This window comes from Sorex fumeus, unplaced genomic scaffold (assembly GCF_029834395.1).
Source record: "Sorex fumeus unplaced genomic scaffold, SorFum_2.1 ptg000044l, whole genome shotgun sequence".
In the NCBI taxonomy this organism is placed as follows: domain Eukaryota; kingdom Metazoa; phylum Chordata; class Mammalia; order Eulipotyphla; family Soricidae; genus Sorex; species Sorex fumeus.
In genome coordinates, this window is record NW_026606101.1 from 13,099,482 (window position 1) to 13,239,949 (window position 140,468).

Consider the following 140,468-nt stretch of genomic DNA (forward strand, 5'->3'; position numbering starts at 1 on the left):
GGAAGCTGATCATGATGCCAATGCCATCCTCTTCTCTCAAGAGCCATGTTCATGGCCTTCTTTCCCTTGCCTTGGAGCCTGGGGTTTACACCTGGAACACACCACACACACACATGTGCACTATGACTTCTGAAGCTCCTCAGCCTGCCCCTTAAGAAACTACCTTACAAGGGCTGGAGCGATAGCACAGTGGGTAGGGTATTCGCCTTGCATGAGGCTGACCCAAGTTCAATGCCTGGCATCCCCCTATGGTCCCTAAGCACTACCAAGAGTGATTCCTGAGTGCAGAGCCAGGAGTAACCCCCGAGCATCGCTGGGTGTGTCCCCCCACCAAAAAAAAACCCCCTAAGAACCACCATCCAACACACACACACATACACACACACACACACACACACACACACACACCACGGCTTCTCTGAAGCTCCTCAGCCTGCTGGGCCCTGGGACCACAGGGCAGCTCACCTGGGGGGGCCTTCCATCTCCTTTCTGGGGCTTTCGAGGCCGGGGCTGTTTGTTCTGCTTCATCCTCTTCCTGTCCTGGCATCTGGTACAGCACTGTACACAAGATGGCTTAATGGGGCAGGCAGGCCTCTGGGGCATCAGCAGCTCAGAGAAGTGCCAGGCCAGCTTGCTAATTGCCAATTGTCTCACCATGGAGACTCCTAACCAGGCTCTTCTGGCCCAGTGGCACCTAAGAGCGCAGTTGCTCCCACCACCCCACCCCACTCACACAGGCTCAGAAAAACTTGGCATTACAAAAGCATTGCTGGGAAGAAACTAATGCTGCTGGTTCTGGGCTCCACAGAAACTCGGCTTCTGTGTTTCATTTACACAGTGCCTCCGCTGCACAACAGTAACATCCTCCAGAGTGACCAGAGTCATAGTAGGGTGTTTGCTTTGCATGCAACAGAACCAGGTTTGATCCCCAGTATCCCACATGGTCCCTGAGCACGACCAGGAGTATTTCTGGAGTGCAGAGCCAGGAATAACTCCTGCGTGATTCAAAAAGACAAAAAGAAATCTTTAAAACAAATCCTCTGGAGAGATCTTTTTCCCCTGCCCAAAAGGTATAGACACACTGTTCTAAAAGAAAGGTTCAGGGGCTGGAGCGATAGCACAGTGGGTAGGGCATTTGCCTTGCACGCGGCCAACCCGGGTTCAATCCCCAGCATCCCATCTGGTCCCCTGAGCACCGCCAGGAGTAATTCCTAAGTGCAGAGGCAGGAGTAACCCCTGCGCATCGCCAGGTATGACCCAAAAAGCAAAAAAAAGAAAAGAAAAGAAAGGTTCAAGTGCCGCTGCTCCAGGATGGCTTGTGATGGAGAGAACAAGGCAGAGGAAAGCCTGCCCAGTCTGCGTAATGGGGAATCAGTCCTGGGCTTTGCATTTTGGAGGGCTATGAAAGGCTGCCCACCACAACTTGGATTGGATTCCCACATGCTCCAGCCCTCCGAGCCATCTCCCTGGCCCAATCCTTAGGTGCTCGTTTAAATTATCTGTCACTATCACTGTCCTCCCGTTGTTCGTTTGCTCAAGCGGGCCCAGTAACGTCTCCATTGGAGACTTTGTTGTTACTGTGCTTGGCATATCGAATACATCACGGGGAGCTTGCCAGGCTCTGCCGTGCGGGCAAGATACTCTCAGTAGCTGCCAGGCTCGGTAGCTTGCCAGGTCGGAGGAATCGAACTCGGGTGGGCCATGTTGGCTGCGTGCAAGGCAAACGCCCTACCGCTGTGCTATCGCTCCAGTCCATTCTAAAAGGGCGCAGCCAACATGGCCAACCCGTTTAAATTATAAAGCCAAGAAATCTGTCTAGATCTGAAGATTATCATTTAGAGAGAGCTGATCTGAACAAACAAAAAATAAAATCACGAGAGGGTGGGGAGCCAGTTAAGGGATGTTGCTGCCAACTGAGCAATCAGAAGCGACCAGAACCTTCCCCCTTCTCCTCCACAAGAAAACATGATATCAGATGTTTTGGGAATCAAGGTTTTAGAAATCTACTCACTAGGCTACACTAGGAGCAAATGATTCTCAGCCAGAAAACTGGCATTAGGACCAGCAGCATGGTGTGTGTATGTGTACTAGTGTGTACACATACAGACATGGCTCATCAATGTGTACCATGAATTATGCCACTGCACGGAATCATGTCCCAAGGCTGCACCATTATGTGTCTGAATAAGTCTCCTGGGGTATCATTCACTGGAGGGTTAGGGATCAGGACACCAAGGCCCTGAGACACTTAGTGTCATGGTGCTGCCTGCAGTTAAACACACACAAGCAATTGAACCCCAACCTTATCTTAACCAGGTCCTCCCAAATCCACCGCACGGCTCTCACCCACAAAAGAGAAGGGAAACCAGGCTGTTATAGAGAAATACTGATTTTAATTCAACATAAAGTAAACTCTAGGCATCCTCATCTTTCAGCCTAAAAATTAGCAAAAAACTGTTGAGACAAGGCACAATTTTTCCCCATTGTTTGTTACGTGGCTCCAGTTACAAAAAGTTATGAAAATGTCTTTCTTTAAAAAAAAAAATAGAAGTCTGAGGTTTTTATTTCTTAAAAAGGTGTATATATAAAAAACGCCCACAAAACCTGACATTGTTCTTTTACAAAATAGCACCAGTAAGAAGAGTTAAAAGGTGTAAAAAACCATTACGACAGCATTTCTGAAATGCAGCTGGTCAACCCTCCCCTGCCCCTTAAAAACCAACTCTTAGGATAAAAAGGGACTTTAAAATCCCCAGATTACACTGCAGTTCCCACCGTCTCTTATAGAGGAGGGGGTGGTGGAGACCTCTGGGCCCGGCCCTTCATTGCTACTGGGTGGTGGGTGCAGACAAGGCTGAGAGGGGGACAGGGGGCCTGGCTTCTCTGGGGACCTGGGCCTCGGTTCCTTTGCAGGGGTAGACTCCGTCCCTTCCACCCCGGGGGTCCAGGGGGCTAGAGAGAGCAGGAGTCCTCTGGGCAGCGTCCAGCCAGAGGACTCCTGAGCGCCAGTCTCCTGCAGGCCTTGGGAGGGACGTGGCCCAGGCTGGTGCTGCCCTTAGCCCCCTGGGCAAGAACAGATGATATCATGCCAACTGCAACCATCTTCCTTGTGGAAAATTCTTGGGGGAAAAAGGCCCCAATTCCAGCTGTTGATATTGAGGCCAGGAGGACAGGTGGGGGGAAATTCAAGACATTTCCTCATCTGCTGGCCCTAAGAGAGGTGGCAGGGGAGGGAGCTGGACACCAACACCAACATCCTGGGCCTTGACAAACAACAACAACAACAAAAAAGCCACTTAGCTGCAGGGCAGCGCCCCAGGGAACTGGGGCACGGGAAGCCAGTGTCTTGAGTGGGTTTATTGCATGGACCTGAGAGCCAGAGCTCCGTGGCCCTGTGGTTTTGGTATTTTAGCCATCGTTTCTCTGAGCATCGACCCAGGATGGGGAAAAAAAGCCATCTTACTATAATCTACTTCAAGTTTTAAAGTTTGAGAAGACAAAAAAAGAGCACCGAGTCGACCGCACCAAGCGGCCAGGTGTGTGTGTGTGTGTGTGTGTGTGTGTGTGTGTGTGTGTGGTGTGTGTGTGTGCGTGTGTGTGTGCGTGCATGTGTGTGCACCTTGGTGGCTCCTGCCAGGAGGGGTACGAGCTGCTGGCTCCCACTGAGGTAAGCAGTGCGGCACCTCAAGGCTGAGCTGAGGACGGGCAGAGCCCAGGCAGCAGCTCCTGGGACCAGGCTCGACCCAGGGCATCCCGGGTACCCCAGCAGACCCATGGGGGTCACTATTCACAGGCAAAGTAGTCCTTCAGGGGGGCAAAGAGGTGTCGTATCACAGGCACACTCCAGGAACGCCCCAGCAGCTTCTGACGGGCCCCGCGGCCCATGTTGGATACATCCGTGTAGTGCACAGGGAAGCCGAAGATCCTGTCGGGGAGAGAGCACCACGTGAACGGGGGCAGGGGAGTGCACGCCAGAGAGAAGGGCTCTCCGGAGAGAAGGGCTCTCCAGGCCCCTGCTGGACCCCCCAGGGCTCAGGGTGTTCTCATTCTTCAGGACACAAGCAATTGTCCAGAGTGGCCAGCTGGGTGCCTCTACCCTAGCACCAGGCCTGACATGCCCTGGGCATGACTGCATCTTTTCCCCATGAATGCTGAGCTAGCCTGCTGCCCGCAGAAGACAGGGTCTGTCTCCAAGTGAGCTAGAGGACCTAGGCAACACCCTTCAGGAACAGGTGCTGAATATGACAGGAAGGAAAACTAGGGCTGGATATTTTAACAAAGTAAGTTTTGCACCCGAGAGGCCTGGGTCAAGTCTTGGCACTGCATGGTCCGCTGAGCAGCACTGGGTATGGCCCCCAAAGAAAAAGTAAAAAGGAGGTGGAGGGTAGAGAGATTGAATGCTTGCAAAAAGACTTTTCTATCACCGGCTGTTTAGGGAATTGTCCAGTTTCTTGAATCACCCTGAGGTTTTCATTCCTTTCAAGCCGTAACTGAATCAAGCATTCCAAATTGTATCTGGCAGATGGCAAATATCCTCAAGGCTGCTCTGGGATTCTACTGGGGCTCACTACTGCAGATACACAGCAAACCAAACTCTTCCGGGTATACAATCAAAACTAGGAGCACACCCAGGACAACGTCTCTTGGGGGGGATGTGGAAAGGGACACACCTTGGAGACACATGTTTAGGGCTGTAGCTTTATAATCCAGGATCACAAGCCCAACCCAGAAGTAGGCTTATAAAATACAGAATAAGCCACTGCAGAAAGGGAAAGTTTACACATCTCTAATAATTAGAATTTAATTCTTTGTGTTTGGGAGGAGGGTATACCTGGCAGTGCCCTGGAAGGTCTACTTCCAGCTCAGAACTTATTTGGCCCTTGTGATGTGGGGGCTCAACCCTAGGGCTTCCTGCATACCAAGCAGCCTTTTGAGACACTCTCTCGCCTCCCACACCTGATCTGGTATTATAAAAACTAGTTAAGGAGAAATCAAAATCAAATAGTCTAGAATTGGTATCTGCAATCTTTTTTCAGCTGTGGGGACACAGCCAAAAAACTGTCAAGAGGAATATTCATAGCCCATCACATTTTTGACAACCTTTACATTTCTGACAACATCCAGCCCCCGCAAAAAAACAAAACAGAAAAGTAAACTGAAACCACAAGCCAACAGAACTTGCTAAGAGCTGGTTCTTTAAATAGGTGCTTAGGACTTGGCCCAAAAATTACAAAGGAAGGGAGGGAGAGAAGCGCGAAGAAGCAGGAAACACACTGAGCAACTTGGCAGAAGGCAGCTTGAGAAAAAAAGTGGTGAGTGCTACGGCTGTTGCTTTTTCTTTCCTGGGATCCCAGCGTGTTGGGGCAGGAAAATGCCAGGGTGGCACAGCCAGACAGCTGCTGTCTAATGATCTCATGGCTTACATTCCTCACACCATCCCTCCCCTCCACCATTTCTGCTGGAAATCGGTGACTCTCAAGGCCTCACCCAGCCCCACTCACAAGCTGGGAAATCTTCTGCCCACGGTGCTGGCAGGCCCTAAAAGCACAGGCTCTCCCCTCTCTCGCTAGCTGGGTAGTTCCCTCTCCACCAGCAGCCCTGCTCACCTTTCTAGCTCAGTGCACCACAAAACATCTTCTTTGCCATTCATGACAACAGGGAAAAGTTGTTTTTTCCCCTGTCTGATCGAGTTCGACTTGGTGGTTATTGTCTGTACTTTCTTTAACTGGAGAACAAAACGACATCATGCAGTGAGCATGGGCCGGAGGGATCGGGGAGGTGGGGGATTGAGGCTTGGAAGCACCCAGGGAGGGAAGGAGGGAGGAGCACAGGAAAGCGGGTGGGCAGGGCTGGGCTTGCAGACCCAAGAATTGGCAGGAATGGAACAGTGAGTGCTGCCCACAAACCAAAAGAAATGAGAGGTGTGAGTGCACAGCTCAGAGATAAAGTGACATCACTTAATCAAGCCAGATTAAGGAAATAAAAAGAGGGGGAAAAAAATCCAACCAACCCATAGTTAAAAAGATGGTCACCAGGATTGGGATGAAGGGCATAAGTTTGATGGTAGCTTTGATAATTCCTTTCTGAAGGGTCTTTATCACTGTGAGCATTTGTTTTTTTATTAATTTATTGTATGAGAAAGCATTTATTGAGAAGACCCAGTCAATATCATAAACATTCACCCAAGGAAACTGCCTCTTTTGGGAGATGCTCCTAAGACCCTCATCTGCTCTGCACTTGGAGACTGAACAGAGATCATGTGAAGATAGAGGCCCAGCACCAAGAAGTCATGTGAGCACAGGGTGATGGGAACACACGGGAGACCCCCCAGGGCCCTGCCTGGAGGACACCCAGTGTGCTTCGGTCCAACCAGTGTGGACACATCTTACCTTTGCTGTCCTATTGAACTCCAAGCAGTCCTGTAGCTCGAGCTTATCATTCTTTGATGCTATCACAGGCCTGGGAATAGCCAAAACCCATTACTAAAGGGGCGCGCCTTGAGCAGGCACTTGCTAGATAAAGGTGGGAGTGAAGGTCTAAGGCTGAGCAACCTGCTCTGGAAAATGCCGCAAATCCTTGAGCAAATCAAGCCTGCAAGGAGTTCAGTCTGGCTGGACGCCCCCATTCTGGTTCCAGGGAACTCAGGATGCAGCATGGGTGGGGGCTCAGGAGAACCCTGTGGGCCCAGCCTCATGCAATGGGCTTTGTGCCAAGACCCATTTTTTTCTCAGGGCCCCCAGTGTTGGAAGGACACTGGCACAGGTGTGATCAGGGTAAGGTGACCAGCTTTTGAAGCCTCAGGAGGCTTCAAGGACTAAAAGGAGTTGCCAAGAAAGAAAGGGAAGACTTCACAAGCAACTGCCCTTGAATCTTTGGCCTTTAAACCTGTGAATGCGGGGCTGGAGCAATAGCACAGTGGGTAGGGTGATCGCTTTGCAGGCGGCTGACCCGGGTTCAATTCCCAGCATCCCATATGGTCCTCCAAGCAACGCCAGGAGTGATTCCTGAGTGCAGAGTCAGGAGTAACCCCTGAGCATCAGCTGGGTGTAACCCAAAAACCAATAAGTAAATAAATAAACAATAAACCTGTGAATGCATACACAGAGTCAAACATGCAGAGCCGGGGAAGGCATAGAACATTCAAGACTAAAGCGTCTGACTGAGCAGTTGCAGCAGAAAAGCAGCAAGAGGTCTGAATGCAGAGGTCAACACATTGCGCCCATGTCGGGAGCTCCAAGCAGCAAGGGGAAACGGTGCCCAAGAGAGGCTGTGAGTCCAGTCCCTTCCCACTGTCCTTAGTGCCATACGACAGTACCACGGGTAGACAGTGGCCAAACCGAGTTCCATCCCCAACATCCCCCATAGGTCCTGGAACACTGCCAAGAGTAATTCTTGAGTGAAGAGCTAGGAATAATGACTGAGCACTGCTGGGTCTGGCCCCAAAACAAAAAAAAAGAGAGACAGACAGAGACAGAGAGAGAGAGAGAGAGAGAGACAGAGACAGAGACAGAGACAGAGAGAGAGAGACTGTCCTTAACTCACTCAACAGCCCAGGTACACAGGCCAGTCTGTTGTCATTCCCACCTCCTCCCCAGCCCTGCCCCTACCTGGAGATGGCTCAACAAACAAAGCTGTCTGCTTCCTTCAGTGACCTATGGCCCAGGAGAGAGGCCTGGGTCAAGTCTGGGCCACGGCCTGGTACACTACCTGGTTCGTGGGGATCCTCTGGTGTACAAGAAACCCGAGAGCACAGAGTGGGCGCTCTGTTCTCATCACAACTCATCAGCCTAGACTGCAGCCTTCACTGACTCCTGCTCTTCATGCCTACTTCCTGGGCCTCAGCAAGTCTGAAATCAGATCCCTTCCCGGAGCGACAGGACTGGATCACCTGCCATTTCCAGAAGCCCCCCCTGGAAGTTGAATTCGGGTACAGATGCATATACCCCAACTCCTGGGGTACTGACAAGCTGCTCTTTTGCGGGGGGAAGTTCTGGCACTAAAACGCAGAGCCCACGTATGCTCTACAATTCACTGGGCCACATCCCTGTCCACAAACACCATTCTACCCCATTGAAAACACAGGTACCAATAAATAACTACCTAAAATCAAACCCTGCACGCAGCAACCCAGGTCACCAGCACCTCAGACAGTCTCCTAAGCCTGAGGAACGATCCCTAATCAGATCCAGGAATAAGCCTGAGCACTACTGGCTGTGACTCAAGAAAGAAACAATAAAGAAACTACCTGATGTACATCAGATCCTTAGACTCCGCATGCCACAAGACAGCTCAGCTGCACCAGAACTCACAGCCTCATTTTGATCTCAGAGTTTCCCCCTACCTCTCCTCCCCAGTCACCTGCAAACTCCTGCCACAGTATGAGCTGATTACCACTTACCCTATCCTTTCGCCTACAAACTCTTCCTTCAAAGAACTACAAGGTCTGTTCCTTTACTTGGGATTCTGCAGGAAGGGCTGACCCCAGTCTTGGCAGAAACCATTCACTGCCTTCCCCACATGCCCCTGTGAGCAGGTCAACCCAGGGGTGCATCTTTGGCACCTCCAGCCTGGCAAACACACGAGCACCAGAAGGATCCAGATCCCCCTCCAGATACGTACTAGCCCTGATGAGCTCAAGAACCAAATAAAACCGCAAGAGGCCAGGAAACCCTCCTTTCTGTTCTCATGCACTCTCCATCCACACCTGGCTACAAACACATGAAAATTAGGCTGCCAACACTTCTTTCTGCAGGAGAACTTTGAAAGCTTTTGCTTGTGGGGGATGAAACCTCATCAAGATTTTATATCTTAATGAGGTTTTTCTCCCCTGAAGCCACGGAGAGACTATAATTAATCATGGGTCATGCCACTTGCTTTCGTAGTTTCCAGCATGAAAGGGGTGATTAAAACGTCCTGATTAAGAAAACTGGAGGGTGAGAGGCTTCGCAGGACCAACGATCATCTCTAGCTATTTCGGGGTTAGTCGCCAAAGGCCTGATTGCAGAACACTTCATCCCAGGGACAGGTGATTGTGTCCCTCAGTCATCTCCTTCCCAGGGAGAAAGCTGGGAGGGGTGTCCACAGGCTGCTCCATCTAGCACATGGCACTGTCATGCCAAGCCCGGTGCCAGGCCCAAGAGGAAGAATGAACCAAAGGCCTGAATCTGCTGAGATGTTCGGCTTGTTGCTGAGCAAGGGCTCAGTCTGAATGAAGTCCAGGGCGTGGCTAGTTCTTAGCAGTGCCAGTTCTTTCTGCAAGGCTTGACCTGGTCCTGCCTCCACCCCGGCTGTACTTACACCCTGAAGGTGACCACCCCGTCATTACCTGTTCATCCCCGGCAGGTTACCCCAGAAGTAGCGAGCTCTGTGTGCCGCCGAGACTTTGATGGCATCGATCATGACCGGATTGCACTGCAGGGAGAGAAAGGAGGAGCCTGTGTGGTGGAACCAAGGTGCAGGGTGCTCCCCTCTCTGTGGCTGGGGAGTGCACAGGAGACAGACCCATTTCCCAGGAATCTGGCAGGATACACAGGCCCTGGTTGTGTCCAGAGAGCCAAGGTGTCCAGAGAGCCAAACTTTTGATAAGCGGACACCAGATTAGTGTACACAGTGGTACGTGAGGAAAGCAAACGCAGTTCAAACTTTTTTAGGTGAGATGCAGTCTTAGAGGCATGGATACAGTACAACAAAATATGGCTTCAGATGCGAGATTTCCTATGTAGTTCATCAGGAGTAGTTGTATAACTTCCATGCTTTCTATATCAGGAGTAGATAGAGTGAGTACATATGGGGGGGAAGGAGACATTATTGAGGTACGACCTTACCCCGAGCCCACCATGAGTCATCACTGAGCAAAGAGCCAAGAGTAATCCCTGAGCAGCACTGGGTGTGACCCAGGAAAGCTTAGGAGGAAAGTTTTATGTATTAAGCTACAATAACTCACTTTCCTGTGGCCACTGTGCTGGCCGCTCCCCACGCAAGCATGAGTAACAAGCTCAGCATTCAGAGTTTCTTCAGATCCCATAGGGCCTCACTAGGAAAGCACTTAAAGGTCTCTCATGTCCCAAGTACTGAAGAACATCGCCAACCGTATTCATTACTGTCACATCCTGTCAGGCCCTCCATCAAGAGCCCACAATTCCAGAGAGAGTACAGGAGTGAAGGCACAAGCCACCTTGTATGCGACCTACCTGGATCTCCACCAAGCTCTGGGGTGACTGCTAGGGTGGCCTGGGTAGGCCCAGCACTGCAGAACCCTGGGCCACCCTTGGGCCTCACTTAAGAGTCACAAGCCTGGCTGCCCAAAGTCCCTAGGAGAGACCCTTGCGCGTAGGAGAACTGCTCACTACACACACACACACACCCCAATCAAGACACATTGGCCAGTCCTTATACCAGCATGACCCCTCCTCCCCAGGACCCAGGCTCCCCTCACCTCCAGGAAGCGGGAGATATCCCTTTTGTCGCCGACCTTCATGGCTACCACATTCTCGAACATCCAGAAGAAGGGCCGGTCATCCCCCTCCTTGGGGCGGGTGTAATTCAGCAGGTGGTAGAACTCAAAGAAGAGCCGGCCTGTGCCCTCTGCGGGACAAAAAGGACACGTGAGACTGGTCGCAGCACCCTAAGACACCCCAAGAAAGCTGCTGTTTGCATGCAGTCCCTCCTTTGCCCTTGTCCCTGGGACTGAAGACAGGCACAACAGAGTCTGGAACATGCCCCCAGCAAGCTACCACTTCCCAGCACCAGCAGGGAGAAAGGCTCTCCCAGGGACACAGGGAAGGCCTGAAGGCCCCTGGCTGCCAGCAGGAGGCGCTCCGGAGCAGAGCAGGTAGAGCCCCATGCGGCTCACCATACAGACCCTTCCGGGCAGGGTTCACGTTGGAGAGGTCATTGCAGGGGCTGCCACCAATCAGCAGGTCAAAGGGGCCCCACTCTTCAATCTGCAAGAAAAAGCTGCTCTTAGAGGACTGGTGCGGGGCAAGGAGGAGACCCCTTTCTCAGTAAGCGCCCAGGAAGCACCATCATAGGCTATCACCAGAGCCCCCGACCAACCCCACTGATGCCAGAAAACATCCTGACAAAGGCTCCTTGGATGCCAACTATGCCCAGGGGTTTCCGAGATTCCGAGATGCCATTTTCTGGGCCCGAAGAAGCTCCAGGCTGTGGGTACCGGGGGTCAGGGCACGTGTACAGGGCCCGGGGTGGGGGGGGGAGAATACAGGGGCGCCTCACATTTCTCTTGGTAATGTTCCGGACATCGTTCACATATTTGATGTTGCCCTCATGCTTCACTGTGCCCACGGCGATGGACTCCTCGCACACTTCCGAAGCCACGTACTTCTCCACTTTGATGCCCAGTTCTTTGAGGACCAAGTAACCTTTGGAGGAGAAGGGCATGAAGAAAAGATGAAATGGGCCAAGACCTCTGATCTGGGCCCCTCCCTGCAGTGCCTAGCAAACTGGACCCCAGGAGGATAAACTGGGCAGGGAAGCCCAATGGTTGGTGCCACAGTGGAGAGTGGCCCAGTGCGCACTCCCTGCTCCGGGATCTCAGAGCCATGAGTGGGTGTGTGAGCCGATGATATTCCTCACTCGGGATGGCCCTGGAGTTAATCTGCCATCACACCCATAAATCTATTTTATTATTATTAGTGTTTGGTTTGGGGACTACACCTCATGGTGCTCAAGGCTCACTATTGGCTCTGCACTCAGGGATCACTCCAAGTGGGTGGGGTTCGGGGAACCAATTAGGATGGGGGTGGGGGAAACTGGATGGGCCTCCTGCAAGGTAAATGCCCTACCACCGAACTATTGCTCCACGTTCCCACGAAAATCTCTTTCCAGTGTGGGTGGTGTTTCGCCAAACTTAGCCATGCCCAGCAATGTGCTCTGGCAATACAAAGCCAGTGCCTTATCTCCTGTACTGTCTCCAACCCCCCAGGTAAGATCTTTAAAATAAGAAAATGTGTGTCCTGCAGATAACTCAAAAGGGCTGGAACAGCATGAATATGCCCCAGCAACTCATGCTCCCTTGACCACTGCGTTAGGAGTATCCCTGAGCACTGCCTCTGTGGTTCTAAATCTCAAAATCAAAAATACCTATAAATGGGGGTTAGAGAACTAGTACAATGGGTAGAGTTTGTCTTGAATGCAAGTGATCAGATTTGATACTCAGCACCCCTTAAGTTCCCCTGAGCCCTCCAGGAGTAATCCCTGAGGTCAGAACCAGGAGTGAGCCCTATTCATCATGGGTTATATCACCCCAAACAAGAAACAAACCAAAAATACAAATAAACAGAGAGTCAGATGGGGCTAAGACAGCATGTAGGGCACTTCGCATGCATTAACTGACCTGGGCTCAATCCCTGAGCCCGTCAGCAGTGACCTGAGCACAGAGTCAGGAGTTAAGTCCTGAACTCAGTTCAGGCCAAAAACCACAGGGGGGAAAAAAAAAAAAGAGGCCGAGATGTGGTACAGCTAGAATTGTGCTGACCTTGCACAAATCTGACCCTAGACCGTGGACATACACCAAAGCCAGGGGTGATAGTCAGGGGTGATGGTCAGGGTGAGGGTGACTGCTGACACAGCAGGATCCGAGTAGGGGAAGGAGCAGAGGGCAATGACCTGAGGGGTACTGAGCCTGGGAACTGCTACACCCACGCATGGGTGCTACTGATAGAATGTGCTGCTTGACAGTCCATCTCCTCTGCTGGTCAATTCCCAGGAACAAACTGCTTATCACTTGTCCGGGAATAGTCTGATGGAGATGGGCAGAGCCCAGAGTGCAGAGAGAGATGATTCTGTGCTTGGAGAAAGTGGGAGGCACCCGGGCTGGAGCACAGCAGGCCGGGCGTTTGCTTTGCATGCAGCTGACCTAGGTTTGATTCCCAGCATCCCATGTGGTCCCGGAGCACCGCCAGGAGTCATTCCTGTGCATCGCTGGGTGTGACTCAAAAAGCAAAAAATAAATAAATAAATAAATTTTAAAAAGTGGGAGGCACAGGTAGATGGGACCCAGGGGTGGGAGGTGCTGCCTCAAGGACCTCGTTGGTCTTATCAGCACTGAAGGATCCGAGAAGAACTTTCCCAGGACATTTGGTTCTGGCAGAAGCTGGCCAGCAGCCGACACGTGGCCAGTTTCTGGGCTGGGAGTCCCGTTCCATCAGCGGCACCCACTCACCTGTTGCAATGCCATCAAACAGGGACAGGACGCGGATGGGCCGTCTCCGGGCCGCAGGGATCGCAGGGTATAATTTGGGGGCTTCCTGCAAGGTTCCAAAAGGAGGTCAGGGAGGTGCCACAAGTCTGTCCCACGGGGGGAAAGTCGTTGACCCAGGCTGAGAGAAATCCAATCCCGCGCCCTGCACTTTCTTAGCAAGGAACCTCTCCAGTCTACAGCCCCCTCCCCTGAGCCCCGGAGCATAGGAAACACACACGTTCCCCCTCTGCATAACCAGGAGCTCCACAAACAGGCCGGCAGGGATGCAAGAGGAATCCTTGTGTGTGCTTGCTCTTCTTCTGTGCCTGTGACTTTACTCAGACTGAATGGAGCTGAATTGGACCATGATGTCCATTTTTTTTCACATGATGTCCCTATGTCCACCTCTTCTAACGCCTACGGACAGGACCAAGGTATGTCTAGGTGCTGACTCTCTCCTGTGAGGCTCTCAGAAGCTCACGGGATAATGTCATCTTCCAAACTGATTTATCCTACAGTCCCCCCATTTCCAGGCAAAACACACACACACACACACACACACACACACACACACACACACACAAAGATCTTGGCTCCCCATTCTCTGAAGCTATTATGCCTCCTGCAGAGCCAGGACACTCTGTTTCTATCCCTTCTGGGCCAGACTACGGGGAGCATCTGGGCTTTGCGGAGGCTTACGTATTCGAGCCCGGGGTCACTGGTGAAGAAGGACTGCAGGCGCGTGTTCCAGTCTTTTCGCCGCCTCAGGGCGCCGTGGCAGCGCTGGGGGACGCACATGTAGCAGCTCCAGGGTTCCTGCAGTTTGGCATCTGCAGCCGTGCCCGCGCCCACCAGCACCTCCAGGCACTCTACACAGAAGCACCTGCGGGGGAAGAGTGAGATAGGTGGTCCAGGCTGAGTGGGAGGCTCTGTCCGGAGTCTGGGTCCTGCTGGGGTCCCTTCTGCTGTGGCCTCTCCTCAGCTCCTGGGAGCACGAGAACCCTTGGGACTCGGGGACCGCTGGCCCTTCCCTGTGAGGTCTGTGCCCAGAAATTTCCAAAGCCGGGCCAGGGAGAGATATTCGTGCCATGACCCTTCCCTCCACGGAGCCAAGTCATGTGAGGGGCCCCAGCCTGGAGGCCTGCAGCCGCGCTCACCGGCAACAGCTGGTATTGCTGCAGAGCAGCAGCTCACGGCCCTCACAGCAAACGGTGCAGTAGGATTGGTAGCCGTCATCGTCGTACATGTAGAAGAGCTCGAGGAAGCGGTCCTGCAGCGAGAGAGCAAGCGGGACCCAATGAAACCCAGCCAGGGCTCCAGAGGCCCTCAGAAGCCCTCAGATGCAGCCTCCGAATACGGCAATGGGGGTTGGGGGGATCTTTAGTAGGACAAGGAGGGACCCCTCAAGTTCAAAGGTGAGTGGTAGGGAACCAGGAGGCTCCTAGAGCAGCTCCTGGGCCATCTGGGAGGTAATATCAAGCCACAGTGGGGGTCGAGGTCAGGTGGGGGGAAGACTTACCCGGCATGTCTGGCAGAGACCCCCCTCAAAGAGGGGGTGGAAGGACACGGGGTTTCTCTTGCCACAGGACAAGCAGCTCTCTGTAAGAGACAGTGAGGGGGCTTGAGCGAGACAGATAGCACCGTCGCAGAAGCCCCAAGACAAGTGCGCCTGGAAAGTCATACCACAAAACAGCCAAGGGTCTTGCATGCTTGATGCCTTTGAACACTGCTTCATTGGGGGACAGGAGACAGTGCCGAGTAAGGAAGGCACTTGCTTGCTTTGCAAATGCTTGACCCTGCTTCGATACCCAGCAACCCATGTTTTCCCAAGCTCACCAGGAATAATCCTGAACAACAGACACAGGAGAGAAACTCCAGAGGACTACCAAATATGGCCAAAAACACACAAAAAAACAAATTAAAAAGCTTCCAAGTAGCTGTTTTCAACCCAGCAAAGAGCTCATGCAAGCACATGCAAAATAAGCTGCTTTAAGGCTCCTATACTATCCCTAATGCCCATTTGAACATTTCTGACAAGATCTGTGGACCATACAGGATTGGCAGCCCAGGATGCCATCATTTTTCTATCATGTGATTTCACAAGCCTTATTATAGGGTCCCGATCTGGAGCGATGCTTCAAGGACTCGAGGTTAACCCGTGAGGCTGGGGGTCTGATTCTTTCTCAGAACCACATAGTCCCTAAAAGCCCCACCTGGATTGACCACATACCCACCAGGAGTACCAAGAAAAATGCTGGGAGTAATCTAGAGATTTCCCTCCAAAATCAAAATATAAAATAAATAACTGGTGGGCTGGAGTGATTGCACAGTGGGTAGGGCATTTGCCTTGCACATGGCCAACCCGGGTTCAATTCCCAGCATCCCATATGGTCCCCCAAGCACCGCCATTTCTGAGTGCAGAGCCAGTAATCTCTGTGCATCACTGGGTGTGACCCAAAAAGAAAAAAAAAACTGGGACTTCATGCCACAACCAGTCCTGTGCAAGAAGTTTAGAGATGGGTACTGGAGTCAGGAGACAGGAGAGATTCAGGTTGCTCCATCACCAGGCTCCGCACCAAGGCTAAGGTATCAAGGGCCTTTGGGTCAGGAGGCAGAAAATGTTTTCCATTTCTACACGTAATGACCATACTTGGTCCATATTCATCCACTTTCATCAAGCCTGCCTCACTCATTCTGGGTCCCTGGAGATGCCTTCGAGGCCTTTTCCAATCAGGGGCAGTTTCCATCCTGGACACTTGAGTTAGACCACACTAGGACACTTGAGTTAGACCAGCTGGCGTCCATGAGCTGGGCCCCTGCCTTGCACCTCCAAGCCAGCTCTGGCTAACGGCATCTTGGGAATGCTGAACAGGTCCTGGGCCCTGGGATGAGGTCTGGTCCCAAGTCTCTCCTGCTGGCCAGGCATTCCATTGTGGCCATTGTCACGTGCCCATCCACCCAAGGACAGGCTGGCATCCCGGTGAATCCCAGGAGGAGACAGAGAGCAAGGAGAGGCAGGGGAATGCCAAGGGCACAGCGGGCACAGTGTTACCTTCCAGACTGTTCTTGTTGGTGGTCAAATCCAGGACCATTTGCTCTGTGGACAGAAGTAGGAAGGGATGAGGTGGGGTAAGTGAGCTGGGGGTGGGGGGCAAGAACAGAATGGCTGGCCCCCACCTCCCCAGGCACCTCGACTCTGATCCTCCTCTCCTCGGTCCTTGCCGTTGTTATAGCAGTTGGTCTTGAGGCGCTTGGGTGGGGGGCAGTAGTCGGAAGCCGTGGAGTCGTCTGCATTCCCCGTGCGTCGGCGCGTCTTACTCCCTGTGAACAGGAAGGGGACAGGTAGGAGGGCAAAGGAGGAGCATGGAGCCTGGCCAGGAGTCATGGGGACTGAAAGTCTACACTTCATCCGGTTTCCATACAAAATTTGTGGTTGTTCTTTTGGGCCACACCCATCTGTGCTCAGGGCTTCCTCCTGGCAGAGCTAGAGGACCATATGGGTGCTGGGGGTCAAAGTTGGATCCGCTACATCAAGGCAAGGATCATAAGCACAGCATTTGTGCTCTGGCATCTACATTTTTACCTACATTTAAGAACCGTCAATGAGTCTGATCCAACAGGTTGTACTATTTGGAGTATTGGACTGTTCACATTTTGTTTTGAGACACACCCGATGCTGCTCAGGCCTTACTCCTGGCTTGGCACTTAGGGATCACCCATGTGGGGGTCAGTCAGGGGGCCATATGGGATGCCAGAAATTGAACTCGGTTGGCAGCCTGCAAGACCAGCAAGCGCCCTACACTCTGTGCTATATCTCTGTCCCCCTGGAATACTGGCCATGTTGCCAAACTATTTATCAAGCTTTTCCAGTTTTATGTCAGGGTTCAAACTGATACGGGGGCTGGAGAGGTAGTACAGCCACAGGAGGGGGGCTTGCGTTGCATATGCCCTGCCCCCCAGGATTGATCCTCTGCCTTCCATAGGGTCCTCCCAGCATCACCAGGAGTCATCCTTGTGTGCAGAGACAAGAGTAAGCCCTGAACACAGCGGGGTGTGGCCCCCAACCCAAAAACTACTGGATCTTGTAAAAGGCATAATCTGTGGAAGGAAGTTCCATTCACTAATAGAACATTTCTAGAATCCTTGCAGTAGTCTACAAGGACAAGAAAATTACACGGGAATAAAAAATCATAAGGCCCTTTCAGTGACATTAAAGTGGAAAGTGCTTTTGTGATCCACATTGAGGAAGAGAAGGGCAGAATTTCCCACAGGAGACCCTAGGCCAGAGGCTGTGCACACCGCAGAGGCCAAGTGGAGGGGAGGAGTGAAGGGTCCCTTGTGAAAGTTCAGGGGATTTTTTTCCACCAAATTGGTGCTTTCCCAGTGAGGACCAAGTGAGAAGAAGTGGAAGAGAGTGCAGAGAACAGAGGGCAAAGGAATACCGTATTTCCTTGATTCTAAGTTCCCATTGCCTGAACGGCGCACCTTCGACTTATTAACCACTTTAGGGGAACAGGAAAACAAAACAAAAACAGAAATCACTATGTTAAATGATATGCGGAATATAAAACAAGTCCTGGATTTCCGGCACCTGCTTTCAAAAGACCGTGTCAAATAAAGTTCCCTGTACTTGCGAATGCAGGACAGAGTCAAACTATGAGCATGGCTCCCAGAAGCAACTTATGGTGTTTCTGTTCTCCTAGGAGCACAATTCTACACCCTCTTTTCTCAACCTTATCTGTAATCATGACTCCAGAACAGGGTCTGCTGTGGCTTAGAGCTCCTGATTCAATCATCCAATTAGGAGTTCAAATCTCGTCTGCACCAAGTGGGATCCTGCTATCCCCAACACCTCCCAGGGATTGTTGGAGCTCAGGGCCAAGCATGTACCCCCAGGAGTCACAGTCGCTAAGATGTGTGAATGCCCGTCGGAAAGTACACACACGGGAGCCCTGAAAATCAGGTGTCAGAACCTTGGGGAGCCACAGGGATAAGCATGAGCACCTCAACTTTTCCATTTGCTTGCTTTCTGCTTCTGAGATGCACGGGAATGAACCCACGCCCTCAGGGACGCACCCTGCTTCTGAGCAACGGGCCTGGCTGGGCACAGCCCGATGGGTGAATGGAAAGCAACAAGCTAAACACATATAAGCATCGGGTAGGAATTAAAAATAAAAGATGGGGAGGAAATGTTGAATGGACCCTTATTAGCATTCTAGCTGCCTTAACAATTTGGTGTGATCCTTATTCTGATTTGCAGGTCCCAATGGCAATGCTCAGGAATCCAACTTGGCTTCTGGTGGTGGTCAGAGAACCACATTCAGAGTCACTTGGAAGCCAGTGTCTGAACACTCTTTCATGACCAGTAGCTATATTTTATAAAAACAAAGCATGCATCCAAACAAAATACACTTGACTCATAAGTAACAGAGAAGCTGGAAAAGGCTGCCATGCTATACCTCTGGGGTTTTAGACTTTGAGGTCTCCTCTGGAGTGAGGGGTTATAGAAAATTCCCCAGGACTACCTCTGAAATGCTGAGGTATGTTAGCATGTTTGGGTAGGTTGAGGGGAAACCAGTAAGTTTAAGTGAGTCTAATGCATGCTTTCTCCCTCCCGCCAGCAGGAGGCGCTGTCACAGGGCCCCAGGCCCACCTGGTTGCTTGTTGTTGGGTTTCAGGCCCTCAACCCCGGTGGGCTTAAAGCCCCCGTGAGCCCACTCGAGCATGGGCTTCAGCTGGTCCTCCAGTGAATCTCCTGGGCTGCTGGGGAAGTTCTTGCCGGCCCTTACCCGGGCTCTCTGCCAAGACAGAAGAAATTCTACGGTGAATGGCAAGTAGATGGTGGGGGGTGGTGAGGGGAGCAGAGAGGTTGGAGGAAGGGGGTCCACACCACGCCATACCAAACTCGGGGAGTTCCCCCAGCTGGGGCCTGCATTCCTCACACCGGGCCCTGTCAGAGCCAGCAGCTGTCCTGGGCTCTGGTATGTGACCAGAAGGAGGGGCTTGTGCAGGGAGAAGCAAGAGAGAGAGGCCTCTGGGCACACACCAAGTGGCCAGAGCAAACTGAGCCAATCACAGCTGCCCCATTGGGGTCTTGGAATTTTGGCCCCACTGGGGATGCCTTTGGTGAAGACATATGGGTGGTGCCCACCTGAGGGGCCTCCATGACAAGCAGTGAGGATTCACCTATCCAGTTAGGCTGAGCCTGGATCTCCCAAGGTCTGGGCGAAGGCCAGGACCTCACCCAGTCCCTGTAAAGGGAGAAGGAGCAGAGCCCGAGGCGGCAGCTGGCCTGCACTATGCCTTAGAGGTCCTGGAAAAACCTCACTGGAATTAAAGACACTATCCCCCTACCCAGCTGTTCTCTCAGTGTCCCAGTTGGCAGGAAGCTGGGGTGGCACCAGGAAGCCCTGGGAAAGGAAGCTGCTTCCCCCACTACCTCCAGACCTCCGGGCCTGTCTGCACCACTCCTGTCCACTTCCCTAAGCCATCCTGGGTGCCCAGTGCATACTATGCTGGCTTTGCTGCTGATCTTTTAGTTTTTCAGGGTTTTCTTTATACATACATAGGCTTTGGGGCCACACCTGGCGGTGCTCAGAGCTCTCTGCAGTTTGTGTGCTCAGAGTTCACTCCTGGCTGGGCTCAGGGACCCGATAGGGTTACCAGGGTTTGAACCCGCATGCAAGGCAAGCAAGCGCCCTGCCGCTGTATTATCCTTCCGTGCTGAACTCTTAATGACCTCACATTGGGCCGGTTCCTCAGGCAGGACCCAACTCCCACTTACCTCCAGGGCCTGGAACATGGCCTTTCTGTAGGAGACCAGCTTGTTGAAGGAGGTTAGATTAAAGTGCTGGCTGAATAGCCCCAGGGCCACTAGCTTGTCTGCAGAGACCTGGAAGAGAAGGACACCCCCATAGAGAGACTATTGCTGAGTGGCTGGGTGCCTCCTATAAGGCGACTCCCGGCCACCCAACTTCATGGGTGGAAAGAGCAGAGTGGGAAAACAGGATACGGAAATGCCACGGAGGCGTCACTGCACAGTCTTACTCGACAGGGCCCTCCATATGTGAAACAGAGGAGAGGACTCCAAGGGCTGGAGCAAATGCATGCTTGGCATGCAGGAACCCCAGCTTCAATCCAACCCTGGCATGATCAGGAGCACTGAGAGTGCTGAAGCATGGAGTCTCTGAGCACCAGCAGGTGTGAACAACAAACAGGAACCATAGCAGAGCCCACCTGGGCAGGTGTGATTCGGTGCTTGGCCCAAGATTCGATCCTACTTGCATGTGTGAGGGTCTGAATGAAACCACCCCTTCCACCCCAGCAGGCAGAGGGGAGCTCCTGACCAGGCCAAAATTGGGAATAACCTCAGGGACCATGGCCAGGATGGTGCTCCACGGTCAGTCTCTGAGCATAATGTCTCTTTCTGCTCAGCGCTGGGCAGAGCAAAGGATCTTCTAGGGACTGCTTGTTTGATTTCTGCCTTGCACATGAACTAAGCATCCATGGTCTGGCACTCATGCCCTCAGCAGCCAGGTCAGGCGTGGATGCAACTGAGGTGGATGAGATGACACCACCCACTTGCTGATCAGACACCATTTCTTTCATGCCAGCCACAGTTCATACGACCGACCCCCTGAAAGTGGTGCTTCCGAGGCCACAGTTAAAAAAAAAAAAGCTGGGACACAGTTTTTATTGCCCGTTAGGCAGGACATTTTGCCTTGCATACTGACCTCAGTTCGATTTCAGTCACCCCATATGGTATCCTGACAGCAGAGCCAGGAATAAACCTTGAATAACACTGGAGTTGGCCCCAAAATTATTGGAGAATTTAAAAAACAAAAGAGGGACCCCCATTCAACGGCTCTTGTGAGGGGTCTGTTGGATACAAGAAATGCCGTAATGCCATCTCTCTGGTGCGCCCTGAGGTGCTTTCTGCTATGCCAAGCTGCTCAAACCAATCCAACAAAAGGCCCCATATGAATCCTGACTCACCATCTCACAGACCCATGCTTTGTCTCATTAGCATCAAATCCAGTCTTTCATGGCCCATTTCCTGTCTCACTGGGCCAGGGCAATTATGAACAACCCAGTTATTTCATTTCACTCAAATCATTGGCACACAAGCTCTGTAATTAGATGCATCACTAAAGCATCAACCTGGCACCCTCTATCCTGCGCCCTCTGCTGGCTGATGTGGGATCTGCAGTTTATTCCTTTCCCCACACAGCAAGTGTCAAACCCCTGATAGGGGGTTTGGTTTTGGATTTTGGTTTTTCCGTCTGACTCAACTTACACTTTTTTTTAATTGAATCACTGTGGGAAAAGTTACAAAGCCTTCCGGTGTAAGTCTCGGTCATGCAATCAAACACATTTCCCTTCAGCGGTATTTATTTTTCATCACCAAGAACCCCAATATGCCCCCCTCCCAACCCTCTCACTGCCTGTGAGGCAGATGAATTCTAGTTAGATGAATTCTATCTAATGATGAATTCTAGTTAGATGAATTCTAGTCAGATGAATTCTATCTAATTTGATGAGATTCATTCAACTTACTCTTGACTTTGTACTCAGGGATCACTCCTCACTGACTTGGGTCCATATCGGGTGCCAAGATTGAACCTGAGTCAACCATATGCAAGACAAAGCCCTGACCCGCTGTCCTGTTGCTTTTATGCCTCTCTGTATTCTTGTCCTTTGCAAACTTCCATTTCATTGCCACAAATGGCTATTTACTAAAAAAGCCGACTCCAATTTGAAGCTAAATCCTACAAATACACTACCTATACTACTCCCTTTTTTCCATTTGGGGGCACACCTAGCAAAGCTCAGGGTAAATCCTGGCTCTGCACTCAGGAATCACTCCTGGAAATACCTGAGGTATAGGATGGGGTGCTGGAAATTGAAGTCAGGTCAGCTGTGTGCATGGCAAGTCACCTACCCACTAAGCTATATATCTCTCTACAGCCGCATCTAAATGAGGCTTGAGCTTGCTAGTGTTCCTTCCTCAAGGCTTCCCAGGATGAGAATTAGATCCACTTTTCTGAAAGAGACCAATCACTGGGGCACTACTCTCTGCACAATTCCACTCTCGATCCCCTAGAAGTTAGGATTCTCCGATGCAGGCCTGGCACAGCTCTTCCTGTGCTACCAGAACGATTCTGCTTAATCAGCTTGAGACCAACACTGTAAATAACCTATTCACGAGGCCAGAGCACACAGCTAGCCAAACCAAGAACCAAAGAAGCCAAAGGCATACCTTCCTCTGGATGGTTTGGAGGCAGAGACTTTCCCTCCTTTCTTCATCAATCCTTTCCACCCAATACCTCCTCTGCCTACCCAGACCTTCACACATTAATCCAGGTTGGTCACTCTGCTCTAGAAGAACCAGGAACACACTTGGGCCAGTGCCATAGTCTACTGGGTAAGGCACGTCACTTGCCCGTGACTGTCCTTAGTTCCATCCCAGGCATTCCGCAGACTGCCTTGATAATGGCCAGGAGTGGTCCGTGAGTACAGAGGCAAGAGTAAATCATGAGTACTACCACCCCTCTAAAGAAAGAAATCCAGGAGGCCCGGGATCCAGGCCTTGCCAGGTGCTACGGAGATTGAAAGACGCTGCACCAGTGATGGCACCAGTAAATGCCTGGTGCAACTTTGCTCCAATTTTCTAGGCCAATCCCGGGTGCTCCACATTGGTGAGTCTCTTAAAAAGAAAGTTACAGGGCTGGACAGAAGACAGGAGGACTGAAGCTACTTGCCATGCAACCTGAACCTCAGTTGAAGCCAAATCTTGCATAACAGTATAACAGTTCCCCTGAGGCACCCAGGAATATAGTTCCACACCAAGCTCTAGTTGCTCCCTCCTCTACCCCCCCCCACACACACACACTCATCTCGGGACCATGGGGAGATGCTCGCCCTGACTCACCTCGGAGAACTTGCCGTCACCGAACCACTGCACCCAGCGCATGCCGGACATCGCCTGGCGCTTGGAGGTGGCCTTCCAGGACACCACCATGGCTGGCCACCAGGAGAAGCCCTTGATCTTTCCCCACACGAGGTCACCAATTCCAAACTCCTTCCCATCCTAGAGAGGGGGGAAATGTCACATGTAAAAACATCTGGAGGGACCAGATATAGCAGGGCATTTATTTGCCTTGCATGCGCCAACCCGAGTTCAATCCCCAGCATCCCATAAGGTCCCCTCAGCACTGCCAGGAGTAATTTCTGAATGCAGAGCCACGAGGAACCACTGAGCATTGCCGGGTGTGACCCCCCCCCTACAAAAAAAAATCCCTGAAGAGGGCTGGAGTGACAGCACAGCAGGTACAAGTGCTTAACCAGGGCCACCCCAGGCTCAATCCCTGGCACCGTGAGCCCTACCACAGTGCAATAGGGGATAACGAATAAAGGAAATAGTCCTAGATATGGCCCAGAAACAAACAAAAAAAGAAATGCCCGAAGAAACCTTGCTGGTCGCGAGGGCCTGGCACCAGCTCTGGAACTGACAACCTGTTGTCTCCAGGGCCAACTACTCCAGGTTAGAAAACCGATTGCAAAGATGGCGGCCGCACGGGAGCCTTGTGGAAAGCAGGTTTGAGCCGGGCTTGGGGGAGCGGCGGGGACCTCATGGGAAGGGGGGCTTTGTGGGCCGTCCCCCACGCCCCACCGAGGTCGCCAGCTGCCCCCCACGAGCGGCTCTCCGGCACGGCCACGACTCCAGGGCACAGAAACCAATCTCTTAACTAGCTAACTTTTGATAGAAATTTTTCCAGGGTCAATAAGTAAAATAGCAGAAATTCAAAACCGCGCGGCCGCGATAGCGGCCGCGTGACTTCATTTTATTCTTAAACCAAGTTGTAGAAAGCAAATCATTTCACAACGCTGTTTCAGCATGTCTGATTGGGGGGTGGGGGTGGGTCGTAAACTCTAAAGAATAATTGTGCATCTTCTATCGAAATAATCTATCTAGTCAAAGTAGATAGAGTATTAACTAGAACTCATCTGCCTCACAAGAATTGGGAGGGGTGGGAGGTGGGGGTCTATTGGGGTTCGGGGCTAAAAATGAGTATTGGTAAAGGGAAATGTGTTTGGTATCTACATGACTGAGAACTAAACCCGAAAGCTCTGTAACTTTTCCCACAGTGATTCAATAAATAAATAAATTATTTTTAAAAAAATTAAAAAAAAAAATTATCATCATGATGCCAAAAAAAAAAAAAAACCGATTGCATGTGAAAAAGAGGGTCCTGGGTGAGCAGGCTTGGCCATAGGCTGGACACTGGGCAGGTAGTAGCTTTTACATAAGTCTGGTTATATTTAACCTTCACATCAAACTCATGTCTGGAAGTGGAAGAAGACACTTCCCCACAGACCAAATTACAGGAGTGTGATATTATGAACGCCTCCTCAATTCGTCCAGGGTAGGCTAATATGATTATCACCCGCTTGACAGTGATGGGGACTGATGTCAGGGAAGAGAAGCAAGAATTGGGACATGGTGCCAAGGGTGGCCCATTACAGACATTTTGCCCGTGGGAACCCCGGTACCACATAATCCTCAGGCCAGGCATGTGCATGCCCAACAAATAGGCAGAAGTCAGCTCAATGGTACTTCAGTGATGCTGAATTTGAGCTTAGAAAAAAAAAAAAAAACTTCCTCTGGGGCTTGAGCAATAGCAAAGCATGTAGGGCATTTGTGTTGCAGGCAGCCAACGCAGGTTCGATTTCTAGCATCCTATATGGGAGATGCGTACCGCTGGGCGTTTAATCCAGAGTACAGAGCCAGGAATAACCCTTGTCTGTGCATTGCCAGGTGTGACCAAAAAAAGATTAAAAAAACAAAAAAAAAAAACTTTCTTTGAGCAGAGGAGTTGGTACAGTTGGTAGTGCATTTGCCTTGCACACAGCTGACCAGGTACCATCCCTGGCAACCCATGTTCCACTGAGCTGCCAGCAGTGATCCCTGAGCTCAAAGGAAGGAGTAAGTGCTGAGCACTGCTGGGTGTGGTCCCATCCCCAAAAAGAGAAATATCTTTTTTTAAAAAGGCACTAGAAGGACTGGAAGAATATTACAGAGGGGAGGGCACTTCCTTGCTCATGCGAATGCAGGTTCCACTACAGCATCCCATGTGGTCCCAAAGCAAGCCAGGAGCAATTCCTGAGTGCAGAGCCAGGTGTAAGCTCTGGGATGCCAATCACCCTTCTGCAGCCACCGCCCTCCAGCAAAAAAAAATAATAATAGCACTAGGGTTCAGCAAGTTTACATGACGTAGTGTGTTTGCTCTGCACACAACTGCTCCGTGTTTAGTCCATGGCACCACAAAAGGTTACAGTATCTCCAGAACTGGGACCTGGGCAACACTGGGTATGGTGCAAAATACAAAAACAAACAAAACAATCTGGCTCAATGGGCTGGAGAAATACTACAACCCATAAGGTGCTTGCCTTGCACATGGTTGACCCTGGTTCGAACCCTGGCATCACATATGGTTCACAGCACACCAGGAATGAGAACTTAGCATGCCAGGTATGGCCCATTGACCAAACAAAAAAAGTGGCAGGGATGGGAAAATACTAAGTATATAGAGTTTAAGGTACTAGCCTTGGGCGCTGGAGCAATAGCACAGCTAGAGGGGGTAGGGCATTTGCCTTGCACATGGTCGACCAAGGTTCGATTCCCAGCATCCCATATGGTTCTTGAGCATCGCCAGGACTAATTCCTGAGTGCAGGAGCCAGGAGTGACCGCTGAGCATCACCGGGCGTGACCCCCACACCAAAAAAAAGGTACTAGCCTTGCATGCAGCAGAACCTCACTTGAGTCCTGGCATAGTTGCTTCCTCAGCATTACCCACAGCAACCCCTGGGCAGATCCAGGCGTTATCTCTGGGTACAAGAGACCTTTTCACTGGGAAGTGGGAGATGTGCTCCAAAATAAGTAATATTAAAAGGCTCAATGATGCGCCATCCTTTCCCCTCGGGGTCCTTGTCCTGTCCCTTCCCCAGTACCTGGTACTCGGTGCTGTCTGTGTCTCGGCTGTCAGCATCCCGCACGTTGGGGGACTCCGGGCCATCCTGCGGGCCATCCGTGACCAGGCAGGTGTAGGGCGTGCTGCTGTTCTGTGGGATCACATCATCATCCGTCAGGTCGATGGTGAGGTAAGAGCTGGAGGGTGACGGCCACGGGGTGCTGGCCGAGGACTCGGTTCGGCGCAGCAGGGACTGTGAACAGAAAGACACAAGCTTGGTTCCCCACTGTCCAGGGTGACCCAAGGGCTACCCAGGCCAATAGAGAGTGGAAACGTCAGTTAGGAGGGAAGTAGGTGACCGTCCAGCTCGAGTGCGTAGGACACCCCTGTGATGAGAACAGAGAGAGGAGAGTCCTTTGGGAAGATGCCTGTGAACCCGCTTATCCAGGTGCTGTGCCCGACCCAGTGGTCTTGCCCTGGGGTCCAGCCGGTGAAGATCACAGAGAGGCCAGAGAGCCCCATGGGCAGGCTCGCAGACCCCCCAGGTCCAGGAGATCAGCTCAGTAGAGTTCATAGAATTTAGGATCTAACCAGCACCAAGGGGGGAGAGAGAAATAAAAGAGAGAGAGAGAGAGAGAGAGAGAGAGAGAGAGCGCTGACGCCAGACAAGGCGGAGAGGGCCCTGGTTTTCCATCCGTTCCGACGACACAGACGCAGAGAGAGACGGCACAGGGACCGAGCTCCCAAGAACCAACCCTGGTCACTGGGCATTCCACGGGGCTGTCGTCCACGGGGTGGCGGCCGTGCCGGCCTCGGGTGGAACGGGGGGAGGGCTTCTGCCTCTCCCTGCTGGAAGCTCGGGTGCTATTTCGGGTTCGGACCTAGAAGGGAGAGGGCAACACGGGAGCCGTGGTGAGTGGGGGCTGGGGGGCCTGAGTGGGGGGACCCGGGGTGGAGCTTCAGGTCCATGGAGTCGAGCCGGAGCTTAAGCAGACTGGTCTGTACTGCCAACTCCCAAGGCCATGGGACAGCGGAAGGAGAAGGGTTCCCCATCCCATGCTCCTGCGCCCAGCTGCAGCCGCGCCTGCAAGAGAGACTGACAACAATGCAGGGACACTCTAAAGGAAATTGTCCCCCTGCCTCTGCACGCAAAAAAAAAGCCTAGGAGCTGGAGAGCAGGATGTCAGGTGCTTGCCTTGCACATGACTTTGCCAAGTTCTGTTCCAGGCCAGCATATGCCCCCCTGAGCACTGGCAGAAGTGATCCTTCAGCACAGAGCCACAAGTCCTAGGCACTGCCGGGTGTGGACCCCAATGCCAGAAAGTGAAATTCCAAGAATCTTAGAAGATGAGCTGGATTGTCAATGGCGATGAATCAAAACCTCAGAGGTAGGTTTAGTTAGGTGATGCTTCTTTTGTTCCCGGCATTTGGTGCTCAGAAATCTTTTGAGCGCCAGGATTCAAACCAATGACCCACAGGAACACAAAACCAGCACCTTAACTCCAGTAATCCAGCACAGGTTTCTTTTTCATTTGTGGCCCATACCTGGTGAGGCTCAGGATTCAGGGCTGTGTTCAAGGATTAGAGGACCGTGGCTTTGACCTGGTACCATGCGGTGCTGGGGATCGAACCCAGGTAAGGCCACATGAAGGCAAGGACGAGAGCAGGGTGTAAGCCACTATACTACTCTGGTCCCAAGCCCCAGGTGTCCTAACAATGCAGACCTTGGGTGTTATAAACCAGGGTTTGAGTGCTTGAAGGATTTCTTGTTTAGCTTTGGGTTAAGTTCTGGGATCTGTAGAAAGGAGGTGACGCGTATCCCCTGTTGGCACCCGGTAATTCCAAGGGGGCTATGGCTCATGTTATGCCTGCAGGAACCCCACGTTTCATCCCTGTGTTCAATAGCCTGTCATCCCAAGCACTGCTGGGTGGATCCCAAAACTGAAAATAACATATATAAAAGGCAGGAGAGATAGTACAGAGGGCAGGGTGCTGTTCTTGCCTATGGCTGACCTGGGTTTGATCCCTGACATGCCATAGGGTCCCTTGAGCCCTGTCAGGAGAGATCCTGAGCATAGAAACCAAAAAAAAAAAAAAAAAAAAAAAAACCCTGAGAACTGCTGCATGGCTCTCTCCAAACAAAGAAAACCCAAAAACATGAGAAAGTATAAATTAAAACTGCCACAGGTGGGCTGGAGCAATAGCACAGCGGGTAGGGCATTTGCCTTGCACGTGGCCGACCCGGATTCGATTCCCAGCATCCCATATGGACCCCTGAGCACCGCCAGGAGTAATTCCTGAGTGCATGAGCCAGGAGTAACCCCTGTGCATTGTCGGGTGTGACCCAAAAAGTGGGGAAAAAAAAAAAAGAAACTGGGCCAGGATGCCAACTGAGGCATGTGGCCCTTCTCCAGCTTCAACCCCATAACCTCTCTCTGGGAGATGCATGCTTAGCTGTGCCACAGGCTACATGTCGGAGGCGTGGAGGCTCCGGGCGGGACTTACGGCTGGGCTTTCGGAGTGCGTCCTGGTTTCCCGGAAGAGCTTCGGCATCACCGGCGTGTCGGAGCCATCTCCGTCCTCTCCATCATCTCTGTCGCCGGTGAGGTCCTTGACAAACAAAACAAAGGGAACTTAATCGACATCGTGAGCAAAGTGGGGTCTGCCTGGGGCTGACGTGATGCACAACTAACCGGGATGTGGTCCCCAGCATCTCATATGGTCCTGATCCCCTCCAGGAATAAGCCCTGAGCAGTCAGTTGGGATCCCAAACACCCTCCCCAGAATCTTTAAAATTCTCAATTCAGAATGGGGGTTGAAGAGAGAGCACAGCAGGCAAAAATGCTTGCTCTGAGCATTGCCAGGAGTGTACAAAACCAGGAAGCCCCGAGCATCACTGGGTATGACCAAAAAACCCAAAGCTTAGGGGACAGTGCGTTGGTCCAGGAATCAAAATGTTAAACTCCAGCCCTAGCCCCATCCCCATGACTAGGGAGACCCAGGGGCACCTGCCACTGATATCTCTGGTGCTTCCCAGGCAAAAGGGTGTCTGAATCTTGCAACCCAGAGTCTTCGCTCCCCCCGCCCGCCAAGGATAGAGGGAGAAGCATGAAGAGCGCTGGCGTGAGGATCTAATAATACAGGCTTTCTCCAGGGCGGGCGGCAAAGCAAATGTTTAGACAGGAATGTCCCTGCTGTGAGCAGGGTGATCTGACGGAAGGGCAGCAGCTGTCCTGAGCCTAGGAGGCCACTGTCCCCTGCGCACAGCTGATTCCTGCTCATCCTGATCCCCACCAAAACCCAATCTATGTGAGAGCCGCTACCTAGGAATGCTGGTCTGACACAGGCAGGCACTGGAAACAGGATCCAAGTGGGCAAAACTCTAGCATGATTGATAAACTCAAGGCATATGTATATTAAGCAATAAAAGATAAATATCTATAGATATTGGGCAGGACAGTGAGAGAGAGGGGAGAGGAGGAAAGGGGAGGGGAGGGGAGAGGAAGGGAGAAGAGGGAAGGGGAAATGAGGGAAGGGGGGGATGTAGAGAGGGGAGGGGAGGGGAGGGGAGGAGGAGAGTACACAGAGGCCTTGCATGTGACCACCAGTTTCAACCCTGGACACTGCCAACATGGTTCCTGAGCATGGATGGGATTGTCCCCCCAAACGGGAAATTCTAGGGCAATAATCATTCTCTAGTTCAACAAATTAAAAAAAAATCAAATAAAAAAAAAATCAGCAGCCAGAGAGACAACATAGTCCACCTGGGTTCAATCCCTGAGACCCCCATATGATCCCCCAAACCCTGCCAGGACTGTGTCCAGAGCCAGAAGAATCGCATGTGGCCCAGAAAAGCATAGATTTACGTCAATTCCATGCATTTCTAAAACCACGAGGACAATAATATGAATCATTTCACGACCATGTTAGATTGTCTTCACTTGTAAAAGGGACACTTTAAATGAAATGATGTAATTGATCATTCCAGGTATATTTCAAAAACTATGTCAGAAGAATCAAGTGAAAAAGCTCCACCAGGGTCACAGAGATGGTGCAGTGGGTAGAATGCTTGCCTTGCCGCGACCAACCTGGGTCCAATTCTTGGCATCCCAGATGGTCCCTGAGCTCTGCCAGAAGTGATGTGTGAGTGCAGAGCCAGGAGTAGCGGAATGAACCCCCCTTTCCCCCCCAAAAAAAAAAGAAAGCTAAATTGAATAATGAGAAGCTTCAGGATCAAAAGTGTGATGTGTTTGTTGTCAAACACCTCACTAGCGGCTTCTCAGCCTCCCCTCAGAGCCAAGCACTGCTCATGCCCCCTCTGCAACAAGGGCTTCCTGCCCATTCCTGGTGCACCCTCAGAGCTCTGCTGGACCTCTGGTCAATCTCCCCACCCTCTACAATCTGCAAAAGAGAAGCCGTACCTGTGTGTAGCTCAGCAGGCTAGACACCTCCCTCTTGGACAGTCGGGAACTCGATCTTCGGCCTGTGGCTAAAAGAACCAGAGAGTTAGTGGGTGAACCAGAGGTCCAGTGTCCTCTTCCAAGATCTATTCCTGGTTGCCCAGCCCCAACAGTCGCTCCTGGGGATTCTGTCCCTGTGGGTGTCACGTCCTGCCAACGTGACCAATCAATCCATCGCTGCCCCTGCCTGTGTGTGGCTATCGGCTACCGTGGGGCACAGAGGATACTCGCTACCTGCCAGAAAGTCCTGCTGGACTGCGTAGCACCAGCACCTTCCAAGGGCAGAATGGAAAGAGGGGTTTGCATGCAGAGCTGTCGGGAAAAGGTTCTGAAGCGGGGTGGATGTGGCTGCCCTCTGACCCACTTCCCAGGGTGCCAGATCCCCTCCCAAGGGACCAAAGGCTCAAGCTCTGATGCGTGAGTAAAAAGGCCATAGGGCTGGAATGGTAGCACAGCGGGTAGGGTGTTTGCCTTGCACTAGGCCCACCTGGGTTCAATTCCCAGCATCCCATAGTGTCCCCTGACCACCGCCAGGAGTAATTTCTGACTGCAGAGCCAGGAGTCAGCCCAGAACATCACAGGGTATGACCCAAAAAGCAAAAATAAATAAAGTGCAAAGGTGGGGTGGACAGTGAGATACTGTCACGGGTAAGGTGCTTGCCTGGCCTGCAGCCCACCCGTGTTCCATCCTTGGCATTCCATATAGTCCCAGAGCACTGCCAGGATTAATTCCTGAGTGCAAAGTGATGCTCTGGGCAGTGCCAGGTGTGACCCCAAAACCATGGCAACAGCAAGCACCCCAGGGCATTTGCTTGGGGCACCTTATGGGATTCTTTGCTAAGGAGAGCCGGTCCCCCACTCACCCACCCCCGGGGAGCTCAGAGTGGCAAAGCTGGTGGGGCTCTATCGACACACGTGGACACCCAGTTTGGGACCGGCTTCCCAGAGCCTTCCCACCAGGCAGAAACCGTCCCTGCTGTGTTCCCCCTGCCCCCGGGCCCAGCCACCTCTGATCTCCGGGGTGCTGATGGCCTCCAGGATCGGGGGGGACGGGGCATCCTTGGAGTCGGAGGACTGGTCGCTGCAGGCCCCGTTGGTCATGATGGAGTCTTCCCTCCCGCTGGCCTCCTCCTCTCCGCTCAGCTGACGCGTGTCCCCCTTCATGGTTTCCTGTGGGGGGCCAGAAGTGTCAGGGCGCTGGGGTGCCAAGGCCGGTTTAGGCGGCGCACCTACAAAGCTCCCAGCGCTGGGTCCAAGTCCCTGGGCCCGGCGACCCCAGGACGCATGCATGTACGACCCCTGCCCCAGGCACCCCGCCCAACCCGCCCCCCAACAACCTGCCCCCCCCCTCACCAAACTCAGGAGGCTCAGGACTTGGTTCCTTGTGGCCAGGCAGCCCAAAGGCCGAGGAGCCAGCGCTGACCCCGGCCAGGGAGGCTCGCCCGGGGCAGGGGCTGGGGCTCCGGCCGCTCTGAGCAATTAGCTGCCCACTTCAAACAATGCCATTTCGGACCCTCCCGCCTGCCGCCAGCCCTGGTCCCCTCTGCCCCTGGCCCCTTCTGCCTGCCCAGACTCAGGAAGCCAGTGCATTATTTTCCCTCCTGACCCCTTTGTTTGCTCTCTCCCTTCCCCTCAATCTCCAGGTCCTCTTCCCACCGCCCCCTCCTCCCCCACAGAACAGCTTCTCTCCATGGCAGCACAAGCCCCGCCTCACAGCAACCTCCAGGGCCTATTGGTCTGCTGGCCTGTCACTCACTCCCCTCCTCCCTCACCAGCTGGGGCTGAGAGTCCCAAGTACCCCAGAAGGGAAGGGATGGAGGAGGCACAGACCCACAAGGACAGGGGAGCACTGACCACAGGGCATGACCCCACTGACCCCCACCTCAGAGCTCCTACTGCTCTGGGGCTGGGGTCTGCATTAGCAGGAGGCAAACAGTAACTCAGCCCAGGCTCTCTCTGAGGGACTGAGGGGCTGCATGACCTTTGTGGGCTGGAAGACCTGGACCTTCCACTGATTCATTCGCCTCCTGAGCTCATGCCTGTTTCACAGGGAACGGGTTACTGTCCTCCATACAGCTGAGTTAGTCTCAACCCTCCAATATCTCTAGGAGGGGCGATTCCTCCAGGAATCACAACACAACATCACCGAATTAAATTCACTGAGTACCAAGGACACGTTCACCAGAATTCCTGCAGCCCCAGACCAGGGTCTGAGAGCAGAGCAGGTGAGGCACTTGCTTTGCCCACAACAACCTGGGGGGGTCAATCCACGACAGCCCATGTGGTACCCCAAGCCTGCCAGGCATGACCCTTGAGTGCAGAGCCTAGAGTAAGCCCTGAGCACTGCCAGGGTTGGCCCCAAGACAACAAAAGCCACAAGTCACGGGCCTTTGCATTTGGCTTCTATTTCTTGGAAAAAAATTAGCCTAGGGGCTGGGGTGATTGTACAGCGGGTAGGGCCTTTACCCTGCATGCGGCCAACCAGGGTTCAATTCCCAGCATCCCACATGGTCTCCCGAGCACCGCCAGGAGTAATTCCTGATCACATGAGCCAAGAGTAACCCCTGAGCATCGCGGGGTGTGACCCGAAAAGAAAATTTTAAAAAATTAGCCTAGGTCCATGGTGAGGCCTTGCGCTCCTGTTCAACCCCATTTGGAAATCATTCCCAATCGATGGGAAAAGCCTCTAACAGTCCAGCCCTGGGCATTCTGTGCCCTCGTTCCCCCTCTCCAGGACTCACCGCCACGAGGTACTGCTGGCGCACACTCTTTCTCCAGAGAGTAGTAACTTTCTAGAAGCTTCTAGGCTGCGTAAGTAATGCTGGCACGTACTCACCAGGGGGCGCTGCGGGTCTCAATGTCAACGGTTCTGTAGCGCCCCCATGCGGACTTGTGGGTCACCTGCAGTACTGTCCATTGCAGGGGTCCACCCTCCCAGCTGGGGCACAGGGCAAAGAAGCTGGACTAGAGTTCCCCATGTCAGAGGGAGCTACAGGCTGGCAAAGACTCCAAAGCTGGTTAGGAGTGCATTACACCTCACACGTGGTTGACCCAGGTTCGATCCCCGGCATCCCATATGGTGACCAGGACTCCCAGGAGTGATCCCCTGAGCACAGAGCCAGGAGTTAAGTCCTGAACATCGCCAGGTATGGGCCCAAAGCCAAAAGAAGTGCAGGATCTCAAGCCCCTTCCTCCTGCTATTTGGTGTTTTCCCAGGATTCCCGGGGCCAGCGTATTGCAGTGACTCTGTCCTGGTTGTGAGGATGGATGGATTCCTAACACAGCATGGTTTATTTACCCCCGTGGGGTCCAGGCTGTGCTGGTTCAAAGTTCCTGGTGTCTTGTTTTCTCTTGCTAGTAAGGGAGGAGGCCTTCCCCAGCCTGGGCCCTAGCCCTGACCCGCAAGAACAGGTTGGCTGACCCAGAGCAGCCCAAATCCCAGGAAAACTGCTGAAGTGTAGCTCAGAGTAATAATTAATTTCCAGTGCCTCTCCATCAGCCAAGCCAATGAACTAAATCATCTGGGTAGCCAGCACAGGATGAGACGCTGGGCTCCACCAGGCGTGGACACAAGAGAGATCCCCTCCAAAGAAAATTCTGGAGAAGGGGCCAGAGTGATGGTATAGCGGGTTTGCCACATACATGGCCATCTCAGTTTAGATCCGCAATATCCCATAGGTCACCAAACACCGACAAAAGTGATCCCTGGGCATTGCAAGTGTGACCCCCACCTCTGAAAGAAAGAAAGAAAGAAAGAAAGAAAGAAAGAAAGAAAGAAAGAAAGAAAGAAGAAAAAAGACCGCATAAGTTCTGGAAAAGTAGAAGTTTCTGGGAGTAGTGGCTGTCAAAAGTTTGAAAGTGAGCTTACCCAAATCTCACAGACTATAACTGGGCCAACAGTCAGGCTGGAATGGCCTCCCTTCAGAAGCCCAGAGACAATGATTAACTACTTCAGGCCTTCCTCCAGAATCTCGGAAGTGCCAACTTGTCCACTGGCCTCAGGGCCAGACGCTGTGGGCAGAAAGCCTTCCCCCAAAGCCAGATTTCAGCATCAAAAAGTTGCAGTGTGTAAGGTGCAGGCCTCTGGGCACGGCAGAGACTGTGGGAAGAAAAACCAAGTGATCTTCTCCAAGTATTGGGGCTGCCGGATGGCCCTAAGCTCAGGGCAGCTGGACAGACTCCCTGCTCCATCTGCAGGGTTTAAAACATGACTTGCTGGCCAGTGAGATCCTACAGGGAGGATAAGGAGCTCTGTGTGACCCCAGCACTGCCCTGTAGGGTTTCCAGAGCTCCGCCCGTTATACTCCACACACTGCTAGGTTTGCCAACCCCCCCCAAAAAAATAAGTTCTAAATCCCACACTTTCTTAATTTCTCCTTTGGCCTCACCGACAAACACACAGTAGCTTCTAGAAACTGCAGCCATGGGTGAGAGATTCCCTGCTCTGTGTGTCTCCACAGCTAAAACATTTTCTATCCTGGAGTTCAATAAATGCATCCTGGGGCCCTCTGCACTGCCACAGGCCTCCCTTGGCAAGCACAGACCTGGCCTCGAGGGAGAAGTATGTGGTGGTTGTGAGCGGGCCCCGCCAGGGTCTGGCCGCAGTCCCGTTCCTGTGTGCCACCAGCACTGAGAGCTGTGGGGGTGGCCATTCCCCCAGCACTCCTGCCAGAGCCACGGAAAGAAAGAGCCGTGGCACCACTGAGCAAAGACTTGGTCCTCTGGCGAGCTTGGTCGAGCAGCCAAGAGCCCATCAAGAAACACGGCAGGAGCTTCAACCAAGAGTGCGCGTCTCTTGCGGCCTGGCAGGCAGCCCCCTGGAGAGCATGTCAACCCTGGGCAGTCACAGCACCCACCAGGAAGGGCAGCAGGGAGGGCACAGAGCAAGAGTTAGCTCCAAAGACCACATAGTCCAAGGGCAGCTAGGCTATACCAAGGCCGTTCCCAGGGCTGTCACCTGGGCTAACCCCAGGTAGACATGAATCCCCAGGTGCACTGTAACTGCATTGTAACTCTTTCAGTCACAGAACTGTAAACTGAGGCAATAAACTATTTGTTCAGCGTAACCCTAATTGGTAAAGATGCATACACATACATGTATGCATATATACGTGTACGCACGTCTCTCTCTCTCTCTCTCTCTCTCTCTCTCTCTCTCTCTCTCTCAGCAACAGGTAGATGGAAGCACCAGAATGTTGGGTATCAGGATGGAGGCAGCATCTTCACCCCACCTCTTCCCAAGGGGCTCCCTGTAACTTCCAGGGTCTCTGTTTGGGTCTTTTGAAATCTCAGGGGTTGAGCACTCGCCTTGCAAGTTTCAGGCCCCAAGTCTGATTCCTCTGGCCAAAAATAAGTAAAAGTGAAGGCTGAAGAGACAGAGCTAAGGCCTTGCTCTCTGAGACCGGACGATCCAGGGTTCAATCCCCTACACAGCACACAGTCTCTGAGCGCTGCTACCAGGCATGATTGGAGCAGAGCCCAGAGTAAGCCCGGAGTACCCTATGCACCCCAAAACTGAAAGAATAAAAAAGGACTGATGTTACCCAACTCCCAACAACAGCGACCAGTGGCCTTCGCTAAAGAGAAGCTCTCCATCAGGAGGGGTCAGGTGTGGGGGGTGACCTGCACCTTCCTACAAGGTCGTGGGGTGGCTTTGACATAGGTGGGTAGGTGCCCCACACTTGCCTCGAAAAGGATCCAGCGTTCCCAGGTTTCTATGTGCAGCACATGAATCAATTATCTCCTAACCTCCTCCTGTGGTCGAAACAGACATCACCCCACCAAGCGGCAGTGCCAAGATCTGTACAGACAGGGGACATGTGACATGACAGGCAGATTCCCCAGAAGTTAAAGACCTCAGGCCCAGAGAGCTAGTTGAGTTAGTAGGGTTCTTGCTTTGCATGCAGCAGATCCAAGTCAATCTCCAGTACCCTATAATGGTCACCTGAGCCTTCCCGGAGTAATCACTGAATGCTGAGTCAAGAGTGAGGCCTCAGCATCATGGGTGTGAAGTTAGGGACCAAGCATACCCTGTGACAGAAGCTTGAGTCCAGAGGGACTTGACATTAAGTTTGTCTTCTGGAAGTCAGGTCCTAGCCCTGGGCTGCAGAGGAACTGAGCCTAGCCAGAGGCTGGGGGATTTCAGGTGCCAAGACTTTGTGGTGCCTACCCTTCCCTGCCTTGATCCACTCTTGCTACAGGGTCCTGCCTTATGAGCCTGAATACTCGCCCCAGAGCAGCAGGCCAGACCTGTTCAAATGCAATGTGGTACAGCGGGTAGGGCGTCTGCCTAGCACGCGGCGAACCCGGGTTCAATTCCCAGCATCCCATATGGTCCCCTGCACACCGCCAGGGATAATTCCTGAGTGCAGAGCCTGAGTGCAGAGTAACCCCTGTGCATCGCTGGGTGCGACACCGAAAGCAAGAAAAAAAAATGCAATGTGGTAGACAGAGCAGGTGGCACCCCCAGTCAGACTTCAGAAAAGGCAGAGACAGGCCCCACCCCATCTCCTGAATGAGGTCATTTTTTTTCCTGGAGCACTTTCCAGGAAAGCTATTCCACAGCACCTTGTAATTGCATTAATTCAACTCAATGTGGAGCAAGGAGGCGGTGTGGAAGGAAAGGAGACATTCTTGCCCCACCCATGGCCTGGGTTAAGGTTTGGTAATGTATTAAGTGGTTAAAACCTCTCCTGCCTCCCCTGTTGTATGGAATGCCTCCCTCTGCACAGTCAGGACGAAAATCTCAGCCGGGGAACATGCCCCTCCCTTGCCTTGCACAAGTTCTTGATTGTTACCCCAACCAGATTGCAGAACCGTTAAGGTGGGCCAGAGACAGCACAGTGATACAGCAGGTAAGACACGTGTTTGCTTTGGACATGGCTGACCTAGGCTTAATCTCCAGTGACCTTCCCATTAGGGTCCTGAAGCCCCACCCCAAGTCCCAAAGTAGAGTCAGGAGGTGTGGCCCCCCCCCAAAAAAAAACAAGACAAAACAAAGTGTTATGCTGGAGCTATTCTATGTACCTCCCCAAAGTGCAATCTCTGCCTGACCCCATTTTTCAGACCAAACAAGCTAACAAGGTCAGCAGAAGCAGACCAGCAAGATAATCGCACCAAGGTATACAAAAAACACCAAGAAGGAGACAAATCCAGAAGTTTTTCCATGTTCGAAATCAGACAGGAAGAGTTCGCTGGTCTGCAAAGGATTACAGAGAGGCGCCCCTGCATGGAGCCTGTTTCCAAGCCTTAAATGGTTTTGGGGGGTGGGCCCCGTCCACTGGTGCTGGGCAGGTAGGCAATGCTATTTCTGGCTATATACGGGAGTCGGTCCCCAAAGCTTGGGGGATTATTCAGTGCAGGGAACAGAATACAGGCTCCCACATGTAAAGTACCAGGCTCTGAAATCTCCCCTCAGCCCTTGAAATCTTGGAATCTTCTCAGTGAATAAAACTAAAGCCTTGAACACGGAGTTATGACCCCTCAAAACAAAAAGCAGAGGCCGGAGCGATACCACAGCGGGTAGGGCGTTTGCCTTGCACGCGGCTGACCCAGGTTCGATTCCCAGCATCCCCTATGGTCCCCTGAGCACCGCCAGGGGGTAATTCCTGAGTGCAGAGCAAGGAGTAACCCCTGTGCATCGCTGGGTTTGACCCAAAAAGAAACAAAAAGCAGATGGGTGCCAGACAAGTCTCCTGGAGGCACTAAGCCAAAGACCTCTGAGGAGTGGTGAATTGGGGTGCTGCCATACCCATTCTCTGGGCATCTGCCCCTTTGTACCCTCCCCCAGGGGCTCTGCAAAGTCACTCTTCTGCACCCCAGCCTCTGTTCCCCACCTGATGCTAGACTCTAGGCTGGCAGGCGTGCATCCCCATAGGACCTGATGCTTAATGTCTGCAGCCTGTTTCCCAGGACAAGACCCTCTGCTGCTGTCCTCTGGAGAAGGGTGGGATCATCTCAACCAGCCTGGTGGTCACTGTGTGACAGAGGCGGTAACTATTAATAGAAGGCCATGGGACATGGGACACTCAAGCCCCTCACAATGTAACATTACATCGCAATAAAATGGGAAAAGAGGCTTTGTGGACAGATAGCACAGGGGTTAAGGTGCTCACTCTGTGTCCATCGGCCACCAGATGCATCCCTGGCACTGCATAGGGTACAGAGCCAGAAACCGCCCCAGAGCAAGGGTGGGCCTGGCCCACAAAAGGAAAAAAAAAAAAAACAAACCAAAAAGGCTTTTACATGTGCGACGCCCTACCACTGGACTCCTGGCATCTAAAAGCAAAATGGCAAAGGAAAAACTAGGCATGTTATAATTCTAGTAGAAATAGGAGAAAAGTTTAAAATCAAATACTAGAAAGGTATTTGAGATAAGGGAACTGTGCTTAAAGACTAAGCATCTTTGGATGCATGAATGATGCCCCACATGCATGGGACGTGTCTACCCCGGGCTACAGATCCCTGGCCCACTGCGGCCGAGTGAGCCCTGAGTACTGACAGTCTGGCCCCCAAACTAAACAAAACAAAAAAAACCTGGACCACCCACAGGAAATTAGCCAGTCAGGGTTGCAGAGTTATCAGCCAGGAAACGTATTGTATAGCAGCTCAGCTCACACACAGGGTCTGTGAAGCATCTCCCACATAGGTAACCCCCAGCATCTCAGCTCAAACAGCAACTCAGACACATCCACCCAACGTGCCCAGACAGTCCGTCAATTGTCTGGTATGGCCCAGGAGAAGATAAAGCTTTCAAACAAATCGAATAGAGCCTCCATCTGGATTCCACGCCCAGCTCTATGTCGGAGGGAATGGGGACAATCACGTCTGCTCCCAGACTAACACTCCCTGCCTTGGGCTCACAGTTCCGCATGAAACACACTTCAGGGGTCCAGACACCACACAGGGCGCGCTGCCCCAAACGCATCGACCAATGGTGCAACCTCTCGTGGAACACCAGGACAACCCCTTGGGGTGACAATGCCCCCCAGCTGAGGCAGCGTCCCTCCCAGGCAGCACACCCCCCCCCCCCCCGCCAATTCACTGCGGCCCCCAGGGCATTGTCTCCCCCTTGCTCTCAGACTCCAGAGCTGCAGTGGCAGGACACGCTGTGTCCAACATCACACTCGTCTGCGGCTTTTCGGCCATCACCAGCCATTCTTGAGGCTCAGCTACTCTGGCTTGGCCTTGGGCAACCGCCCTCCCCAGGAGCCCAGAGTTCCAGCTGTGACTCTATCAGACCCTCTGGGAAGTGGAATCAAATCCAATGGGAAGCCCCATGCAGTTTAGGAAGAGGTTCAGTGACCCTCAGGAGGCACAGCTGTGAAGGAACCGTGAGAGTGGGCGGGGAGCAGTTCTTGGGAGAGTCTACGCCTGGCATGAAAATTAGGGTGTGGGGGGGGATGGAATTAGGTGCCTCCCTGTAGGGTCCCTGCCTTGGGTCAGCCGCATGCAACACAAAGAGAGCCAGGAGTAACCCCTGAGCATTGCCAGGTCACCCAAAAAGCCAAAAAAAGAAAATTAGAAGCAAGGGGTCAGAGATAGTACAGTGGGTAGGGCACTTGCCTTACACACAGCTGACCTGGGTTTGATCCCGGGCATTCCATATACCAGTCCCCCAAGGACTACTAGGAGTAGTTCCTAAGTACAGAGCCAGGAATAAGCCCTGAGCACTGCTGGGTGTGCCCCCCTCCAAAAAAAATGAAACAGATTTAGAGAAGCAGCAATAGTAGCCTCTGGGCTGGAGCCATAGCTCAGTGGGTAGGGCGTTTGCCTTGCACGTGGCTGGGGTTAGGTCCCCAGAGCATCACCAGGAGTAAGTCCTAAGTGCAAAGCTAGTAGTAACCCCTGAGCATCCTTGGGTGTGACCCAAAAGAGCAAAAAAAAAAAAAAAAAAAACAGAAAAAACAGAAAAGCAACACTAGCCTCAACAGCTCAGGAGAGGCCTCACTCACCAAGTCCAGCCTTTCTCTCTTCCCCCAGCTCCTCTCACCGAGTCAGAACCTGTTTCCAAAGGATAAAAATTCTTGGTTTTTCCCATTGACAACTGCTGTTCATTCTCCCGCCCCACATCCCTGGCCATGCGGTTCCTATTTCCTACTCATCATCTTTCCATGGCTACTGTTCAACAAATTTCTCAGGTTGTCTAAGAACATTTTTCTGAAAGGTTTTTAAATCAGATCCCCACCAGAGCGATAGAACAGCTGGTAGGGCATTTGCCTTGCACGCGGCCGACCTGGGTTCGATCCCTGCCATCCCAGATGGTCCCCCAAGCACCGTCAGGAGTAATTCCTGAGTGCAGAGCCAGGAATAACCCCCGAGCATCACTGGGTGCTATCCAAAAAGCAAAAAAAAAAAAAAAAAACAAAGAAAGAAAATCAGATCCCCAACCCACAAACCAGAACAGCTGATGGGGACCTTGGAGATAAGGAGGGAGATCACAGGGGAAGGATGGGGGGGGGCAGAATCTGAGATGTTGGAATGCATGAAGGCAACCTAAGGTAGGTCAGGCCGACCAGTATAAATCCACTGCTGGGCAGATGCCAGAGAATCTTCCCCTACAGCCAAGCTGTGCCGTCAGGGCCCAGAGCAGCCAAGCTCTGGGATGGGGGCCCATGGAGTCTCACTGTGCTCTCCCTCCCTGGGGCTCTTGAGCCTTTCCTAAGAACTCTCCTGGCCTGGAATGGACAATCTGTTTCTACAAGAAATGAACAGACCTCGGGGGCCGGGTGGTACACAATGGGTAAAGTATTTATTTGCTACATGCACTGCTAACCTGGGTTTTATCCCAGGCACCCCATATGGTCCCCAGAGCACTGCCAGGGTGATCCTGAGCCAGGAGTAAGCCCTGAGCACAGCAACATGTGCCAACCACCCGAGAGAGAGAGAGAGAGAGAGAGAGAGAGACTCGAGTGAAAGTAATACCTGAGGTTGTGATGGTCAAGTGCTCAAAGCTCCCTCTCTGTCAGAACACGGAATCTTTCCTTTGCTTTTCTCATCAAACACAGTGAAAGTCATCTAATGAAATATCCCAATCCCTGAGGCTGGAGCCACAGTAGAGCGCTTGCCTTGCAGCACACAGTAGACCCTGGTTAGATCCAACACCATTGATGGTCCCACGACCCCCACCATGATCCGAACAGAGTTAGGAATCAGCCCTAAAGCACAACCACAGCCAGGTGTGGCCAAAATCAAAATAAAATAAAACCCAGATCCCTACAGCCTCAGTCAGACAGAAACTTGCTTTCTACAAACTCTTGACCCTCCACCTAATTCCTTTGCCCACTTGGGCAAGTAGGTTTGTGGAATTAGGGTGTTTCCCAATATGCACAGGGCAGGGTACCCGCATGGCAGGTGCACAGGGCAGGGTACCCACGTGGCAGAAAGCAGCAGAATCTGCAGCAAGCCTGTCCTCTACACAGCAGTCCTAGAGGGAGGGACGGGGGGGGGGGGGGTCCTTCTGCAGGAAGCAGGCCACTCCCAGAGCCTAGGGCAGAGATGCAAGCCCCGGAAATTCTGCACTGGACACTTCTCTTTAGCAAGTATAAGTTATCCAGGTATGGAAGCTGCGGTCAAAACGACTGATTCTCCTTCCATTAGCTGCAAAGGGAGATGTTAAGGAAGATCCACCCCTTCTAAAGGGACAACACCCCCCCTCCCACCCCCCTTGTCCCTTTTCAATGTGGAAGGCCTACTAGGAAAAGGGAAGTCTCTTTCCCAGCTCCCTCCAGAAGCAGAAAGGCCCTGGGCTCGAGCAATAGCACAGTGGGTAGGGCATTTGCCTTGCACATGGCGGACCCAGGTTCGATTCCCAGCATCCCATATGGTCCCCCTAGCACCGCCAGGAGTGATTCCTGAGTGTATGAACCAGGTGTAACTCCTGTGCATTGCCGGGTGTGACCCAAAAAAGCAAAAAAAAAAAAAAACCAGAAGCAGAAAGGCCCTGCATTTAGGACTTAAAAACAAAGAATCTGGGGGCTGGAGCCATAGCACAGCGGGGAGGGCGTTTGCCTTGCATGCAGCGACCTGAGTTCGATTCCCAGTACCCAGTATCCCATATGGTCCCCTGAGCGCCGCCAGGAGTAATTCCTGAGTGCAGAGCCAGGAATAAAGCCCTGTGCATTGCTGGGTAAAAAAAAAAAAACCCACAGAATCTGAGAATGCTGAGGAGGTGAGCACAGGCCACAGGGTGGCACTTAGCTCAAGGACTACCACAAAAGCCTCAAGTAGGCACAGCTGGCCTGGGGACTGGGACAAGGGAACCCAGAATCCTCCTAGGAGAACCAGCCCAAATGCCCGTTGGAAGCAGGTTCCTGGGGGGGGGGAATCAATGAGGTGTCTGGCTCACAGGCCACATGGCTGGAGGGGAAGCAGCTTCCCCCCTCCTCCTCCTCCCCTGTGCCCCGCCCACCCGATTGCCCCCCCTCTTCCCTACCTTCTCAGTGTGGTCTTGGGGGAAGGGAGTTCGCCTTGAAAAGGCAAGACCTGAATTGGTTCCCGAGCACTCCTTAGATACCAGGAGAGCTCTTCCTTAGGAAAGGCTCCTAAATCCCAAGAAGGGAGAGCACAGTGAGGCCCGAGGGGCTCTGCTCCAGTGCTCAGCTGCCCTGGGCCCTGACAGCACAGCTATGGCGGCTGTAAGAAAAAAATTCTCCGCAGCTGGAGCAATAGCACAGCGGGTAGAATGTTTGCCTTGCATGTGGCCAACCCGGGTTCAATCCCAGGCACCTATATGTTCCCTGGAGCACCGCCAGGAGTAATTCCTGAGTGCAGAGCCAGGAGTGGCCCCTGAGCAAGTGCCTCCAGGTGGGGTCCAAATAGTGATAAATAAATAAATATGGCGCTGTAGAGCATTTTTGGGGAACTGGAGGTCAGTCAGCAGCCCTGACCTCTTGGTCTCAGCTCTCTGTCCACTCCTAGCAGGGAAACATCAAACAACTTTCACAGGGGCTGAAGCTATAGCACAACAGGTAGGGCGTTTGCCTTGCACAAGGTCAACCTGGGTACCATCCCCAGCATCCCATATGGTCCCCCAAGCACAGCCAGGAGTAATTCCTGAGTGTATGGGCCAGGAGTAAACCCTGAGCACCACCGGGTGTGACCCAAAAAGCAGAAAGACAAATAAATAAGAAAAAACCGTCTCTCACAGTTGCCATTACACCTTCAAGGTAGGCCCCAAGCTCGGGGGAGGTGGGGTTTTTATATAAAAACTGCCCCAAACTCCCAAAGCAAATAACACGGTTCCTTTCAAAGGGGAACAAAGGCTTTCCTCCCTGCCAACTCCCAAACATGACACAGGACAACAATTTGAAAACCTTTCCATAATAGAAGAGTAGCCTGGGGAAGGAGGGCAGTATAGGTGGGGTTCACATCTCCGGTCTTCAAGCTGAAACTCCCTTCACCCGCAGTTTTTGTTCACGGCTAAAGAGGGTTGATCCGGTGAACACCACAATCAGTCAGAGCTGCCGACCTTATGAAGGCCCCCTGCTTCTGAGTCCTTACCTGGGCATAGGCTGGTAGGGGCTACTAGGAAGCACGCGGAAGGGACGTGGGGGTTCAGAGTACATGACGCATGACACTGTTTTCCCGCTTGCCTAACCTGCAGCTGTCCGGGCTGTTTATGAGAAAGAGGCATTAACCTGAGGGAGAAGGCAGTGGCGTGGGCAGAACAGATTTAATCTCCCACCGAAGCCCGACACATCCCCCGCGAGGCTGGCACAGCGCTGGGGCCCAGGCCACGTGCTCCCAGACCACGGATGGGACTCCCGGTCGCCTCCACGCCGCCACCTGGGCGCTGCAACATTCAAACCTGCGCTCGGGCCGACTGGGTGCCGGGTGCCAGGGGGGGCGCCGAGGCCGAGCACAGCATCCTCCATGGGGGTCCTGGGAGGGTCTGCAACTGCCCCATACCCACAGAAATCAGGAGACAGGTGGACGTTCACGCAATCCTTAAATAGCTTTGCTCGGTACAAGTTTAGGCTGGGGGTCCCGGGGATGGGAGTGTCCCCCCGCACCCCCAAATTGTGCTCACGAAGCAGGTGAAGATGTTAGCACAGACCCGGGGCTGGGCTGCGAGCTCCTGCGGCCCTTCCCTGCTGCAGGTGAGGGACTAGAAGGCAGGAAAACCTGGGCCCGGGCCGCCAGGCCCCCTTCACCTGAACGGAGGGTGAAGACCTGCCCTCGAGGTCCAGCTGCGGGCGAGCAGCGGCCCTCAGTGTGCGCGTTGGGAGAGTGGGGGCAGCCTGGGCGGCGGAAGATTAAAATGGAAAGTGAGCCCTGGGGCGAGGCAGCGTGGCCGCGGCTGGGCGGCGTCACCCGGGCCCGGCCCCTTCCCAGCCAGGTGTGCGCAGGTAGCGGGCGGCGCCCCCGGAGCCCTTTAGCCGTCTGAGTCCGGGGCGCGCCCCCCGCGCGCAGCCCTACCTGCTGCGCCCGCGCCCACAGCCACTAATTTAAAGAATTTTAAAAAAATTGTTTTAAATATCCGTCGGCGGCGCCACCAAGTGCAAGCACTGCAAGAGAAGTCTCCGCTGCCCAGCGCCCCCGACCCCCGGGTCCCCAGGGTCCCTCCCACGCCACGGCCAGGTACCAAGACCCCCGCTTCCCGCCCCAGCTGCAAACCCCGCGCGCTCGGTGCGTCCCTGAGACCCGGGGGAGAAGAAGGCGCACCCCTCCTCCTCCCCCTCCTCCCCGCGCCTCCGCGTCCCTCCACTCGTGTCCCGCCAGGCTCGTCCCGTCCACCCCGCCCACTGTCCCCGCAGCGCGCTGCCCCCCATTGGCCGGGGACGCTCCCCTCCCCTGGGCGTGCAGGACCCTCCCGCCGCGGCCAGACGGCGGCCGCGTCCCCCGAGGTCCCCGCGCGCGCTGGCGCCCCCGCGCTCCCCCCGGCGCCCCCCGGGGCCCGCGCGCTCACCTGGCGCGGGCGCTGCGGCCGCGGCTCGGGCCGGACGGAGGCTCGGACGGACGGACGGACGCTCGGACCGGCGCGCGGGCTCGCGAATCTCCGGCGCCGATCGCCCGGCTACGTTTACTTGAGCCCCTTAACCCCCGCGCTGCCGGCGGGGCGCGGCTGCCCGGCTCGCCCGGCGGCGGCCCGCGGCGGGGTCTGGAGGGGGCGGTGGCGCGGGGGGCGTCCGTCGAGGGGGGCCGCTGGGCGCGCGTCCACGCGGGGCGGCGGCCGCCGGGCCGGCCTGGGGGGGCGGCTGCTGCGAGGAAGCGGCGGCGCGGGCCGGACGGGGCAGCGCGAGAGGGTGGGGAGGGGGCGGTGCCGAGGCCCCTTGTAACCCCGGCCCCGCGCTCGCCCCGCCCCCGCCCGGGGGCGCCCCCGCCGCAGCCACTCAGCGCCCGGCCCGGGGCGGGGGGGCGGCCGCGGGGAGGGGACGAGGGAAATTTGAAATCACTCCGGAGCCTCCCCTCCGCCCCTCCTCCACCGGCGCCGCCTCCGCGCCCCCCAGCTCCCGGGCTCCGCGCTGCCCCGCGGGGGAGCGCGCACCGGGCCCCATCGCGCCCCCCGCCCCTCTTCCGCGGCCCCCACCCCGACCACAGACCCTCCCCCCACCCCGCGCGCCCTGCCCGGCTGGCCGCCCCCACGAGTGACACCCTGGGCCTCCTCTTTCTCCCCACCTTCCTCCCCGGACCCTGCAACAGACCTTCCGTCCACCCTGCTTGGCCTTGCGCAGCCCTGGGAGGGGAGGGGAGCGCGGAGGAAGTGGGGCTCCTGGCAGAGCGGGTATGAGAGTGGGGCCCCCTCTGATGCCCCCCTCCCCCGCTGCCCTTCGAGGGGCTCTTGGAAATAGCCCTGCCCTTCCGGATGGTGACCACGCAGCTAGCTCCTGGCGGCTGCCCCTCGGTGTCTGTGTACTACCTGTCTCCACCTGAGCTGGACTGGGAAGGTCACCACGTGGCTTAGCACCCACTGGATGCCCCAGAGTTGTCTCTTATTTGGGGGCCACCTGGCCTGTGCTCTGGGCTTACTCCTACCTCTGTGCTCAGGAATCACTCCTGGCGGAGCTGGGGGCACCATGTGTGGATCAGACCGCAGGTTGGCCATGTGCAAGGCAAGCACCCGAACTCCTGCACAAGCTCAGGCCCCCTCGTAGGTGTTTGAAAGAACGAGTGAAGATGATGGAAGATTTGGGGGAGGCCACACCTGTCTTGCACTCCTCTCTCTTCCCTCCTTCCCCTCGCCTCCTCTCTTCCCACCCTCCATCATGGAGTCCCTGGGCCTTTCTTTGCCCACCCTCATAGGGCTTATTCCTCACACTTGTTTGTTTCCCCAAAGGTCACCTGGAAAGGCTTTTCCTGAGCCTCTCCCCTGCACCACCTCTGCGCTCTCTCTCTCTCTCTCTCTCTCTCTCTCTCTCTCTCTCTCTCTCTCTCTCTCTGTGTGTGTCTCCCCACCCCACCCCCCTGCCTATTTCACTCTCTTGAGAGATAGTACAGCAGGTAGGGCACTTGCCTTGGTAATAATATGGTCCCCAGATCTCTGCCAGGAGTGATCCCTCAGCACTGCAGAGTATGGTCCAAAAACAACAAGAACATAAAATCACCTTTTGCAGATCTAGTGTATGTTGTTTTCTTGTTGCACACATACTGTAGACTCTCTTTCCTTTCAGGCAGAAGTCATGCCTGGTTCCAGACTACTTCCAGCAGTTCAGTATCGCTGCATTGAATGAATGAATGAATGAATGAATGAGCACAGGTTTCCTACCTGCTGGCTGCAGCCCTCTGAGAAAAACCACAAAGGTCTCTCCTTTCATCTCTTGCCCAGGTACTTGCAGATAAATAAATGGCACATTCTTTGGAAGATGCAAAATTTTCCAAACTTGGGCAGAACTTCTTGTCCCTTGGCACCCCCAGGAGAGAGTAAGGAGATAAATAAGTGAAAATGGGCCTGTTCCATGCATAGTCAGCAGGGACCTCCTGTGAACTGTGAATGAGCAGCAGGACCTAGACCCCTGGAACTGACACCTACAATTAGTGTCCAGTTGAGAGATATATCAACTTACAGAGTATAGACTTTGTAGGAGACCCAGGTCTAATCCCTGGTACTTTATGAATCCTGCAGAACTACTGGATGTTACCCCAAAACAAAACTGGGGTCCAGAGACACAGAGACAGCTCAAAGAACTGGAGCACCTAACGTACCTCCCAGACGTGGCATGCCCCTAACCCCAGCATGTGTGTAGGGGCCCCAGCAACATCAAGCACCAGCCTGCACACGGAAGCATCAGGCTCACCCAGCAAGGCTAAATGTCCCCAGGGATAACCTCAGCTCCCTGAACACAGCTGGGGAGATCTCTCAAAAATAATTGGGGTGTGTGTGTGTGTGTGTTGTGTGTTTGTGTTTGTGTGTGTGTGCGCGCGCGCGCAGAAAGGTGAATGCCTTTCAAGGGGACCATGGCCTATTCCCCCACTATCGAGGGTAGATTTGCAGAGGAATGAAAACGAACCTGAGCTCCTCAGGAGAGCTGCTGAGTCTGCTTCCTGACACATGAGCCAGGCCCTGCTACCTGGCCTGAGATAGGTGTGCCACCACCAGGAGTTGCTGGTTTGCTTTTATGGGGGGAAGTGGGTGGGCAGTGTGTAGGGCTTGAACCCTACAAGTGGCTGGTGCAGAACTACAGATGGTCCTTTGAGCAGGGCCAGGAGTGAGCCCTGAGCACAGCACCAGAGGAAGGCCCAAGTATGGGTGTGGGCCCAAAAGAGAAATTAATAATTAAAAAAAATTTTTTTCCCTTGGGGGAGGGAGGTGAATGTACTACTGATGGGTGTGTCGTTGGAATTATGTGCGTGAGAAATCATCATTAACAGTATTGTAAATCACAGGATCTCAATCAATTTAAATAACTTTAAGAATAGATAAAAATTGGGGCTGGAGTGATAGCACAGAGGGTAGGGTGTTTGCCTTGCATGCAGCCCACCTGGGTTCGATTCCCAGCATCCCATATGGTCCCCTGAGTACCGCCAGGAGTAACTCCTGAGTGCAGAGCCAGGAGTAATCCCTGTGCATTGCTGAATGTGACCCAAAAAGAAAAAAAAAAAGAATAGATAAAAACTGGGGCCAGAGCAATATTATAGTATAGGGGGTAGGGTGCTTGCTGACCTGAGACCCAGCCAGGTTTGCCATCCCATATGATGCCCCCAAACAACCCCAGGAGTAATTCCTCAGTGCAGAGCCTGGAGTAACCCCTGAGCATCACCTGCTGTGACCCAAAAACCAAACAAACTAAAACAAATACAAACTAAAACAGGGAACAGAGCGATAGTACAACAGATAGGGCACTTTCAGGTGACCCAGGTTTAAACCATGACACCCCGTATGGTGCCCTGAGCTCACAAAGAGTGATCCCTGAGTACATACTGTGCATTTGCAGAGGAGCTAGCTCAGTGGGTCCACCTTGGCCACGTGAATGTGGAGACCACTGGAGTTGCCCTGGGCATGAACCAGGAATCACTCACTTGGCCTGAGTTTCCTGAAGCACACAGAGAATATTTCATGGACCTGGAATACATTGAGATACAAGTGTTGGAATCTGCGATTGAGTAGGCAAGGGTCTGGATCTTCAGAAACTGTCTGTTGTGATAAATAGTTTGCTTTGTGGAGGCTGGAGAGATAGAACAGCAAATGGGATGCTTGCAGTGCATGCAGTAGACCCTGTGTGTTCCCCACCACTTCATATGGTCCCCCAAGCCCCACTAGGAGTCATCTCTAAACAGAGCCAGGAATAAGCCCTGAGCATCATTGGGTGTGGTCCCAAGATATGTATGTATATGGATGTATGTATATACACACATGTACATACACGTGTGTATTTTTAAAGGAAGGCCAGAGAGATAGACTCAGAGTTAAGGCACTTATTTGTGGTCCCAAGATATGTATGTATATGGATGTATGTATATACACACATGTACACACATGTGTGAATTTTTAAGGGAAGGCCAGAGAGATAGACTCAGAGTTAAGGCACTTATTTGCATGCAACTGGCATTAGTTCAATAATCCTCTCTACCTCATAAGGTCCTTTCAGCATTGTGAGAGGAATCTCAGCATAGGTATGACCCACCCCTCCGAAAAAAAAAAAATTTAATTGGTATAAAAAACATGGGGCTATTCTTTTTTTGTTATTGGGGGAGTGTATTATTGTTCTGGTTATTATTGTTATCTGGCTACACCCTGCAAAACTCAGGGCTTACTCCTGGCTCTGCACTCAGTGCTCAATCACCCCAAGTCTTCCAGGTAGAAGGTAGGCGAGCTGCCCGCTTGGCTGTACTAAGCTCAGGCCCCTCAGGAAAACTCTTAGTAATGGGAAATGTGAAAGTTAGAAAGAAATTTTCTTTCTACATGAATTTCAAATCTGGTGCATACAGAGGTGTAACAAAGTTACATAATAGATGAAGAGATAGTACAGGAGTTAAAAGTGCTTGCCTTGCATGCAGCCAATCTAGATTTTGGCAAGCACCCCATACGGTCCTGGAGTCCTTCCAGGAGTGATCCCTGAATTCAGAGACAGGAGAAAGCCCTGATGTGGCCCCAGTGTTCCCAAAGCAAAACAAACCAAAAATTATTTTCATGGATCATAATTAATTATCATAATGATTATCATCAATGTTTACTCAAAAATTGAAAATTCTGATGAGAGGTTATGTGTTTCATCTTTTAAAAAAGGTAGGTCATGTGCTGTGCTATCCTGGGTCTTAGAAGAATTTAGGGGAGAAGGGGCATAATGTTACCAATTTTCTTTTAAATGATGGGGGGGGCGGGGGTGGGAACCACCTGTCATTTATGGAGGTGGAAGATTGTAAAGCAAATGAGGCAGAATGTAAAAACATAGAGAATCTGGCTGAGAAAAAAGACTTTCTTGGGATCCTTGTACTAGACCTTTCCTACAAATTAGAGGGTATGTGTCAGAGATGGTGCAGTGGGTAAGGCACCTGCGTTGCACACAGCCAGCCCAGGTTCAGCCCACCCTAACGCTGGGACCCCTGAGTCCCACCTGGAGTCATCCCTGAGCTCAGAGACAGGAGTAAATAGAATAAATTCAAGGTTATACCAAAGGAACTTGTGTGGGGGCACAAAATGAACACTAAAAAGGAAAAAAAAAACAGATATACATGCATCCTTGCCACCCTCAGACTAATGACGCACTGAAACCCACTTTATTTGTAGTGAATTTGAACATTTCTTCATCTCTTAGAGTGACTGCAGTATTTGTGTTTGTTTGGAGGCCAGGGAGGGGGGACGCAGTTATTATTATTTGCTTTAGGTCACACTCAGCTGTGCCCAGAGCTTAGTCCTTGCTCTGTGCCCAGGGATCCCTCCTGGCAGGACACAGGGAACTATATGCAATGCTGGGGACCAAATTGGGGTCAGCTATGTGTTTGGAAAGCTCCGTACCACACAGCACAGTCTTCTATTTCTCTGGTCCAGGTACAGAGATATTTTGTGGCTTGGTTTGGTTTGATTTGGGGGCTACAACAGGCAGTGCTGAGAGGGGCTATTCCTGACTCAGTACCCAAGGGTCACTCCTCATGGCATTAGGGTATCATGGGTGTAGGGGTTCAACCCAGGTCTACTGCACACAGACCATGTGCTCCATTCCATTAAACTATTTCTCTGACCCTTGTCACGGGGTTTTCACCGCACATGCAAATGTTTCACAGGCTCCTGATGCAGTGGCTAGATTTTAGATTATAGGTGTTTTAATCAACCAATGCCTTTTTCTCTGGATACCTCAATTTCTCTGTCTGGAGATTGCACCTACTTCCTAGGGTTGTGTGAGAGTTTTGTGAGTGAATATCTATGAGACATGTCCAACCACCTGGCTCAGAGCCAGCCCCCCTGCAGCTTGTTGTTAACCAACAATGCTACACTGCTCGTGAATGTGAGGTCACTGTTTTCTAGAGGCCCCTCTCTGGACAGTAAGTAATCAGAAAGCAGAGATTCACACTCACGGGTGACATAATCCTGAGGATTGGACTGCTCAGACAAGCCCAGGTCACCCCTGGGTCTCAGGTGAGCCCCGTTTTACTCTCAAGCAAACACTGCAGGACGGGACAGCTCTCAGAGGAGCCTAGGTTGGTTAGTAGCTGTGCTCTGGGCCACAAAGCACTACCCCCACCCCTTGGGCACCCCCTCTGCACTGCATGCTGGGATGACCGGCCCTTCTAATTGGAATAATAATGGTGATAGTCAAGCCCACTTCCAGGACTGACTGGGGAGATGCGAGATGCTCTGTGTATGTGAAAGGACCCCCATTGTAAAGTACTCAGTCTTAATTGCAGTGTCATTAAGGGTCACGTTCACTTGCAAAGTGCGATCCACACCTTTCGTTTTCAGCTGGAATACCCAGACTTCCTTCGTCCCCATGGGCTCAGGGAAGGAATTTGTTTCTGTTTTATTTTTATTTGTCTAGTGAAATAAAATAATTTTTTGTTTGTTTGTTTTGCCAAATTCAGTACAAAGATTTTATTTAGGGAAAGGGAAAGAGAGTAAGGCAAGGAATTTCCCTGATTATAGGAGGTCTCCTAAAGCAGGATGCCCCAAAATAGTTTTATTGAAAGAAATTTACTTAGAGAAATGGGAGGGCAGAAAGAGAGGTGTCAGAGAGAGAAGGGGGCTTCTGTGAGTGGAAAAAAGCTTCTGCTTTTTGTTTGTTTATTTATTTTTTGGCCACAGTCCATGGTGGTGCTCACTGCTTGCTCCTGGCTCTGAGCTCAGGGGTCACTCCTGGCGGGCTTAGGGGACCATACGGGGTACTGAGGATAGAACTCAGGTGAGCCACAGGCAAGGTGAGTGTCTTACCAGCTGTACTATCTCCACTATCTCACCAGCTTGTGGGGTATATTTAAGGGGCAGGGGGCACACCCAGCGATACTCAGTGGTTGCCCCTGGCTCTGTATTTGGAAATGACTCCTGGTGGTGCTCAGGGGACCGTGTAGGATGTAGGGGATACAGGTCAGACATGTACAAGGCAAACACCCTATCATCTACTATCGCTACGGCTCCATCTTTTTTCTTTTTTTTAACCCCCAAATCGGGTCATTGACATACTTACTCTCAAGGTAGAGTTGACTTGCCCAGAACACTTCGTCTGGTCAGGCATGGCTCATTAGTGTGTTAACGGAGTCATCTAAAGCATAAACACAGGGTGCTGGGTGCTGAGCCCTGTGCACCTTTAAAGCTTGTGATGCTTCCAATGTGAAGTGGAGCAGGTGAAGCATTAGCTCCACAGACACATGAGGGAACCGAGGCCAGCAGAACAAAGTCATCGTTCAAAGCTACGCAAGGAAGTGGGCCCAAGCTATAGTCCTAACCACTAGGCTACTCTGGAAAAGGCTCCCTCCAGCTGGCAACATTACCTATTGTTGCTCTTCCTATCATGAGTGTGAGAGTCCCTGCACAGCTCCCTGAAAGGAGCTGGAGCTGGCCCAAGGTCACAGAGCAAGTCAGTGAAGGACACTGGCCGGCAGGAGGAGGGGTCCTGTGTCTTCCTGAGCCCCAGAGCTCTTTGATCACCACACAGTCTAGGGAGGGGACTCTGCCCCTTCCTCCAGCCAGAGAGATTCTGTCCTGAGGCTGTGCTCCAGGCAGCTCTCTGGCTCCCTAGTCTGCCAAAAAATAAAAAGTGGAGAAAGACTTTGGGAGCAGAAGTCAGGCACCCTTCCTCCTCCTGCTGGAACTGCACTTCTCTCAGTTGCCCACCCACAGAACCAGCTCAAACCTTCCTGTTACTGTTGTAGGGGCAGAGAAACCATGGAGGAGAGGAGTGTGTGTTTACAGAATTGGCTGAAGTTCATGCTGGGCACCCCAATAATGCTGAGTATGAACGCATAGAACAAAACCCAGATGGCGTCCTGATGGCATCCTCCTGAAACTTAGAGTGGAAAAGGAAAAACAGCAATTAAAGTGATTTCTTGAGCCATTGTTAGATGACAATTGTGTTAAATGTCAAAAAGAAGGAATCAGAGACATAGTGCAGAAGGTAGAGCGTTTGCCTGGCTTATGGCTGACCTGGGCTCAGTCCTCGGTATCCCATATGGTCCCCCAAGTACCACCAGGAGTGATTCTTGAGCACAGAGCCAGGAGCAACCCATGAGCATCACTGGGTATGAACCCAAGACAGAAAAAAAAAAAAGCCAAGAAGAGAGGAACAGGGGATGCTAAGAACAAGAGTTAGTTATGTCACATGGGGAGAATAATTCCCCAAGAAAGACTTGGGCAAACAGAAATCTGGGAGAGAACAAAAGCCCATTTGGTCCCTGTGTACCTCCAGAAGTGATCCTCAGAGCAGAGCCAGGAGCATGCCGTGAGCACGCTGGGTGTGCCCTACCACCAACACACATACCACCAAAAAAAAAAAAAAAACAGGAGCACAGAGCAGAGAAGGGATTGAAGAGAACCTTGTGGAGCCCACACAGCTGCTTGGAATCTGGTGAGGAAGAAAGCAACCAGGCCAGGGATAGCCCGGTGCTTGATGGCATAGACTTTTTGTTAGTTTTTGTCCCACAGTCGGTGGTGCTCAGGGCTTACTCCTGGTTCTGAGTTCAGGATCACTTCTGGAAGAGCTTGGAGGATTATAGGTGGCGCCGGGGATTGAACCCAGGTCAGCTACATGCAAGGCAAGCGCTCTACCCACTATGCTGTCATTTCTCCAGTCCTACAGCATATACTTTGCATGCTGGAGTTCTGGATTTGAACTGGCAAATATGGTTCTCTGAGCACTGCCAAGAGTAATCCCCAAACACTGACCTGGGAGTAGTCCCTGAGCAACACAGGGGATGGCTCAAACACACACACACACCCCCAAATGTTTTTCAAAGGGCCAGAGAGGTAGTACAACAGGTAGGGCACTTGCTTTGGATGCTCCTAGCCCAGGTTTAATCACCAGAGCCACATATGGTCTCTGGAGCCCCTCTAGGAGTGATTGCTGAGCACAGAGTCAGGAATACCCACAGAGCCCAACTACAGTGGTCCAAAAAACAAAAGAGGCAAACAAAATGCAATAGCATCGTAGGATGGTTTCAGCAGGCTCCACAGTCCCCAGAATTTATTTATATTTGTTCATTTTAGTTTTTCTTGTTATTTTGTTTGGGGGCCACACCCAGCAGTGCTCTTGACTTACATCTGGCCCAGAGATCACTCCTGGCAATGCTCAAGGGACCAATGAGGTGCCAGGGATCAAACCCAGGCCTTCCATGTACAAGGAAAGCATTCTAACCACTGCTTTATCTCTCCGCCCCCAAAAAAATCATTTGAAAGGTATAACACATCAGACATGGTTGACTAGGACTTTGTCCTGAAAGTACCCCTGAGTGAAAATTGACCTTTCTCTGCTGCAGTGTTGAGTCTGAGATTTTTCTTGGTGGCTTTTGGCTCTGGGGCTCAGCCTGACTGCTCATTGTTTTCTCCATCCTGAGACTTGAAATATGCGGAGGGCCCTATGACCCCTCCAGAGTTGGTGATCTTGAGTTTTTGGTTCTGTTTTGGAGCCACACCGGGCAGTGCTCAGGGCTTACTCCTGGCTCTGCACTCAGGAATCACTCCTGACTAGCTCCAGGGAACATACGGGATCCCTGGGATTGAACCCTGGGTGAGCCACTTGCAAGGTAAGTATCCCCCCAATTGCTGTGCTATCTCTCCAACCCCCAGTTAATGATCTTGAAAGCAGGTAGGAAATACTTCCTTTGAATCCTTTCTGACAGACTTGATAAGTTGCTGCTTTTCTGAAGCTCTTTAAAAAAAAAAGGAAAAACTCTTTTTCTGTCACTTGTTACCTGGGCAGTTGGATTCACCTTTGTGAGATTCACTTTCACTGTCTACAAATGGTACCTGGTAGGGGCTGAAAGGGATGACATATGGGGCTACAGCAATAGCACAGCGGGTAAGGCATTTGCCTCGCACGCAGCCGACCCGGGTTTGATTCCCAACATCCCATATTGTTCTCTGAGCACCGCCAGGAGTAATTCCTGAGTGCATGATCCAGGAGTAACCCCTGCAACACTGGGTGTGACCCCCACCAAAAAAAAAAAAAGGGGGGATGACATGTGTCCTCATGGAGTCCTCAGGCACATAGATGATTCTCTTCAGGAGATTCCCTGAAGTAACTGGGCTGGTGAGACTAATGGGGATAGGGAGCACAGACGCCCACTTATTATCCCAGACTCAACCTTCTGCAAGTTGGAAGTCCCAATGCCCATTCCAGTTACATTTTTCCTTTGGGGGGGGGGCGATGTGTGTCACACCCAGCAATGCTTAGGAGTCACTCCTGACTCTGCACTCAGGAATTCTTCCTGGTGGTGCTCAGAGGACCATATGGGATGCTGGGGATTGAACCTGGGTGAGCCACATGCAAGGCAAATGCCCTACCCACTGTGCTCTGGCTCCCTCTAGTTCCATTTTTAAGGCTTCCGGGGGACCTCTGACCCTTCCCCAGGCCACCCTCCAATTCAGGGTGCCCACCTGAACTTCCTGTCTACTATTCCCAAGCAAATGCTTAAAGGTCTCTTGAACTATAAATCCTCAGTCCCCCTTTTTCCACTGCCCTCAAAGCTGGGCTCTTAGGGGCTGGAGCAATAGCACAGCGGGTAGGGTATTTGCCTTGCACGCGACCAACCAGGGTTCGATTCCCAGCATCCCATATGGTCCCCTGAGCACCGTCAGGGGTGATTCCTGAGTGCAGAGCCAGGACTAACCCCTGTGCATTGCCAGGTGTGACCCAAAAAGAAAAAAAATGCTGGGCTCTTAGGACACACAGTCAAGGCCATGTTATGTCCTCTGTGTGTCACATTTTATCCTTCTTGTGATCCCCAGATATGACATTATTCAGGGCTTCCTCCTGGCTCTCTGTTCAGAGGGTGATTCCTTGCAGCACTCATGGGACCACACCAGGGATCAAACCAGAATCTGTTAACACTCAAGACAAGTGCCTTAGGTAAAGGGATATACCTGATAACTTTTCATTATCTGTATCACGAACTATAAGGTACAATAGGAAAGAGAGAGAGAGAAACAGAGAGAGAGAGAGAGGGAGAGAAAGGGGGAGAGAGACGCAAAGAAAGAGAGAGAGAAAGGAAAAGTGCCTGGTAATGTGGCAAGTGGTGGAATGGGGTCGGGAAAGGAAAACTGGGACCCTTGGTGGTGAGAAAAGTAGACCGGTGAAGGGATGGGTGTTGAAACATGTGACTGAAACCCAATCTCGAACAACTTTGTAAATCTGTATATCACTCCCATTCAACTAAAACTAAATAAATAGAGGCTGGAATGATAATACAGCGGGTAGGGTGTTTGCCTTGCACACAGCTGACCTGGGTTCGATTCCCAGCATCCTATCTGGTCCCCTGAGCACTGCCAGAGGCAATTCCTGAGTGCAAAGCCAGGAGTAACCCCTGTGCATTGCCGGGTGTGACCCAAAAAGCCAAAAAAAAAATCCTAAATAAATAAATAGAAATATATTGTATTTAAAAAATAAAATTAGGGGCTGGAGCAATAGCACATCTGGTAGGGCTTTTGCCTTGCACGTGGCCAACCTGGGTTCAATTCCAAGCATCCCATATGGTCCCCTGAGCAGCACCGCCAGGAGTAATTCCTGAGTGTATAAGCAAGGAGAGTGACTCTTATGCATTGCCGGGTGTGACTCAAAAAATAAATAAATAAATAAAATTGAAAAAGAAAGAAAAAGACAAGTGCCTTAATCCTGTGCCACCTCTCTAGGCCTAGATCCAGGTTTTTTTTTTTTTTTTTTTTTTTTTTTTTTTGCTTTTTAGGTCACACCTGGTGATGCACATGGGTTACTCCTGGCTCTGCCCTCAGAAGTTACTCCTGGCGGTGCTCAGGGGACCATATGGAATGCTGGGAATCAAACCCGGGTCGGCCGCGTGCAAGGCAAACGCCCTACCCGCTGTGCTATCTCTCCAGCCCCGATCCAGGCTTTTTAAAGCAAGAAATTATTCATTCCTACCTCATTTGACATTTATACTTGTTCCCTTTTTAAATTTTCTTGTAGGAGGCCAGAGCGGTAGCACAGCGGGGAGGGCGTTTGCCTTGCACGCAGCTGACCGAGGTTCAAACCCCAGCATCCTATATGCTCTCCTGAGCCCTGCCAGGAGTAATTCCTGTGTTCAGAGCCAGGAGTAACTCCTGAGTATCACTGGGTGTGACCCTAAAAGCCAAAAAGAAAAATCCAATAAATTTTCTTGTAGGGACTGGAGGGATAATACAGTGGTCAGGACACTTGTCTTGGATGCAGCTTGTCTCCTGAGCCTGTCAGGAATGATTCCTGAGCACAGAGCCTGGAGTAAACCCTGAGCACTATATGTGTGGCCCTCAAACCCGAAATACATAAGTAAGCAAAATTTTCCTTTCTTTATTGAGTTCAGGAGCCTGTCCACACTCAGAGCTCCTACTGGCTTTGTGCTCAGGGGATGTAGCCCGAGGCCAGTTTGGTGCCTGGGATTCAGGAACCGGATTCAGCACAGCTAAAATGAGCACCTTACCTTCTGGGCAATCTCTTTGGTTTACACCATTTTAAAACCTTAAGGAAGAAAAAAGATACCAAATTGACCCCAGTGCCTGAAGTCCTCCATTTCTTCCTGCCCATCAGCATTTTATTCCTTCCTTAGCTCCAATAAGTGGTGAACTGCCCCTCCCTGGAATGTGCATTTGCCTTGGAGCTCCTCTGAGACAGGAAGGACATTGTACCCTCAGGGTAGGTGCTCAGCAAATGTTTGTTCTCCCCAAGCTCTCACTTCAGACAAACCAAGAATTCCTAGGACTTTCTCTTACTGGGGAATGTCAGGCTTGACTCCCGAAGGGAAGAGGGGAAAGGGAAGAAGACCAGCAGCCTGGGGGCTCTGATTTCATTCCCATTTGCCTGCTGAGTGATCCCAGCAAGTGCCTTCCCCTCTCTGGGCAGCTGCCTCCTTCTGTCAAATGAGAGGAAAGGTAGAGAAGGGACCCAGTCACCTAAATATGATTCCCTGTTAGCGGACATGTCCTAGTCTTTAGGCCAGAGATACATCACAGAAGCTCAAGCACTTGTCTTGCAGACTGCTAAGACTCGTTGGATCTCCAGCACTGCCAGGAGTGATCCCCGAGCACAGAACCAGAAGTGTCCTCAGAGCATTCCTGTGTGTGCCCGCCCCACAAAGATTCTATAGATTTTATATATAGGAGCCATTCCTATATATAAAAGACTAATGTATGCCTATATGTAAAAGGCATGGCACCTATGGAAAGGAGTAGTGCCTTAACCTTTATATTAAGGGTAAGCACCTTCAATTAATGTTTCATTTTTTGGACTGGGAAGTTAGGACAGGGGCTAAGGTACTTACTCTACCTGTGGTTACCCCAGCACAGAGCCAGAAAAAGCCCCCGAACACTTCCCAGTGCTCTTTTCCCAGTGCTCATCTTTCATGAGATTGATTACAATGAAACAACCAGAGAACACTTCATGGTTATGCTCCCCAAACTGCCTGACTCTCCATCCCTCTTTGCTTCCTTCCTTCCTCCCTCCCTCCCTCCTTCCCTCCCCCCTCCCTTTCTTCCTTCCTTTTTTTTTTTCTTTTTGGGTCACACCCTGCGATACTCAGGAGTTACTTCTGGCTTTGCACTCAGGAGTCACTCCTGGCGGTGTTCAGGGGTCCATATGGGATGCTGGGAATTGAACCCGGGTCGGCCACATGCAAGGCAAACACCCTACCTGCTGTGCTATTGCTCCAACCCCTTTTTCTTCCGTCTTTTATCCTTTCCTTCATTCTAATTTTGGGCTGCAACCAAGGATGGGAGATGCATGCTGAAAGTAGACTATAAACCGAACATGATTGCCACTCAATGCAAACCACAGCACCCAAAAGGAGAGAGAGAACAAAAGGGAATGCCCTGCCACAGAGGCAGGGTGGGATGGGGGTGTGGGAGGGATGGGGGGTGGGAGGGATACTGGGATCAGTGGTGATGGAGAATGGGCACTGGTGGAGGGATGGGTACTCGATCATTGTATAACTGAAACCCAAGCACAAAAATTTGTAAGTTTGGGGCTGGAGCTATATCACAGCGGCTAGGGCGTTTGCCTTGCACTCGGCCAACCAAAGTTAAATTCCCAGCATCCCATATGGTCCCCCAAGCACCGCCAGGAGTAATTCCTGAGTGCAGAGCCAGGAGTAACCCCTGAGCATTGCTGGGTGTGACCCAAAAAGAAAAAAAAATTGTAAGTCTACAACTGTACCTCATGGTGTTTCACTAATAAAAATTAAAAATGAATAAATAAATAATTTTGGGTCGCAACCAGATTTGTACTGGAGAAAACCCTGAGCACCACTAGGTGTGATGCCCCTCCACCCCCAAACTTTCAACATTTTAAGTTCAAATTGATCTTTGCCCCTCTTCTTTGCAATCATCCTTCCCCCAACACACACACACACACACACACACATACACACACACGCACACACACGAGCCCATCGGTCCCTTCACTGGACTGTCAGCACTCACTCTTGCCCACTCCATTCCCTTCTTCTAGCACTGCCAAACGGGCCTTTGAAGAACTAGAATAACAGCAGGCTAAGCTCCACAAGCTCCCCTACTCCCACAGGCTCACCAGGCCGAGGACCCCACAGTCTCAACCTAACCTTCTCCATCCCCAGCGATCACCACCCCAGTCCTACTGCTGTGCCTGGAAAACAACGCCCCCTTAATCTTGCCGCCCCCCCCCCCCACACCAGCCTGAAATGACCCACGAGTACTTTCACGGCTGAATTGTTCCTTCTATTGGAGGAGTAAACCTGCACCTTCCTCCTCAGACACTCCCAGTCGCCTTCCTTGGACCTACGTCCACTGTGCTAGGTATTCATTTCCTATAATGGTCTGTCTACCAGAGTAGAGTATTTGTTTTCTTGTTTGTTTGTTTGTTTAATTGGGGTCCCTGCATCTGGTAGTGCTCAGGGACTATTCCCAGCTTGGGGATTAGGGGTTGCTCCTGGTTCTGTTTAGGAGACCATAAGGTACTGGGCTGGAGCGATAGCACAGCGGGTAGGGCGTTCGCCTTACAAGCGGCCAACATAGCCGACCCGAGTTCGATTCCTCCGCCCCTCTCGGAGAGCCCGGCAAGCTACCGAGAGTATTCGATATGCCAGACACAGTAACAACAAAGTCTCCAATGGAGACATTACTGGGCCCGCTCGAGCAAATCGACGATCAACGGGAGGGCCTTTACCTTTACCTTTAAGGTACTGGGCATTCAATCTGGGCCCCTCACATGTCAAGTATACGCTCAGACTTGGAGCCGTCTCCTCAGCCTGTAGCAGCAGAAGAGAGTAGAAACTGAGTGACAGTCTGCTCATAGGTTTTGCCCACTGCTTGATTTTGTTCTTGGGCACCAAGAAAGAGTCCTGACTCCTGACACGGGAGTGTGGCCGGGGAGCCAGGCTTGTCTCTCAGGTTCCCTCCCGGTACCTGCTGCAGAAATTTGCTGAGATAAAACAGGAAGCTCTGCAGAACGTGCTCCCACGAGGAGGACTGTTGTTTTTATTGTTGTTGTTGTTGTTGTTGTTTTGGGGTCACACCCAGTGATGCTCAGGAGTTACTTCTGACTCAGCACTCAGGAATTACTCCTGGTGGTGCTTGGGGGACCATATGGGATGTCAGGGATTGAACCTGGATCAACTGCATGCAAGGCAAGTGCCCTCCCTGCTCTGTTATAACTGCAGCCCCAAGAAGGGTTGTTATTATCATATGTCCCAGGTACAGGGCGGGGGTGGGAGGCACGTTATTTCTGCCCTGGACCCAGATTCAGCTTTTTCATATTGAAATAAACAGGAGAGGTGGACCCCCCCCCTTGTTTAGTATTTTTGGGTTTTTTTTTTCTTTTTGGATCACACCTGGCAATGCTCAGGGTTCACTCCTGGCTCTGTACTCAGGAATCACTCCTGGCGGTGCTCGGGGAACCATATGGGATGCTGGGAATTGAACCCGGGTTGGCTGAGTGCAAGGCAAATGCCCTACCCACTGTGCTATCACTCTAGCCCCAGTTCCCCCTTGTTAACACCTGTTCTTTTAATTAAAAAAAATTTTTTAAAAATTTCTTTGGTTTTAGGGATCCAAGGTTCCTGCCTGCAGGGCATGCACTTGACCAAGCCACAGCCCAAATTCTAATCTTCCCGGGACCACACACCAATACTCCAGCCTACTACGTGGTGGGCTTTGGAAGATGAGGCCTGAGTTATGCTGAGCTGGGACATAGAGGGAGCCAGCCCAGAATTTAGGGCTCCCCTTGGTAGCCCTCTCCAGAGCCCCAAAGCTCAGACTCATGAACCCATCCTTCAGTCCACCCCCTCCTTGGCTGGCCCCATTCTTAAAGTTGCTCCCCCCTCCCCCCACTCTCATCCTTTTGTGGAGTCTCAAGATTGTGAGCAGCATTGGAAGGTGGGGGGGGGGGTGAGGATGGTGGGGGGTGCAGGGTAGGGAGCAATTGTCCTGAGCAAGACTGTGCTTCAGTTTCTAGAGCATCTGGCCTGGCAAGAATTAGGGATTCAAATAACTGAATGATTGAATGTAGTGCCCCCCCATCCTCCTACCTCCCAACACATATACACAGTCTAAAAGAAAAAGTTCTCCAGGTAACTCCTTCAAGGTTCCCGGCCAGGGACTGTTTACAGCATCCAGTTGGCTCAGCGGCCCCAAGAGGGGCCGGACCAGGCATTCACTTTATAATTATCCCGAGAAGAAAAACAAAGAAGACAAAAGCAACTAAGATCTCATTTTCACCGGCAAAAGGATTCCTACCTTGAATTTGAAATAAAGGCCGAGATTCCCAAAAGGTGACAACATTAACACCCCCACCCTCAAAACTAAGACTTGTCAAAGGGTCCTTTAAAAAACAAATTTGTATATGGACAGTTTCAATGCCCACAGAAGGGACTTTCTTAAAGGGCACTCCAAGGCTTTTTGAAAACTATTTTTGAGGGAAAACCTTGCCATTTGGAAGACTTTTTGTTCTTGTTGTTGTTGGCTTTTTAGGTCACATCAGGCTATGCTCAGGGTGTAATTCTGGCTCTGCACTCAGGAATCACTCCTGGCAGTGCTGGGGGAATCATAAGGGATGCCGGGGATTGAACCCGGGTTGGCCGAGTGCAAGGCAAGTGCCCTACCGACTTGGCCCCTTGGAAGACTTTTCTAAGGTCCCCCTTAGAGAAGGGGGAGGACAGGGAGGGCATTTGGGCCACACCTGGCATGGCTTAGGGGCTACTCCCAGATCTTTGCTGGGGAATGGGGAGTAATCCCTTCTGTTGGTGCTCAGGAGACCATACAGTGTCCTGGAAGGAACCCAGGTCTGCAAAGACTTGAAAAGTTTGCGGGGAGGGTGCGTAGAACAATAGTACAGCAGGTAAGGCACTTGCTTTGCATGCAGTCAACCCAGATTTGATCCCCGGGATCCCAGATGGGCCCTGGAGCACCACCAGGAGTGACTCCTGAGTGCAGAGCCAGCAGTGAGCACTGAGCACCACCAGGTATGGCCCTCAAACCAAAAAATAAAAATAAAAGAAGTGCAAGTTCTTCACCACATCCGTTCTAGAAACCAGAGAACTGTAGCTGTCCTAGTAATCCAACCATGCAGAGTTGTTTACGTTAATTTATAGATCTAAAAAATCGAAAGTGGAATTGAGCTGTCTCTCCAAGCTTCCTGGGAGCCCACCTGAAAACCTGACTTTTCTTCCTTGCCACACAATGCACAAAACTTGGTGTATTTGTGCCCTACGTGGTCCCGAAGGCCTGTTTTCCCTTTTATTTAAATCCTCTCGTTTAACTGTCTCATTTCCTCCACTCCTAACAGCCTCCCAGCAGGGGCTTTTGTTTTGTTGTTGACTTCCCCCCTGCTCTGGCCCAGCAAGAGCAGGACACACCAAGCTCTGTAGGTGTTCGGTAAAGACAAGCTGTGGGAATGCGCCAGCAGATCCACAAAGCTGACGTCCCCTTTTCTCTCTGACCCAGAGGGACGGTTTATGGCACAGTGAGCGGCAATTGCAGCCTCACTGCGCTCACAAGCACAGAAGCACAGATAGTGAGCTCTACTGGTGTTTGTCTTCCTTTCTCTTTTTTTTTTTCTTTTTCTGGGGAACCTCCAAGTCAGTGCTCAGGCAATTGGGGCCCCTCGCCGGGTCGTTGGTCCCTGGCCCATCTGTGTGGGTCTGATGTTTCAGGGTTCCAGCTAGTGCTACTACAGTGCTGGGTGGACAGAGCAGTGCTGGAGGCCCCAGGGCCATACCAGGCAGGGTTTAGAGGGCTGTTTGGTACCAGGGCTTAAACTCAGGCCCTGCTAAGTCCGCAGTTGAGACCCAGCCCTCCCCTGATTTTTGTAATAGTGAAGGCCCAGGCACACCCTATATTCATCTAGCAGTTGGGACACCTTTGCAGTAAGTAGCGTCCATGCGTGAGATTTATTCACCGACTGCAATTAACAAACGGCAAATTCCTTAGCACTCAGAAGGAGGCACAAGATGCACCACTTTGTGCAGAATCAAAGGTATAGCTATACATAGGTCCATGGACCATTAGCACTGTCCTCCCGTTGTTCACTGATTTGCTCGAGCGGGCCCAGTAACGTCTCCATTTTGAGACTTGTTACTATGTTTGGCATATCGAATATGTCACAGGGAGCTTGCTAGGCTTTGCCGTGCGGGTGAGATACTCTTGGTAGCTTGCCAGGCTCTCCGAGAGGGGTGGAGAAATCGAACCCAGCTTGGCCATAATGGTAAATAAATGATGTGGGGGGAAGGAAATCCAGTCGGTCTTTCCGGAGCAATCCTGAGAGCACACAGGAGAGGATACGGTCTCCTTCCACCTCTTAGCCTCCACATGCCCTGAGCGACCCCATTACTCCCCTCTGAGGGAAGCAAACAAACGAAAAACCAGAAAGTTCTGACCTCCTGGTATAAAGGTGAGAAAATGCAGGTACATAGCCAACATTCCCAGCGTGGGTCATCAATGGATATCATATTAAAATCAAAAGCAGGGCCAGAGTGACAGTACAGTGGGTGGGGTACCGCCCCCCATGCTGTCCACCAGTTTCAGTGTTCAGCACCCTAGATGGTCGCTGGAGGCAGCCAGGAGTGTGATCCTGAGAGCGGAACCTGGAGTAAGTTCTGAGCGCAGCTGGGTGTGGTCCAAACACCAAAGAAGAAAACCAGGCAGGGACATGACTCAGGGGCAGAGCACTTACCTTACACGTGTGGGGTCCTGGGTTTAAATTCCCAGCATTGTGTGGTCCCCTGAACACCACTGAAAGTGACCCAACTGAGAGCACTGTTGGCTCCCAAACCAGCATAAATGAATAAGTAAAGGCCCTCCCGTTGATCATCGATTTGCTCGAGCGGGCCCAGTAACGCCTCCATTGGAGACTTGTTGTTACTGTGTTTGGCATATCGAATACGTCACAGGGAGCTTGCCAGGCTCTGCCATGAGGGCGAGATACTCTCAGTAGCTTGGTGGGCTCTCCTAGAGGGGCGGAGGAATCAAACTCGGGTCGGCCATGTTGGCTGCGTGCAAGGCAAACGCCCTACCGCTGTGCTAGGGCGTTTACCTTGCAAGCCACTGGCCTGGCCAAGCCAGGTTCGAATAAGTAGAATAAGAAATTATTTCCCCTGCAAGCAGGGGACAGCAAAATTTACTTTTTATTTGGGTATGTGTGTGTGTGTGTGTGTGTGTTGGACCAAACTCACTGATATTCAGGGCTTGCTCCTGACTCTGTGCTTAGGGATCATTCCTAGCCATGCTGGAGGAACCGTATGCAGTGGCAGGGATCGAACACAGAGCCTCACACATACTAGTGCTTACCTGGCACGGGCCGGCTCTTAGGCCTCAACTTGTCTTTTTTTTTTTTTTTTTTTGCGGGGGGCACACTTGCCTGTGCCCTGCTTGCTGTATTATCAACTCAGGCCCTCATCTTGTCTTTGTAAATTTAAAGTATAATTTAAATGTCTTTCAAGCTGGACTGATTCCCCAGCCTTCCTTTGCCAGTGATATAACAAAGAAGTAGATAGTAATGACTATGATGAGGAAGGTTATAAATGGAAACTTGGAACTAAAAACGACAGTGTTACCTGCACCCACCCACCCCCAACCACCACCACCATCAACCCCTCCAACCCCAGGTTTTGGTAGAAGATCTGGAATTTGTGCTTTTCCTTTCAATGCCTCTGGGCGACATGCAGGATCCTTGTGAGGGAAACAGACATTCAATCTTAAAGTCAATATCTCCTTGGTGTGTGTGTGTGTGTGTGTGTGTGTGTGTGGTACTAGACCTCTGGGAGATGGATCAGTGCCTCCAGCAAAACCAAGACACTGATCCAAGGTCCCCCTGAATAAGAGAGACCAACTGGATGTGAATCCTCAGTGATCTTCAAATACAAGGTGTAATTTTAAATGTGTGTGTGTGTGTGTGTGTGTGTGTGTGTGCTTTTGGCGTTTCTTAGTGAGAAGGGCCTGACCTTCCTGCTGGTAAGAACCTGGCCCCCTGGGTACTGCTCCCAGCAGGAATCCTGGGGAACTTCTTAATGAACTCTTTTCACTTGCAGGGCAAGAACGCAGGGGTCTCCTTTACACTCCACTAGGACATTTTAAAGTGAATGCAAGGGAGCAAGGTCCCTCATTAAGACTGAAATGGCAGCTGCTGGGGCTTGGCCCAGATCTGCATTTCCTGCCACAAACTCCCAGCATTAAGCAGGATTCCCATTTGTTCCCTCATGTGAGGGTGGATTTGGAAAACTTTGGAAAGATGCTTTTTTTGTTGGTGGTTTTTTTTTTTTTTTTTGCCATTCTAGGGTTTACCCTGACTCCTGGTGGGGCTTGGGAGACTATCACCCCTGCTGAATCCAACTGGGTCCCATATAAGGGAAGGGCCCCACCTTGTATCAGGAGAGATGATCTTTATATATTGTCTGTGCTTACTGCAAAGTTCTCAGTCAAATTTTAAAATTGGGCATTATGTATGACTTTTATCTCATTCAAGAGAATATTATGCTGCTTTTTTGCTTTGTTTTGGGGGCGGGGGTCCACGTCCAGCGCTGCTCAGGGACTGCTCCTTGCTCCTGACTCAGTGCTTGGTTGGATATCGCTCCTGCTTGGACGCCTACTCAGTTGCTTCCTCTGTCTCCTACACTGCTTTGTTGGCTTCACGTTCTTCTATTGGGGGGGCCTCATCTTGGCCTCACTCCTGGCAAGCTAGGGGACCCTAATTATGGGGTGGTGCCAGGGATCAGGTGCTAGGTCGGCTGTTGAGGGTTTGTGTGTGTGTGTGTGTTTTTGGAGGGGGGGCAGGGCACACCCAGCAGGGCTTAAGGGCTTATTCCTTCCTCTCTACTCAGGGCTCACTGCTGCAGGGCTGGGGGAATCCCCCGCCTTGTGCCGGGGACCGAGCCCGGTGGGTCGCGTGCAAGGCCAGGAGGACACGATGCTCGCTGTGCCCTATCACAGGACCGGAAAACATGGCCTGAGATTTGAAAAATAAATTTTTTTAAAAAATGGGGTGGGGGGAAATGAAGCCAGCAAGGCCGGCCAGCCGGCCGGCGGGCGGACGGGCGGGCGCGGGGCGGCGCGGCGGGCGGGCCGGCCGCGGGCGCGGGGCGGGGAGTGCCCGGAGCGGCCGTGGCGAAAGTGCGGCTGCGGAAGCGCGGCGGGCGCGGGGCGGCGGCGGCCGGGCGGCTGGACCATGGGCCGCCTGCACTGCACGCAGGACCCGGTGCCCGAGGCCGTGGGCGGCGACATGCAGCGGCTGAACCAGATGGGCGCGCAGGTGGGCCCGCCGGGGCCGCGCGGCGCAAGGGCCGGGTCGGGCCGGGCCGGGCCGGGCGCGGGGCCGGGGCGCGGGCCGGGGCTGCACTTCCGGCCGGGGCGGGGGGTGGTCCCGGGACCCGGCAACTGCGGGGATGCAGGAGCCAGCGGGGGCGGGAGGGGGGTCCCGGGAGGCCGAATGGGGCCTGCCGAGGGGGGCTCAGGGTGGTGGGCACCCTGGGAAGCGCGGCTGGGGCAGGGGTGGGGAACTTCCGGTGAGGAGGTTCCTTGCAGGTTCCTTGGAGAGGGCCTGGGGGTGGGCTCGGGAGGGGCCTGTAGGGATGCTGAAGTCCTAGACTGGGCTCTTGTGGGGGGGGCCCGAGGGTGATTTCGGGGATGGGGGGGTGTTGGTTGGGCAGATGAGGGCGGAGGGTGTGGTTTAGCAGGAGGCCTGCGAGGCTGGGGCTGCCACCGGCTGTGGATTACGCCTTTAATGGGTATTGGCCAGGCCAGCACGGGGTGTGTGGGCCCAGGCTGGGGGCCACCGCCTCTGCCAACCCGCAGCGAACAGAAATAGCCGGGCCCCGCCCCCAGAGGAACCTTCCCACTGGCAGGGCCCCATGATGGGTGGGGGTGGTGCTGGCCAGGGTCCTTCCTAAGCTCCTGCCAAGTCCCCCACCGTATTCCGCCCCACTCTGTCGCTGCCTCGCTTAAAACAAAGCTGCTCGCCACCTACTCCAAGGTGCATTTCTTTGTTTCCTGTGGTTGCTTGTGTCTTAGGTGGTAGGGCCCTCTCCTTGACCCCAGCACCCCGGTTCCCCACCAGTGTAAGAAGCCCCTTTGTTCAATAGAAAAAAAAGAAGACAAAACAAAAAAGAAAGCAGAGGCTGTGGGTAGGGTGCTTGCTTTGCACACAGGTGACTGGGGTTCATTCCCTGGCATCCCATCGGGTCCCCGGAGCTGCCAATCAAGAGTGATTCTTGAGTGCAAAGCCAGGAGTAACCCCTGAGGAACACCAGGTGTGGCCCTCAAACAAAACAAAACAAACAAAAAAAGCAAATTTGGGCCCAGGAACTAGAGGGTAGGAGCTTCTCAGGGGTCCGGGTGGCCCTCAGCACTGCTGGGCCCAAACACTGAATTGTCTGATCTGTTGTTTGTCCTTTTTTTTTTTTTTGCTTTTTGCGTCATATCCGGCAATGCACAGGGGTTACTCCTGGCTCATGCACTCAGGAATTACTCCTGGCGGTGCTCAGGGGACCTTATGGGATGCTGGGAATTGAACCAAGGGGTCTGCCTCTTGCAAGGCAAACGCTCTCCCTGCTGTGCTATCACTCCAGCCCCTGTTGTTTGTCTTTTTTGGGGGGTAAGGGAGATGCCCAGCTATGAGCTTTCTTGGGGGAGGGCTTTGGGGAAGGGGAGGGGCACCACACCAATTAGTGCTCAGGGGCTGGGCCTGGCTTGGAGGAACATTTTTTTTTTTTTTTAGAGACGGTGGAGATCAAATCTAGGCTCTTCAACATGCTAGGCATGCGCTCTGCTTTCTACTGAGCCACTCCCCGTGCCACCAGCCATGTCCGAAAGCCACAGGTCAGAGGAATAGCTCAGTGAATTGAATGCCTGCTTGGCGTGCAGGAATTCTGAGTTCTATCCCTGAGTTCTGTCCATAGTTCCCCAAGCTCCAGGGGATTGACCTCAACCCCCCAGCACTGCCAGCGTGGTCCCCAAACTGAAATTAATAAAAGAAAATTAAATTAAATATGGAGGAGGCTGGAGAGAGAATGTGTTGGGTAGGTGCTGGGGAACCGTTTGTGGTGCTGGGGATAGAACCCGGGTCCGCAGTGTGCTATTTTCCCCTACTTATTTAGGATTCGGGGCCACAGCGAGCTGTGCTCAGGGCTTACTCCTGTGTTCCAGGATTATTCCTGGCAGTGCTTGGGGGGGTTCGTATGCAATGCCAAGACAGAACTGGAGTCCCTTGCATAAAAGGAAGTGCCTTAACACTCCCACTATCTCTCTGGCCCCTGGGTTTGCTTCTTATGCTGAGGAAGCCGTATCTGAAGTAGATCAGAAAATGGAGGTGAGGGGCCTGGGAGCTGACTTAAAGGCCTGGGGTGCATGCTTTGGATGCAGATTCCAGTGCTGAAGAAATACTACATGGATTACCTAGCATGTGGCTTGGTCCCCAAGGACTTCAGGAGTAATTCTTAAGTGCAGAGCTAGGAGTAAAACACCCAGCATCGCTGGGTATGGCCCAAACACACACACACACACACACACACACACACACACACACACAAAGAACAATGCTGTTTAACAGTCTACTTTGTATAAATATGTCCAGTTTTACTTCTCAGAACATCTGAAGGGCACAGTTTCTGCTGTGGAATGATCACTTAAAATTCGATAAGGATTGTGGAATTCCCCTGCAGAATACTTGCCCCGAGTAAATCCTCTTATCTGTCCTGTGATCATGTCTGCTTCCTGGGGGGGGGGGGGCGCCTTGCTCAAGTACCAGTGCCATCAAACTTTTAATTTTGCAGATCTGATAAGTGAAATATAGTTTATTTCACTGCCTTGTTGTTCTCTAGTGTGACCTTGAGCACCTTTTCCTCGAATTCCTGGTAAGATTAGAGGAGACCTTTTATTTCATGCATGTCATGGACAGGTGAGCGTTCCGGGGAGGGACAGCTGTGCCCGACCCTAGGCCAAGATGGGGAAAGAGTTTAGCAAACCCTTTAGCAAACCCTTTCTCAGCTCATTCAAGGAATATTGTTCCTTTGTGAGGAAGGACCCTTCTCTGCAGAGGCTCATTTGCATTCATTATCAAGATTGACAATTCCAAGTGCCCTGGGCCAGTCTCCCAGCAGGCTCCTTGGAGGAATCTGGGGAGGTCACTTTCTCCTTAGGTGGGGAGTCAGTCTCCTTAGCACTGTCTAGTCAGGGCTCAGAAGGCTTTAGAAGGTGGAGATAGCAATGCAATGTGGATCCTTAACAATCAACCGGATAGTTTGAAGCCACTGCTAAGAGAAAGTGGGGGGTGCTGGAGTGATAGCACAGTGGGGAGGGCGTTTGCCTTGCATGAGGCCGACCCGGGTTTGATTCCCAGCATCACATATGGTCCCATATTCCCAGCATCCCATATGATTCCCAGCATCCCATATGGTCCCCTGAGGACCGCCAGGGTAATTCCTGAGTGCCGAGCCAGGAGTAATCCCCTGGGTATGACCCAAAAAAAAAAAAAAGAGAGAGAGAGAAAATGGGACCCTCCAAGGAGGTGGAACCCAAACTATAAGATGAGGCTGGACATGGCAAAGCAGCTGTACGGCTTCTTTTCATGACCTCTTTGTTTGTGTTTTGTTTTGAGGGCCATACCTGGTGGTCCTCAGGGCTGACTCCTGTTTCTGTGCTCAGGGATCATTCCTGGCAGTCTCAGGGGACCAAATAGGATGTTGGGGACCAAACCTGGTTCTGCCGTGTCTTACCTGCAGTGCTGTCTTTCTGGCCTAGTTTTGTTTGTTTGGGTAGTTGGTTGGTTTTGGTTTTGAGCCATACCCAGCAGTGCTCAGGGGTTATTCCTGGCTCTCCACTCAGGAATATACTCCTGGCGATGCTCAGGGGGCCATAAGGGATGCATATGGGAACCTGGGTTGGCCACGTGCAAGGCAAGCGTCCCACCCGCTGTACTATTGCCCCAGCCCCCTTCGGCCCCTCAGTTTTTAAAAGGTACTGGGTGCTAAAGGAAATACACTTGGTCAGAGATCAAATAATGGGGTGTAGTGATGGTCACTTCTGGTTTTGTGTTCAGGGATTGCTCCCGGTAGTGCTTGGGAACCATGTCGTACTAGGAAGAATCAGATTTGGCCTCATCATATAAAGCATGCACTCCACCACTGAGCCACAACCCTGGCCCAGGGAGCATCTAAGAAAACATGGGCCTGGACTGGAGTGATAGCACAGCGGGTAGGGCATTTGCCTTGCACGTGGCCGACCTAAGTTTGATTCCCAGCATCCCATATGGTCCCCTAAGCACTGCCAGGAGTAATTCCTCAGTGCAGAGCCAGGAATAACCCCTCTGCATCTCTGGGTGTGACTCAAAAAGCAAAAAAGAAAGGAAGAAAGGAAGAAAAGGAAGAAAAGGAAGGAAGGAAGGAAGGAAGGAAGGAAGGAAGGGGTCAGAGAGTTCAAAGGCACTTGTCTTCCACACAACCAACCTGAGTCCCATCCCCAACACTGCATATGGTCCCCCAAGCCCTCCGGGAGTGACCTCTGAGTGCAGAGCCAGCAGTAAGTCCTGAGCACCACTGGGTGTGGCTTAAAAACAAAGAAAAGAAAAACGAACAAACAAAAAAATTACTGAACTCTACCTGTGTGGACCCTGCCCCTAAAAGAATTTATCTTAGCTCTCCTGCAAAAAAATTTTTTATAGATACACGTGAACAGAGTGATATGTGGAAGGGTGTTCATGGCCTCATTGTTCACAATAACATCAGAAACACTGATGTTTATCTCTAGTGAGGTGAATTATATTAAATGTACAAGCAAATGCCATCCGTTGATAAAAGAAGGGTACAATTATATCTGCCGACCGATCTCTAAGAGATAATTAGTCAAAAATGGGCAAGGTGCAGGCTGTTGCTAGGTGCAGGGAGTCTTTTTATATTTAAAAGCAATTACATGGGGCCCTGAGGGACAGTCCTGGTGGGCGGGAGCACAGGCCTAGCCCCTGGGAGCCTGAGCTTGGATCTCTGGCTCTGCACTTGGGAATGACCCTAGGGTGCCCCTGACTGCGAACCCTCCAAAAAAAGCAATGAAAGAAACCAACAAAAAGTGAAAATGAAATGACCAGGGATGTGACTCAGTGGTAGAGCACAATCCTTGCATATGTGAGTCCCTGGCACTGTACATGTGTCTGCACACACAGTGCACAGAGAGAGACTTCTGGGACACCCACAGAGATGTCCAGAGTCGCTCTGTAGGGTGGGATTGAGGTGGGAGACTTTTTTTTTTAATGCTAGTTGATTCATTTTGCACTTACATTAATTACATTATTTGTTTTAACTTTTAAATCTTCAGAGATTAGGATGGGAGGCATTTGCCTTGCACACAAGCTGACCTGGATTCAATCCTCCAAGCCCTGTTACGAGTGATCCCTGAGCACCCCCTGGTATGACTCAGAAACCAAAACACGGGGTTAGAATGATAGTACAGCGGGTAGAGTGTTTGCTTTACTCAATCCCCAGCATCCCATATGGTTCACCCCCAGCCCCCAGGCACTGCCAGGAGTAATTCCTGAGTGCAGAGCCAGGAGTAACCCCTGAGCAGCGCTGGGTATGTCCCAAAAAGCAAAAAAAAAAAAAAAAAAAAAAGATGAGGGGGTGAGAGGATTTAAAATTTTTTAAAAATTAACACCCCGCCCCCAATAAAAGGAGCAGATCAAAAGAAGTAACTGCTGATACAGAACTGGTAGTAGAGCATTCGCCTTGCATATGTGAGGTCCTGGGTTTGATCACTGGCGCTGGTGATTCTGATGATTTTTCCTTTAGTCCGTGCATGGGTGTGTGTTTGAGGGTGGGGGGTGGCCCTTCCCAGCTGTGTTCAAGTCTTACTCCTGACTTTGTGCTCAGGGATCACTCCTGGCGTCAAGCGCCTTTCCCGCCATTCTCCTTCTCTGGTCCCAGCATTTTTGGGGGGTTTGGAGGTGGCAGGGGCTGGGGCGTCGATTTTTTAGGCCACACCCAGCAGTGCTCAGGGAGTCCTCCTGGCTCCGTGCTGGCGGGTCACTCCCACACGTTTGGGGGTGACTGTGCCTTGCTGGAGGTCCACTCTGGGCCTGCTGCGTGCACTCCAGCCCCCTGAGCTGCCTCCTGGCCCTGTGTGAGTTACCTGTGTGCCTCTGTTCACACAGGTCGGTGATCTCTCAGGTGTAGGTGCAGTGGCCTATTGACTCGGACTGTGTACAATGAGTATTTGTACCTTTTTTTTTTTTTGCTTTTTGGGTCACACCCAGCGATGCTCAGGGGTCACTCCTGGCTCATGCACTCAGGAATCACTCCTGGCGGTGCTCGGGGGACCATATGGGATGCTGGGAATCGAACCTGAGTCGGCCATGTTGGCTGCGTGCAAGGCAAACGCCCTACCCGCTGGCTATCGCTCCAGCCCCGTATTTGTACCTTTAAGGTGGTCAAAACCAACAGCTGTGCCTGTGCAATCCTGAATTCCTCTATTTAAGGGGTTGGTTTTGGATGACCCCTGGAGAATTTTGCTGACATTATTGTTATGAATTTGTTTTTTTTTTTTCTTTTTGGATCACACATGGCATTGCACAGGGGTTACTCCTTGCTCATGCACTCAGGAATTACTCCTGGCGGTGCTCAGGGGACCATATGGGATGCTGGGAATCAAACCCGGGTTGGCCACGTGCAAGGCAAACGCCCTACCTGCTGTACTGTTGCTCCAGCCCCAGGTTTGGTTTTGAGCACCACATTCAGTGGTGCTCAGGGCTTACTACTGGCTCAGCACTCAGGGATCACTCCCTGTAGTGCTCCGAGAACCACATGAGGTGCCAGGGCTCGAACCCAGGGTGGCTGCATGCAAGGCAAGTGCCCTACCCGCTGTGCCGTTTCTCCGGCTGCCAAATTTGGCTGACGTTCTATGTTCTTCTCTTCACAGCAGTTCTCAGCGCTGACTGAAGTACTCTTCCACTACCTCATCGAGCCCAAAGAGGTACAAGGGTTGGGAGACGTGCGGGTGAGTGACAGGGTCAGCTCAGACCCTGAGGCTGGTCTGCCCTGCCCCCTCTGCAGGTGGAACGGTTCCTGGCCCGGCTCTCCGAGTTTGCCACCACTTATCAGATGAGCCTCGGCCCCCTCAAAAGTATCGTGAAAAGCCTCCTTCTGATTCCCCATGGTGAGTGATGGGCCTTTCCCCACAGACATTACTAGAACATTCCTTCCAGCCCCAGAGTCGGCTGTGTGTGCCTGGGCTGGGGGCATTAGCTGGAATGTTCAGGTTTTTGATTTTCTGTTTCTTGGTTTTTGTTGTTGGGGGTGGGGTGGGGGTGGGGTGAGATTTGGGCCACACTCAGCAGTGCTCAGGTCTTACTCCAGTCTCTGGCTCAGGGATCACTCCGGGTGGGGCTCCGGGGACCATACGGGGTGCTATGGATCAAACCCGAGTCAGCTGCCTGTAACCCCTCCTCTGTACTGTGGCTTCAGCCCTGATTCCCTGGGGACAGAAAGGCCAAAATATTCCAACCCAAGCCGGGTATGGGCGCCTTGAGAGTTTAGTGTTCTCTCAGTCCGGTTGTAAAGAATGAAGCCCTCTGGGGCTGGGGAGGCAGCTTGTATTGGAGCACTTGCTTTGCATGTGGGAGGCCCTGGGATTCCAACCCGGCATCTCATGGTCCCCCGAGCACTGCCAGGAGCAATTCCTGGAGCACAGCCAGGTGTGGCTCTCAAACAAAAACAAGACAAAAGGAAGCAGCAGTGGTGAAGAGGAGAATGAAACACCCCTGGTTGATAGCGTTGAAAATCAGCACTGTGGGGCTGGAGCAGTAGTGTAGCGGGTAGGGCGTTTGCATTGCACGCGCAGACCGGGTTCGATTCCCAGTATCCCATATGGTCCATTGAGCACCACCAGGAGTATTTCCTGAGTGCAGAGCCAGGAGTAACCCCTGTCCACGCCGGGTGTGACCCAAAAAGAAAAAAAAATCAGCACCAAGGGGCCAGAATGATATAAAATGGGTAGCGCATTTACCTTATGTGTGGCCAGTCTCTAAGCACAGACCCAGGAGTAAGGTGGGCGTGTGGCCCCCAAACAAACAAGCAGCAACAACTAAAGACCAGCAATGAGCTGATCTTAGCAGGATCTCACTCTGGTGCACTGACAGCTGTGGTCTGAGTTCCCTTCTAGGCCTCCCTTTTCCACTTCCGGTCTCTGTCCCACTTCCGGTCTCTGTCCCAGTCTTAGTGCTGTCTCAGGGAGGTTGGGGGCCTTGAATCAGAACAACATAGTTGCAAGTCTGTTTCTGTGACTCAGGTGGTTCACATTTGGGGGGTGGGGGCGAGAGGTGCGGGGTTGTTTGGGACCAGGCTCTGTTGTGCTCAGGGACTACTCCCGACTCAGTGCTTGGGGGAACCCTGAGGTGCCCTGCCATGGAACCAGGGCTCCAGCTTGCAAAGTCTGTTCTTCAGCCCTTTGAGCTTGTCTTTCAGCTCTTGTGCATGAAACCCCCAGGTTGGGTAGAAAACTGGGTAACATTTATCTTTTCACTGCAAAGTGGAAACAGTGCGGAACTCAGGAGTCCAGAGTGAGGGTCCTAGGACTGGGGAGAGAGTTTCCAGCAGGCTGAGCACGGGCTTTGCAGACAGGGGCTCAGATTCAACGCCCCGCCCCCCCCCCCCAGTGTTGCTGCAAGTGGCAACAAGTGAAACAATAGAGGCAGATGAAAGTCCCGGGCTGGGACTGTCCTTAGAGTGGTGCCTTCTCCAGTCTCTGCATGGCCCCAGCCCCGCCCAGCACAACTGGTGATGATCCCCAGTCAGGGAGCCGTGCTAGGTGTGGCCCCCAGGCAGTAAAGAGAAAAGCAGAGGTTGGAGGGCTGGAGAAAGAGTGTGGAGATTGGCCTTGCACCTGTCAACGTGGGGTTCAGCCCCCCCCAGCAACACACGTCGTCCCCTAAGCTCCTCCAAGAGAGACCCCTTGAGCACAGAGCCAGGAGTAAGTCCCGAGTATCTCCAGGTGTGGCCCAGAAACCAAGTTCTTAGAAAAAGAAAAGTGAAAGACCCCTTTGAGTCTCATCTTTATTCTGTCCTGGTTTTGGTATTCAGCCTTTGAGGAGGGCGGTGGGGGTACATTCATCTGTGCTCAGTGCTTACTCCTGGCGTTGCTTGGGATTCCATATGAGGTACCAGGAATTGAACCTGGGTCGGGAGCATGCATGCCAAGCGCCCTGCCTGCTGTACTATGGCACCTGTCACCTTTCTTTTTTTTTTTCTTTTTGGGTCACACCCAGTGATACACAGGGGCTACTCCTGGCTCTGCACTCAGGAATTACTCCTGGTGGTGCTCGGGGGACCATATAGGATGCTGGGGATTGAACCCGGGTGCTTTCATATTTTTGTAGGCACAGAGATACTCCAGTTGTGTCTTGTGTTCCGTAAACATCAGGATCCTAGACTTGCCCTGTAACTCGTTTCTCCTCCCTGGTAGGTCACTGTGCCTCTCCTCATAGCTTCCCAGGGTGACAGCCTGTTCTGGGACCACACACATCTCTTGGCTGATCTGATTGCTGGACATTTTCATCACTTGCAGGTTTCATTCTTAGAAACTCAAAATATAGTGAACATCCAAATGGCACTTGTGAGGTTTTGTGTGTGTGTGTGTGTGTGTGTGTGTGTCTGTATCTGTGTGTGTATGTGTATGTGTATAGGGTAGATGCCCAAATGACAGAGTCTGTTCTCATTCTCTGGCCTCCGCCCCTGGGGAAGGAAGTGTCTGAGCACGGAGACTTGAGTCTGGCCTCCATTTTTCTCATCTTTCTCATCCCTGCTCTGCACCCCATCAGCCCTCAAACCCTAGCTCCAGTGTTGACAAAACCCTTCCTCAACTTGCTGGGCCCAGAGGGACACCTTCTTCAGCTTGAAGCACTGTAGCACTGTAGCACTGTCCTCCCGTTGTTCATCGTTTTGCTCGAGGGGGCCCATTAATGTCTCCATCATTAGACTTGTTACTGTGTTTGGCATATTGAATACACCACGGGTAGCTTGCCAGGCTTTGCCATGGGGGTGAGATACTTTCGGTAGCTTGCCGGGCTCTTCGAGAGGGCGGAGGAATCAAACCTGGCTCGGTCAGGCAGCTGCACGCAGGCAAACACCCTACCACTGTGCTGTCGCTCGAGCCAGCTTGAAGATGGTCTGTATTTACGGCTGTCATTTGCAACCACTGTCACTTACAATTTTGTTTTGCTTTTCAAAATTATTTTTAATTTCAAAAATTAATTTGGGGAAAGGGACATATCAGACAGTGCTTAGGGTGTCTGGGATCCATGATGTGTGGGGTCCGTGGTGTCTGGGATCCATGGTTTCTGGAATCTGTGGTGTCTGGGTTCCATAGTATCTGGGATCTGTGGTGTCTGGAATCTGTGATCTCTGGGATCCATGGTATCTGGGATCTATAGTTTTTGAGATCCATGGTGTTTTGGATACATGGTCTCTGGGATCCGTGGTGTCTGGGATTGATCTGGGGTCAGCCACATGTAGGGCAAGTACCTTAATCCCTGTACTATCTCTAATTCTATTTTGCCTTTTTTTAAAAAAAAAAATCTTAAACTCTGGCTGGATCAATAGTACAGGAAGCCCTGAACATCGCTGTGTGTTAACCTCACTATAGTGGTGGTCGGGGAGAAGGGCTAGGGCTTTGTGCCACAACTGGCGATGCTTAGGGGCTACTCCTGATTCTGTGCTCACGGATTACCATGTGGGGCCAGGCACTGAACCCGTGCTAAGTGCTAAGTGTCCACTCAGCTCTTCCCCACCCCTGTTTGTTTAGTTTTGTTTCAGGGCAATGCTCAGGGGTGACTCCTGACTCTTCACTCAGGAATTACTCCAGGCGGTGCTTGGGGGACCATATGGGATGCCGGGGATCGAACACAGGTCAGCTTCGTGCAAGGCAAACGCCCTAACTGCTGTAGAATAGCTTCTGTCCCCGTTTCTATTTTTAAAATCACTCCTGCTCCTTTATGTGTCTCCTGCTTTCGTGCCTCTGGTGGGCATTAGTTCCTGGAAGTCAGGGGTAGGTTCTGACACAGTTAGAAGTCGTGACATCACAGGCTGGGAGGGTTTGGGAGATCCTGGGGCTTTCCCCAAGAACCTTGGGGCGCACACCCAGCAGTACTGAGGGCTAAATTCTGGCCCTGTGCTCAGGGATTGCTCCTGGCAGCCTGGCAGGGCTTAGGAAACAATATGTCATGGTGGGGATCGAACCTGGTGGGGATCGAACCTGGGTGGCTGCATGCAAGGAACCCCCCCCCCCCCCCCCCCCCCCGTCCAATGACTATGGCTCTGACCGCAGGGGTGTGTGTTTTTCAGGGGGGATGATTACGGTTTGGTGGCAAAGGCAAGTCCCTGGATCCCGCCTGCCATCCCTACCCAGAGATGGGCCTGCGGGTTGGGGGTCGATGCTGCCGCATCCCAAATCTCTAACCTTACACTCAGCTGCCAGGGCCTCCTTACGCGCTCACTCTGCTTTCTTCCCTCCTCACCCTTTCCCCGCTTCCCTTTCCCTTATCCCTTAATCTCCCTTCCTTCCTAGAAGTTCCTTTGCTAGAGGGACCATGTGGTACCAGGGATCAAATCTGGGGCTCCCTCATGCAGAGCCTGGGCCCTCCAGGCCATCTCCCTGGCCCCCAGTCAGCGCTTTCATCATGTCAGAGAGGTCCAGGAAGGCAGAAGGTCCTGCCGCCACAGACCCTCTGCCTTGGAACTTAAGAGATTCTCCTACAGATAAATTTACCCCAGGCTCTGAAAAGTCCTGTCAAAACTGGCTTCCCCAGTCTCTGTGAAACATTAACCCAGAAACTCTTCTCTTTTTCTAGCCGGCAGAGTCAGATAAGGCCTCTCTTGTCTCGGAGGTAAAGAGAGTCCTGGGGCTGGGGTGATAGCACAGCTGGTAGGGGGGTAGGGTGTTTGCCTTGCACGTGGGCCACCCTGGTTCGATTCCCAGCATCCCATATGGTCTCCCAAGCAATGCCAGGAGTAATTTCTGAGTGTGTGAGCCAGGAGTAACCCCTGTACATGACCCAAAAAGAAAAAAAAAAAAGGGCAGCAGAGACAAGGAGCCCGTCTTTTTTTGGGGGGGGGGTCACACCCAGCAGATGCTCAGGGGTTACTCCTGGCTCTTCACTCAGGAATCACTCCTGATGGTGCTTGGGAGACCATATGGGATGCTGGGAATCAAATCCAGGTCGGCCGCGTGCAAGGCAAATGCCCTACCCACTGTGCTATTGCTCCAGCCCCCTCTGCTGCCCTTTTCAAATGTTTTTCTTTTACTCTAAACTAAACTAAAGGCCCTCCCGTTGATCATCGATTTGCTCGAGTGGGCCCAGTAATGTCTCCATTGGAGACTTTGTTGTTACTGTGTCTGGCATATCGAATATGTCACAGGGAGCTTGCCAGGCTCTGCCGTGTGGGCGAGATACTCTCGGTAGCTTGCCGGGCTCTCCGGGAGGGGCGGAGGAATCGAACTCGGGTCGGCCATGTTGGCTGCGTGCAGGGCAAACGCCCTACCGCTGTGCTATCACTCCAGCCTCTTTCACTCTGTATTGTGTAATCCTTTTGTTGTTGTTTGTTTTGTGGACCCCACCTGATGAATGGTACCTATGCTTACTCCTAGCTCTCTGTGCTCAGGAATCACTCCTGGCGGGTTTCGAGGAACCAGGTGTGGTGTCACCAGGGATTGAACCTGGGTCGACTGCATGAAAGGCAAGTGCCCTACTTGCTGTACTCTCTCTCAGCTCAAAACAAAATTGAGATCTTTTTTTATTTTGGTGTGTGTGTGTGTGGGGGGGGTCACATGCCTGGTGGTGCTCAGGGCTTACTCCTGGCTCTGGCCTCAGGGATCACTCCTGGTGGGGCTCAGGGCACCATATGGGGTTGGCCGCTCCGGATCCAGAGATTTTTTTAAAACAGTGTTCTGGGTGAAAATAAAATAGTGTTGGGGCTGGAGCAATAGCACAGCGGGTAGGGCGTTTACCTTGCACGCGGCCGACCCAGGTTCGATTCCCAGCATCCCATATGGTCCCCTGAGCACCTCCAGGGGTAATTCCTGAGTGCAGAGCCAGGAGTAACCCCTGTGCATCGCCAGGTGGACCCAAAAAGCAAAATAAATAAATAAAAATAGTGTTGATAGGTTTACTTAAAAATAAGCTGTAGTGCTGTATTGATAGCACAGAGGGGGCATTTGCCTTGCATGTGGTCAACCTGGGTTCAATTCCCAGAATCCCGTATGGCCCATCGAGCACCACCAGGAGTAATTCTTGAGTGCAGTACCAGGAGTAACCCCTGAGCATTGCCAGGTGTAACCCCTGCCCCTCAGAAAAAGACTGTAGTGGCTATGTGGTCCTGAGGTTTGTGGGGTACTCCCAGCTCTATGCTAGCAGAATTCATACTGGGGAATTGTCCCATGCTGGGGCTAGGGGTTGATGCCGGGTTGTTGCTCCTAGCGGTGCTCGGGCCTAGGGGGACCATGGGATGCCAGGGATTAAACCCAGGTCTCAAGTATGCAAAACATGTGCTCTGCCCTTTGAGCTCTCCCTCCTCCACCCCAGACTGAATTATTTCCAAGTAGATCTCAGACATCCTGTCATTTTGTTCCTAAGCCCCCAGTTATCTGTAAAAGATAAAGGACTTGGTTTCCCCTTATCGAAGCACAATGCCATTCTCCTATCTGAAGTTAGAATGTGCATTGGCCAGATTTCCGTATTGTTTCTTATTGTATGGCTGACAGACTGGGCTCAGTCTGGAGAGGGCCCCCGTGGACAGCTCCAGCAGGCTGACTGGTCCTGTGGCTCCTTAACGCTCTGAGCCCTGGAGGCAGATTGCCTAATCTCCAAGCATCATTTTCTTTGTTCAGTTCTAGCAATTCTGCATTGTTAGAAGAGGGAGGTGTCTGCAAGGGGCCAGATCGAAATGCTTGGCACGCAGGAGGCCTGGTGAGATACCTAGGACCACATGGTAGCTACCCCCAGCACTGAACTGGGACTGGAGTCCCCCTTCAGCACGGCCAGGTGTGAATACCACCCCCCCGACACACACACCCCAAAAAGGGCAAAGAATGGAAAATGATGTTAACTGTAAAGTGTTTGCTTCAGTACTTCTATGATTGTCAATATCATTATCAGTGTCTTCTCCGCCATGTCATAGGTAACCCAGCACCAGGGTCACTGGGCGATTTATTGGTTTATGTCTGATTTATTCTGTTTGTTTATATTGTGTGAAAGCTTCCTCAAGCAGTACATAGGGGGCCTGGTGGCCACTCCTGGCTAGAGTAGACCAGACATGTGGGCCTAATGGTCTAGTGGTTCGGTGCTTGGGCCCAATGGTGCCAGGGACCATGAGGGCTACCCCCATCAGTGCTGGGGGGAGGGGCCATGCGGTGCTGGGGACCACACTTGAGGCCCAGCACATGACCAAGTGCTGATGCATGAGCTCCAGCTCTTTGATTTCTTCTTTTTTTTCTTTTTTTTGCTTTTTGGGTCACACCCAGTGATGCTCAGGGGTTACTCCTGGCTCTCACTCAGGAATTACTCCTGGTGGAGCTCAGGGGACCATATGGGATGTCAGAGGTTGAACCTGGGTCATCCACATGCAAGGCAAATGTCCTACCCACTGTACTGTTGCTCCAGCCCCTCTTTGATTTCTTTTTATATCTAACTTTTAAATTATTTATTTTTTGTTGTTTGAGTTGTTGTTGTTGTTGTTGTTGTTTTGCTTTTTGGGTCACACCCGGCAATGCTCAGAGGTTACTCCTGGCTCTGCACTCAGAAATTACTCCTGGCGGTGCTTGGGGGACCATATGGGATGCCGGAGATTGAACCCGGGTCGGCCATGTGCAGGGCAAACACCCTACCTGCTGTACTATCGCTCTGGTGCCTAAATTATTATATTTGTCTTTTTTTGGGGGTCACACAGGGGATGCTCGGGGGTTGCTCCTGGCTCTGCACTCAGGAATTACTCCTGGAGGTGCTTGGGGGACCATATGCGATGCCGGGGATCGAACCCAGGTCGGCAACGTGAAGGACAGTCGCTCTCCCTGCTGTACTGTCGCTCCGGCCCCTGCTCTTTGATTCATTTTCCTGATCTCCTGTGCCTGTTCTTTATTTTTCTTCCATTGAAGCATTTTATTTGCCCCAGTGTGTGACATCAGAGGAAAGAAGCCTCCCGTGTGTTTCTGCCGTGCTTCTCCGCGGCCCAGATGCCAGCTGAGATTGCCAGTCCTGAAGCCAAACGGGCAGGGTGGGAGCAGGTTATTCTGCCTATTTTTTCAGGTCTAACATAGCTCGGCCACTGAGAAGCACCTGCCTTGGCCATGTGTGAGGCCCAAGGTTTGATTCCTGCAGTTTCCCCATCTCCCCCCCTTACCCCCCAAAAAAGGGGAAAAAGAAGAAATTAAAGCAGGACCAGAGAGATAGTACAGTGGGTAAGACGCTTGCCTTGCACAGGGCCGACCCGGGTTGGATCTCTGACCCAAGGTGGGTTGGGGTTCCCCGAGCACACCCTGGAGTAACATCTGAGTGCGGAACCAGGAGTAAGCCCAGAGCATCGCTGGGTATGGCCCCAAAATAAAAATGAAGCAAAAGAAGACATTTGCCTTGCTTGCAACCAACCGACTTGGAGTGGATCCCTGGCAGCACATATGGTCCCCCGCACACCACCAGGAGGGATCCCTGAGTGCAGAGCTAGGAGTAAACCCCGAGCACTGCCAAAATGTAAGGGGGAACGTGGAGCGCAGAAGCTTAGGTTCAAGGAGTTGGCTCGGTGCTTTGCAGACAACCCTGGTTTGATCTCCAATACAACATGCTCCCCTGAACACTAGTAGACAAGAACTAAGTATACACACACAGGCGCGCACACACACACACGCACGCACACGCACATGCACACACATACACACACGTATATATAGAGATATTTTACGAAAGGTCTCTGACTCTTGGGGTGTTTGATAGCTGATGTTTATTTGATTTTTTTTCTGGGGGGGGGTGCATACCCAGCTATGCTCGGGACTTACTGTGGCTTGACACTTATCGATCACTCCTGGCAGAGCATGGGGGACCATATGGGGTGCCAGGGATTCCACTCAGGTCGACTTAGTTAGTGCACAGCAAGCACCTTACCCCCCGTATTGTCCCTGTGACTCCTTGCTTTATTCGAAAGAAAGACTGATAACGCCCCTTCCCCTTCCTAAGGAATCACTTCTGATCGGAAGGGGAAAGCAGGAGGAATCAGCATTCCGCAACCATCACAAATGGAGCCTGGCCGAACGCTGGCCTGGCTTGCCTGGACTCAGCTTCTGCTTTTTCTCACTCTCCTCCCTGCAGTTTCCTTATCGGTTGCTGCTCCCGTCCCTTCTCCCACCTCACAGGGACCTGGGGAGAGCGGATTGCTGTTGCTGCAAATCACGGATGTTTCCCAGCATCTGGCAGCGGCTGTGTGCCCCAGAACCTCCCAGGGTGGGTCCAGCCAGTCCACCTTTGGGGCATGCGTCACATGTAACTGACCTTCGGTTTGATCCTCAGCACCTCAGCACTTATGGTTCCGGAGCATGGTCAGGGATGATCCCTGAGCGCAGATCCAAGAGTAAGCCCCGAGCACTGCCAGGTGTGATACTCTCCCACCCCCGCCAAAAGCAAAAGAGAAAGGAAAGCAGAAAACAAAACAAATGGTTTGCGGGTGGTAGAGCGAGTGTTGCACACAGCCAACTCGAGTTAGATCTCCGGCACCACGTGTGGTTCTCTGAGCCCCACTGGGAGTGATTCCTGAGCACAGAGCCAAAAGTAAACCACAGGTTTCCAAATACCTAAGAGAATTAATAATTAATTAATTAACTGGCCTCGCCCAGTCCCTTGCCCTCCTGCACCTCTGTCCGGTCCCTGCCTGACCGCACGGCTCAGCTGCATACACGATACACACCGTAACCCGCCACACTATCTCTGCCACCCGAGGTTGGATCTGTCCTTGGCAGTGCAAGTACCGAGTCTGCGCTTGAGTCATATTTTCTTCTCCCAGACTTTTACGGATTTTCAGTTTCCCTGAATAATCAAGGGCGTCTTAATAGTTCCCAGCTGAGTGTCTTATCGTGGGGCCATCAAGTAAAATACTAGAATTAGGGCCACGGGTAGAGCTCAGAGTAGAGAGAGCACGGGGGCCAGATAGTCTCATGGCTAGGGCACTTGCCTTGCACGTGGCCCCTCTAGGTTTGATTCCTGGCATCCCCTAGGTCCCCTGAGCACTGTCAGGAGGTGATTCCTGAGTCCAGAGCCAGAAGTAAACCCTGAGCATCATCACCGAATGTGGCCCCAAAACAAAACAAAAGAGAAGTAGAGCACATTCCTCACATTTGTGTGCCCCTTGGGTTTGATCTCCAGCGTTGCAAAAAAACAAAACGAAACAAGAGTATCCGAGCTGAACCTTCCCTGAGGAACCAGTGTTAGGGAGGTGCCCGGTGTGGGCCTTAGGAGTTAACTGGGTTGACTCGGAAGCAGCCCCCTTTGGGGGCGCCTTTACAGCCAAGTTTTCCTGGGGTCTTGCCTGTTCCGCTTCCCCTTGGCTTCCTTGCTCTGTCTGATTCTGGAGATAAAAGATTTCCTCCCTTTGTTTACATGGTTTATTTTGCAGGGGACGGGAGCCTTTAGGATTGTTTTTCTGGAGTACAGGGTCGGGGGTGGAGACCTGGATTTAGGGTCTTCCTTTGCACCTTCTCCCCCCACTCCAGTGTTGGTGGATATCTTCTGATTTAATTAGTCACTAGTGGAAGATGAAGAAATGGAAAATTCTGAAGCCGTTGCCAAATTGTGTCTCCAGACGGTAGCCTGCAGGTCTAATGTGGAGAAGGCCAGTCTCTGGAAACACTTTGTTTTCAGGAATTGAAGCATGGGAGCAGAGCAGAGTGACTCCTGCAGGACAGGGCCCAGGGCCTCTGAGTCCAGCTTTTTTTTTTTTTTTTTTTGCTTTATGGGTCACACCCAGTGATGCTCAGGGGTTACTCTTGGCTCTGCACTCAGGAATCACTCCTGGCGGTACTCAGGCGACCACACGGGATGCCGGTGTCGGCATCATGCAAGACAAACTCCCTGTCCGCTGTACTATCACTCTGGCCCCTGAGTCCAGCTTTGAAGACTCTTCTGTGTGGGGAACTTGTGAATGGCCAAAGCCAAACTCTTGACCCCGTGGACTTCCTGGGTCTTTCGTTTGTTTTTGGTCTTGGGGGCCATGCCTGGTGGTGCTCAGGAATCACCCCTGGAGATGGTCAAGAGACACTATGTTTTAGTTCTTTCATTTACTTATTTTCTTATTTGGCTCAAGGGCAACTCCTGGCTCTGCACTCTGAGATCACTCCTGGTCATGCTCAGGAGACCCTATGGGATGCCGAGGATCAAACCTGGGTTGGCAGCGTGCAAGTGCCCAAGTGCTCCAGCCCTCTAGACCATGTGTAGTTCTGAGGGCATGGTAAGGCCAACGCCCTACCCATGGTGCTCTCTCTCCAGTCCCTGGCTGGACTTTCCGAAAATGGAATTTGCAGGTTCCAGTGGGACCTTGTTCTTCCTTTCCATCAAGGTAGCATCTTGGTGACAGGCTCGTGCACGTGTTTTAGATGTGTTGTTCTCAGACGTCTGTGCATGCTGCCTCGCGGTTGCCTGCTGCCGGCCTCCACTCACCCTTGTGCCATCCATAGGAACCCTCCTGGACCAGCTCGCACTGAAGAGCCAGTGCAGCTAAGGAGCAGAATTTCATACCCAACTTGATTTCATTTTAGTTTTATTAAGTTTGGTGGGAGGGAACCATACCCAGCAGTACTCAGTCCTACTCCTGCCTTACTACTCCAGGCTGGGGGAGCCATGCTGGGGATCGAACCCAGGGCTCCTGTTAGCATTAGGAGTGCACCAGCCTGTTGTGCCTTTTCTCTAGCTCTAATCTGTGTTTTTTTTTTTTTTTTTACCTTTGGATCATACCCGGTAATGCACAGGGGGTTCCTCCGGGCTCTGCACTCAGGAATTAACCCTGGTGGTGCTCAGGGGACATATGGGATGCTGGGAATCGAACCCGGGTCGACCGCATACAAGGCAAACGCCGTACCTGCTGTGCTATTGCTCCAGCCCTACTCGCTCTAATCTTATTTTTTTTTGGGGGGGTGCCCACACCTGGCAATGCTCAGGGGTTACTCCTGACTCTGCACTCAGGAATTACTCCTGGCAGGGCTTGAGGGGGACCATCGGGTGCCGGGGATCAAATCCAGGTCAGCTGCATGCAAGACAAGCACCTTACCCACTGTGCTCCAGCCCTAATTTTAATTTTGGTCCATTAATTTCAGTATTTCAGTAACTGCACTGTACCGTCCAGTATGGTTCTCAGCCATGTCTCCTCTCCCTGATCCTGAGCTTCCCCACCTTTGCTCCAAGAATCCCTGGGCCTGGTCTTTCTGTCTACATGTCCAGCAAGGCTTCTCAGTGCCTCTGTCATCCTCACCCACGGGACTGTCAACCCCTATGTGCTGTCTCCCACAGTTGCTTTGGTTTTGGTGTTTTGGGCCACACCTGCCAGTGCTCAGGATTTGGTCATGGCTCTGCACTCAGGGATCACTCATGGTGGTGCTCCAGGGACCCTCTGGGATGCCGGGGATGGAACCCAGGTCAGATGTGTGCAAAGCAAGCTCCCTTCCCACTGCACCACCTTTTCGGCCCTTCTCTAGTCGTTAGAAGTTGCAGCTTTGCTCTCCATTGAGCTTCGGACCCTCACAGCACCCAGCTTGTATCCTCTGCGTCACAGAGTTCGTGCCCCTTCACTGTTAGCTGTTTGCTGAGGTGGTGATCTGCCCTTTTCTGATCTTCTCTTCCATTTCCCAGGGGCCCTGAAGAGGAGTCTCGCAGCCGAGCAGGTCCGGGCTGACCTGCTCACTCTGGGTAAGTGTCCCCGTGCTGGCCCCAGTCACTGCCCACTCTGCATTGCGGCAACGATCCACTTTCCTCCTGCTCTCTTCCAGGTCTGAGTGAGGAGAAAGCTGTTCACTTTGCCGACAAGGTACGGGCACCCTCTCGGTCAAGGCCAGTGGAGGTCACTCGCTTTGCTTCAGGACCACAAACACGGAGAACGCTGACTTGGGGAAAGCCATCCCTTGAGAAGGCGTTTCCCAGCTTCATGGGGTTCACGGAGGGACAGTCAGGCTGATGTTTGGTTTGGGTTTATTTTTGTTTGTTTTATTTGTTTGTTTTTGCCAGCGGGAGGTACACCCAGAGGTGCTCAGGACTAACTCCTGGCTCTGCACTTAGGGAATCACTCCTGGTGGTGCACGGGGGATCATACGGGATTGAACCCGGGTCAGCTGCACACATGGCAAATGCCTGGCCCACTGTACTGTCGCTCCAGCCCTGTTTCTTTCTTTTTTTTTTGGAGGGGGGGGCCTATTTGTGCTCAGGGCTTACTCCTGGCTTTGCACTCCGAGATCCCTCCTAACAAAATCAGGGGTCCATATGTAGTGCCAAGATTTACCCCCTGGCAAGGCAAGCACCCTACCTGCTGTACGATCCCTCTGTTTGGTTTTCTTGGTTTTGTTTTCTTTTTCTCCCCACCAAGCAGCTTTTAAGCAGCAATGTTTAGTTTTTGTTGCTGCCTAGATTAAGTTCAGGGATGTAAGAAAATATTTGGGTCCGAAGGATAGTACAGCAAGTACTTGCCTAGCATGCTATGTCCCGGGTTTAATCCCCAGCACCCCATATGGTTCCCTGAGTCCTTCCAGGAGTGATCCCTAAAGAGATAGGAGAAAGCCGGGAGCACCGCAGAGTGTGGCCCCCCCACTGCCAAAACAAAACCCACGAGGGAAACAAAAACGGAAAGAGAGAGGAGGGAGGCGGAGGGAGGGAGAGAGGAAGGAAGGAAGGAAGGAAGGAAGGAAGGAAGGAAGGAAGGAAAGAAGGAAGGAAGGATTTATTTCATTTTGAGTAGGAGAGAGTACAGGGGTTAAACTTGCGTGTGCTGGTCTCCAGCCCCACATCTGCCCTCCCAAATGCCAGCAGTGACCCTGAGCACCACCCAGAGTGGTCCAGAAAGACATTTATACTGTTTTCCCCCCCTCTGTCCTCTCCCAACACCCCCTGCCCAGGATCCGCAGTCTGTTTTTCTGTGGGGCGAGGGTGCACAGTGTCGGGGGATGACTCCTGTCTCTCTGCTCAGGGTCCCTCAGGGGACCAGATGGGATGCGGGGGACTGAACCGAGACTAGCCATGTGCAAGGCCAGCGCCCGGCCCGCTGTGCCAGCCAGGACTGTGCCCACCGGATGGGAGGGAAGCTTAGCTGTGCTGGGGAGTGGGGGGTGGTGAGGGCCGGAGGGGGGTCACCCCCACTGTGACTGTGACTTTGCCTATTTGTTCCAGTGGAAGCAGACGGCCCCCAGGCTCGCGTACTGGGCGGCGGGTCAGACTCTGACAGTCAACCAGCTTATCGACATGGAGTGGAAGTTTGGAGGTTGGTGGTCGGAGCCAGGCCCCAGCCTGGTGATCGCCGCACTCGCCTTCCTGTGGCTTACATAGCGATGGGGGAGGGTCCTCGGCATGCACTGTGCCCTCCCTGCCACCCACCCCCCCACCGCATCTGCAGCCCTTTCTCCCCAGGCCTTTCCCTGGGCTGCTGTTCCCAGCGCCTGTTTGGCTCTTCTCATCACCCCCACCCCCTCCCACCCCCTCCCACCCTCCCGCCCCCCACAGCTTCTGCTGGGTAGCTAGCCACAGTTGGGGGCTTCAGAGGGGCTTGCCAAGCACCTCCTGATTCTCTTTCTCTTGTGTTCTTCAGTGGCCTCTGGTAGTAGCGAACTGGAGAAAGTGGGGAGTATTTTTTTACAGGTAAGTCTTCTCCTTGGAAAGGGGTAGACTCTAAGCTTGATTAAAATGATCACATCTGGGGGGCTGGAGCAATAGCACAGCAGGTAGGGCGTTTGCCTTGCACGCGGCCAACCCCGGGTTTAATTCCTAGGATCCCATATGGTCTCCTGAGCACTGCCAGGAATAATTCCTGAGTGCAGAGCCAGGAGTAACCTCCGTGCATTACCAGGTGTGACCCAAAAAGCCATTAAAAAAAAAAGTTCACATCTGGACTTTAGCGGTAGTACAACGGGTAGGACATTTACCTTGCACACAGCCAACCCGGGTTCGAGCCCCAGCATCCCATATGGTCCCCTGAGCACTGTCAGGAGTAATTCTGAATACCGAGCCAGGAGTAAGCCCTGAGTACTGCTGGGTGTGGCCCCAAACCCCAAAAATATAAATAAATAAAATGATCACATTTGCGTTTGGGATTTTGAAATACTCAGGTGCTCTCTGCACCCTGAACATCACCAGGTGTGACCCAAAAAACCAAAATAAAATAAAATAATCATTATCTGGGACCAGAGTGGTAGTACAACAGGTAGAGCATTTGTCTTGCATGCGACTGACGCAGGTTCTGTCCCTGACATCCAATGTGGGCCCCCAAATGCTGCCAGGAGTAAGCCCTGAGCACTGTTGGGTGTGTCCCCAGACCAAGAAAATATAAATAAATCTGTCACTGTCCTCCCGTTATTCATTGATTTTCTCGAGCAGACCCAGTAACGTCTCCGTTGTGAGACTTGTTACTGTGTTTGGCATATCAAATACGCCACGGGGAGCTTGCCAGGCTTTGCCGTGAGGGCGAGATACTCTCGATAGCTTGCCGGGCTCTCCGAGAGGGGCGGAGGAATTGAACCCGGGTCAGCCCGGTTGGCCATGCGCAAGGCAAACTCCCTACCCACTGTGCTATCACTCCAGCCCATAAATTAAACTGATTATAAATAAGTAAATAAAATGATCCACATTTGCGTTGCAGCTGCAGCGATAGCACAGCGGGTAGGGCGTTCGCCTTACAAGCGGCCAACATGGCCGACCCGAGTTCGATTCCTCCGCCCCTCTCGGAGAGCCCGGCAAGCTACCGAGAGTATTCGATATGCCAGACACAGTAACAACAAAGTCTCCAATGGAGACGTTACTGGGCCCGCTCGAGCAAATCGACGATCAACGGGAGGGCCTTTACCTTTACATTTGCGTTGGGGGTTTTGAAATACTCGGATGCTCTCCAGGCAGTTTGTCACACTGGAGCTTCATCTGCTTGTTGCGTGCTACTTCCCAGCAAGCAGGATCCTAGAAAAGTTCATTGTCCCTGTTCGCAGTTTGCATCTGGGCATATTAGATTGTCCTGGAGAGCCTCAGTGAGACGCCGAAGCGTTGCTGTTGAAGCGGAAGTTTGGGTTTCAAGAATTTGCTTGTCATCATCACTTAATTTTCTTTCCTTTTTTCCTCCTGAATCAGCTCAAGTTGGTGATTAAGAAAGGAAAGGGAACAGAGAATGTGTACATCGGTGAGTCTGATTCTCTCGTGAGCCTTTTCCCTTTCTCCGTGTTCTTCTCAGCCTCAGGGTTCATAAGATCCACCTCAAATCCAATTTTGTATTGTTTTGGTTTGGTTTGGGGGTCGCACCTGGCCATGCCCTTGGCTTACTCCTGGCTCTGCACTCAGGAATCACTCCTGGTGGGTCTCAGGGGGGCCAGCTGGGGTGCCGGGTCAAACCCGGGTCAGCTGTGTACAAAGCAAGTACCCTACCCACTATACTATCCCTCTGGCCCTCCCCCACAAATCCTCCCAGAAAAAGAAAAGGGGGTCCAGGCCAGAGAGACCACATAGGGGCAAAGTCACTTACCTCTCCTGTAGCCATCCTAGGTGTGATTCCCCAGCACCCCATGGGGCCTCCTGAGTGTTGCTAGCAGTGACCCCTGAGTCAGGAGTAAGCCCTGAACACAGCAGGGTGTGGCCCAAAGCCGAAGAATGAAAGTGGGGTGGTGGGGTTGTAGCTGTGGGCAGCCACACCTCTGCGTTTCCTCCTGGGACCCAGGCTGCAGCAGCTGCCCAGATGCCCAGCAGTGCCAGAGTCTTTCAGAAAAGGAGGGAAAGCAGGTGCAGGAGATTGCAGGAAGCTCCGGGGTGGGCCCAAGCATCCCTGGCCCCTCCCTGTACCATGCCCCATGGCCTCCACCTTCCCTTGTCCGGGTGCTAGGGGACCCTCTCCTTGCTCAGGGTCCTCTGCTCCTCATTCTGATCTGTGCCCCAGCCCCAACTTCCCGGACCACCTAAGCCAAGAAAGAACTAGGAAGAAAACCGTCTCCCCTGGTGGTGGGGGTGGGGGGGCAGGGGCAGACTCATTTTCTCAGCTGATTCTGGGGGTGGCTGAAGCATCTGCCTAAAGCCGGGTCTTCTCTTCCCCAGAGCTCACCTTGCCTCAGTTCTACAGCTTCCTGCACGAGATGGAGAGAGTGAGAGCAAGCATGGGGTGTTTGGGCTGATTCCCGGCCGCAGGCCCCTCACCCGCCCGGCCCCCTGCCTCCCCCTGGCTCCCAAGGGAGCCATGCTGCAGAAGTTTCTTCCTGGAAAGCCGAGGGTTAAGTTCTACGAGGCCTGTACAGTGACCCTGGAAACTCTAGGCCTAGGGGCTGCCTCCTCTCTCCAAGACATTCGTTGGATATCCCAGCGGGCTCGATGGTGAGGTCCAGGGTCCCTGCCATCTCACACCCTTCCCTCCAAGCAGCCGGAGCCAAGGCTGACACCTGGGCGCCCCCCTCCCCGAGATCTGTGTGCACACTCCAGGAGGGGCTGGGGTGGAGGTGGGGAACGCGTTTGGCTGCTCTGTGTGATGCACCCACTTGGCCTGCTCAAAATGGGGGCTGGGTTCATCTTCTTGGGATGAAGTTGGCCTTTCGGGGTGATTTCGGCCTGTTTGGGTTCAAGCTGACGACCTCTACAGGGGGGAGGATGAATAAAAAGGTTCTGAAGAAAATGTGGGAACCACTGTCTTTCTGCCTGGACTCTCAAACCTGGCTGAGCACTCGGCCCTTCACAGAGCATCTGCCTGCTTTGGGTGAAGGCCCCGCTTCTTAGGCAAAGGTAGCTAATTCTCGGAGTTCTAAACCTGGAACTCCAGGGGCCAGAAAGCTCAGTGGTCTGTGCCTGGAACTTTTGTTTGTGTGTTTGTTTTGCCTTTTGGGTCACACCCAGTGATGAACAGGGGTTACTCCTGGCTCTGCAACTTGGGGGACCATATGGGATGCTGGGAATCGAACCAGGGTCAGCCACGTGCAAGACCAATGCCCTACCCGCTGTGCTGTTGCCCCAGCCCCCCTTTGGCTTATTTTTGAACCACACCTGACAGTGCCCAAGGCTTTCTCCTAGCTCTGTGCTCAGGGCTTACTCCTGGCAGTGCTTGGGGGGCCATATAGGGAAACCAGGTGCGCAAGGGAAGCGCCCTCCCTGCTTGCTATAGCTCTGGCCCCCGACAGGCTCTCTGTAGCTCTGCAGTCCCCCGCAGGTCTGTCCAAGCCCCCTAGAGCAGGTCCCTGCACTCTGCACGGGGTCCTGGGGGAAGGCAACACCATCCCGCTGTCCCTCACCGTCTCCACTGCCTCTGGCCAGCACTGTGTCAGCCACCATGCCATGAAGCCATGACTCTTCTCCCTCCAAGCTTCACGATGTAGCTCAGGGTCCTTCTGGGGGCCTCCCCTGCCCCTTGGCCTCGCAGCAGGGACCTGGAGAGGATGAGTCGGACCCCATGGGCTCCAACACAGTCCTTCTCCCCTCCAAGTTGCCATTTGGGACCTCGGGATGCTCGTAACCCTTGGGCCTCCCGGAGGAACATGGGGCTGGTGCCTCTCAGGGCTGAGCACGTGTTTCCTTCCCAGTAGCCTGTGGGCTTCTCCATAAGAGACTTGATTTTTAGGTCTGTAAACACACCCCCTCTGGCCACATCCTCCACCCCCTTTTTTGGGGTGGGGGTGCACACCTGGTGGTGCTCAGAGCTTACTCCTGAATCTGCGTTCAGGGATTACTCCTGGCAGTGCTCAGGGTATCATATGGGGTGACAGGGATTGAACCTGGGTTGGCGGCATGCAAGGCAAGCACCTACCTGCTGTGCTATCTCTCTCGGGCCCCGCACCCTGTCTCCACCTGCCCTGGAGTGTAGCTCTTCCCGGTGGCCGAAACAAAGTGACCTTCACCTTTTACTCGCAGACTGCTCACCAACTTTGCCTGGCTTTAGAACAAGAAATCAGAGACTTGTGGGTTTTTTGTTTGTTTGGAGGGAGGGAGGGAGGGAGGTGGGGTTTGGGTCAGGAGCTATGCCTGGTTCTGTGCTCAGATTGGAGGGGAGATCTGGTCACACCCAGCAGTGCTAAGGGGTTACTCCTGGTTCTACACTCAGGAATCACTCCTGACGGGCTCAAAGACCCTACGGGATGCCCAGGATCCAACCCAGGTGGACCACATACAAAGCAAGCGCCCTGCCCATTGTACTCTCTCTCAGGCCCCAGCAGGGCTCACTCTTGGTGGTGCTCTGGGGACCCGATGTAGGTCTGTGGGTGGAACTAGGAGACAGCTGTGCACCCCCTGCGCTGCTTCTCCGACCCAAAGAGAATTGGTTTTAGCGTCGGTCAGAGATGAGTCCAGTGAGTCAGGCTGACTGGGCACTTGCGCTCCCCGGGCCAATGGACACGTGCTCTGAGTCTCCGTGCGGGCCTGGAGCGCCTCCTACGGGCGAGGCTGCACCAGAGCCCAGGGGCTCTCGTCACCCGAGATGACGGTTCAGTCCTTATTCATTCCCGCCCCCTTCCGTCCTCCAGCCAGGATTCCTTGATGGCACTTTGTTGCAAAGGTGATCGATTGAATTGGGGGCAATGATTCGGCCTGGAGACTGCTAGGGGATCCTGCTGCGGAGTGGGGGGGATTCTTCTAGCAGGTTCTTTCTTTTCTTTCTTTTTTTTTTTTTTAATTAGTGAATCACCATGATGTACAGTTACAGACTAACAAACTTTTGTGCTTGCATTTCAGTCATACAATGGTCGAGTACCCATCCCTCCACCAGTGCCCATTCTCCACCACCAATGGTCCCAGCGTCCCTCCCACCATCCCCACCCCGTCACCTCCACGCCACCCTGCCTCTGTGGCAGGGCATTCCTGTTTGCTCTCTCTCTCTCTCCTTCTGGGTGTTGTGGTTTGCAATAGAGGTATGGAGTGGCCATCATGTTCAGTCTATAGTCTACTTTCAACCCGCACCTCCCATCCCAAGCGGGCCCTCCCAGCACCCTTTTCTTGGTGGTCCCTTCTCTCTCTGAGCTGCGTTTTCCCCCAGCATGTGAGACCAGCTTCTAAGCTGTGGAGTAATCCTCCTGGCACTTATCTCTGCTATTCTTGGGTGTTAGTCTCCCATTCTGTGACTTTATATTCCACAAATGAGTGCAGTCTTTCTATGTTTGTCCCTCTCTTTCTGACTCACTTCGCTTAACATGATACTTTGCATGTTGATCCACCTATATGCAAATTTCATGACTTCATCTTTTCTATCAGCCAGCAGGTTCTTTCTTTAGAAGCATTTTGTCTTTGCATTGACTCCCTCTTGCTCCTGTTCTTTTCATTTAATTTAATTTTGCTTTTGTACTCATACCTGTCCATGCTCAGGGGTTACTCCTGGCAGTGCTCGGGGGACCTTATGGGATGTCGGGGATCGAACCTGGGTCGGCTGTGTGCAAGGCAAAAGCCCTCCCTGCTCTACTCTCACTCCGGCCCCACCTTTTGCTCCTGTTCTGCCTCTAAACCTGCTGTCCTACCTGTGAACCAGGTTTTTGGCTGCAGGTTCCCACTTTATATTCCATTTACTTATGAGAGCAGAGAGCAGGGGTCTCACCAGGAGACAAGCCACCTAAAGATCTGACGGTTTCCCTAGGGGAGGAAGGTGGGGGCAGGCTCGAAACTCCCTGATTCAGTGCCTGACCATGTCCTTGTCCTTCCTCCCTCCCTCTCCCTCTCTCCCTGTCTCTCTCCCTCTCCCTCTCTTCCTCTCTCTCTGTCTCCCTCCCTCTCTCTCCCTCTCTCCCTCTCTCTCCCTTTTTCTCCCTCGCTCCCTCCCTCCCTCTCTCTTTCCCTGTCTTCCTCTCTCCTCTCTCTCTCTCTCTCTCTCTCTCTCTCTCTCTCTCTCTCTGTCTCCCTCCTCCTTCCCTCCCTTCCTTTTTTTTTTTTGGTTTGGGGTCACACCCAGCAGTGTTCAGGGCTTACTCCTGGCTCTTCACTCAAGGATCCCTCCTGGAGGGGCTCAGGGGACCATATGGGATGCCAAGGATCAAACACAAGCACCTTACCCACTGTCTATCACTCCAGCTCATTTTTCCTTTGTTTTTGCTTAAGGGGGCAGTCCCTCAAAGGCCAAGTGATGCCAGGAATGAAACCTGGGCCTTCCACATACAAAGCTTGTTGAGCAGTCTCTCTGTGCCAAAATCTATCTCCCCACCACACACACACACACACACACACACACACACACACACACACACACCAAAAAAAAAATTAGTTGTATTGTTTTGTTTTGTTTTTGCAGTGCTGGGATCAAACCCAGGTCTCATGTGCAAGGTAAGTGCTTTACCACTGAGTCACAACTCTGTTTTTGTTTTTGTTTTTTAAATTAGTTATTTCTGGGAGCCAGAGCAATAGTATAATGGGTAGGGCGTTTGCCTTGTAAGCAACCGACCAGGGTTCAATCCCCAGCATCCCATATAGTCCCCCAAGCACTGGCAGGTGTAATTTCTGAGTGCAGAGCCAAAAGTAACCCCTAAGCATAGCTGGGTGTGACCCCCCCAAAATGACTTATTTATTGAATCACATAGTGAGATACATCGTGACAAAATTGTTCCTGATTGTTTTTCAGTCATAATGAAGTTTCAACACCCATCCCTTCACCAGTGTCCATTTCCCACTACCAGCATTCCCAACATCTCTGGTTCTTGATTTGGGTTTTTGCTTTGTGTTGGGTTTTTATAGCTATACCTGATGGTGCTGAGAGACTGTTCTTGACTCTGTGCTCAGGAGCGATTCCCGGCAGTGCTTGGGGCACCATATGTGGTGACAAGATTCAAACCAGGGTTGGTAGGATGCCAGGCCTTTAAACCCATTCAATCTCGTTAGTCAAGTACACTTCTGCAGCACACTGTTCTCTGCCTTTGGGGAGTCCCTAAACACATCTTTAATATATGGACTAGAGCCAGAGCGGTTGTACAATGGGTAAAGTGCTTGCCTTGTCCGTGGACAAACTGGGTTCAATCCCCAGCATCCCCTGAGCACCTCCAGGAGTGATTCCTGAGCAGAGCCAGGAGTAACTTTGAGCATCACCGGGTGTGCCCCCCCCCCATAGATAAAAACAGAATAGGGCCAAGAGACAGTCTGTGGCTGACCCGGGTTGATCTTTGGCACCCTAACCCTCGTGCCTTGCCAGGAGTGATTCCTGAGCACAGAGCCAGGAGTAAGGCCTGAGTACTTCCCAGTGTCCCCAAACAAACCAACCAACAAAACACCCAGAATATTGACAACCCAGTGGAGACTTAGCTGAGTCTTTAATGGCGCCATCTCTGGAGTGTGGAGCTTGGTGGTCCAAGCTAGGGACCCCCTCCAGTGCCCCCAGGCTTCCCTGTGGCTCCGCCCACAGCCATTGGCCAGTTCTGCGGGGTCCCTCATCAGGTGTCTTGATGGATGTATTCCAGGCTGGGGGGCAGAGGGAAGGGGGACAGAGGCCCCTGCATGACCTGTCACCTTCAGGTCTGCCCACCGTTCTCGGGGCTGCAGAAATTCACCCCTTTGTCCCTGGGATCTCACTCCCATGAGAGTTGGTGTGCTTGGGGTTTTTTTTGGCGGGGGGCAGAGGGTGGGGTTGGATTTGGGCCTCACCTGGCAGTGCTCAGGGACTACTCCCAGCTCTGTGCTCCAGTACCAGAGGCTGGACCATGTGGTACAGGGGGATCCAACCTGCTTTGTTTACATGCAGGCCAAGCACCCGACCCCTTACTCTCTCTCCAGCCCCAAATCCTGGGTGGGAGTGGGGGTCCATGTGCAGGGAATGGCGGGGCGGCGGGAGCAGCCAGATTCAGGAGACACAGCTGCTCTTCCCAGCCCCTCCGACAGGCACGGCCCCCGGCCTGGTGGTCTGGCGGGCTCGGCCCTGGCAGGCCCCAGCAAGGAGCGCCTGGGGTCACACTTTCCCTCTGCTGCCGGCTCTCAGGACGCTGAAGAAGCCGCCTCGGGCCTCTTTGCAGAGGAGGTTTACCTACTGTTGACTAAATAAAGGCTTAAGAAGGGCTTATGAACTAAGGAAGCCTCCACATCAAAGGGCTCTTACTGAACAGCTTGTGATGAGTTAAGTAGGAATGAATCAGAAACAGATGGACTCAATTTCCTCGAAAATACCCTTGGGTTTCAACGAGAAGAGGGAAAGTGCGTGGCCCAGGGCATTGTGGGTTTTTGCTGGCCCTAAAATGTGCTCACCAGTCTTGACAGAAACAAGCCAACCTGCGTCACTGGGAACCGCGGGCTGGACTCCTGCCAGCCCTCAGTGCAGCGAGGAGACCCCTTCGCCTGCCCCCCTCTGTTTCTGTAGGGCTTCACAGAGGGAGGGGTGCCAGTGAATGACAACCTGTGCCAGTCTATGCCAGCCAGTGCCAACCTGGGACTGCATGGCACCACCTGGCACAGGTTGGCACTAACTGGCACATAGAACCTGTCCTCAGTCACTTCTAGGAATCTCCTCTTGGAGCTGGGGCAAGTTGCCATGAAGCTGACGACCTTCAGTTGCATACACCTGTTTTCTAAGGCCGGGTCTGCGAGCACCGCCTGGGGCAGATTGGCACTGGCTGGCACAGTTCAGCACCGCCTAGTGCAGATTGACACAACATGGCACTGCCTAACATCAGTGAGCATTGACTGCTGTGGCCTGGCATGGGTTGGTGCTGACTAGTACCGCTGGCATAAGATGGCACTTGGCACCATCTGACACAGGTCAGCAAGCCTGGCATGGGTGTGTGCTGGCTGATAATGCCTGGCACAGGCAGTGTGATATGTATTGACATGGCTGGCATTGATTGGCACCAGTTGGCACGGATTGGCACAGGTAGGCACTTCCTGGCATTGCCTGGCAAGTAGGACCCCATTCGCAATCTTGCAGCTAGGGCAAATCTCCATCAAGCTGGTGACCTTCAGATCCACACACCTGTTCTCTAAACCCACACAAGGAGCAGGCTGGCACAGGCTGGCACTGCCTCGAACGAGTTGGCACTCACTGGAACCATCGGCACAGAATGGCGCTGCCTGACACCACCTGGCACAGATCGGCATGAACCGACATTACCTGGCACGAGTTGGGTCCCCTGGCACAGGTTGGCACTGCTGATGCATTGTTCTCCGAATAGCAAGTGCAGGAATTGTTTTACCTGATCTCCAGGGACTGGAGAGGTAATGTCGCAGGCAAGGCACTCGCCCTGCACACAGCCAGCCTAGGTGCCGTCCCCAGCACCACATAGGGTCCCCTGAGCACAGAGCCAGGAATAAGCCCTGAGCACTGCCAGATGTGGCCCAGAATTCTAAATGAATGAATGGTTTCTAAAGGCCATTCCAGCACAGTGTTCCCAGAGTAATCACCACAGTCCTGGGGCTGTGGAGGTAGTGGGGGAGAAGGCCCTTGGCTTGAATGACCTGGGTTGGAGCCCTGGCACAGAGGCAGGTCTCCCAACCCCCCAGAAGTGAGCCCTGAGCACAGCTGGGTGGGGGCCCAAAACATAAAACAAAATATAAATAAAAAGCAAGCATCGAGCAGAGATACAAAGGTTCTTTTTCTTTCTTTCTTTCTTTCTTTCTTTCTTTCTTTCTTTCTCTTTTTTTCCTCCTGACTCTGCCCTCAGGAATTAGTCCTGGTGTTGCTCGGGGCAACATATGGGATGCTGGGGATCAAACCCTGGTTGGCCGCATGCGAGGCAAAAACCCTGCCCGCTATATTATCGTTCCAGCCCCTCTTTCTTTATTTTTCTTTTTGCTTGGGGACCACACCTGATGGTGCTTGGGGATCACTCTCAGAATACTCCCAGCAGTGCTGGGGGGCGGGGGATGAAGGATGCCCCGAGGCAGTGCCAAGAATTGAACTAGGGGCTCCTGTGTATACAAAGCACGCTCTCTGACCCTTGGAGCATCCCCTGGCCTTGCCTCCTGGTTCTTGACTGCAGGGTAAAAATCACCTGAGGGATGTCTAAAGCACCCAGAGGGTGGTGCAGTGAGGTGTTGGAATTAAATCTCAACTCAACCAGTTTTTTGGTTTTTTTTTTTTTTGCTTTTTGGGTCACACCCGGCGATGCTCAGGGGTTACTCCTGGCTCTGCACTCAGGAATTACTCCTGGCGGTGCTCGGGGGACCATATGGGATGCTGGGAATCGGCTGCATGCAAGGCAAATGCCCTAACCTGCTGTGCTATTGCTCCAGCCCTCAATACGTTTTTTTTTTTTAAGTGCTTCCCTTGTGGGAGGTCTCGATGGTTCCATCTTGTCCTCTGAGCAACACTGGATCACAGATTTGGGAGCAGCCCCCCCACCCCACCCCCTGGTTCCCACCCACAGCATCCCTGGGTGTGGCCCAAGACTCAGCAGAAAGCACCTGTGTCGGGCTTACTGCGTACTCGCACCCTCCGCCCCGTGCTTGCTGAGGGGCGCACCCTTCACCTGGGAACTTGCACACCTGCTCCTGGGGGTCACTGTACTGCTCTCGCACCAGGGGCTGTGGTTGCGGGGGAACACGCCCTCTGTGGATGCCCAGAGGGTTGCGAGGGGGGTAGTACACTGCTGGGACTCTATTTGGCACATATGGCAGCTCTGGCCTCACACTGCACAGCAGGCACTTTGCCCCAGAGCCACCCCCCAGGTCCCTCAGAGTCACCTTGGCAGCTCACATGTAAGGCCTTGGGGACCCCGTGGGGGGTGGCCTGCTCTTCCCGAGCAGACTGGTGAAGCCACGTTGCTCTCTTGTGCGTGGGTTTGGATAGGGGCCATTCTCACGCACGGCTAGGGAATGGATGTGGGAAAGAAGCCTGCTGAGGGTGGTCAGGGAAGTCTCTCTGGGGAAGGGACAAAGAAGCCAGCTCTGTAGGATGGTAAGAAACCCAAGGTCGTGAATGGCATGTGCAAAGGCCCAGAGGCAGACTCTGAGTGTTTGTGAACCAAGGCGACAGGATCAGACACGGCTGTGAGGAGTGAAATCCGCAGCAGGTGAGTAGCATGCACCAGGGTTGGGGCAGGGGGCGGTAAGCCTGTGTCTGGCAGGGGCGAGGCCCTGGGTTCAATCCCTGACACCAGAACTAAATAAAGCAAGAATTCTTTGGAGTGTGAGTGATGGGGAGGAGGAAACTTCCCGAGAGTGTGTCCCTTCATGGTGGGGGCTTCAAGTTTGAACTCCCAGGCCGCTCCCTTCCCTGCCCCAGCGCCCGCCAGTGCAAGGACTGTCCAGGGAGCATGTGGGACGCCAGCAGGTGAGGAGGGCCCCGGCTCCAGTCCCCTGCACCCAGCAAGACAGGAGAGCCTGCCAGGAAGGAGGGCCCGGGTCCCTCTCCCGGTCCAGCCATGTCCCAGGGCGTGCTGAGGCTGAGCAGGAGCTCTGTGTGTGTGTGTGTGTGTGTGGTGTGTATATATATGGTGTGTGAATGTGTGTGGCATGTGTCTGTGGTGTGTGTAAATGTGGTGTGTGTGCGTGCATGCATGTGTGTGCGTGAGTGTGTGTAGCATGTGTGTGTGAATGGTAAGTGTGTATATGTGGGGTGTGTGCACATGTGTATGAGTACATGTGTGTGGGTGTGTGTATGTGAGTGGTGTGTGTTCATGTGTGTGGTGTGTATGTGTGTGCATGTGTGTGTACGTGTGCATGGTGTGTGAGTGGTGTGTTTACAGGTGTGCTGTGTATAGGTGTGTGAGTGTGTATGCATGTGGGGGTATGTGTGAGTGGTTTGTGTACAGGTGTGGTAGGTGTATAGGTGTGTGTGTTTGTGTGTGTGCATACATGTGTGAGTGTGTATGTCTGTGTGCATGTGTGTGAGTGGTGTGTGTACAGATGTGTACGAGTGTGTGGGTGTATGTATGTGCCTGTGTGAGTGTGTATGGGGGTGTCTATATGTGCCTGTGTGAGTGTGTGTGAATTTGTGTGGGGGGTGTGTGTGTGTGCCTGTGTGAGAGTGTGTGTGAATGTTCCTGTGTGTGTGTGCCTCTGTGTGTGTGTGCCTGTGTGAGACTGTGTGCCTCTGTGTATGTGTGCCTGTGTGAGAGTGTGTGTGTGTGTGCCTGTGTGAGAGTGTGTGTGTGTGTGCCTGTGTGAGAGTGTGTGTGTGTGTGTGTGCCTATGTGAGAGTGTGTGTGTGTGTGTGTGTATGAGTGTGTGTGTGTCTGTGCGAGGGTGTGTGTGTGCTGGGGTGCAGCGGGGCTGGGCGGGCCCCGGGGTCCTGCTGGGGCTCCCCGACAGTGCTGGGCGCTGGGCAGGTTGTGTGTCTGGTGAATGGTTTCCTGACTGACAGGTAGAGGCTGACTCAGCGGGCTGCTCCTGCGAGCTGCAAACCCTTTTCCGGCGCCAAGCATAATCTGCCAGGGGCAGCCGGGAAGGAAGGGCCTCGGGCTGGGCCCAGGGCAACCGCATCTCTGGCGGTTTTTCTCCCCCAGGAGTTTTTCTTAGCTCCTAGGGGTGGGCTGCGTGTGTGTGTGTGTGTGTGTGTGTGTGTGTGTGGTGGTTGGGGGGGGAACAGGCCCAGCCTCCCTCCCCCTCAGCCTCTCCCGCTTCCCCACAGAGGCCTGCGGTCAGCGGCTTTCGGCTCCACTGCCCGCTCAGCCTTCAGGAACCCTGTCTGAGGGAGGAGGAGGCAGCTCCCCAGAATCTGCCTCTCCCACCCCACCCCTGAGTTCCCAAGAGCAGCTGGTCACAGTGGGAAAAGCCCCAGCAGTAGCACAGCGGGTGGGGTGCTCGCCTCACGCAGCTCAGCAGGGTTTGCTCCCAGCACCCCCGGTGAGACCCCGAGCACGGCCAGCAGTAATGCCAAGTTTAGTACCAAGAGAGCACTGCCACATATGGTCCCCAAACAAACAAAAATCTCTGGGCCCCATCAGTGAGTTCTATTTGTTCGACTCAGAGGCCACACCCGGCAGTGCTCAGGGACTTAGTGCTCAGGGCTGCTCCTGGTGACGCTGCAGGGACCCTGTGAGTGCCGGAGATCAGACTTAGGCCCCCAGCGTGCCGCGCCTGTGCTCAGCCCTGGAAATGCAGCCCTGGACGGCGGGCGGGTGGCAGCTGCTTGCTACAGAGCCCACAGCTAGGCTCAGGAGAGGAGCAGCGGCCACCTGAGGCCCGCCCGCACCCCGGCTCTGCCTGGCAGGGACTGTGTGACTTTTCACTGGCCTCTTAGAGGAGTGTCCCTGCTCCCTCCTGCTCGGGGATCAGGGCAGGGAGCCAGACAGGTGGAAGAACCGCTTCCTCCCTCGATACGGATGACATTGGATCTTGCTGGCATCGCCCCCATGGGAAGCTGTTTGCAAACCTATGGTGGGAGTTCAGGTGGGGCGGCGGCGTTGGAAGGACTCAGGCACTGCAGTTGCTGAAGAGCTTCCGAGTCAAGGGTCAAGGTTGCCTCCTAGTCAGACCTGACCCCCCTCATCTTGGTCTCTGTGCCACACCCCCTAAATGGAGGAAGGCTGCCAGGAGATGTTGAACCCAAAACTACTGCCAGTGGATGGGAGAGAGAGAGTACAGGGGTGAAGGCATTACCCTTCTTTTTTTTGTTTTTTTTTAATCACCGTGAATCATAGAATGTTCCGACACTCAGAATCATAGAATCTCCCCCAATGTACTTTTTACAATGCCAGTGTCCCCAGTTTCTCCCCCAACTTTGCCCACAGCTAATCCCCAACATACGGTCCCCTGAGCACTACCAGGAGTAAACGCTGAGCACCACCAAGTGTGGCCCAGAAACCAAAAAACAGATACAAGAAAGTAGGGGCTGAAGAGATAGCACAGTGAGCGAGGCACTTGCCTTGCATGCAGCTGGCCCGGGGTTGACCCCCGTCACCACACATGGTCTCCTGAGTTCTGCTGAAGTGATCCCTGAGCACAAAGTCAAGACTTAAGCCCTGAGCACTGCTGGATGTGGCCTCCAAACCTAAATAAATAAAAAATTAAAAAAGGTCGAACTGTCAAGTGGAAACACTGGGGGTGGGGGGTGCCAGTCACCTTGGGGTCCTCCCTGGAGCCAGCACACCCCCCACCAGCCTGCTCTGGTTCCCATGGTCAGCGGCTGACCATTCCGTGCCTTGGCTTCCCCGTCTCTGAAACCGGAACAGTGCTGACTGGGGCTGTTGAAGGAGCTGGCCCGTGTGTCAGGTGTTACCCCACAGCAGTCCAATCGGGCACTGTGCTGGCCACTGTCCCCCAGCAGCTGCCCACCCCTGGATGCCCCACAGTCCCCACCAGGACTTCCTCCCTGACCCCTGTCCTTCCTTGCTGCTCTCTGGAATCTTCTAGAGCCACGATTCCTCCAGGATGGTGACTGATGGGTCATTTCAGAGCCCTGCAGCCTGGGAGAGGAGGACCGGGCAGCATATAGGGTCCCCACCCTTGGCCCACCTGCCACCTCCTGCCTGCGGTTCCATTCACTGTGCAGGCATAGCCCAGTAATGGGTGCCCGCGGGGAGGCCTGGCTGGCCCCTGCACGCTCCACACAGGCTGGTCGGGACCTGGCTCCCAGATGCCAGCAAGGCAGAGGGGACTGTTCTGAAGGGCCAGGTGCTTAATCTGTTTGGGGGCCACACCTGTGCTCCCTGAGGTGGCGCTCACACTCAGCCTCATCCTCACACACTCTCAGATACACTCATACGCTCATCCTCACACTCACCCTCACTCACCCTCACTCTCACCCTCATACTGACACTCAGATTCACACTCACACTCACACTCCCTCGCCATAACCTCAGACTCACCCTCACTCAGATTCACACTTATACTCACATTCAGCCCACATTCACACTCCCCCTCACACTCACCCATTCACACTCTCACACTCACCCTCATAATCGTATGTGCCCTCACTCACATATCCACCCTCCTACTCACACTCACACTCACACCCACACTCACACTCATATATTTATACACTCGTACTACACTCATACTCACATACTCATACACACACTCATGACTCATGCTCAGATTCACACTCATACTCCCGCCACCTTCACCCTCCTACTCACACTCATCATATTCATGCACCCAAACTACACTCATACTTACACACTCACATACTCATACTCACACTCATGACCATATTCACACTCATACCCTCACCCTCACCTTCACCCTCATACTTACTCTCATACTCACACACAATCGCACTCATACACACTCTTATTCACACTCAAGTCACACTCAAAACACACACTCATATTCATGAGCACACACTCACTCTCACGCTTACACTCACATTCACACTCACAGTCACACACTCACCCTAATACTCACACTCATACCCACACGCTCACCCTAATACTCACACTCACACTCAGTCATATTCCTAGGCACAACCCTCACACAACGGGAGGGGTTGGGAGTTACCGACAAACTTGGGAGGACCGGCTGGGCGAGGGAGCCCCATGAGGAGTGTCAGACACCCCCTCTTCACTGATTCTGGGGAGAAGCCCTTGCTTTGGGGGACAAGTCTTGTGGTAGGGTGCCAGGGCCTTCTGCCAAGTCTGTGAGATAATGAGGGGCCAGGACCGGTGACTTGACCTTAAACCCTCCTAATAGACCCCTTGGGTGACCCAGGGATGTGTCGGGTGGAGGCTACGGTAGGCTCTGTGACTCTCCAGGGTCCCCTGGCCCGAGAGAAGGAGCTCGGGCAGGCTTGGCCTGAGGAAACGGCTCACAGGACTGGCATGCAGCACGCGGGAGCCTCGGGGCCCAACTCTAGCACCACCTGCTCCCCGAGCACCACCGGGAGAGACCCCCATCACAGAACTGGGACTGACCCCAGAGGGCCAGTGGTAACCCTCTCCTCCCACCAAAACAAGACAAACGCAGACTCACAGGAGGCAGGTGGGGCAGGACGGGACCCGGTGCTGTGGAGCGGTGTCGGAGCACCAGGCCACACGTCACCCTGTGGCATCTTGTCCCCCGGTTCTCTCCTCTCTGCCTCCACCCCGCCCAGCCAGGGGAACACCAGCTACAGCACCCGTCTGTCACGCAGGCCGGGAAACGCACTGCACAAATTCCTAATTCTAACAAAATGGAACTGGTCGAGGCACCTAGCAAGGCCAAGAGTGGGAGACCAAGCCCAGCCGGACAGGATGTAAGGACTTACTTAGAGGATTATTAGTGTTACTTCTTCAGTTTGTTTGATTTGGGGGCCACATGTGCCGATGCTTAGGGGTTATTCTCAGCTTCGCACTCAGGAATCGCTCCTGGCAGGGCTCTGGGGACCCTATGGGATGCCAGGGATAGAGCTCAAAGTGGCCACGTGCAGGAAAGTGCCCTGCCCACTGTACTATAACTCCAGTTTCTTTTTTTTTTTTGGTGGGGGGGGGCTACACTGATTTGTCCCCAGAATCAGTGATGATGGGATGTCCGATACCCCTAAGCGGGCACCCTCTCCCAGCTGGTCCTGAGTCTGTGGTCCCCACACCTCCTCCTGCCGGGGGCCAGCACCTGTTCCCAGGTGTAAGGGCTGTGACTATGAATATGACTGTGAGGGGGAGTGTGAGGCTGAGAGTGAGTGTAACTGTGAGTGTGAGGGTGTGAGTGTGAGCATGAGCATGAGTGTGAGGTTCAGGGTAAGAGTGAGGGGGAGAGTGTGAGTGCTCAGGGCTTACTCCTGCCTCAGTGCTCAGGGATCTCTCCTTGCAGGCTCAGGGTTGCCAGGAATGGAACCCGGATTGACCTTATGCAAGGCAAGCACCCTACCCACTGTACTATCTCTCTCCAGTCCCCAGGTTTTTTGGTTTTTTGTTTTGTTTTTTGCTCTTTGGGTCACACCTGGCAATGCACAGGAGTTACTCCTGGCTCATGCACTCAGGAATTACCCCTGGCGGTGCTCAGGGGACCATATGGGATGCTGGGAATCGAACCTGGGTCGGCCGCGTGTAAGGCAAACGCCCTACCCGCTGTGCTATTACTCCAGCCCCCAGGAATCACTTTTGAAGGGCCTTGGAGGACCACCTGCAGTGCTGGGGACCATCTGTCTCTCTGGCCGTGTTATCGATACTTTGAAAGGGTAGAAAAGACGAAAAACATCCTGGTACTGTCTGAGGGAAACTTCCAGGAGATGAATGAAAGGCCTGGAGACCGGCTGGGCCCTGGGTGTTATTAAACCACACTCAGGGGAACCAGGCGGGCCCTGACTCAAGGGCGTCCCCTGGTGGCCAGCTTTAAAAATATTGACCGTTTTCTGTCATTTACTGGGACCCGCCTTGAGGTGTCACTCCCAGTTGCTCAGAGGTGGGATGCCTGGAGAAGCCAGTTAGGGGGGCAGGGAGAACTGGGGAGTTGGGAGGAAGCAAAACCAGTCGAATCCCACATACTGTGTGACCTGGAGCATGTCCCAGCCTGCACATTCACTTCTACTTACTGTTGTTTGGGGACCACACCTGGCGGGGCTCAGGGCTTACTCCTGGCTCTGTGCTCAGGAATCATTCCTGGATCTGTGCTCAGGGCTGACTCCTGGCTCTGTGCTCAGGAATTACTCCTGGCTCTGTGCTCAGGGCTTACTCCTGGCTCAGTGATCAGGAGTCACACCTGGTGGGGCTCAGGGCTTACTCCTGGCTCTGTGCTCAGGAGTCACTCCTGGTGGGGCTCAGGGCTTACTCCTGGCTCTGTGCTCAGGAATCACTCCTGTTAGGGCTCAGGGGAACATATGTAGTGCCACGAATTGGACCCAGGAGGGTTGTGTGCAAGGCAAGTGTCCTCCCTGCTATACTATATTGCTCTGGTTTGGCTCAGAGGTTCTCAACATGCAGGCCTCCCTGGGCCCTGGGAAGTGGCCCCGAGCACTGCCAGGTGCCACTGACACAAAGTATGAGTCATCTCTGAGCACCACACAGTGTACCCCCTTTCCCCAGGAAAAAAAAATAGAAGAAAAAAAAAAAGGTACAGGTGAGTCCAGAGCTGGTGAGGGCAGCCAGTTATAGTGATCCTGGGGCAGGAGGGGGGAGGGGGAAGGCCCAGGTGCTCTCCAGTGCTCACTGAGCCTCCTGCTCCCTCCCTGGGAACCCGCCTGGTCCTGGGGCGCTGTGGCAAGGGAGGGTCAGCGCCTGCGCATGTGGCCGTTGGGCCCTGCCATGGGCCCCTGGCTGCCACCCAGGCCCCACACAGGCCATTTCCGTCCCGGAGCTCCCTGCGGTCGGTCGGGCTGAGCCGTGGGGGGGGCAGGGGGCGCCCAGGGCTGTCCCCAGAGGGCTTGGGGGCCCTGAGCTCCCAGAGTGTCTGTGGCTGGGCTCACCACCCCCACCAGTGGCCTCAGCCCGGGTCTTATCAGGAAGGATCTTTCCTGAGCTTCTCCCCAGCCTGCCCTACTTCCTCTCTCACCCTCCTCCTCTCCCTCCCCACACCCAAAGGGGTGCTGGGGATCACTACCGTTGGGGGCTCTCTGTGAACCTCCCAGCCCCCGCCCCTCCTGCTCACGGGGGGGGGGGGGGGAGCTCCCCTTAGAGGGGGTTCTAGGAGCTCCCGATCCAGTTGGAGCGCCAGCCGGGGCAGGGTCAGAGGAAGGATTGTTCTGGAATGGTGGGTGGTGGCCAGCGGGGAGAAGCAGGGCAGGGCGGAAAGGGCAGAGGAGACGCCGCACTTGCCAGCCTGGCCACCACGAAGGGTTTCCTGAGCACTCTGGAGTGGCTCCTGAGCACCCCTGTGTACCTCCCCCACCCCACAAAAAAACTCATCCTGGGAAAAAAAAACACCAAGAAGCAGAAGGGGAGGGTGGGCTAGGGAGGAAGAGCGTGTTCCTCTCTTGGACTTGGGGTTGGGGGAGGCAGTGCCTGGGCTTATTCCCAGCTCAGTGCTCTAAGAGTCTTGGGGTGCTGGGGACCCAACCTAAGTCTCCCACACGCGAACCTTGCCCATCAGTCCGCAGGGCTATTTTGGGGGCCCCCTTTGCTTGAACTTCTACTGCTCAGGTGGAGGTGAAGGTGGAGAGCGGGGAGAAAGCGGCAGAAACGGACATCCACACACTGGGCTAGCTGGGACGGGCGTGGTTCAGCGGCAGAGCAAGCGTCTTGCATGCATGAGGTTCTTGGTTCAATCCCCAGTGCTACCAAAGCAAAAGAGGGCAAAGGTTCTTCCAGCTTTGTTTCTGTTTGCGGGTCACACCTGGTGGTGCTTGATGCTCAGTTGCTCAGGGACCACTTCTGACGGTGCTTGGGGGACCATATGAGGTACGGGGGATCAATTGCTTTAAGCCCTGAACTACTTCTCTGGTCCTGGAAGGTCTAGGTTTTTTTTTGTTTGTTTGTTTTGTTTTTAATTTCCCAGAGAATGTTCCGTTGTTTTGGCCTCCTTCGCTTTGGCATATGGGGCTGCTGAACCCCTGGAATGAGCGACGATTCTTATAAAATGACGCGTGTCTGAGAAGCCATTGTACCAGTAAAGAGGATGTAAATTACCTTCTTTTCCTGTCTATTTTGTTTTTGGCTGTTGTTTGCTTGTTGTTGGGGGCCACCCAGAAGTGCTCAGGGATCACTTCTGGTGGGAGGTCCCGAGGGCCCTGTGGGGTGTCGGGGATCGAACCTGGGTCCGACACATGCAAGGCAGACGCCTTCCATATCTTATCTTTCTGGCCCCGCTTCTGTATTTTAGTGGGAGCTCTGTTGAATACTGTTCCCTTAGCTCTAGTGCATGGATTGTCGAGTGGCCTCCGTGAACTCTACCTGCGCTGATTCACCTTCAAGGCTTCCCCCCTCCCCCCTGCCTCCAGCCACTCCAACTGGTCCTGGGCCCATGGAATACTCTCCTGGCCTCAGGCAGGCTGGACCTTGTGCTATGTCCACTGCCTCCTCTGTGGATGCCACCCCCCTCCCCCGCCCCCTCTTCGCCAGAGCAGGCACCGGCTCCCGGGATACTGGTGGGGAAAACTCTGGGGAGGGGGAGCGGGGCTGGGAACCAGTTGGGATGCCTCTCCCAGGGCTTGGGGTGGGGGTCTTTGGCCAGAGCTTGGAGCAGGAGGAGGAGGAGGAGGAGGGTGGCAGGGCTCTGGAGAGGGCTCTGGCTTGGCCCGGACATGTGGAGCTACTGGGCCAGGAGATCCCCTAGGGCCACACAGCAGATAGTCTGGGTGGGTACCTGTCTGCCAGGCCCCCTGGAGAGTCTCCTCTGCACTCCCCACGCCCCCTCTCTGAGCCGGCAGAAAGCCAAGGCTGGTCATGTGCCTTGTTCTCGGCATCGCTAGGCCCAGAATGTCCACTTGGGCAGAACCAGGAAGAGGGAGTGAGTCCACGGTTTTGTGAACAGGGGGTCTTAACGGAGCACAGGCTCAGAGGGAGCCGGCAGGTGACCTGATTGCTAAGACCATGCAGGAGGAAGACGGAAACTTCTAGAACCCGGAAGAGGTGGTTACAAGTAACCCAGATTGGGACTTGGCTTGTATGTGGAAGGCCAAGTCGGGTCCCACCACACACACACACACACACACACACACACGTGCGTGCACAGAAACACATATACACACACGTGTGCACGCAAACACATGCATGCACACACATGTGCCTGCATGCGCGCACACACACACACACACATATGCACACTCATGAGCTGGATGCCTTGTGCCAACCTGCCCTGGCGCCCAGGGAGCTCCAAGTCGGCATCCTCCCTCCCCGTGCTATGCTCAGCACCTCCCAAAGCCAGGCAGGGAACAAAGCCGGACCGAGCATCCACACCCGAGCATCCACACCCGCAGATAATGGAGATAATGAATGTCCGACTCCCAGCCCTTGAGCGCGGCAACCCCCGGGGCCGGCCAGGAAATTTACAGCCTAAGATCGATTCTGGAGGCCCGGCCTCCTCCTCCCACTTCCAGTCTGGGGCTCCAAGCCTGTGCCCACCGGCCTCTCTCAGCTCTCGCGGGGGGGTGGGCTGACCTGTGAGGACCACCCCAGTGCATATGGAAGGAGGAAGAGGGAGGGTTGGGTTAGGGACCCCCCTTCCCCACCCCCCATCTGCTTTTGTTTAATGTCGAATTACAAAAGCGATTCATACTCATTGTAAAATTCAGGAGCTGCAGAAAGGTAAAAAGGAGAAATGAAAATCATCCGTCATCCCACAGCCCAGAGTGCCTCTCCAGGGCTGGTCTGAGTGTTTCTCTGCCATTCCTTCTCCTCTGAGGATCGTACCTGTCTGGGCGCTGTTGCTCCATGCGTTACCCCTTGCCTGCGTTACATTGTTCTGTGAACACTTCCAGCGGCAGGCGCTTTACAGTTATGCAAGGGCTATATAATATGCTATTAATAATTGATTTAACCATGCTCCTATTTTTTCATTCTCCTATTTTGACGCTCACGCTTTTTTTATTTTAACCAAGGGAATTTGGCAATTTAAAAATGTCTATTTAAAAATAGAAATCCAGAGGTTGCAGTGATAGTACGGTGGGTAGGGCACTTGTCTTGCATGGGGCTGACCCGGGTTCGATCCCCAACTTCCCATATGCCCCCCCCAACACCCGAACACCACCAGGAATGATTCCTGACTGCAGAGACTGGAGTAACCCTCCTGAACATTGCTGGGTGTGGCTCCAAAACAAACAAAAGAAAAAAATAGGATAGCAATCCAGAGCTGGAGAGAGCTCAGAGGGCTTGGCTTGTATGTGGAAGGTACATGCTTTGCATGGGGCAAACCCAGGTTCGATCCCCAGCACTGCCAAGAGCAACCCCCAAATTCTAACCTAGGAGTAGCCCCTGACCACTGCTGGGTGTATCCCCCAAAATGTTCAAAAATATTTTTTGTTTGTTTCGGGGCTATACCTGGTTGTGCTCAGGACTCCCTCCTGGCTCTGGGCTTAGGGATCACTCCTGGCGGTGCTCAGAGGACCCTATGGGGTGCCAGGGATTGAACTCGGGTTGGCTATATGCAAGGCAAGCACCTTACCTGCTGTACTATCACTCTGGCCTGCAAAATGAATAAAAATAGAGATGCATGCGGCATTTGGCCACAGAGATGCAACACTTCTGGGGTTTCCTGCCTACCTAGTTACACTGAAAAAAGACCCTCAGTTTAACATCTTGGGTGACGACAAAGGATGAACACCTTGAAAACCAAAACTCAGAAACTTCTGTCTGTACCAAGGAGGCAAGGAGAGCTCTTCCCTTAATGACCACAGCCTGTGCTGTGCCACGGGGCATCAGGGCACAGCCTGGAGGGCATCCTGGGGTGAAAGATGACATGGGAAGGGGGTGTCACAGTCCCCAGCTGGCTTCTGCCTGCACCCCGGGTCGAGGGTAGGGACTAGGCAAGCCCTTTCCACAGTGTCTCATGAATCAGCTTCGACCACTACTGACCTGCCCTCTCTGAGCTGATCAGTATTGATCAAGTCACACATAAGGCCGTTGCAGCTGCTGCAATGGGAAGCAGAGACCCAGGCAGTGCTCTGGGTAGCCAACAGCCCTTCAGGTGCCCTCAATCTCGGTCCTGGGGGTCCCCCAGCATGGCTGGACTGATGACTCCAGATCCCTTGGGGCTTTTTGTTTCTTTGTTTCTTTGTTTTCCCTAGGCCCAGCGATGCTCAGGGCTTACTCCTGGCTCTGTGCTCAGGGATCCCTCCTGGCGGTGCTCAGAGGGACCATCTGGGATTTGGGGGATCGAACCTGTGTCAGCTGCATGGAAGGCAGGCGCTCTCCCCGCTGCACTGTTATTGTTGCTCCTCTAGACTTTGGAGCTTTGGAACTCGGGCTCTCTGGCACCCTGACTTGGTTTCCCCTGAACCCTTGCCCCACCCTTTCCTGCTCAGCCGCTGGAGCGCCGGTAAGCCAGGATCTTGCTGCGAGACTCCCATCCGTCTTTTTGTTGTTGTTGTTGTTGCTTTTTGGGTCACACCCCGCGATGCACAGGGGTTACTCCTGGCTCATGCACTCAGGAATTACCCCTGGCGGTGCTCGGGGGACCATATGGGATGCTGGGAATCGAACCCGGGTTGGCCACATGCAAGGCAAAAGCCCTACCTGCTGTGGTATTGCTTCAGCCCCCTCCCATCAGTCTTGACATCGCCGTGGGCTTGGGGGGCTTCTGAGCTGGGACAAGGCTGTCCCTCCTCTCCCGGGTGGCTTTGGTCACCTCGACGCCCAGTAAATGCTACAGACCCGGGCAAGAAGCAGGCCTCCACCTGCCTCAGTCCCCTTTTAGCTCCTCAGTGTCCTGGGGCGGAGGGTGGCAGGAGCTGTGGGAACACAGGGGGGTGGGGGGAAGGAGTCCAGCACGGGGACAGAGCTGGAAGGGGAAGGGCACAGGAGAGCACTAAGTCTGGCCCCAAGCCAGCCACCGGGGCTCAGTTGCCCCCTTTCCCTACCACCATACACCCTGTCCCTCTCTGACTGGTCCCATATTGTCCCCTTGGTTGAAATTAACCACCAGGCTTCCCGGCTGTGTGACTCCGGGTGGTTGCTAAACCTCTCTGAACCTCATTCCGCATGTGCTAAATACCGACATGGGGGTGTGACGAGGAGGCTGTGGAGACTATGCCTTGCATGTGGGGGTCCAGATTCAGAAGCTGGCATCACAGGGGTCCCAAGCACGGCCAGGAGTCACCACCGAGCACTGTGTGGGGAGCACCCTTAAATACCTCTGGCTCAGTGCTGGGCTGGTTTAGCATGGTCAGTGGGCAGTGACCACCCAGGAAGCTGCAACCCGTCTTGCAGACTGGCTTGGCCCCTCTTTGCTACATAAGTTCCACAAGACGCACTGAGTGATTTGGTATTGGATGAGCCCACCCAGGTTTGTCTTTTTTTTTGGGGGGGGGGGGAGGTGTCACACTCCTGGCTCGGCAATACTCAGGGGTCCTGCTGGCTCTGCAGTGCTCAGAGATTACTCCTGGCTCTGCAGTGCTGAGGGGTTACTACTGGATCGGCAGTGCTCAGGGGTCCTGCTGGCTCTGCAGTGCTCAGGGATTACTCCTGGCTCTGCGCTCAGGCGGAGCTGGGGTAACCTTTGTGGTGCTGGGGATGGAACCCGGGTCGGCCGCGTGCAAGGCAAACGCCCTCCCCGCCGCCGTCCTATGGCTCCGCCCTGCCCACCCGGGTTTGAATCCTGCCCCCTCCCCCCGGGGTCCCCGAGCACCGCCAGCCCCAGGAGGGGACCCTGTGCGCAGAGCCCTGAGCACCGCCGGGTGTGGCCCTGAAACAAAACAGAGCACGGTGGGCTCGAAGCGGTGAGAGCAGGCACCTGGCCACTCTCTGTCCCCGGTGAGCGGTGCCCGCCAGAGGCCAAGCCCCGAAACCGAGGACGAGGCGCGCGCCCACCCCGAGGCCCGGGCCGGCCACCAGGCGGGGTCCCTGAGCCTCCGCAGCCGCTGGAGCGCAGCGCGCTGAGAGCGCCCCTCCCCGCCGCCGCTCCCCGCGTGGCCACCAGAGGGCGCCGCAGACCAGCCGTGGCCGAGCCGGGCGCCGGGTCCCCGCGGGGCTGCGAGGCGGCGCTTGCGCTCGGGGGGCTGCGGGCCGGCCCGCGGGGCTTCCTGCGGCTGCTGCTGCCCGGGAGGCGGGAGCGCGGCGGCGGCGTGGCCCCCAGCCCGCGGCCTTGCGGAGTCCCCACCTAGACCCGGGTGCCCCAGAGTCAGGGCCAAAAGCTTGAGTTTCTCCGCGGGGCAAGAAAGGCCCCCACCCCCACCCCTCCCCGTACGCCCCCAGCCCCGGGCTCGGGGTCTCTGGGCCTCTTCAGGGAGCGCCTAGCCCGGCCCCGGGCAGCTCCGAGCCCCCTACCCGCACCCCATGCCCCCGTGCATGGCTTTGGAAGGTGCGGGGGTTCTTGCTGGGGTCCTGGACAATGCGCCCCCCAACACCAACCACCGTCCCCCGGGGGGCCCGGAACCGCAGGCGCAGACCGAGACCTCGGGGGTCCCGCGCGCCCCAGAATGATGCAGCCAGTTTATCTGGGAGCGGCTCTTCCCCGAGCTCCGAGGGGCTCTGGAGCCCCCCTTGAGGTTCTCCCAGGCTGATTTTCACCCTCAAAGCAGAAGCGGGGCCTTAACGTTACAGACGGGCAAGAGAGAGCCGCGCCCCGCGCCCTAACCCGAGCCCCCGCGCCCGCGTCCCTACCCCGCGCCCCTACCCCGTGCACCTACTCCGCGCCCCGCGCCCCTACCCCGCGCCCTGCGCCCGTGATCCGCGCCTCGCGCCCCGCCCCATACCTGGCTACCCTGTCCCGGTCCCTGCGCCCCTCACCTGTGTACCGCGCCCGCGCGCTCCTAGCCCCGCATCCCGCTATCCTATCCCGCTTCCTGCGCCCCGCGCCCCAAGCCCCGCGCCCGGCGCCCCAAGCCCCGCAGCAGGCGCAGGGCCCTCGTTTGCGCTTTCCTGGCCTTCCTCAGGAGCCAGTGAGCCTCACTCTCTGATCCCCTCCAGACTGGGGGTCTCGGCCCCCTCCCCCAGCTCCGCAGACACCGCCGTGGGCCTCCACTGTGTTCTCCCTTTTCCTGGAGCACCTGGTGTCTCTGTACCTGGCTTACTGGGAGATTTTGCCCTCTCATGCATGCATTCATTCATTCATTCATTCATTCATGTATTTGTTTATTTGGGCTTTGGGCCACAACTGGCCGTGCTGTGCTCATGCTCAGGGATCACTCCTGGCAGGGTTCAGGGTGGGGTGCTGGGGGTCGAACCCCAGCCTGCTTGTCCTGGTAAGTGCCCTACCTACTGCCCTACCTACTGGACTACCTCTCCGGACTACTGTGCCCTTTTCATCTTTGCTTTCTTCCTCTCCAGAGGCTGCCCAGTAGGTGGGGACACCCTACTGGGGACAGGGCATCTTCCTGCACTGGGATGTACATGTTCAGGCTGAGGTGTTGTGGGGGGGTCACATGACAGAGGAAGGGGAGCGTCCTAGAGTCTCCCAAATCCCCAAATTACAAAGATCCACAATTCCCAGACCCAAGCGACCCGCTGAAAACTCACCAGGAACTCTCATTGCTGGCTTGGCAGAAAGAGAAACCGAGGCACAGAGCCATCAGGTCCTTCAGTTAGCAAATGAGGGGTGGGGTTTGGAGGGGGGTGCAGCTTGCGTCTTTGTCCCTCAGGGACTGTCTAGGGACGGTCACTCCTCGCCTTTTCTCTTGCAGACTGGGGTACTGAGGCTAGAACAAAAGTCTACCCCATCTTTTCTTGGTCGGGGTCTCCTGGCGAGCCTGGGCGTAAGGTTTGGGGCAGGAGTCAAGACAGGGGAAGGGCTCTCAGATTTGGGGCACAGTGCTCAGTCATTTGGGGCCTGGTTCTCCAAAGCCAGCCGTGAGCTGCGTGGGGCTCATTTGGCCCAGTGTAGGGTCTGGGTCAGGGAGGGGGCACCCCCCCAGGTGCCTGCCATGATGCCCACCCACCCACCCGCCCACCAGCCTCTCCAGCCCCTCCTCCCAGAGCCGCCAGGCCCTTATCAGGAGAGCGATTTGGGTTGGTGGGAGGGGAAGTGGGCGCAGGGGCAAGGTGGGGAGGAGAGATAGGGAAGTGGGGAGGTGGGGAGGGGGCCTGCCGCTGGGGCGCCCAGGGTGGACACTGCCCGTTGGCGGGGGCACGGGGGGGAGCATAGCCCTAGCCAGGCGGCCCTTGCTGGGGGGGCGGGGAGGGGGCAGGAGCCCAGCTCTAATGCTCTAATTAGCACGTGCAGATTCATCACCATGTCGGTGTTTAATTAGCCAGCGCGGAGCCCCTTGCCCCCCCCCACCCCTGGGCTGAGTTGCCCGCCTGGTTGGCGAGGTTGCCACAGTCTCTGGTGGCCTCTGTCACCCCCACCCCCATTAACTCCCGGAGTGGGGGGAGGGGCGGCACGCCGCTGGAACCTGGACCGGCAGGAGGAGGCCACGGTCAGTGCCAGGCTAGCGCTCACTCGGCAGGCCCAGCTGACGGGCACCGGCCTCCCGGGGGCAGGGCCGTTCCTGCGGGGCTGCCAGGCTCCCCGCTGCCACCACCCCCATCCCAAAGAGCAGAGACCAGCTCCCTCTCTCCTCAGACCTGGAGCCCAGAGACCCCCTTGGAGCAGCCACCTTGGGGTGGGGCGGGGAGAGGGGGACCCCCTGAAGCCCAGCAATCATGAGGGAGGGTGTCGGGATTTCTGTGTGTACACCTCCCACGTGCTCGGGGGGAGCCGGGGACACAGGAGGGAGCCCCGATGTGGGTCTGAGCCAGCCCCCACCCCCGTTCCCCCGACGGTCCAGGGACGGGCCCCACACCCTTCTGGGTAGAGCCGGTTGCAGGCGGGAGGGCCCAGCTCTGAGCTAGCCGCGGGCCTGTCCAGCCGTGCGGGGCCCAGTAGCCCTGACACAGGAGGAGCTGGCATGGGGGCCCCCGGAAAGGTGGGCCTCAGTCCTGGGACCCGCGGAATGCACCAGAACCCATCCACTCCAGCCCTGCCTCTCCGTGCAACCTTGGCCTGGCAGCCCGGAAGGAGTCATGCCTCAGTTTACCCACCTGGGGAGGCAGTGCGACTTGGAGGGTTTCAGGGGCTTAGTGCCCTTGTCTGACGCCTTCGGTTAAACCCTGGGTAATGGTGGCTGCTCTTTCCTCCTCTTTTGGGGAGTGGGTCAGGGGTTTGGGGCACACCCGGCCATGCTTGGGGCTGACTCCCCTACTCTGTGCTCAGGGCTGACTCCTGGCGGGGCTCTAGGCCCAGGTTGACCGTGGGCAGGGCCTTCACCCTATGGCTCTGCCCTGTTCTTCTCTCCTCGTGCCCATCAGTGTTTATGCCAGGAGTGGGGGGCAGGGGGAGGCAGCACCCCGCTCCCAGCATGTCCTGGACGGGGAGGACGCTGCGACATGCTAGTAAATCAAGGAAGAATATAGAATTGTTGGAATGAGGCTCCAGTGAGGAGCAGGGGCCGCTGGGAGTCCCTTCGCTCTGACTCAGCCACCTGAGGGTGGGGGGGGGGGGAGCTGGCCTGGACGGGGTGGGGGGTTGCAGGAACCTGTCTACTAGCTTGGCAACCTCTCTGGGGCTCTGAAATGATTCCCTAGACTTTATTTAATAACAAAACAATCTGGGTAATGGTAAGTACCAGCGGGACAGTAAGCCGGAACAAGAGAGAGAAATGGGTGTGTGTGTTGTAAGGCAGTCCAGGGTGGTCAGGAAGGGCTTCTCGGAGGAGGTGACTCTGAAGAGACTAAGTTATGGGAAGGAGCCATTCTTCAAATCAGGGCTGGACCTGCAGGAGAAGGGAAATGACTAATTAGTCATTCCCCTGGCAACCTCGCCAGCCAGGCGGGCAACTCAGCCCGGGGGTGGGGGGGGGCAAGGGGCTCCGCGCTGGCTAATTAATTGAGGGGCCCTTGTGGGCAGGGCAGAGATGGGAGGTTCATGCACTTTCTCCTTCCATTGCTTTATTTTAAATTTTTTTTCTTTTTGGGTCACACTGGGTGATGCTCAGGGGTTCCTCTGACTCATACACTCAGGAATTACTCCTGGTGGTGTTTGGGGGGCCTTATGGAATGCTGGGAATGGAACCCGGGTTGGCCACGTGCAAGGCAAGTGCCCTCCCACTGTGCTATCACTCAGCCTCTTCATTGATTAGACCAGCTCTGCCCTTTCAAAACCGGGACCAGGAGGCTGCGTCTGGCACCTTCCACGCCTGGTGCCTCCTTCCAGTCCCTGCATCTCTCTGGCCCCTGCAGCTCCCCGTGGGGAGGAGACCCCCGAGAGACAGGCCAGTGGGCCAGACTCAGGCCTCACAGGTGTTCGGGGAGGCAGGCCCCGCCTCCACGGCCAGGCCTTGCTGGGTCTTGAGGGCAGGCCTGAGGAGCTGCAGGGCCGTGGGCAGGGGCCGGCTGGGGGCCGGGCTGGCTTGGACACCGCAGGGTGGATGCGCCCAGGGAGCGCGTGTCGTGTGCAATGACTGCATCCTCATGTCCGCTTAGTGATCATACTCATAGGTTAACGAAGTCCTGATCCTGAGTGTTTGTTTGTTCGGGGGCCACCCCTCGCTGTGCTTGGGGCTCCTCCCACTCCTGGCCCTGCTGGGGACCGTGTGCTGCTGGGCTGACCCTGGTCCCCGTGCCAGGCTGGACACCAGGGCTTTGAGCATCTCCCCGGCACAGGCAACAAGGACCTGAAGGTGCATCATCACCTAGATGGACACAACCCTCGCGGTCTGCCCAGAGGCACCATATGGTGCCATCTTCTCCCTCCCCCCCTCCCTCCCTTCCCCCTTCCTTCCTTCCTTTCTCCCTCCCTCCCTTCCTTCCCTCCCTCCCTTCCTTCCCTCCTTCCTTCATTCCTACCTTCCTTTCTTCCTCCCTCCTTCCCTCCTTCCCTCCTTCCTTCCTACCTTCCTTCCTTCCTTTCTTCCTTCCTCCCTCCCTCTCTCCCTCTCTTCCTTCCTCCCTCCCTTCCTTCCTTCCCTCCCTCCCTCCCTCCCTTCCTTCCTTCCTTCCTTCCTTCCTTCCTTTCATTCTTCTTCCCTCCCTCCTTCCTTTCCTTCCTTCCTTCCTTCCTTCCTTCCTTCCATTTTTCTTCCCTCCCTTCTTCCTTTCCTTCTTTCCTTCCTTCCTTCCTTCCTTCCTTCCATTTTTCTTCCCTCCCTTCTTCCTTTCCTTCTTTCCTTCCTTCCTTCCTTCCTTCCTTCCTTTCTCCCTCCTTCCCTCCCTCCCTCCCTCCCTCCCACCCTCTCTTCCTCTCTCCCTCCTTTCCTTTCCTTTCCTTTCCTTCCTTCCTTTCTTCCTCCCTCCCTCCCTCCCTCCCTCCCTCCCTTCCTTCCTTCCTTCCTTCCTTTATTCCCTCCTTCTTCCCTCCCTCCCCCTCCCTCCATCTCTCAGTTCGTCCCTCTGTCCCTCTCTCCCTTCCTCTCCCCCTTCCTCCCTCCCTTCCTCATTCCTCCCTCCACACCCACTAGGCTCAGAGCTCACACCTCGCTCTGCACTCAGGGACCAAGCCTGGCAGTGCTCGAGGGACCCTATGGAATGCCAGGGGTTAAACTGGGTGCAGGACAATGTCCCGCCTGCTGTACTGTCCACCGGCCCCCTCATCCCATTTCTTGTACCCTTCCCAATGCCCATGTGGGTGGCAGTGCCCTGACCAGACCCAGGCTGCAATCCCCGAGCCCACCCCCAGGTTCCGCGCTGCGAGACACCCCCACAAAGCCCATTTCCTACGTCCTCCTGCAGCTCTGCTCCAAGCAGCTACCCACTCTCCGTTTCCAGCCGAGGCTCAGAGAGGCTGAGTCACCCCTTCGAGGCTACACAGCAGGCCTGGACTGGAACTCGGGCTGCATGCAGAAGCCAGTAAACAGGCCAGAGAGGCTGCATGACCCCACATGGCTCAGAGAGGAGGTGGACGAGTCAGGCGCTGGGCTGGGTGGCCTCACAGCAGAGCCCACAGCAGGGTGCGGCCAGCCCCGAGTGTGGAGTCCACCCTGCCCAGCAGGATGAGTGGGCCGAGCCCCATGCTCACTGCTCGCTCCTGGCCTGGTTGGTTCTCCAGCCCGCGGGGCAGGGGAGGAAGTGTTTGGCTTTGGGACTAAGTGAGGGGGGCAGGGCATGGCCCCCTCTTGGTGGGTTTTTCCGTCATGGGCGTTTCCAGCAGGGCCCAGGCAGAGGGGCTGGGAGCTCAGGGTGGGGTCTTCCTTCCCTACAGCCAGCCGTGCCCAGAGCAGGCGAGGGCGCCCAGGACCCGGGTGTAAGGGAGGTGCCCTCACACCCGGTCTCCACCCTGCAACCAGCCTGGAGGCTTGTGCTGACCAGGGGTTTGGGGGCGACGGCAAAGGGCTGAGGGGTTCCTTCCCCATGCGTGAGGGGCTGTGGGCTGAAGTCGGGGCTGTGCAGAGGCTTCAGGGAGGGCTGGGGATGGACAGAGACAGAGGGACCCAGGCCCCTCTCCACACTAGCCAGGTCACCTCCGGCGGAGCGGGAAGCATGGGTGTGGGCTGACCTGCAGCTCAGCTGGTGGACTTCGGGTCAGGGGGACGGCCCAAAGGGCACCAGCACAGCCCTCGGAGCATAGCCAGGAGGAATCCCTGAGCACTGAGCCAGGATCATCCCTGAGTGCTGTCTCAAAACAAAACAAAACAGAGAAGGAACCTGGGCCTGGAGGCAGGGGGTCCCCACACGCTGCCTGGTGGGGACGGGCGCCCAGGACACGTCGCTCTTTGGCACCGTGTTCTCACAGCCGCCTGGAGTGGGGCTGTCCTGGGTCGGGGCTGTGCCCAGAGGCTCCAGGCTGGCCGCACGCCTCCGGCCCACACACAGTTCCTTTGGGGCGAGCCCTTTTCTTCTAGAAGCTGTCTGGAATCAGTGGCCTCGTGGGTGCTCAGGCAGCGGGTAGAAGGGGAGCTGGACCCTTCTCTTTGCATCCTCAGAGGTGCTTGTGGCTCAGAGGCTGAGCAGGGCTGAGGGCACAGAGGCCTGTGTCTCCCGCAGGAAAGGGCCTGGGACAGGCGGCAGCTCCCAGGCTGGGCTGTGACCGGGAGCCCTGTGTCCTCCAGGAGTCAGAGAGGGGGAGTGACCGGCGTTGCTGGTGGTGTCTCAAGGGTATCAACTTCTTTTTTTTTTTTTTTTGCCTTTTGGGTCACACCCGGCAATGCTCAGGGATTACTCCTGGCTCTGCACTCAGGACTTACTCCTGGCGGTGCTCAGGGGACCCTATGGGAGGCTGGGAATCGAACCCAGATTGGCCGGGTGCGAGGCAACCGCCCTACCCACTGTGCTGTCACTCCAGTCCTGAGGAGCATCAACTACTTGTTAACATTTGGGGGTCACACCCGGCGGTGCTCAGGGCTTCCTCCTGGCAGGGCTCAGGGGATCATATGGAGTGCAGAGGATTGAACCTGGGTCAGGCATGTACAAGGCAAGTATGTGGCCTGTCCACTGTGCTATCTTTTTCTTCTCCTTTTTTTTTTAGTTTGACTTTTTGGCTTTTTGGGCCACACCTGGTGGTGCTCAGGAGTTATTCCTGGTTCTGTGCTCAGGAGTGACCCCTGGCAGTGCTCAGGGGACCTTATATGGTGCCAGGAATCTTGCTGGGGTTTGCCACACGCAGACCCCCTAACCCCTGTACTATCCCTCCGGCCCCTAATCGTCATCCTAAAGCTCGTGCTGCCCTCTCTGTGCACCTGGATCAGCATGTCTGATCCTCACGACCACCCCACACCGCCCTATGCTTACCTATGCTTCTGTTACCTCTGCTTCTGTGTGGGGTGAAGCCAGGTGAAACGGAAGCCGCATGCTCTAGAACCGGACCTCACACGGGCAGGGCAAGTCTCTGCCCCCAGTTCCACCCCAGCCCTGTCATCTCCATCCTCCAGAGGGTGACCTGAGGCAGCACATCACACTCCTGCCTCCGGATCCTACGAGGCAGGAATGCAGCTTCCAGAACCGAGTGTCAGCTGGAGGATCCTACCTGTGAGCTGTTGTGTAGGCCCGTGGCCACTGCCCGCTGCCCTCCGCGGGGAGGCGACACCGTGACCTTCCCGCTCACCGCTCACGGGGACGCGAATAAGAGTGAACCTCCCCACCTCCAGATGTTCTCAAGAGTCTACAGCTGGGGCTGGAGCAATAACAGTACAGCGGATCGGGTGTTTGCCTTGCACACGGTCAACCTGGGTTTGATCTCCGGCGTCCCATATACCCCCAACCCCACCAGGAGCGATTCTCGAGTGCAGAGCCAGGAGTCAGCCCTGATCACTGCCAAGTGCAGCCTGAAACCAAAATTTAAAAAAAGGGGCTGGAGCGATAGCACAGCGGGTAGGGCGTTTGCCTTGCACGCAGCCAACATGGCCGACCCAGGTTCGATTCCCAGCATCCCATCTGGTCCCCCGAGCACCGCCAGGAGAAATTCCTGAGTGCATGGGCCAGGAGTAACCCCTGAGCATTGCCAGGTGTGACCCCAAAAGCAAAAAAATATATAAATAAAAAATAAAATAATAATAATAATAAAAAGAGTAAGCCTAGAGGACTGAGTGACTGAGTGAAGCTACAGCAGGAAAGGCGTTAGCTTGCACATGCCCCGCCCAGCTTCAATCCCCGGCACCCCATGTGTGCGCTGAATCCACCAGGAGTGATCCCTGAGCGCAGAGCCAGGAGGAAGCCCTGAGCACGGCCGAGTGTGGCCCCAGAGCCCCCGGGGAAAGAGTCTGCGGCTCCCGTTCACGCAGCTGGGCCGGGGCCCCTGTTGTCCACAGCTTCCCCACCCGAAGGCCGTGTCATGGTCACAGGCACCTTAGCCGGGTTATCTGTGCCCTGCACAAGGGACCGGGAGGGGAACTACGGCCGGGAGAGGGGAAGTAAGTGGCCCCCCTCCTCCGGCCAGGCCTGGGCGAGGCAGGAATGCAGCTTCCAGAGCCGAGTGTCCAGCTGCAGTGACCCGGTATCCGGGGAGTTAGTTTTTGAGGCCCTGCAGGGCCACTCCCAAGTCCAACAAACCCTCCCCAGGGTCCCCTCCGGACAGACATGGCTTTGGGTTCCCTGCTAACTCCCGGGCCCTGCTCCCCGCAGCACACAGGCCAACTGTGGACATCAGTTAAAGCAGAAGAGTGGCCACGGGGGAGGCACAAGGGTCTGCGCCCCCCAACCCCTGCCCCGGGCCCTGGGTCTGCCCCCAACCCCAGAGGACAGCCTTGCCACCTCCCTTGAGGGCGTGGCTTTGGGGGTCTTTGTCCTTCCTCCTGGTGCCTCGATTCCTAGAGGAGCCTCGTCCCTCTGTAGACCCTCCCAGGGCCTTGGGGGGCTTCTGGGGGTGGGGGGGGGGGCAGAGCTGGGATCCAGAGGCCCCACTTCCTGCTTGCGTGCCAGGTAGGCCAAGCTCTATGTCGGGTTCTGATTCCACTTCCCAGAACTCAATGCTACCAGGACCCAAAGACCCCAGATCTTTTTGTTGTTGAGTTTTGGTTGTTTATGTCTGGGTCAGGATTGTGTCCTGGGTCCACCCTCAGGGATCACACTGGTGGGATTGGGGGGGGGGGACTGTATGGGGTGTTGGGGATCGAACCCAGAACCCAGTTTGGCTACAGGCAAGGCAAGTGCCCTGCCCGCTGTACTATCCTCGGGTCCCGTTGCCCCAGGTCCTGTGCAGACATCTGTCTGTCTGTCTGTCTGTCTGTGTGTGTGTGTGTGTGTGTGTGTGTGTGTGTAAATCACTCACGTGGAGAGGCTCAGGGGCAGGGGTGTGGCTTAGTGTGAGAACCAGAGCAGAGGCCCTGGGTTCCACCCCTGCACCTCAAACATAAAACAGAAAAAAAAAAGAAGATGCAATAAGCACAAGGCAGCTACCAGATGTCGTCAGCCTCCAGGGAAGTCCCAAAACCAAGCCTGTGAGCTGCTAGTCAGAGCCGGCTGGCCTGGTCCTACCAGGAAGACACCCGATGACAAGCTCTGGAGGGACAAGCTGAAGTCAGACTCGCACACAGCGCTGCCAGAGGCTGCTGGGGTGCTGACCCCCCCCCCCCCACACACACACACACACACTCACACCCAGCCCAGCATCACCCCAGAGGAGCTGGAAACACACGTCTACACCAAAACATGACACCAACGTTCACAGCAACGTCAGTCATCACATCAACGCTTGGGAAAGCCCCACGGGGCTGCTTACTAGCACGTTGATAAAAGCAGAGTGGAACAGTGCTTGGCCACTAGGTACTGCTAGGAGGGCCGGGCCAGGGCAAGGCGCTCACTCTCAACAGGATGCAGTTAGACAGTGCAATCCCTCTGAGCCGGCCAATCACACCTTCCCCCACTGCAGGGGCCAAAGAGCCAGGACAGCGGGGAGGACACTTGCCTGGCATGCAGCTGACCTGGGATCCATCTCCAGCACCCCACACGGTCCCTCAAGCCCCACTGGGAGAGATCCCTGAGCCAGAGTCAGGAATCGGCCCTGAGCATCGCCAGGTGTGGCTGCCAAACTCAAATAGTGGGGATCCCAGGGCTTTGTGGAACTGTTTTCTGTAGGTTTAGAGAAACTCAAAACAGGGAGAGAGGGCACGGGGCAGGGCACTCGCCAGCCTCTGCCCATAGACAGTCGCCCCCACCCCAACCTCCCACACCCATATTGCTTAGAGGAGACCCACTGCCCACCCCTGCCCCAAGCGGAGATTTCCAAAATAGAATATTTAGAGAGGGAATGAATAAAAACAAATTCTGGGTTTTATCCAAAGCATCTGAGGATGATGGAAGTAAGACAGAGCCCCTCCCCTCACCCACCCCAGCTGCTCAGCCTCTAGGCAGCGGTCAGGGCCAGCCATGGGGGACACTTGGGAGCTTGGAGCCTTCTGCAGCATGAAGCCCCTGAAGACCGCAGCTGAGGCCCACGGGGAGGCCGGGCAGCTGCCCCAGATGGAGGGAGAGAAGGGAAGGGTGTCCAGGCAGAGGGGCAGCAGGGACGGACGTGCAGAGGCTGGAGGCCGGGATGTGGGGGGCACTAGGTGTGTGTCGGGGGCTGTGGGCTCCATGGTTCGGAGGTGCAGCTGAGAGGAGGCCGGAAGCCGCGGTCTCCAAGCTTCATCTGCTGGACTCAGTCTCTGCGAATGAAAGGCAGATGGACCTGCTGTTGCAGATCAGCCAAGACAGAAAATTACTGGGCCGGAGCGATAGCACAGCGGGTAGGGCATTTGCCTTGCATGTGGTTGACCCGGGTTCGATTCCCAGCATCCCATATGGTCCGCTGAGCACCGCCAGGAGTAATTCCTAAGTGCAGAGCCAGGAGGAACCCCTGAGCATTGCCAGGTGTGACCCCAAAAAAGCAAAAAAAAAAAAAAGACAGAAACTTCTTGTCTTTTTTTGTGATTTGGAGACCACACCTAGCAATGCTCAGGGATCACTCTTGGTGATACTCCGGGACCACACGCGGTGCAAGGCAAGCACCCTACCTGCTGGACTGTCGCTCCAGTCCCCTGGAAATTATTTTTTTGGGCGTCACACTCAGTGATGCTCAGGGGTTACTTCTGACTCTGCACTCAGGAATTACCCTTGATGGTGCTCAGGGAACCAGATGGGATGCTGGGAATCGAACCCACGTAGACCACTTGCAAGGCAAACGCTCTACCTGCTATACTATTGCTCCAGACCCTGAAAATCTTTTTTTTTCTTTTGGGGTCACACCTGGGGATGCACAGGGGTTACTCCTGGTTCATACACTCAGGAATAACTCCTGGCGGTGCTTGGGGGACCATATGGGATGCTGGGAAACGAACCCGGGTTGGGCCGCGTGCAAGGCAAATGCCAAACGCCCTACCTACTGTGCTATCACTCCAGGCCCTGGAAATCTTTTTTTTTTTTTTTTGCTTTTTGGGTCACACCTGGTGATGCATAGGGGTTCCTCCTGGCTCATGCACTCAGGAATCACTCCTGGCGGTGCTCAGGGGACCATATAGGATGCTGGGGATTGAACCCGGGTCGGTCGCGTGCAAGGCAAACGCCCTACCCGCTGTGCTACCGCTCCAGCCCCTGGAAATCATTTTTAAAAAGGAAATACACCCCCTTGGCAAGCTCATTGCGAGAGAGAAACCCAGCGCGGCATGGGAAGTTTCTTCCTAATTGCCACACATACACATTATCCACCTGCCCACAGCCCAACTCAGAGGGGCGCAATGGGTCTGCATCTTGCTGGGGATGACTGAGAATTCCCTGATATCTGGGGTCGAGTTGGTACAGCACAAGCCCAGCTCTCCCAAGACCCCGAGTCCCCAACCCCAGCCAGGGAAGCCTCCAAGTGTCAGGCCAGGCAGTGTAGAAAGTGGCCCCAGGCCCCTGAGCCCCACTGGATGTGATCCCTCTTTGAACAATCATATAGACTTGGGGGAACTGGGAGATGCTCAACAGGCTAGAGCTTCGAGGGTCCGCCTGGCATCACGTGGTCTCTGCAGTACCACCAGGCGTGCCCCCTGCTCCCGTGTAATTACATCAGACTCATTGCAGGTGCCAGTAAAGCACCCTGAAAACCCAGTTTCCAAGGCCTCTCTGTCTGTAGGCTGAAGGGGCCACTTGATACACAGCGGGGTGGGCATTTGCCCTGCACGCAGCCCACCCGAGTTCCATCCCCAGCGCCCCGTATGCCCTCTGAGTTCGCCGGGAGTGATTCCTGAGGGCAGAGCAGAGCAGGAGATGGCCCCGAGCACCACCGGATGCGGCCCCAAAACCTAATAAATCAATCAGTAAAGGGGCATTTTTCATGGCTGAAGGCTGCACCTGCCCGTGGTCCTGCTCTTGCCAGCATCTGCCCCATGCGTGGTAGAGGGCGCGGTCTCGTCCGTTCCTCCATGGATGGTCCGGGCAGGCCCGGGCTGGGCCTTGCAGGGTGCTGGGGCTGCCCGGAGGCCCAGCCTGGGGCCTGGCGAAAGGCACAGCTCACGCCTGCAGCTACATCCTGGGGCCACCTGCGACCCCACAGAGCTTCCATGGACCCCCTACCCGTGGCTCCCCATCTGTCCCCAGGGCCATCTCTTTGGGTGAGGGAGCTCTGTCCCCTGAGGCCCCGGTGCTTTCTGCCCCAGTGGCAGGCAGGGAGGCTGGTTTCTGTGTCGTGAGGAGGAGAGCGCCGAGGAGTCCCAGGCAGGCTGCAGTGTGAGCTGTGCAGCCGCCACCTCCAACCGCCTGAGGAGGCCAAGGAGGCTGGGTGCAGCGCGGGAAAGGAGGATTTCTGTGCAAAGGCCGAGCAGGAGCAGCTAGGTGGAGGGCTGGCGGCTGAGTCAGAGGCAGGCCCCTGAGGGCTGAGTAAAAGAAACATTCAGGAGCCAGGAAGCGCCCTGGGCGCTGGGGGGCTGGACTGCCTGGAGGGTCCATCACAACCCCACTGCTTGGGGGCTGTGTGAGCCTGAGTCAATGACTGCTTCTCTGTGCTTCTGGGTTTTTCCCATCTCTATTTTTGTTTCATTTTGTCTTGTTTTGTTATAGGGTGAGGGGGCACACCCAGCTATGCTGGGGGGAGGTGACTCCGGCTTGGTGATCAGGAATCCGTCCTGACAGTGATGGTGGGGCCGATGGGGCAGGTGGGACCGTGGGGTGCTGGGGAGGGAGCTCGGGTCTCCCACATGCAAAGCATATGCTCGGCCTGTTGCACTATTTTCTGGCCTCAGTTTTTCCATCTATTAAATGAGGTCCTTGGGGCTGGAGTGATAGCACAGCGGGTAGGGCATTTGCCTTGCACACGGCCGACCCGGGTTCGATTCCCAGCATCCCATATGGTCCCCTGAGCACCGCCAGGAGTAACTCCTGAGTGCAGAGCCAGGAGTAACCCCTGTGCATCGCCAGGTGTTACCCAAAAAAGGAAAAAAAAGAGGTCCCTTCTTCTCTCCCTTGCTCCCTCCCTCCCTTCCTTCCCTTCCTTTCCTTCTTCCCTCCTTTTCCTTCTTCCCCTCCCTTTCTTCTTTCCCTCCCTTCTCTCCTTTCTTCCTTCACTCCCTCCCTCCTTCCCTTCCTTCCTTTCCTCTGTCCCTTCTTCCTTCCTTCCTTCTCCCCTCCCATCCTTCCTTCTCTCCTTCCTTCCTTCCTTCCTTCCTTCCTTCCTTCCTTCCTTCCTTCCTTCCTCCCTCCCTCCCTCCCCTCCCTCCCTTCCTCCCTCCCTCCCTTCCTTCCTTCCTTCCTTCCCACCTGCTCTGAGCCCAGGAACCGAGGGAACTGCGCACGCTGCCTCCCAGACAGGCCAGGTATCTGTCCTGGGGTCTGTTTGCGTTCCTGGGCCGGGCCTGTGGTTCCGGGCTGGGAGCACTTGAGGGGCGGCGCTGGCCGGGCAGACGCTGACTAAGCATCGGCTCTGCACACTCCGGCCTGTCTCCAGGCGGCTGTGAGCGGCATTTTCAGGCCTGCGCTGACCCAGCACAAGGCCATGGACAATGTGCCCCCCCCCCCCCCCCCCCGCAAGCCCCAGTCCTCTTCTGAGGACCCGCCCTCCCCATTTACCTGGGAACAGGGGTTTCCGTTTGTTCCCCCTGGGAAGAGGCATTTGCACCTGCTTCCCGGGGCCTCGCGCTGGGTCAGAGGCAGGGAAGATCTCAAGGGCAGGAGTTTTCCTGCGGGAACGTGGAGCCGAAGGAAGGGCATTTGCCAGAGGAATCCAGGCCAGATCAGGCGCGGCGGCCGCGTGCCGCGGGGGGAGTGGACGCGGCTCAGGCAGCCTCTGGCCTCTCGGGTCAGTCGAGGCAGATGCAGGCGCAGAGGCAGAGCGCAGAGGAGTTTCTGGCAGTTTCTGCTGCAGGGGAGGGTGTGAATGAGGCGCAGACAGGCCAGGGGTTCTCCAGGGAGGGAACTGGGTGTCGGGGAGAAAAGGTGGGAAAGAGAGAGGCTTTGCACTAAGGGCCCTTTGGCACCGCTGAATTTTTTTTAACCCTTCGTTTTTATTATCTGGAGGAAAATCCTCCCCAACTTCTGTGCGTCCGAGACAAAAGCAAATACGAAACCTGCCCGGAACAAAATGGAAAGGTCAAAGTTACAAAGTAGATGTGCCTCTCTGGGGGCCCAGCGGCCGGAAGGGCCTCCTCGGACCACTTCCTGCTCCCACCCCTGAACCCTTGACCCTGGGCTGGGCACCCAGGGGCCAGCTCCTTTGTGCAGTACGTGGGCTCAGGAGCAAGCCTAGATGCCCAGGGTCCCTCACCCACTTCTCTCATCCAGGCTCTGAGGGCTTGGGGACAGGGGCGAGTGTGCGGAAGTGTCCACAGTCCAGGCTTCTCTGCGCCCAGCCTGGGACCCCGTCTGCAGCTGTTCTGCATGAACCGCCCACCCTGCTCTGCCAGGAGGAGTCACAGCTGGTTTAGGGGCACTGGTCGGGGCCTCACCACCACAGCTGCTCCAACCCTCTACAGTGCTAACCTCCCTGCTAAGCTCTCCTTTCGTCTGTCCTCCTTCCTTCCTTCCTTCCTTCCTTCCTTCCTTCCTTCCTTCCATTCGTCTTTCCTTCTGTCTGTGCGTCTTTCCTTCCTTCCTTCCTTCCTTCCATTCATCTTTCCTTCTGTCTGTGCGTCTTTCCTTCCTTCCTTCCATCTGTCCTTCCTTCCTTCCTTCCTTCCTTCCTTCCTTCCTCCTTTCCTTTCGTCTTTCCTTTCTCTCTCCTTCCTCCCTCCCTCCCTTCCTCCTTTCCCTCCCTCCCTCCCTCCCTCCTTCCTTCCTTCCTTCCTTCCTTCCTTCCTTCCTTCCATTAGTCTTTCCTTCTGTCTGTCCGTCTTTCCTTCCTTCCTTCCTTCCATCTGTCCTTCCTTCCTTCCTTCCTTCCTTCCTCCTTTCCTTTCGTCTTTCCTTTCTCCCTCCTTCCTTCCTCCCTCCCTCCCTCCCTCCCTCCTTCCTTCCTTCCTTCCTTCCGTCATTCCTTCCATCTTTCTTTCCTTCCCCCCCTCCTTCCTTTCTTCCTTCCATCTGTCCTTCCTCCTTCCTTCCTTTCACTTTGTTTTGTTTTGGGCCACACCATCGATGTTCAGGGGTTTCTCCTGGCTCTGCTTTTAGGAATCACTCCTGGCTGGGCTCGGGGGACCACATGGGATGCTGGGGAGCAAATCCGACTGGCCACATGCCAGGCAACCACCTTCCCTGCTGTACCCATGCTCTGCCCCCTCTCTTTATTCTTAGAGTCACACACTTGTTTCACCAAATATCCTCTGAGGACCTCAAACATCAATAAAATGCAGCCAAGTCCAAGTGATTCCACTGCAAATCCCATTCTCCAGACTCCTGGTCAAACCCACAGTCTCCTCAGTGGGTGGCGTCCTGTCCATCATGCCATGTCACGTGTACAGCCTAAGTCTATGCTCCTTGATGCTCTTATCTCTCAACATCTGTCACCTCTGTGCCTGTAGCTATGCAGTTAGATGTGTGTGGTGACCAATACCACCTCTCACATACACGTCAATGTTCTGTATGTTTCCTTCTACACAACTTATTTTTCTCTGATTGGGTCTCTGAATGCTTTTGTGCTGGCAAAATACAACAACCTCCTTTTTCACCACTGCATAGTATTCCAAAAAGTTTGGTTCCTCAGTGGACATTTAATTGTCTACATTGTTCCTCTAAAATCTTGGGGGCTGGAGCAATAGCACAGCGGGTAGGGCATTTGCCTTGCATGTGGCCAACCCAGGTTTGAGTCCCAGTATCCCATATGGTCCCCCAAGCACGGCCAGGAGTGATTCCAGAGTGCAGAGCCAGGAGTAACCCCTGAGCATCGCTGGGTGTGACCCAAAAAGAAAAAAAAATCTTCTTTCCTCCTTCCTTTCCTCTGTTTTTGTTGTTCTCATTGCTGCCATGACCAAGAGTCATGCTCACAGGTCACAATACTCTCCTGGTTAGCTACAGTGCCTGCAGGGGCCATGCTCGTTTAAGTGCAGTGCTCATGCATGCTCGGTTGTGGTGCTCTGGAGGTTCCACTGGGCCTGTGGGGAGTGGGCGTGGGGGTATCTAAGGTGCAGCTAGTGCCCGTAAGGCAGGCACTCTACCCTCCGCCCTTCCCAGGCCCCCTTCCTGTTTCCATGGTTTCATTTCCGGCCCTGTGCAGGCTGTGTGTGTGTGTATGTGTGTGTGTGTGTGTGTGTGTGTGTGTGTGTGTGTGGTGGCGGGGGTCGGGTGAGGCAGTGATTTCTCCAGGAAAGGTACCTGCCAATCTCCAGGCACCAGGTGGTGTCAGTCTGGGACCGGCCTAACAGACTGGGGAGGCTGAGCCCCCCTCACCCCCCCCCCCCCAACCCCACCAGGTCAGAGGCCAGGCGCCCGGCCATCTGCCCTGTTCTTCCTTATGCCACAAGTCTCCTGCACTCGGGACCAGCCACAGGGAGCGCCTGAACGTGGCCACGCAGGAACCCTGCTGGGGGTGACTCAAAGCAAACAGGCAATAGCCCCCGTGTGCCCCACGCTTCTCTGCCTTGTAAAGGTCACTCATCTGGGGGCCAGAGCGATGGCACAGTGGGGAGGGTGTTTGCCTTGCACACCACCGACCCGGGTTTGATCCCTGGCACCCCACATGGTTCCTCGAGCCCGGCCAGAAGCGATTCCTGAGTGCAGAGCCGGGAATTATCCCTGAGAATCACTAGATGTGGCCCCAAAACAAAAACAACAGAAAAAGGTCACCCACACTGAAATTCCTCCTGAGGGGGAGGTGGGGGAAGGCCCGACCCCTTGGGGCCTCTTTAAACCACCACTTCCTGCCACCTGGGCAGCATGGGACTAAGAAGCGAGGGAAGCTAGGGGGACCAAAGAAATAGCACCCAAGGGTGCCCTACTCCTTACAAAGGGTCTCCAAAGCTAGCTTGAGGCACCCTCCCATCCCCAGTGGGTGCACCAAGCACCCCCAACACTGGTGCAGGGTCATCACTCAGGCTTTGTCCCCCCAGACTCGGGCCTTGTAGTCACTAGAAGAGAAGACGGCGGCTGGAGGCTGAAGGGGGTGGCAGGAACCAGGATGTCTGGCTGTGAGTGTGTGTGTGTGTGCGTGCATGCGGGGAGGGGGGCGTGGGGGGTGCAGGTTGGGTCCTGGAGAGGCAGAAGGTATGTGGGGAGGAAGGGGGGACTCCCCAGGTGGGAAGACCAGTCTGAACCCCGGAGCTTGAAGTAGGGGAATCTGGCGAGTGAGTGGAGGATGGGAAAGTCGGTCGGGGGCTTGTGGTGTGAAGCTGGACGCTGTGGGGGCTGGACTGGCACTGTGGGCTGTGATGTCAGGGCTGTGGACAGTTATCACTGCCTGGCTGTGACCTGACCCCATCTGTAGCACAGCTCTGCTGCTCCTGCCTTTGACACAGGTGAGGTTGCTCACCCAACGAGACCGGAAGGTGGACAGCAGGATGTCCACAGTACAGACGAGGACACTGATTAGACCAGGAGCCTTGAGGGGGAGCAGGGGCCGCTGACTCAGTCCTGCAGACCCATATCCAGCACCAGTTTCGCCTCTGAGAAGGAAAGGAAGGAAACGGGGCTGGAGCCAAGGGCAGCGGGCAGGGCACTTGCTTTGCCTGTGGCCAACCCAGCTTCATTCCTGGCACCGTGCTTGTTCCCCAGGACCTCTGGGACTGATTCCTGGGCACAGCTTGATGTGTGCCCCGCCCCCACAGAAAGGAAGGAAGGGAAGGGAAGGGAAGGGAAGGGAAGGGAAGGGAAGGGAAGGGAAGGGAAGGGAAGGGAAGGAGGGAGGGAAGGAAGGACGAAGGAAGGAAGGAAGGAAGGAAGGAAGGAAGGAAGGAAGGAAGGAAGGAAGGGAGGGAAAAGAAGGAAGAAAGTGAGACAGGTAGACAGACAGACAGATGAGTGTGTGGGTGAATAGAACGACAATGGAGGAAAGATGGAAAGAGGGAGGAAATGAGGAATGGACGAACGTCTCTGAGCATCTATTTCTTGGTCTAAAATGGAAACAATACTGGAAGCTTCCTGACAGTCTCACTCTGAGATGGAGTAAGGCAAGCCTGGTCAGGAGACGAGAACGGCAAGAACAGCCGTGACGAGGGCCTGGCGTCCTCGGCACCCAACCGGCACCTTCCGCGGGCACTGCCCTCACCGCCCAGGGAGCACCACAGGTGGGGCTCCTGGACATGGCCGAGCCATGTCCTCCTCCTGCTCCTGACCCAGTCCCTGTAGCCCAGTGACTCATGAGTCCCCGGCTGAAATTAGCAGTGGGGCTGGCCTGAGTCCTCCCTCCAAAAGCTGCATCTGAGATCTTTCTCCCACTTTCCATATGAAGCCCCCCCACCCCTGCCCTGGGCAGCATAGAAACAAGACCCCTCAGAGTGCTGAGGGTGACGGGGTACCCCGCCTAGGTTCAGCTATCCCAGGATCTGGGAGTCAGTCCAGCCCCCCACTTTCTCAGCTGCAGGATAGAAGTGGTCAGGCAGCCTGGAGAGCTCCTGGGTGCGGGGCGCTGACCCTCAGACTTTCCTGCCCAGGAAACGTCCTGCTGTTAGAGGGAGGGGAGCCTGCTCCTGATCCCTCCAAGGGGTCAGCCCAGAATTCAAGCTTTGCTCCTGTCACACATGCAAAGTGACTGTCACACAGCGGGTGGGGACACCCTGCCCCCTCCCTCTCTCCCTGACTGGCCAACCTCGTCTCTGAGCCCCTTTCCTTGCTTCTGAGGCTCTTCCCTGCTGGCTGGGCACTGGGAGAACTTCTTAGGGTACTGGGTGGGAAAAAGCTCTGTAGGATTGATTGTTGGGACTCCAAGTGTGAGGTTCAAAGGTCATTAGGGCCACATGGTCCCTACCCAGAAGGCCGTGCTGCAGCCAAGCGGCTTCCCCCTCCCCCCCACAGAGCGAGGGGGGGGCGGGGGAGGGCCCTGGTTTCTCCCCAATCTCCACTCCAGGTCAGGCTGGGCTGAGTTCTCTTTTTGTTCTGGGGCCACACCCATCAAAGCTCAGGGCTTGCTCCTGGCTCAGTCTGTGCTCGGGGATCACTCCCGACAGTGCTCAGGGCACCATAGATGGTACCAAAGGTAGAAATCAGGGTAGAATTGCATGCGAGGCAAGTGCCTGACCTGTCGTCCTCTCTCGGGTGCAGCCGAGCCCTGCTTCCACATGCATTTCCTCTCCTAGTTCAGCACGCCAGACCCCTGGCTTAGCCCTCGCCAGACCCGGGTGGGGACCCAGGTCCCCGATCCTGGTAAATCTGGGGGTCAGAGTCTTATCAAGCTCTTGATCGCTCGGAGCCCACACTTTCCCCCTCAAACCCGCCAGGTGACCTGGGGGCTCCAACCTTCTCACAATCGACCCCCCTCCCCCTCCCCAGCCCCCTCCCTGAGATTCTGACCTCAGGCATTTTTCCCTTTGGAAATCTCCGAGGATCCAGGGGCCCCTCCCCTCCACTGCACTCTGCCTGGCCTCTGCAGCTTCCCCGGGGATGGTGGTGTCCTGCAGAGAGGACAGGGCCCCCGCACTCTGCATTTGGCTGACTCCTAACTGGTCTCCTGTTGCACCCCAGCCCTGTGTTCTGCCCTAACGCAGCCATCCTGAGCCCAGCCACCTCGCCTCGCTGCTGGGACCGCCCCCCCCCCCCCCCAGAACCACACGTGAGCCCCTCAAGCCTTGCTGGGACCCCCTTTCCCAGGTCGCCTCCGGGCTGTGTGAGGGGCACAGCCCTTGTCATCTCCACACACCGACTCAGGGCTCCGTGGCCGGGCCCCCGGGGCTGGAGTCCACCTGCTTCCCGGGGCTCTGGGCCTGACAATTCCCTCCGCACAGACAGAGTCTCCCTGAAAGCCTGGCCAGCCCCCGGCAGGACATGCTGGGGCCGCCGCCCTCCCGTAGCCACCCCCGGCAGTGGGCAGCGTGTGTGACCTCCGGCTTGGCGGTACAGCTATATTTAGACACCAGGGCCAGGGAGCTTGGCTGGGTCTAGGTGGTGCCTGGGGGACGGGGGTGGGGTGGGGGTGGCCCACGGTGGGCCCCCCTGGGGGCTGCCTCGTGTGCCGAAGGACAGTCTCTGTGGGAGAGGCCGGAGCCCAGACCGGGGGGCTGCGGGCTCCCCCACCCCCCAAAGGCCGAGAAGCCGTTTCTCCTGAACAAAGGAGGCTCTCTGGCTGGTTCTGTGTGTGCTGGGCGGGTTCAGAGCTGGAGAAAAAATAAGTTCTGGGCTGGCTGGTCAGCTCCAGGGTGGCCCAGAGGTGGGAGGCAGGGGCGAACGTGGGGGTGCCCAGCCTGGCCGTCTGCTGCCGCCGCCGCCGCCCCCGGCCCGCGTGGTTCTCCTCCCCTCCGGCCCTGTGGGCCGCGTGCCAGGCCGGGGTGCGGCCACCCGCGGGCGAGGAGGGGCTGTCCTGGCGGGCGCTCTGCGGCGGGCAGCAGGCAGGATGGATGTACGCAACAATTACCCAGCTGCAGCCTCCCCAGAGCTGCCGCCATAGCAACGGCCGGCGCCCCAGCCGAGCGGCCAAGTGGCAGGAGGGGGGCTCGGGCACTCTGGGCAGGTCAGGGAGGGGGTGGCACGAGCCCCGGGCACAGCCCACTGGCTCCCTTTGTTGCTCCCTCCGCCCCCCTCCCCGGAGGAGGCCGGGGTGGGGGCAGGGGGCTTTGTCTGGGCACCGGGAGGTTAGCACAGCCCATGGGAGGTGCCACCCGGCGCCCGGTTCCCGTGGGGCTTGGGGAGCAGGTGTCAGGACGGCTGGGGGCTCTCGGGGTCCCTGTGGCTCGGGGCTCGGCTTGGGACATGCTGGGTCCCCACTGGCCTCGTCCCGGCTGCCCGCCACAGACCCCTGGGCTCAGGGCAAATCAACCACACTGTGGCCCCCTCCCAGAGGACTGTGTGGTCACTGGCCTGAGTGGTGTCCCTCCTGCCCAGGGCCAGAGCCCAGGCTCGTCCACTGTACCATTTGCCTGTGTGTGTGGGGGTCCGGTGCAGTGTTTAGGGTCCCCAGAACCCCGCCCTCACTCTGCAGAGAAGGTGCTGTTGGCTCCTTCCAGGAAGGGCCAGTCTGATGAGGGGCCGTGTTTCTCTCTGCTAGGTGGGGACACTGAGTCCAGAGAGGCTCCGTGGTCCGTGTAAGGCCACAGTGGACAAGGCCGAACCTGGGATGGAGAGAACGTGTGAGTGTCCGAGCACGTGGGGTGCCTGCGCGAGACTGGCTCTGTCCTCGGTTCCACACTGGGCCCCTGAGCACTGTCAGGCAGGGCCCCCAAGCTGGGAGTAGCCACTGAACCATCTGATACGGCCCAGAAAGCAAAACAGAACAAGATTCCCAGAGGGTGGGGGGTTGGCTCAACGGGGAGAGTGCAGGGTTTGAGTGCTGAGCCCCCGTTCATGCCCTGACACTCTGCTGTCCCACCCCTACCACCGTTGAGAGCACCAAGCCAGGAGCACCCCTGAGCACTGCCAGGGGTGGGCCCAAAGCAAAAGCGAAGATAGAAAAATGTGGCTCCTGATCCCACACAGCCTTCACACTGCTGGGCCCCTGCCAAGGGTTCCCGGGGCGACTCCCTGGGGGGACGGGCTTGGCTCAGCGTGCCCTGAGCTCAGCACTGCCTCAGCCTCAGCCTCCTTTCTGTCAACCAGCCGTCCCAGGAACCTCTTCTCTGGGGCTGTTTCCAGGACTGAAGGAAATGGTGCCCACCTCTCCAGAGAGCACAGTGGGAAGGCGCTGCCCTGTCCTCCAGCCTACCTGGGTTTGACCCTCCAGCACCACAAATGGTTCCCCAAGTCTAGCTAGGAGTGTGATTCCTGAGCACTGAACCACGAGTAACCCCCGAGCATCGCCAGGTGTGGCCCCCAAAGCAAAAAATAAATGGAAATGGTTGACAGAAAGCACCACTCTTGGCACGGGGTGGGGGGGTGGTGGTGTTATTGTTGGCATTGTTAGGACTGCTATTATCATTTGAGTTACAACACAGCAAGGGAGACCCGCAGTGGCCCTCTGGGGGGGCTCTGGCGGGTGCCAGTTTGGAGCAGGGGACAGAGAGTTCACTGCCCCTCAGGAGGCAGGTGCTGATCCTGGGTGGCACAGGTGTGTTTGGGAGGGGTGACCTGTGCGAGAGGAAGAGCGCCTGGACACAGAGTGTTGAAGGAGGGTTTCAGAATGGCCAGATGAAGTGGGCAGGAGAAGGACCATCTAATTTATTTATTCCTTCATTTTTTAGGTCACACCCACCGGTGCTCAGGGGTTACTCCTGGCTCTGCACTCAGGAATCACACCTGGTGGTGCTCGGGGGACCCTATGGGATGCTGGGGATGGAACCTGGGTTGGCTGCATGCAAGGCAAATGCCCTACCCGCTATAGCTTTTCAGAAAAAAATTTTTTGAACTACATCTGAGCTCAGGGCTCACTCCTGGTTTGGGGACCATCTGGGATGTTGGAGATTGAACCTGGGTCTGCTGCAGGCCAGGCAGCATCCTACACACTGTGCTATCTCTCCAGCCCCTGGAATATAGCCTTGACCGAGGATTGGAAGTAAGAACCAGTATGGAGCAGAGAGGGAAACTGAGGCTATCATGTGCGATCAGCTCTCAGGAATCCATGGGACCCAGGGAGACTTGGGGCTGATTCTAGAAGGCGTGGGAAGTCAGCATGTGATTTTAGGTAGAAGGGATTAGCCTGTTCTCACGAGATGAATGAGCGGGTGGGAACTTCACTGTTGCATTACCCACCGGCCAAGCCCCTTTCTCATTCCACCTTTCCCTCCTTCCTCTCTCACTCACCAACCCGGCCCGGCTCCAGCCAGCTCCGCACAGTCCTTCCACAGCTGCAGCCTTGGGATCCCCCAGTCACATGGTGGAGAATCTAGAATAATTGGGGAAATTTCAGACCCGCTGTTCTGCCAATATGGAGCGATGTTTTGAGGAGGAAAGGCTGGCACTGCCCAAGAGGAGTATTCAAGGGTCATGAGGAGTTTGCGAGGGATCAGGACAAAGGATGCAGGCCCCGCCCAGGCCCAGAGACAGACAACAGCACAGTGCCCCAGACAGAATTCTTCTGTTTTCTCACAGGGGCCATGGTAAATTAGGGTAGTTACCTTTATTGAGCATCAATTGTGTGCCCAGCCCCAGGCGAGAGGCATGAGCTCATTGGAATCACATGATAGACATCTCTTCCCACCAGGCACAGGGACCTAATGTTCTTTCCTTGGGGTGGGGGTCCGGGACCACAGCCAGCAGTGCTTAGGGGCTACTTCTGGCTCTAGGCTCCCGCTGGTGCTTGGGGACCATGTGTGGTGCGAGGAATTCAAACCCAGGTCTGCCATGTCCGAGGCAAGTGCTTTGGTCCCAGTATAATTCTCTCTGGCCCCAAGACCTAGAGCAATTTTGTTTGTTTGGGGCTGGGGGTCACGCCCAGGAGAACTCACACTTTAGGGCATACTTCTGGCCCTATGCTCAGGGATCATTCTTTTTTTGCTTTTTGGGTCACACCCGGCGATGCTCAGGGGTTACTCCTGGCTCTGCACTCAGGAATCACTCCTGGGATGCTGGGAATTGAACTCGGGTCAGCAGCGTGCAAGGCAAATGCCCTGCCCACTGTGCTATTGCTCCAGCCCCTCTGGCAAATTTTTGAAAAAGGAATTAAGACTCAGACAAGTTGGGGTTTGTTTGTTTGTTTCCGCATGACCAAGGATCATCCCAGAACCTCACACATGAGAGGTAAGATTCGGGTAAGCCAAGTCTGGCCCAAGGTCACACAGCACCTATAGAGCGCATGTTCTCAAATACCTGGGCATGGGGGTGAATGCCAGTTCGAGGTGGGCCATAAAAAGGTTCCCCTCAAAACAGCTAAGGGGTGAAGCTCCAACACTTTGAGTGGGGAAAGGAGCTGCTCTAAGCCGTGCTGAGGGACTGGGGAGAAGGTTGCCCAGGCAGCCAAAGTGGCCAGAACAGAGTGAGGGCCTGGCTCCAAGGGGCGCCCGGGGGAGGGCAGGAAGGTGGAAGGTAGATGTTTCGGGTGGGGTGGGGGTGGACAGAGGTCAGTGGTGGGCGTGCAGCTGGGATCATGGTCAGAGTTCAAGTCCGGTGAGTCTAACAGGAAGTGGAAACCCTTCCCGCCTCCTCTGCCTCTGCCGGTGATTATTCCACTGTTATTTAGTACAGTTGTATTTGGAAGAGGGGGAATCCAAAAAAACAAGTAGCTGGGACACAGCAATTCTGAAGCCCCGGTGAGGCTGTGGGTAGCTCTGGGGCTCAGCCTTCCCAAGTCCCCTCCCAAGCCAAGGGAAGGCAGCGCCCACCCTGGCGGGCCAGTGTGTGTGTGTGTGTGTGTGTGTGTGTGTGTGTGTGTGTGTGTTTGTGTGCATGTTTTTTGTGTGTGCATGTGTTCTGTGTTTGTTGTGTGTTGTGTGAGTGGTGTGTGTGTTGTGTGTATTATGTATATGTGTGTTGTGTGTATGTGTATATATGTATGTGTGTATTGTGTGTGGTGTGTGTATGTGTATGTGTGCATTTTGTGTGTATGTGTGTGTGTATTGAATGTGGTGTGCGTATTGTGTGTATGTGTCTGTGTGTTGTGTATATGTGTGTGGTGTGTTGTGTGTGCTGTGTGTTGTGTGTGGTGTATGTATGAGTCTGTGTGTTGTCTGTATGTGTGTGTTGTGTGTGCTGTGTGTGGTGTATGGTGTGTGTATGTGTATGTGTGCGTTGTGTGTGTATGTGTGTTGTGCGTGTTGTGTGTTGTATATATGTGTGTGTTGTGTGTGCTGTGTGTGGTGTGTGGTGTGTGTATGTGTATGTGTGCGTTGTGTGTATGTGTGTTGTGTGTTGTATATATGTGTGTGTTGTGTGTATTGTGTGTGTTGTGTGTGGTGTGTTGTGTGTATTGTGTGTGTTGTGTGTGTTGTGTGTGGTGTGTTGTGTGTGTTGTATGTGTGGTGTGTGGTGTGTGTTGTGTGTGTTGTGTATATGTGTGTATATGTGTGTTGTGTGTGTTGTGTATATGTGTGTTGTGTGTTGTGTGTGTTGTGTATTTGTGTGTGTTGTGTGTGGTGTCTTGTGTGTGGTGTGTTTTGTGTATGTGTCTGTGTGTTGTGTGTGTGTTGTGTGTGGTGTGTGTATTGTGTGTATGTGTATATTTGTGTTGTGTGTGTTGTATATATGTGTGTGTTGTGTGTGGTGTGTGTGGTGTGTGTGGTGTGTGTATGTGTCTGTGTGTACGTGTGTGTTTTGAGTGTGTGTGTGCGCACTGACGCAGGGAGGCCGTGCCACACTCCTGAGTGGGGGTCTGGGAGGGTCTCTCGGCCCTGGGTCTGTCCCAGAGCTGCTGGACGGGGGAATCAGAGAAGCTTCGGGAAGCCTGGCAGCGTCCCTGCTGGCCTCCTCCTGGGTGTCCTGCGGCCAGCCCAGTGGACTGAAGAGCAGTCCTGCCCACCACTGCTCGGAGCCCTGTGGCGCTGTCAGCGCAGGGAAGAGGGCAGGTGCTGTCACCTGAGCCCGCGGCTGGGGGTGGGGGCACGGGAGCCGGGTTCCCACACCTGCCTGCCGGCCGCGCGCCTCCTGCCCGCCATGCAGGAACCATGGCACAGCCCTCCCTGGGCCGGAACTTGGAATCAAAGTGGGGCTTTGTCCGTCCTCCACCCGCGTCCAGGCAGCTGGTGCAGAGAGATTTGGTGGGCAGGGCTGGTCTGAAATCCCGCAGGCCCCGCTTAAACCCTCGCTCTGCTCTTTCACACAGAGCCCGCCTTGGCCCAGCTCCCGCGGCCTCTGGGTCTCTGTGCCCGTAAGCGGGACCCGGGACCCTGGAGCAGGCGGCCAGTGGGCGCTTCTCCCCCCTCCCCTCCCTGCCAGTGCAGTGGGGGGTGGGGGTGGGTCAAACCCACGCAGAGAGGGGTGGAGCCACAGTGCAGCGGGGAGGGCACTGCCTTGCCCAGGGCTGCTCTGGTTTCCATCCCTGGCACCCCCCAAGGGTCCCCTGCACCCCGCTAGGAGTGGTTCCTGAGCACCTCTG

At 54.3% G+C, this 140,468-nt stretch overlaps 2 protein-coding genes across 5 annotated transcripts; one reads left to right on the forward strand and one right to left on the reverse strand.

The window, feature by feature from the left end:
* Positions 1-3,596: 3,596 nt before the first annotated feature.
* On the reverse strand, positions 3,597-45,586 carry DNMT3B (DNA methyltransferase 3 beta). 4 transcript variants are annotated; one of them, XM_056121734.1, is made up of 22 exons: positions 45,542-45,586; positions 31,641-31,803; positions 30,595-30,662; positions 28,679-28,783; positions 26,929-27,054; positions 26,214-26,426; positions 23,133-23,291; positions 19,986-20,093; positions 18,855-18,999; positions 16,391-16,522; positions 16,254-16,298; positions 14,721-14,800; positions 14,359-14,471; positions 13,901-14,084; positions 13,184-13,268; positions 11,236-11,381; positions 10,853-10,943; positions 10,436-10,584; positions 9,326-9,411; positions 6,390-6,459; positions 5,607-5,725; positions 3,597-3,925 (listed from the first exon to the last, which is right to left on the reverse strand). In XM_056121734.1, exons 2-22 carry the CDS (start codon positions 31,795-31,797, stop codon positions 3,784-3,786), a joined length of 2,523 nt encoding a protein of 840 aa, XP_055977709.1. In that variant the 5' UTR covers positions 31,798-31,803; positions 45,542-45,586; the 3' UTR covers positions 3,597-3,783. The 4 variants fall into 4 exon arrangements, with proteins under 4 accessions (XP_055977709.1, XP_055977707.1, XP_055977706.1 ...); XM_056121732.1 differs by lacking the exons at positions 5,607-5,725; positions 6,390-6,459 and having other exon boundaries at positions 10,862-10,943; XM_056121731.1 differs by lacking the exons at positions 5,607-5,725; positions 6,390-6,459.
* Positions 45,587-67,232: 21,646 nt separating this feature from the next.
* COMMD7 (COMM domain containing 7) lies at positions 67,233-91,965 on the forward strand. The gene is made up of 9 exons (XM_056121764.1): positions 67,233-67,409; positions 74,057-74,110; positions 74,191-74,293; positions 87,006-87,062; positions 87,143-87,180; positions 88,530-88,620; positions 88,945-88,994; positions 90,471-90,519; positions 91,422-91,965. Exons 1-9 carry the CDS (start codon positions 67,326-67,328, stop codon positions 91,496-91,498), a joined length of 603 nt encoding a protein of 200 aa, XP_055977739.1. The 5' UTR covers positions 67,233-67,325; the 3' UTR covers positions 91,499-91,965.
* Positions 91,966-140,468: the final 48,503 nt, after the last annotated feature.

What these genes read in the sequence shown, in the direction of transcription:
- DNMT3B (XM_056121734.1), bottom strand. Translation starts at nt 31,797, where the DNA reads ATGAAGGGGGACACGCGTCAGCTGAGCGGAGAGGAGGAGGCCAGCGGG. An exon ending in CAGACAGCACCGAGTACCAG is followed by an intron (nt 23,292 to 26,213) that starts GTACTGGGGAAG and finishes CCCCCTCTCTAG; the next exon opens with GATGGGAAGGAGTTTGGAAT. An exon ending in CAACAAGAACAGTCTGGAAG is followed by an intron (nt 14,801 to 16,253) that starts GTAACACTGTGC and finishes TGTCTCTTACAG; the next exon opens with AGAGCTGCTTGTCCTGTGGC.
- COMMD7 (XM_056121764.1), top strand. Translation starts at nt 67,326, where the DNA reads ATGGGCCGCCTGCACTGCACGCAGGACCCGGTGCCCGAGGCCGTGGGC. An exon ending in ACCTCATCGAGCCCAAAGAG is followed by an intron (nt 74,111 to 74,190) that starts GTACAAGGGTTG and finishes CCCCCTCTGCAG; the next exon opens with GTGGAACGGTTCCTGGCCCG. An exon ending in CTGTTCACTTTGCCGACAAG is followed by an intron (nt 87,181 to 88,529) that starts GTACGGGCACCC and finishes TATTTGTTCCAG; the next exon opens with TGGAAGCAGACGGCCCCCAG.